Raw genomic sequence first — 141,963 nt, forward strand, 5'->3', positions numbered from 1 at the left:
TTCAATAAGTGGTGCTGGGAAAACTGTGTGAATTCTTAGAATCACATCTTGATCCTTTTTTCATGGACAAAATATTTTATCTAAGGACATTGATAGTTTTTTATTACTTGAAGTTTTCTTCTCCAGGCATATTGTTTCTTCCAAGATGCTGTCTGCTCTTGGTTCTATCTTTCTGTTATATGAAATGCCTTCCTTACATATGGATCTTTGGGTGGCTGTTCAAGTTTAACAACAGGACTCTAATATGTTATCTGGGAATTTCTGTAGGTGTGGGCAGGACTTGGTGGGTGAGGCTTTTTTTGTGAGGTGCTCTGGCCAGCCTGTTTCATTAGGAGGAAGTACCTTAAGTCTTTTATCTTAGGCTAGTCAGATTCCCAAGAAATTTCTTCAATTGTCTGCCTTCCCCCAGGAGGGACAAAGTCAGCTGCCAGTGTCTGGCAGCACAGGAGGAAAGAAGGCTGGTGGACACTCTACAGCCAATACAGAAACTTCCACCAACCCTCCTTTCAGTAGAGTAGTCTCACTCTCTACTGTGCCTGGTGTCCTAGGCTTCTGCAGGGTGATGGAGTGGCAGCTGGCTGGCTACACAGGGGAGCTGAGTGGGTCTAGAGGTCTGATGCTTTGTCTTTCAACTGAACCTACAGTTTTAGCCCCATTTCACTCCCCCTTCCAGAGGTTCCTGGTGCCAATTCTTCAGCCTTTGGTGGTGGGGGGGGGTCTTCAATGATGAAAACTGGGTTCTTAGATTTTCCTACTGCTGACCTAGGATCCAGCCTTCTTGGGTCTGCTAACTCAATCACAGTCTATCTGCTTTCCAGCATCCAAAATTTTGTTACTGTTGATGCCTCTTCCTTTTCACCCTCATGGGCTTATGCCATTAAGAAAATCTCTTTCCTGTCATTTTAGTGGAGACTTAGGAGCAAATGGACCTAAATATGTGTTCAATATACCATGTAGAGTTATGGTATATTGTTCAAATTTCTTAAAATTCTGAAAGTTTTTAAAGAAATTCTCATACCAGTAACGAAGATTTTCTTAAGTTTTAGATCATAAAGCATCTTTAACATGCATTTTCTTTGAAACTGATGACAACTATGTAATGATAAAGATTATTGTTTTATAGATGAGAAAAACCAAGAAAAACGAAGAGGTACACATCCTTTATTTACAGCAAACAGAAAATGTATGTGCCAAATCTAGAAGTTTTTGTTTTATAAGAATTTATTAGAAATGTTAAAAATCAAGAAACCTTGCATAAAAAAATCCAATTTTCAGCAGCTTGAAAAATTGGAAAATGGGGCAACACTGGGCCCACACTCCCCATGGGGACAACCATTCGGAGCTGAATCTGGGCTGCCTCTTTCAGGTGGGGCTGAGCCCTCCAATTCACCCCACCTCCACCCAGCTACTTCACTCATGTGTTACCAGGAGACATTTGAATTTGAGACTAGAAAGAAAGAAACCAAGAAAGAAAGGCAAAATGGAACTTAATATATATTCAAAAATAAATCTATAATGCAAGCCACTTCTCTGGGTCTACCCAGTGTACACCTTGTCTAGGTTAAAGGGGTACCGCAGAGATTAGAAAAGTGAGTAACAGGCACAAATGCAGAGAATATGCATATTTTATCTCCTTTCCCCCACACAAGCTGCATATACTTGTGTAAACATTTGTTGATTTGTAAAACATGTCTAGTACTGCAGACAAATGTGCTGGGACGAAAGGAAATGAAGTCACTAAAACAGCAACGACACTAATTTACCTGGCTTGGTTCATCAAGGTTGCATTTGATGATAAATTCCCACAGGGCCTCAGGTGAGGAGGAGGGGATAAGGATATCCAGGTGCACAGGGGTTAGGGATTTTTTCCTACTTACATCCATAAAGCCTGCTTTTTTTCTTTTTAAACCTGCAGCAAAACTGAAAGAGACATTACACTCCAGTTTAACTTTAAATTTTATTCCCAGGATCCTCTAAATAAAAGCAGCTCTCAAATCCTAGCTCCAGCTTAGCCTCTAACCAGCAGGGTACTTGGAAAGAGTCTACCTTTCAGAACCTTGGATTCTCCATCTGTGATTGAAGATGCAAATTACATCTCCGACTCTGCTAATCTCCTGGACCTTCCCCTGTTTCTTGCACCTGAAAAGAGTTTCTGATGTCTCCCCAGCTGGGCTGGAATGTCCTGGGGTTTTTTTATTTTTTGCTTTTTTTTTTTTTTTGGCATGTCTAGCATTTGTGGAAAAAGATGCCCTAACCAGCTTTAGAAGGCACAGAACTAGCTTTTGAAAGTGGAATAAGTTCTGCTGGCTCAGAAGGATCTCAGTATTTTGCAGATCATTTTGCTCTCAATGGTCCTTAAAGAAGCATTTGCCTAGCTATCCCAGCCTCCTGCAGGAGAAGGGGACTGCCCTGACATTAAGGCCATGTGAGTGGGTGGAATTACAGGGGTGACCGTTCAAGCCAATCCAGACAAGGAATCATTAACCGGTTGGAGGAACCAGAGCCACAAAGAGTGAGTGCTGTGACTAGGGCTGGATCTCCATTGTTCATGAATTTACTGAGTGCCTACTCTGTGCTAAGGCACTGTTTTTAAGCACTGGAGACCAAAATAAAAACTGAGATGACTCTTGCCCTCAGGGTTTAATATAGTGGCTCTTAAGTCAGGATTAGAGCAGGGGTTGGCAAACTATAGCCCAGGCAGGCTGTTTTGTCAATAAAGTTTTATTGGAACGCCAGCCATGCTCATTCGTTTAGGTATCGGTCACCAATGTTTCTGCACTACAACAGCAGAACTAAGTAGTTGCAACAGAGACCATATGGCCCGCAAAGCCTGAAATATTTACTATCTGGCCCTTTACAAAAAAGTTGTCGATCCCTGTGTTAGAGGAAAGCACTGACATATAACTAAGAAATGAGACAGGTAGTCAGGGAACATAAATGATTTGCATAATAAAATCTCAAAGAGCAAGGAGGCTGGTTGAACTAACAAAAGCATGAATTTTATGAGGCTTGACACCTTTGAAGAGATAAGTCAAAATAAAGTTGCTCCTAACTTACATTCAACAAATGCAAATTAACTACATGCACTGGTTTAAAACACGCAAACAACTTAAGACAAGCCAACTACTTGATCTGTGCAAACAGAAAAAGGGTGATCAGTTCCAACTTCTAAAGGAAACTGGTTGTGATGAGTCCAAATACAAAAACAGGGATACTGTCATTTATAGGCGCTCTAAAGGATTTTTCAAGGGTAATTTTGACTCTGCTTGATTTTTCCTTTAGGGCACACACTGAACTTTGGAACCTAATGCATGCACAAGGTCATGACTTCACAGTACTTAACACTAACATGCTAAAGGACCTGTCTCAATGAACAGGTAAGAATGGTTTGTATGGAAATTCCCTGGAGGTCCAGTGGTTAGGACCCTGAGCTTCCACTGCAGGAGGAACCGGATTCAATCCCTGGCTGGGGAACTAAGTTCCCACAAGCCGAGTGGTGCGGCCAAAAAAAAAAAAAAAAAGAATGGTTTGTATGTTACACTCTGTTTTTTTTATGTTTTCATTTTTAAACAAAGGAAGAGAGGCTGCTTTAGCACTTGGGGTTGATCAAAGCAGTCTGTTTTCTTTGCTATTTGAAACACCAACTGAAATCAAACTGGTGTTAAATCTGAATTCCTTCTAAAGAGAATGCTCATTAAATACAGATAGCCATAGCCTGGCCCTGGGGAAACCACTGGAATTAATGAGTGTTTACAGTTCTTGCCCTTTCATTCTCCAACAGCTTAGACAAATCTCAAGGGACTGCTGCTGAAAGCATCCTGCTGCAAATAACAAGAAAATCACCAAGCTTCAAGCAGAAAATGCCAAGGACAGGGGTTGGGGAGCAGATTCTTCATAAGAACACCAGGTGCTAAGAAAATACGGAGGAATACGGTACCAAGGGTACTTCAGTATATTGTGGATGCTGCCATTGAGATGCAGGGTACATGTCCGCTTGGAGGACAGGCTCCAGCTTTCCAAGCCACTGTCCTTACATGTAAAAGCTCTGAGGTGCGCCCAAAAAGGTGCACAGTAGCTGATGGAGGAGTTAGAGGTAGTAAAAGTGTGCATATAGAAATCAAACCTGTTTTGTAAAGCCCACTGTAGACAGCATGCTTCAGAATGGAATTTGGCTGTATTCCAGAAAATAAGCTGCATTTCAGGAAGGACATTAAACTGAAAGATTAGAAAACATGGGAATTCCCTGGCGGGCCTGTGGTTAGGACACGGCACTTTCACTGCTGAGGGCCCGGGTTCAATTCCTGGTTGGGGAACTAAGATCCCCCCAAAAAAGAAAAGAGTGTGCGGGTCCTCCCCCATGACAGAAGGGGGCCTGGGTGATGTACAGTCTCACATCCACCAAAAAATGCCAGCACACTTCCAAACGCTCTGAGAAAGAAGGCTTTGCACAAAGTCATGACACTACACACCCCATGGAAAGTTAATGTGCAGCTCTACTGTACCCCATCGCATCCTGACTCAGGAAACACAGGCTCTGTGGGCCTGAGATTTCAGCCCAGCCTGAAAAGGCTGATGAGCAAAGCCTTAGTATTTTCCATCCAGGGGAGAAAAGATACATTTTCTTACATCTCATGACAAAAACCAACAATAACAACAACAAAACACAGAAGAAGAACCTCAAAGAGATATGTTGGTTCATTAGGCTGCTTTTTCAATCCCCCTCCCCCAAAATGCTGCCCTAGGGGACAGCTGCAGTGTCTCCACTGGTAGCAAAGACATTTTCAAGAGTCAACAATAAAATACAAAAGTAGATTTACAACACACTAAAAATATTTGCCTCCTCCGGCCCCAAAACAACCCTAAATAAGCAAAGAAGTCTTTTTCTTTCCCCCACTCCTAGCCCTTTAGCTTGGGACTGGCTGGCAGTGATTTTTCCAGCAAGTTATTCTTCCATCTGTGCCCAGGCCTCCTCGGCTTTCTCGTAGTACTGGTTGGCCAGCCGGCCCTTCATGGCTTCCATTGCTGCCTCGGCTGCCTTGGTGTACAAGTCGCCTGAAAGAAAGTAAAGTGGGACACAAAGAGGTGAAGCACCTGTTATTTTTGCCACCCAGTGTCCCCGACCCCCTCTCTAGAAGATCACCCTGAGGTTACCCTTTCTTGCCTCTCCTTCCACATAACCTGGGTGGGGCTCTGGGTGGGCATGTGATTCAAGCCTGGACAATCAAAGCACTTCCCCATTCCCCACCAGGCCACAGGGACTGGTCCACATTTAGGCACAGCCAATCAGAGTAAGCCATCTCAATAAGCACAGTGATTGGTTTAGGGATGGGTAGGTGATTCCAACTGAGCCAATGAGAATCAGGCTGAGGGCTTTTACAGGGCAAATTGGGAATATATGAAAGTAGAAAAGATAAAGTATAAGAAATAAAAATTATGAACAACCTCATGTCAGTTCTGGACAGGTTTTGCCACCAAACGAATTTGTGCAAAACATATAAAAACACTTGGTTTTCAGAGCTTTTTGGATTTAGAAGTTTCAAATAAAGGATTGTAGAGTTGCAGTATTATTTGCTTGATTTTGTTACACCACCTTAAAAAAAAACTTTTAAACTTAGCCTCATCCTATACCTGTGAAATCAGGAGTTCAGTATGTCTATCATGTTATTTAAAAAAATACATATAGGGACTTCCCTGGTGGTGCAGTGGTTAAGAATCCACCTGCCAATGCAGGGAACACGGGTTCGATCCCTGGTCCGGGGAGATCCCACATGCCGCGGAGCAACTAAGCCCATGCACAACTACTGAGCCTGCACGCCACAACTACTGAAGTCCACGCACCCTAGAGCTCGCGCACCACAACTACTGAGCCCGCGTGCTGCAACTACTGAAGCCTGTGTCAATAGAGCCTGTGCTCTGCAACAAGAGAAGCCACTGCAATGAGAAGCCCACACGCTGCAAGGAAGAGTAGCCCCCGCTCATCGCAACTAGAGAAAGCCCGCACGCAGCAACGAAGACCCAATGCAGCCCCAAAATAAAAAAATAAATACACATATATATTTCATATATATATAAAAGTGTGAATCAACTGATGAATGTATAAACAAAATGTAGTATCTATACAATAGAATATTATGCAGCAATAAAAAGGAATAAAGGACTGATACATGCTACAACATGAATGAACCTTGAAAGAAGCCAAGACACAAAAGGTCACCTATTATACGATCCCATTTATATGAAACGACCAGAATAAGTAAATCTATAAAGATGAAAAGTAGGTTAGTGGTTGCCAGGGATGGAGGGAGGGGGAAATAGGGAGTCGCTGCTAACAGGTACCAGGTTTTATTCTGGTGTGATGGAAATGTTCTGGAATTAGGTAGTGCTGATGATGGCATAATACTGTGAATATACTAAAAACCACTGAACTTTACACTTTAAAATGTTGAATTTTATGTTATGAAAATGTCAGCTCAATTTGTGAATTACAAACAAACCTCCCAAACTCCTAATATTTGACTATTAAAATAAAAATGTTCGTCTGCATACCAACTGCATAAAGCCCCCTTCTAAGCCAGCATCATGTGGGTATCCAGCCTGGCAAAAATACAGGGCCAGTACAAATCTTTCTCCCAACCAGAACTGAAAGAAGAGACTCAGTCTTGCATGTTGTTGTAATTCCCAGCGAGACAGGAATTATGTCTCTCACTGTCTAGCACTGTCCCACCCCAGGGGCAGGTCTACCAGGCCCTACCTGATCTCTGCGGGTTCTTCTCCAGCCCACAGCCGCCTGTGAACAGCATCTCTGCCTCCCTGGCCAGAAGCAGATACCGGGGCTCATCTTGCATCCCATCATACTCCCCACCTTCATCACAGTCAGTTGTCTCCAGGGCAGTGTTGTACCAGAGTAGAGCCTCTGGCCAGCTTTGGGACCTTGCCAAGAGATACAGAGGAAAAGAGGGAAGTTACCATAGCAACAGGGCAGGAAGGAGGAGGCCCATCAGCAGGAAGGGTAAGTCAGGAATCCCAATGGGGCCACCACCTATGATTCAGGACGCATAGTACCCAATGCCACCACATCTAAAGGGTGTCATTCACATTGTAGATTTACATACTTATTACAATAGCGGTCAAGCATTTTCCCTAAAAAAATTGGTATAGTACAACAATTTTCCAACAGATGGAAGTAGAGCATCTTGAGGAAGGGGAACACTTTCCTCATTTGCACAAAATCACCCTATGGGAATTCCCTGGTGGTGCAGTGATTAGGACTCAGCGCTTTCACTGCTGTGGCCCGGGTTCAGTCTCTGGTCATGGAACTAAGGTCCTGAAAGCCGCATGGTGAGGCAAAAAAAAAAAAAAAAAAAATCACCGTATGGGTGATTTTTGCATTAGCAGTGGCTGGTATCCCAGCCAATTTGCCCTATGACTCACACAGGAGAGAAGGTGGGTGGGGGACTCTTTGTCGAGGCCTCCAGAGCCTTCTCACAGCAGTCATTCAGCCCCATCTTTTGCTCTGCCTCTTCTGGCCAGCTCTGGCTCTACTCCAGCAAATGCAGAGTTTACCCGGAATAGCTGACTTCCCCCTTCTGGCTCTGCCCTCTACCCTCAACTCTTTCTCCTACTGCAGCACATGAATGGCCAAACCACCAAGGGCGTATGCTGAATTCAAGTTCCAGCTGAATCTGAACAATACAAAATAAAGAGCAAACAGGGCAGTGGACTCTTTTCCTTGGGGTGTACTAATGTATATTACCAAACATGTGAGTAACTATTTAGAGTACATCAGGAACGAGCAAAGAGAGACACAGATAAGAAGGTCTATGGGCCTCATGAAATGTTCCAGGAGCAACAGCTATATATTTATGGACCTGGCTCTACCCTCCAGTCTTAGCTCCTGTCAACCTCCTCCCATGCCAGGCTCGCTGGGTCACGTTCTCCTCCCCGAACGTGCCAGCTCCTGTCTGCTCCTTGGCTTTTGTACCTGTTGCTCCCTCTGCTTAGAACGTCCTTCCTTCAACTCTTCCCATACCTGGCTCCTCATCTCTCCAACCTGAGCTCAACTTCTTCAGAAATGCTGTCCCCAAACACCCTATTTCTTATAATCACCTCAATCTGTAATTCTCCTGTTTACTTATTTACTTGCTTATTATGGTTTCCCTGACTAGAACATAAGCCCCAAAAAGGTCAGGACCTTATCTGTTCTATTCACTGCTGCATTCCCAGGGCCTGGCAAACAGCACAGCCTCTCTAAATGTCTGTTGAAGTGGCTGGCTAGGATGGTGTCAGGAGATAACTTCCCTTTTTTATAAAATAAAATGGAGTCCAGGTTATTTGAAAATTACTGGTGACACACCCAAAAAACCAGGGTTTTAACAGTGGATTGGAAGCCACTAAACTAGATGATCTCACTTCTTTCAGCTTTGACCCTCCCCAGTCTTGAAGGGCAAGGCAGAATCCCCCCAACACATTAAATGTAGAAGAAGGGAAAGGGCCTACTCTCTCCCCACCCACCCCTACCCAACTCTGCACCCAGCGGTTAGCATGTCTACCCTGCCTTGGAATTTCCAATGACTTTTCCTTGTCCTATGAGATGGTAACTTCTAAGGGGGTCAAAACCCCTTAAAATGCAAATAGCTGACCCTCAATTAATGCTCCCTGAATGGAAGAGGCTGGAGCTGGTTGGAATGAGGAAGAAGAGTAAGAAAAAGACTATAGCAGAAGCTATAGAAGAAAATCTTGATAGATTTAACTACAAAATATTAAAAACCAGCATGTCCCCAGACCCAATAAACAATGGTCATTGTGTGGCACATGTGCCATCCCCTGCCCCCCCAAATCTATGATAGCCATCTCTGTTTTTTTCTGGCCACACCTTGTGGCATGTGGAACTTCCCACACCAAGGATCGAACCCATGCTCCCTGCAGTGGAAGCGCGGAGTCTTAACCAAAGGACCACCAGGGAAGCCTTTTTTTTTTTTAATTTAACACTACCTTTTTTTTTTTTGGTAGCCATCTCAGAAAATTTTTTTAAAGCCAACTCATATACCAGAGTTAACAGTCTTAATATATTAAAATTTTTTACACGGAATTCCCTGGTGGTCCAGTGGTTAGGACTCCACACTTCCACAGCAGGGGGGCATGGGTTCAATCCCTGGTTGGGGAACTAAGATCCTGCATGCCACACGGTGGGGAAGGGGGGGGAATATATATATATATATATATATATATATATATATATTTCTTACAAATCAAAAACAAAAAACCTATTGTCTCAAATTAAAAAGAGAAAGTAGACAGAGGACATAAGGAGAAAACACATACAGCAAAGATTTTTTTTAAGGGCCTCAGATACAGATATTCAATGCCCAGCTCCAGCTCCCCACACCCATGCAGTGGTGCTTCCCCACTGCACTCAATGGGCACCACAGATGTTGGCATTTGATCGGACACAATTGTGTCGTGTCTGTTTTGTTTACCTCCCCTCCATGCCAGTGTAATTCTGAGTCCCCTAAGAAGCAGGCTAATGTACAGTCTACTGGAGGAGAGGTGAAAAGACCTAAGTTTTGGCTCCACTACTTACTGGCTACTTGACTATGGACAAGCCCCTTCACTTCTCAGAACTACAGTTTACTCATCCATAAAATAAGCCCCCAAATGCCTGCCCTGTCTGTGTCAAAGAGATGTGTTGGTTCATTCATTCAAACAACTACTGAGCCAGGCCCTGCACTAAGCACTGGGACTGAAGAGATGCAGGAGACCCAATTCTAGTTCTCAGTGAAATAAAATCACAGATATGAAAGTGCATCCAAATATAGGGGAGCATTACTGTTACAACACAGTAGGTAGCTGACAAATGTTTGCATGACATGTAATTCAGGCAGGATGTCATGTATCCAGATGTTTTAGACCCTGAGAGCTTGATGTGACAGACCCACAGCCCTGACTTTCCTTCTATACCCAGTGAGAGGGACATGAACACTTGACCCACAGAGGAGGGAACTGCCAAACTGCCCCAATCCTGGAGGTTTAGACAATGAATGTGCCCACCCTGCTCCCTGCGCCTGAGGACAACAGGGGGAAGCCGAGATCCACTGGGAGCCACAGAGGGTGAGCAATGTGTCCCACTAAGAGTTCAATTCCCCCAACCGTCCTCTGCTCCTGGATTTCTGGGACCTCCCACTGGCCAAGCCAAAGAGCCAAGATGAAGCTGCCATTCTCTCCTCTTCCCACCGCAGAACCCAGTCCTGGCATCTCTGCCAGAGGGATAACTGAAAAGCTGTTGATACCTGCAGGGTTGTAGCCATCAGGAGTCTTAAAACCACTCTGGGAAACTCACACCAGGCTTGAACTCCCCTGGAGCTTGCTTCCTTCCCTCCCCTCCCTCTCAGAAGTGAAAAATAGTAAGAATAAAAACAAAAGTAGGAAGAGTCAATTAAAATCACCCCTAATTCTAACATCTAAGGACAACCGCTCTGGACCTGATGCTACGTATCCTTTCACACTCTTTCTCAGGCACAGTGAGGATTACAGGCAGCATCTCATTTAACCCTCATACAGTGACACACAACCGCCCTAGGATGCAGGTTCTATAATAGCTTCCATTTTACACAGTGAAGAAACTGAGGCCAGGGAGGTAAAACTACTTGCCCACGGCCACTGGGCTGGTACTCAGGGGAGACATATCTGGAACCCAGGTCTGTCCTAACACCGGAGGGGAAGCTCCCACCTGCAGCCCAGGTTCCCACCAGTGTCACCTGAGCCATGGCCACAGTACCTGTCTGGGCTGAGGTTCTGGCCAGTGTCAAAGGCTCGTGCCACCAGGATCATGGACTGTCTGTCGCCAGCTTCAGCTGCCTTCAGTAAGTAATCAAATCCTTTGGTTTTATTCTCTTCTGTCTCCTGTTAACACAAACCAAAGACGGGGAGAGAAAAGGAAATGAGGCTTACACGGGAGGGGCTGCCAGAATCTCACTCATCAATCTTTTCCCTGTTTCTTGAATTGTTTTGAGAGCTCCAGGCCGGGGCTGCAGTAGAATTGCACATCGTGAGAAAGAGAACAGGGCTTCCCCTGCTGCGAAGAGCTCCTGGGGGTTCCCATCAGGCAGGGAGAAATGGAAGCTTAGCTCACTCCCGCTCGCTCTCCTCTATCTGCTCTGATTCCTCCAGAGACCACATCATCTCTCGCCTCCAGCAGGGGCTCCCTGCTTCCAATTCTTTTTACATTTTTTAGCACCTTTATTGACATATAATTCACAAAACATACAACTCACTCATTGAAAGTGTACAACTCAATAGTTCTTAGTATAATCACAGATTGTGCAACCAGCACCATAATCAATTTCAGGATATTTTCATCAAGCTGAGAAGGATTCAAAACACCATACCCTCTAACCATTACCTCCCAATTGTTCCATCCCACCCAGCCCTAGGCAACCACTAATCTACATTCTGTTTCTAGAGATTTCCCTATTCTGGATATTTTATATAAATGTAATCATATAACATGTGGTCTATGGACTTCCCTGGCGGTCCAGGGGTTAAGAATCTGCGCTTCCCCTGCAAGGGGCGCGGGTCCGATCCCTGGTCAGGGAACTAGGATCTCGCATGCCGCTTGGCTCAGCCAAAAAACAAAACAAAACAAAAAACATGTGGTTTAGTGTGACTGGCTTTTTTCACTTGGCGTAAATTTTTTTTTAAATAAATTTATTTATTTTATTTATTTATTTTTGGCTGCATTGGGTCTTCGTTGCTGCGCGTGGTCTTCCTCTAATTGCAGCAGGCAGGGGCTACTCTTTGTTGCGGTGCGTGGGCTTCTCATTGCAGGGCTTCTCTTGTTGCAGAGCACACGCTGTAGGCACACGGGCTTCAGTAGTTGTGGCCCGCGGGCTCTAGAGCACAGGCTCAGTAGTTGTGGCGCATGGGCTTAGTTGCTCCATGGCATGTGGGATCTTCCCGGACCAGGGCTCGAACCCGTGTCCCCTGCACTGGCAGGCAGACTCTTAACCCCTGCACCACCAAGGAAGCCCGTATCCAGTCCCTCCTGATCTCATTCCCTATCACAATTTCCCCCCAGCACTTAAGAACAATGCTTGGCACAGGCAGTGCTCAATAAAGGTCAGTTATTTTTACTTCTGTTGGAAATATTTTCATTTGTTAATTATTATCTGTATTACAACCTTATCTGCCTGAAAAGTTTGCTGTTGTGAATAAGAACCTAGGACGGTGCCCAGAGTGTAGGAGATACTGAAAAAGCATGTGCTGGATAAATGAATGTCTTAGCAAGACAACAGGAAAAGGCCCTAAGAATGGGGGCTTTGGGGAAAGCGGGAGATGGGCCAGCAGCCTTTCAGGGCATGTGGCCATGGTTTTCTTTGCTGCCAGATTCTGTCCTGGAGAGAAAGGCCTTTGGGACACCTGCAGATGAGAAAACTGAAATAGCTTCTACATCCCTTTACAAAGGTGCTCAGGTGCAGTTGGTGTAAACAGCCTGAGATCACAGGGAGAGTTACCAGGGAGTCTCAGCGAGAGTGGTCTCCCCAGTCCTGGCCCCTAACCACTCATCCTGGACCCTGGCATTCCTTTATTCAGGCCTCAAACCCTTCTGAGTGTCCTCTCTGTGCCAGATGCTGGGAGAACAGGCCAAACGCAGTGGGTACGCTGGAGCCGGCTCTGCAGGCTTGTGAGAACCGATGTGAAAGCAAGCCAGTCATAAAACACAGCCATTATTAAAAATTAAATTATGTACACTTACAATTAAATGAAAGGTAACAAATACCCAAAGGTCATCACTTCCTAATGATTTTACTATATTTTACTGTTGTCTGTCCTCTTGAGGTTATTTATATCTATTGCAGGGCTTCTCAACCTTGGCACTACTGGCATTTTAGATGACATAATTCTGTGTTACAGGGACTGTCCTGTGCATTGTAGATGTTTGGAAGCATCCCTGCCCTCTACCCACTAGATGCCAGTTGCACTCCCAGAGTTGTGACAACCAAAGATGTCTCCAGACACTGCCAAGTGTCCCCTGGAGAAGGAGGAGGCAAAATGACTGGTCGAGAATCACCAGCCTGTGGAATCTTCATGGTGGACATGCTATATAATGGTGTGCTGTTGTGCGTTTCCTCCAACTCCGTGCTCAGTGATGTCATCTTAGTGCTTGCACATTGGCCATGGTAGAAGCAGTTATACCACGAGATGGCCAAAAATATTAATAATGCAGATTAATTTGAAAGTGTCTGTAGCCATTACATTGTGACTAGCACAAGAAACTGGAGAAATTCTTCAGTATTTAAAACTATCGTCTGATTCAGCAAAGAAGTTGCTCGTATCAGCAGCAAATAAATGAAGTTCCAACTCTGACAAAGGACTTGCTTATTTCACTTTCATCTTACTCACTAAAGTAAGTGAAAGTATCAACCAGTATCTAATGTCAGAACTTCACGCCTCCATCAACTGCAACCAAAGGTGGGCTACAGACATGAGTTCCACAAAAATTAGCAAAAGAATTCTGTGAGGATCAATTGACTATATAGAATTCACAATAGAGTATTTTTATGATTTGTAAACTGTATGCTCCACATTCCTTATATCTGTAAATGTATAATAAACTTACAAGTAGATGTATAATAAATGTACATACATATATGTGCAAACATTCCCTCCCCACCTGCAAGAGCCAGTTGTTAAGCATTTATCAGCACACCACTGGCTAAATGAGATATATTCAGTCCACTCCTCAGATACATTCATGCTCCACTCCTCAGGGAGCATGGAGACGAGAGAAAGAGGAACAAATCATCCGCCTGTCAAAATCCCCTCCCCCAACCAAGCCTGCCCTTCACCATCTAAAACAGGAAATAAAAATGGCTGTAAGTTACCCCTGACCGCATGCCAAAGGATGTATTTGACTGAACCATATGAAACTGCCAATATTCTACCTTCATGACCTACAAAAATGGTTCAACTTAGTATGTCCAAGTCTGGTCACTGCAGCAATTTTTGAGATATCATAAGAATGGAACCAACCCAAGTGTCCATCAACAGGGCACAGGTTAAATAAAGTACCTGTACAATGGAATGTTACTCAGCTATCAAAAAGAATGCGGAAGCTGTCTCTACAGCACTGAGGGAAAAAGTCTGCAGGACACTGCAGAAATAGGGTCTTTCCAAACAGACAGATGTAACTAGTTAAGATGAGGGCAGACTGGAGTAGGGTGGGCCCTAAACTCCATAGGATGGGTGTCTTCATAAAAAAAGAGACACAGAGGCACAGAGACACAAACACAGAGAAAAGGCCATGTGAAGATGGAAACAGAGATTGGAGTGAAGTACCTACAGACCAAGGAACACCCAAGATTGCCTCCAGTCACTAGAAGCTAGAAAATCATGGCCTGTCAACACACTGATTTTGGACTTCTGGCCTCTAGAACCGTGAGAGAATGAATTTCTGTTGTTTTAAGCCCCCCAGTTTGTGGTTATTAGTTATGGCAGCCCTAGGAAATGAATACCCTCTTGGAATTACATGTGAGAAACTAATAACGATGGTTACCTGTTATCAGGAGAATGAGAAGATGGAGGAAAAGGTGGGAGGGAGAGTTTTCACTGTAAACCTTTTCACATTAAAAAAACTTTTCGTCACATGAATGTATTAACTATTTTAAAAGTTAAATAAATCAAGGACTTTTGGGTGTCTTCCCACACCCTCTTCCAGTCTGAGACCCCCAACCTGCTGGGCCATGGCGAGGCCCACAGAGTAGGGCTGGTGCCCTGTGCCCACACCAGGCCCAGCCTTGTCCGGCTGCAAGCCTGGCCCACGTGACAGAGAGCTGGAGACATTTACGCTGGGAGCATGTGCACACCAAGGGCCTCTCAACTTCTCTAAGGAAAGGATCACACTCCCTAGGCCACGTCAGGTCCTGTCCACTGTGCCCATAGACCAGGGGAGTGATGAGGGAGCAGACACCCTCACAGATTCCCATCACACCCATCCTGCCCGGGCCCCTCTCCAGCCTCATCTCCTGCACCTTCTCACGCTCCACACTCCAGCTGCACTGATGGCCTCCTGTCCTCTCACCCCAACCCTGTCTCCCCAGGGCCTGGGCCCGCGCTGTCCCCTCTGCCCACGCTCCCCCTCCCACACTCTGCCTGACTGACTCCACTGGGCCTGCAGGTCTACCTTAGGGATCACTTTATTCATTCGTTCCACAGACGAATGCTGATTATCTAGTGTGTGCCAGGCTTGTTCTAGCCACTAGGGACAGAGCTGGAACTGCCAATCAAGAAACCCCAGCTACGCCCCTTCCTCATTTATTTGCAGTAGCATCTTCTGCTTCTCCCACCGCACCACATCGCAACTGCCTGGGAATGTGACTGTCACCTTCCACTCAGTCCCCAAGGCCAGAGACCAATTCTGTCAGCGCCAACTAACTTGGAAGTGCCTGGTCCCAAACTGATGCTTGGGAAATTTCTGAGGCATAAACCCAGGGAGGGAAGGGTGATGGGTTGACTGAGCCCCCGCTCCCCTCACCTTCAGGGAGACGTCCGCCAGGATGTGGTGGGGCAGCTGCGAGTACATGAGTCCCAGGCCCACGATGGCCTCCAGCTCGCCCAGGTCGGCCGCGTGCTCCAGGTGGAAGATCGCAGACTCCCGGTCCCACTCCTCGTCCTTCTCGCAGAAGCGCCCGCCCTCATGGTAGCGCACCATGGCCAGATGGACCTGCCACACAGACGGCAGGTGGGCCTGGCTGCCTGGAGGCCGCAGCCCCAGCCAAGGGCCTCCCAGCCAGCCTGGGGGAGGAAGCGATTCTTGGGGGAGGCACCAGATTAATGCAGAGAGGGCATCACCATACCTTCCCCAAAATGGACTTCCCGATTCTCTTCTCAAGGTCCAGAGCGTTGAGCCTCTGCACTTCCAGGGCTACGGCTGAAGGCCTCGGCAGGTGGAGACGGGAGGAGTTGAGGAGATTCCACTTCTCCACACAGACCTGAAGGGAGGACCGGGCATTTACAGGCCAGAGAAGCGAGGGGCTGGGGATAGACGCACCCTCCCAGCTGCGAAAGTCGGCCTGGCAAGTTAAGGGGCGTGGACCTGTACGGTGTCAAGTTTTCTTGGACAAACCCGGCTCCATTTCCAGTCACTTGAATTATGCCAGCTTGTGGGCACTGAGGGAATGTTGTAGCAACAGGACACAAAGGCTAGCACACTGCACTGCAGCAGTTCAAAGAAGTGCCTCCTCACTTATCCATCTGACTTAGGTCGGGGAGTTTCGACCCTCAGCTGCTCCTCTGCCAGCTCCCCACACAAGGCACCAGAAGAGCCTGACTTCAGACCTGGCAGCAAATCCACTGTGCTTTCCCTGTGCATCCACAGGGACCTTCAGGAGATGGGCTTAGAAAAACACATCAGGTCTCCCAGCTAAAAACACCCCTGTCCAAAGTTCTCGCAGGACAGAGCCAGGCTGCTGTGTGTGTGTGTCTGTGTGTACGCACACTAAACATCCTACAATGCACCGGGCATCCTCCACAAAAAAGAATGACCCAGCCCAGAATGTCAGTGGTGCTGGGATCGAACGACCCTGCCTCCGCACCACGCTGTGGCCTTGACCTGATTGAGAAATACCTTGTGGTAAGGAAATACTGCGTGATAAATAATCTGTGTTCTGGAAGCAGCAAGAGTCAAGCCTGCCCCGGGGATCAGGGAAGGCTCCTGGAGAAGGTGCCACTGGGGTCCAGCCTGGGAGAGCAGACAGGCTTGAGGAGGTATCACCACAGGGGAGGAAGGACCTTGCAGGCAGGAGAGAGACTCGCCTTAGCAAAGGCTGGAGGGTAAGAGGTTCAAAATGTGGTTCAGAGTCAGCTAGAGAAGAGTGTTTCAGAGGCTGGTCTTTCCCACACCGGCCTGATGATAATCACCTGAGATACTTCTTCCAACTATTAGCCGGGTAACCTGGGGAGAGTCGCTTAAGACCCCCTTTTTCTCATACATCAAAAGAGGATGAATAACATTAGCCTGTCTCAGTGGGTGGCTGCAAGAATTAAATTTTTGGGGGCTGCACCACGCAGCTTGTGCGAACTTCCCCAACCAGGGATTGAACCCGGGCCACGGCAATGAAAGCCCGCAATTCTAACCGCTAGGCCACCAGGGAACTCCCTAGACATAAATTAACGTATACTGGAAGGCGTTGTGAGCTGTGGCCTCCAGGACAGGCCATCCTGATCTTCTCTAATTCTCCCCGCTGATCCCGCAGCGTCACACCCAGGAGCTCAAAAAGTATTTGCCGAGGGGACTGGCTCCTTTGCAAAATCGTCCTTTAGGAGACATGCGAAGCACCTGGGCAGGCAGAAGTGACATGACGTGAGGGGGAAGAAACAGAAACAGAGTCTGAAAAAGGCAAGCACGCAGCCACGACGAGGATTCCTGGGGGCACATTACCCGTCCGGAGCTGCCCAGGCTGTCTTCGTCCGACTCGTACCTCCGGTTACTGTTTGAGTGGCCCTGATGGAGACATAGATTAGAGTGATCCAAAGAGCAGCCTGCCTCCCAAGAACCTCCTTCGGGGGAACCGGTCCAGCCCCCCCAGGGGATCCTCCTCAGGGAACTGGCTCGGCCCCCCAGGAAGCTGGCACCTTCGTCTGCCAAGCAGAGAGGATGCTGGATAACAGGCAGGACTGATGTGCTGGGGCAGCCGCAGCCTCCCTCTCGCTCTCACCATGTGCGTGGACGGAACCGACTCAAAGGCACAGGATCCCAGCAGACAGGCACCAAGAAAACTGGGCCACGTGCTTCGCTTAGCCACAGCTCCCATCGCCTGTCTATATATATTCGCAGTAACTAAGCCGAGACCAGAGGCTCCTGGCAAGACCGCCCGCAGTGCTCGTGCTCCATTCTGGCACCTGGCAAAACCTCTAACTGGCTGATACTGCCTAAGACCACCCGCACCAGGATGCTGCTGAAAAGATACCGTAGGGCATCTTTCATCCTCTGGAGCCTTCCCGAGGGACTGCTGGAATCCTGTGCCTTTGAGCTGGGCCCTCCCACCTACCAGCACCATTCTGGCCCACTGCCCAGCATCCTCTCTACTTAGCAACCAGAGGTCCAGCTTCACTGTAAGATGTGTCCGCCATGTTCAACCTTGTGTCCAATCCCCCATGCTTGTCCCCTTACTAAAACTTACTAGTCCACATTACCCTGTTTTATCTTCTGCCCTGCATTTATCTTTATCTGAAATGATTTATTTATTAATTTACTTTATGCTCTTACCACCCATTCACATTCCCCCCTCTGCCCCAGCTCTCTATTCTCCTGGACAACTAGGCAACAGGGGACTCTGTTCTCATTTCCTTGGGGTTTCTTACATGTTCTCGGGGCTCTGGGTCGTCCAGCTCACCCCGCTTCTCACTGGGGTATCCGCTGTCTCCACTGTTCTCAGAGTCCTGCGGAGAGAAGATGGCCCTAGGGTCTCAGTGGTCTTCTCATGAATTCATACTTCTGTTTTATTATTTTTCTTTTTTTTTTAAAGGGATTTTCAATTTTATTCATTTTTTTAAAAATTAATTTATTTATTTTTGGCGTGTTGGGTCTTCGTTTCTGTGCGAGGGCTTTCTCTAGTTGTGGCAAGCGGAGGCCACTCTTCATCGCGGTGCGCGGGCCTCTCACCATTGCGGCCTCTCTTGTTGCGGAGCACAGGCTCCAGACACGCAGGCTCAGCAGTTGTGGCTCACGGGCCTAGCTGCCCTGCGGCATGTGGGATCTTCCCAGACCAGGGCTCGAACCCGTGTCCCCTGCATTAGCAGGCAGATTCTCAACCACTGTGCCACCAGGGAAGCCCTTATTATTTTTCTTTAAATAAACCATTTTATTTTACTTAAGTCAATATATTTTTAAAAGAAGCTTGGTATCACTACCATAAATGTAAAACCTGGATCAGTCTCCTAGACAGATGGGCGCCATGGAACATACACAGTGGAATCCTTGGTCTCTGGTCTGGCCAGGATCCACTCCACCCGAAGGAGCTGCGTTATTCTAAAAAGGACCCTGCCCTGGTTTCTAGAAGCACCACAGGCTTCCTACCGCCCTCCCCCAGGTCTTTGTTCTGTGTGAGCCAAATAGCTGTTCTTTTTTTTTTTTTTTTTTTTAAATTGAGGTATAATTTACAGACAACCAAACTGAAGTGTTCAGTGTGCTGAGTGAAAGGCTTTTTTTGAAACTGGATCACAGGCTATACCTAAAAGCTCCAGGCAGCCCCCTCCTCGCACCCACTCTGCATGACCTTGGGCCCCGCGTCCCACCCTTGGGAACCACTCCCAAGCCGGGCAACAGAGAGCCTCACTCAAACCCCAGCTCTGAACTCCCCAGGTCAGACCCTGGTCAAGGCAGCTAACCTCTCCAAACCTCAGCGTCCTCATCTGAGAAATGGTGGAGAATAAAAGCAAAGGGGGGTGGTGCAGTGGTTAAGAATCCGCCTGCCAATGCAGGGGACACGGGTTTGAGCCCTGGTCTGGGAAGATCCCACATGCTGCGGAGCAACTAAGCCCGTGCGCTACAACTACTGAGCCTGTGCTCTAGAGCCCATGGGCCACAACTACTGAGCCCATGTGCCACAACTACTGAAACCCGCGTGCCTAGAGCCCATGCTCCGCAACAAGAGAAGCCACCACAATGAGAAGCCCGCACACCGCAACGAAGAGTAGCCCCTGCTCGCTACAACTAGAGAAAGCCTGCGCACAGCAAAGAAGACCCAATGCAGCCAAAATAAATAAGTAAATAAACAAATACATTTATATTAAAAAAAAGAAAAAAGCAAAGGGCAGCAGTATAGAGGGTGGGTTCGAGGCCAGATGGCCTGGGTTTGAACGCTGGCTCCATCATTGAGTGACCATGAGCAAGTGGCTTACCTTTCTGTGCCTCAGTTTCCCCGTCTCTAAATCAGGGATAATGAGGGCACTGTCTAAGCAGCTGCTAATGCTGGGGATAAGCAGGTGACTGAGGGGACAGGTGAGAGGGAGACTTTTCACCTTGTAATCTTTTCCTTTTCAACCTACTCTGAAATTCTAAAACTCACCCTAGCTCTAGAGTAAAACATAAAACCTATTCTAAAAGGAATAAAAACATTCTAAAAGGAATAAAAACTATCATCTACTTATCTCATAAGTTGTTGTGAGGATTAAATGAGAATTGTCTACCAAGCTCTTAAAACAGTGTCTGCCCATAGTGATGATTCCATATGTGTCAGCTATTCCTATTTTTTGTTCCCACTCAAGAACTCTGAAAAGCCATCAGGAGCGATGTTGAACCTTTGGAGCTGAGAGTGCAGCTTAAGATGCTGTGGCCTGTGCAAGTGTGACGTTTCTGTGAAGTCTGTTTAAAACATTCTCATGAATTTTTAATTTGACACCATAATATATGTTTGTCTGAATGCAAATATGTCATCTACAGCTTCTTACTGCTAGTCACGCAGAGGCTGCAGGAAACCTGTTCTGCTTATCCAAGCTGTAAGCATCACAGCTACCTGTGCTGTAAGTTACACATCGGAGACCCAACGTAGCCCCCTGTCCCCCAAGATAGCTTGGCCACACAACGTGCGGCCAAACCAAACCCAGGGCCAAGCCCAGCATGTACCAGAAGGTTGCATTATTGCTGATTTGGATTCTCTCTGCTTTAACCACCTCCAGGAACTGGAATAGACCCAGCTCTTCCCAGACAAAATGCTGCCCTGGGCAGGAGGCTGGGATTGCCCCCATGCACCTGTATCCTCCTGCTAGTGCCCGGAGCAGACCTGGGTTACCCAACTCTGAACCTGAGGTCTCATCCTCAGTTCCCGGGGGAGGGGGTCCACTCCTCCCCGCCCTGCTCCTCCACCCTCTCTACTCACCCGGTGGTTGTCCAGAGGGTCGTGGTCTCGGGGTGCCACGTTATCGAGGTCGCTGAACACAGGCCAATCTGAGCAGGGAGAAAAAGGAGTAAGGCACCAGCTCCATCGCTGGAACAGGTCACAAGACCCATCTACAGCCTACAGCTGCCACCAAGCCTTTTTTATTTTAAATTTATAAAGTACAAAAATGGGTGAAGAATGTATGTTGTCAGCACCGGGGGGGCCACAATTCTTCCTCGAGAAGTTACCCAGAGTCTCTACTCGCCAGCTGTGGGGTCCTGAGCAAGCAGCTTACCAGGTGTGCCTCCTTGGGGTTGTCATAATTAATGCAAATACAATTGTGTCATGTATTGATAAGCACCATGTGCTTGACCTATGGTCAAACCTCAGTGAGGTGCAGTTGTGAAGGAAGGAAAGCCATTTGTATATTTGGGGCCCAGTGAGTAGCTACAAATGGGAGAAGCCTTAGATGGCTTAAAAACCAACCATCCCCGTCTTTATCTCCTGTCCTAAGCTGCCACTAGCCAAATCTGGCTTGTCTCCTATTCTCATATGGTTTTTTTTTATTTTTATGGTTTTTAAGAATGCTTTTTACTTTTTTAAATGGTTGAAAAAAGTCAAAAGGAGAATAATATTTTGTGATATGTGAAAATTATATGAAATTTAAAATTCAGTGTCCATAGAGTTTTACTGGAACACAGCCACACCTATTTAAGTATTGTCAATGGCTGCGTTTATGCTGTGCAGAGACCACATGGCCTACAAAGTCTAAAATATTTATTACTCTCTGGCCTTTTAAGAAAAGGTTTGTCAACTCTTGCTTCAGACTATTCCCCAGGCCTTTCAGTGGTGATTTACAGGCTTCTTTATTTTATTTTTTTTTAATTTTATTTATTTATTTATTTATTTATGGCTGTGTTGGGTCTTCGTTTCTGTGTGAGGGCTTTCTCTAGTTGCGGCAAGTGGGGGCCACTCTTCATCGCGGTGCGCGGGCCTCTCACTATCGTGGCCTCTCCCGTTGCGGAGCACAGGCTCCAGATGCGCAGGCTCAGCAATTGTGGCTCACGGGCTTAATCGCTCCGCGGCATATGGGATCTTCCCAGACCAGGGCTCGAACCCGTGTCCCCTGCATTGGCAGGCAGATTCTCAACCACTGCGCCACCAGGGAAGCCCTACAGGCTTCTTTAATATCTGACATTAAAATCCTCCTCTCCTGCTTCCCTGGGGCCTCCTCCAGCTGAATAAATGGCCCCATCATCCTGCCAGTTCTTCAGATCAAAACCTTGGAGTCAGCCTTGCCTCCCCTCTTTCCTGCAGACCCCACATCCATATCATGAGCAAACTCTGTCACTTCAACTTCGGAAATAATGATGCCCATTTTTCTCCTTTGACCTGTTCATATGATGTTAATTGGTTTCTGAACACTGAACAACTTTCAGATTCCTGCAAAAACCCTATTTGGCTGTGACAGACTATTCTTTTAAGGTACTAGTCTTTTTTTTTCCCCCCGATCAGGGATTGAACCCACGCCCCCTACAGTGCAAGTGAGGAGTCCTAACCACTGGATCGCCAGGGAATCCCCTAAGATACTAGTTTTTATTTGTTAATACTCTATTTAGAATTTTTGCCTTGTATATTTATAACTGAGGTTGGGATATAGTTTTCTTTTTTGGTGTTTTGTCAAATTTTGGTATAAAAGTTTTTGCTAATTTCATAAAACACTCTGAAAAATGTTACCTTGTTTTCTACAACAAAGGCTGTTTTTACAGCATTTGGATGACTGCATCTTGAAAGTTTCTTAAAAAGAACTCACCCGTAAAACCATCTGGGCCATCAACCTTTTTGGTTGGCATGTCTGATTTTCTAACATAAGTGAAAGCCAGTTTAGCCCTGTTTTACCTGTGCTCGTCCCCTCCAATCACAATGCCCAGGGGCCAAACCATCACTCACGAAGGTGGTCCAGTTTCTGGCTGTGTGGCGTGGCAGAAGATGGCGAGGAAGGGAGAGAGTCAAAGGTTATGTCACTCATGTTCTCATCTCCAGAGTTCTCTGAGAGGCGAAGGAGCAGGGGGGGCCGGCTCCCTGAGAGGGTCCTCACCCGGGGGCTCCCGCACTTTTCCTCTGTCCCCCTCAAGGTGGTCTGGGCCGATTGCTGGAGAATTAACAGGGACATGCACGTCACACAGGCACCCTCTGGGAAAGAGGGGCTCTTCCTGTTGCCTGTTGTTCCCTCAAAACCTGAGGCCCTTCCAGCCACAGCACCCACCTGTGCCTATTAAGGGACTGGCAGAAAACCTAAAACGAATCAGTGGGGGATTAACCCAAAGGCCTCTAAGAAGGGGCATCCGGAACAGGAGCTCAGAGGGCCAGCAGTCCCAGAAGCGCTGCCCACGCTTTACAGCCCTGAGCTGGGGTATACATTCCAGAATCCCAAGCTGGTCTTTGCCAATATTGTCTTATATCTGGTCCATGCAGTGGGGGTGGGGATGGGGGCACATTCTGGACACGGCGAGGTACTCAGTGAGCCAGGTCCAAGTCTGGTCCAGCCATTTGTCAACACATCACACAAACCACATTCCACACACCCCACTCGCTATCTGTACACACCTGGTCCCCTCACTCTGGGCAAAAATGTGCCCAAATCAAGCAGACCCCAGTTCCTCTATTAGTGGGGATACTCAGGAGGGCTGTGTGCATTGGCTCAAGAGGGACGAGGGACACAGACAGGACTATGAGTCTTCCGGCCCCAATACTCTTCAATTAAGCATTGCAGGGCCTGAGCCACCAGCACACAGGAAACACAGTTTGCGGGTCCTGGCAGCAGAAGGGCCCTGCCAGTCCGAGCAGGTTCACACTGGGTACCCACCAGTAGCTTGGTGTTCTGAGTCACCGCATCCCTCTCTCTTGGGGAGAGGTCGAAAGGAGCGAGGCCCATGCTCTTGCAAATCCGGTTGCAGGCATGAGAGTTGAAGAAGAGAGCCATCCCACGGACACCTGCGGACACAACACAGCAGGGGGTCTGGAGCATTGCTCTGCTTTGGGACGGGGACAGGACGGTACTGAGCACCCTAAATGTGGCAGGGGCAGGTGTAAAACATGCTAAACTGGCAGGAGCCAGAGGCCCCAGGATCCCGTCTCCACAATCTTGGGGCGCCCCATATATCACCTCGGCCTGCTTTCTTGGGTGAACAAACAGCCCGGAGATTTTGTGGGGAGTGTGGTCTCCATGGACACGCTGGCTTTCCCTGCCTACCTAGGTTGCCATCTCCAAAGTCAGTGCCCCTCTCGGTGTGGATCTGTGGGTCGGTGTAGAGGTCACCCACACCCTGGACGTCCACCACAATCAGCTGGTGGCCGGAACGCTCAAAAGTGAAGTGGCTGAAGGCCTGTGGGGTGACATGAAAGAAAAGGTGACCGCAAGAGACCAGGCTGTGGGCTGCACAAACGCTGGCAGGCACTGCTCTGAGAGGTTTCAACACCCCACCTCTGCCCATGCTGGGAGCCTTTATCTGCAGGGAGGAGTTGTACAGAGGCAAAGACAAAGGAAGGAGCCCTGCTTAATTCGGAGGGACCCGAGGTCTGCTGAGACGGGGCACGGGCCTCTGCAGGGTCCTCACCTGCGGTGTCAGGCGCATGTTGTCATCGCGGACGAAGCCTGAGTTGGAGTTGTACTTGATGTACTTGCCCTCGATGTAGTGCTCTAGGTGGAAGAGAGGCCGGCCCAGCCTTTCCTTCAGCTCTATGACGCACATCTGCATGATGTCCACCTGGTGGGAAGGTGGGGCGGGGGGGTCAGAGGGAGGGCCCAGGTGGAACCCTCCTCTGATAAGAGGCTGGAGCACAAAGGCTGAAACTGCTAATTGTCCCCAGAATCCATTCCCCTTTTCCTTTGAGAATGAAAACCCCTGCTACGGCCTGAATGTATCCCCCCAAATTTCATAGGTTGAAATCTCAACCCTCAAAGGTGATGGTATTAGGAGGTGGGGCCTTTGGGAGGTGATAAGGTCATGAGAGAGAAGCCCTCATGAATGGGATTAGTGCCCTTATAAAAGAGACCCCATAGAGCTCCCTCACTCTGTCCACCATGTGAGGACACAGCAAGAAGATGCCAGCTATGAACCAGGAAGAGGGCCCTCACCAGAATGTGACCATGCTGGAACCTTGACCTTGGACTTAACAAATTTCTGTGGTTTTTGAGTTACCCATTCTGTGGTATTTTGTTATAGCAGCCCAAATGGACTAAGACAACCCCCCATCCTTGAGCTTTAACAGGATGCACAGCCATTCGGTAGGGATGGATGGCATCGCTTGGCTTCCCCTGGATGCTAAGTGTGGCCATGTGACTAAGCCTGGCCAATAGGAAGCAAGCAGCAGTGATGATGCAACTCCAGCCTGCCCTCTCCTTCCCTGGCCTTCCTGAGGCTGTAAGGTGGACATCTGCCAGTGAGCCAGATCTGACCATGTAGTCCAGGGCAACTCCCGGCAGGTGGCAGAGCAACAAGACAGAAGGAACCAGGCCTCTGGATGACTTAAGGAGGTGAAGCCCCAGCCCACCCTGAGACCTCACCAAAGCGGGATTGTTAGGTGAGACAAAAGGAAACCATTTCGAGTTAGCACACAACTGTGGGTCTGTCTGTTAAGCAACTCAACCTGTGCCTTATGCTAATACAGTGAATTTGCGCAAGTTATTTCACCAATCTGTGCCTGAGTTTCCTCACCTGAGGAATGGGTAAGAGGATGAAATCTGTTGGCACAGGAAAGAGCCGGTCAACGTTTGCTGATGTCATTATTATCAGCAGACACAATTCTAGAGTGATACATACCAAACCGTAAGAGTGGTTCTTTCCCTGCAAAGGGGAATTACAGGGAACTCAGACATTCCTTGCTAAATTTTGCACCAAGTATATGTTTAACTTTGTACTCAGAAGAAAACATGTAAGTACTGTGTATGTTTGTAAAGTAGAGCAGGGAAAACCTGAAACTCTAACTTGTGATCTGTTACACAAGATCATACCCACGGCACCCTGTTCCCTTGACGCCACCCACAACAGGAGCCAGGTCTGCGTTTCCCAAGGAAATGACCACCCAGGAAACTGCTTGGCTGAGTCACCAGACAGGCAGACAACAACTGCAGAGGCCAAAGGGGCCCAGAGCTGAGAGCTGAGAACCTCCCCAAATGTGGCCTCAGTTCTGAGAACCAGCCAGGGGGGAAGGAGTGGCTGGTTCCCAGAGGGCTCCTGTCCCCAAAGTTGGCTCCATTCCTACCAGGAAGTCTGCTACAGGGCCACCTGCTTGAGCAGAAGGCCACTGGGTGAGGGTCAGTGGCAAGGACACATCCGCAAGGGGACAGCCAGGTCCTCCGCAAACAACCACATTCCTCTCCCTTCATCAATTCAACCGCGTTAGTATTCACCGAGCACCTAGGCACTCGGACAGAGTTGAACAAGACAGATAAAATCCCTGCCCTCGGGGGAGAGAAGCAACTGAAATATTAACTACATGAATAAGACCCTTTCAGACGGTGCCAACTGCTCTGAAAAAAAAGAAACCAAAACAAACAAAGTGACAGGACAGAGGGTGCAGCGGTGGGTTACTTCATTTAGGACGGTCTAGTACAGCCTAGCTGAGGAGGTGACATGAGCTGAGACCTGAACCGTGAGCAGGATTGAGGAGATGCAGTGATGCAGCCTGGCAGGAACAGTCAGTGCAAAGGTCCTGAGGCAGAAACAGACTTAGGGAGGAAGGAAAAAGTGGCCAGGCCTGAGTGTACTGAATTACTAAGGAGGTCACAACCCCCGAGGGTGGGAATGTGGCTTTTTGTATCCACACCAAGGACACTTAATCAGGGGCTCTGCAAACAGTAGGCACTCAATAAATTCTGCTGGCTGCCTGGAAGTGTGGCTCTCCTAGGCACTCAGAAGATGGTACCTTATAGCTAGCAGGTGCACAAACAGTAGGAGAGCCGAGGTGTGAAATTAAGCAGGGCAGAGGCCTGCGGTGCTATTTCCTCAAATGCTTGCAGGCAACAGGAAGTTCTGCTTGGCTTCAGGTCACCAGTACCCTGGGGGCTCAAGTGAAGAAGCCAAGAGCAGGGGCTTGGAAAGCCTGGATTTGAGCCCTGACTCCATCCCTGCCCATTTGGGCAAGACACTTAACCCCTTTGTGCCCTAGGTTCCCCGGGGGCAGATAAGGAAGGAATCCATTCCCCACTCCCTCTCCTGCTTTTCCTCGGGAGCCACCAATCTCAGTCCACCTAGTCTGGGTGGAAGAACCCATATTGCTGGTGGGTACAAGGCTCAGGCCTGCCTAATCTGCATATTCCCACACCCTGGCCGTCGTGATTGGCTCAGTGATAGGCACCTGACCTAATCAAGCCAATGAAACCCATGGGACTTCCCTGACAGTCCAGTGGTTAAGACTCCGTGCTTCCAACAAAGGGGACGCGGGTTTGATCCCTGGTTGGGGAACTAAGATCCCACACGCCACGCGGTACGGCCAAAAAAAAAAAAAAGAAACCCAGTTTTGAGACTTTCATTGAAACTTGTGGGAAAACATGTCATTCCATCAAGGTTGCCGAGAAACAGAAAGGGAGCCTGCAGCTAATGGGACTAACATGTCACTACAAGTTGAAAAGCCGCCTGAGAGTGATGCCAACACAGAACACTGAGGCTAGAGCTGGAGGAAGATTCCCAACAACTTCAGTTTGGTCCTGGATCCAGCTACGCCTGTAGCCAGCACTATTCTCAGTTATAGGAGGCAATAAATTCCCTTTTTGGGTTAAGCCCGTTTGAGTGGGTTTCTGTCATTTGCAAGCAAAAATCCTGACTAATAGATCCCATCTGTAAGTGGAATAAAAACATTCCAACCTCAAACAACCTCAGACCTCTGTTTTCAGAAAGAAATAACTCTTGGCATGTACAGTACTTGACCTATCAGGCCCAATACATGATGGTTGTTATTAGCTGCTGCTGAGACGGTGAAGAAGGAAGCCTGTGACAGGCACCTCCATCGCCCTCATCTCCAGATACGTCCTGGTGTCGGAGGGCAGCAGAGTGGGGTGTCACACACCTGCTTAGGGGGCTTGTGCCGATTATACTCCTCTCCCCAGAGCTTGGCTTCCATCTGCAGACGCACGTCCTCAAAGTACACGTCCCTGTCCACGGACTCGATGTAGCGCTTTGCCACGTAGTTGGAGGCCCCCTTCCACTGCTGAGTGTGCAGGAAGTTGGAGAGCTTCTTCCTGAGGGGAGAGGCACCAGGGGGCCCGTTTGGGTGCTCTGGATCCCAGCCCTAGTCCTCAGGACGGGAAGACCCTGCCTGACCCGGCTGGCTAGAGCCAGGAACAAAATGCAAGAGGTGGGAGGGGCTTCCCCACCCCACAGCATCCTTCAAAGAGCTGCGAAGGGGGCTTAAGGGACATACTTCCTGTTCTCCTCCAGCCCATCCCCACGGCCGGTCCCAACGTATGGTCCAAGGGAGACCAGATGGAGAGGAGCTTGGGCTACAAGAAGAGAAGCCACTGTCTCCATTTCTCGACTGGAAATGTCACAGTGCCCCTGCTCTCAGGAGCCTGAGGGAGTGTGGGCAGGGCCCCCCACCCCCGAGAGGCAGGCTGAGTCACTTACGTCCTGAAGCACTCCCTCATTGCTCCCCGGCCGAAGGGCTGAAAGACATCACACAGCGGGTTATCAGTCCCTACACCCCACCCAGAGGCTACCCTGAGCCAGGAGGAGATTTTCCCCTTGGATGTCACCCACCCAATCGATGCCCTGGACCTCATCTCAACCCTAAAATCCTTGGGCCCTCCTTCCTTTACTGCAGCACCAAGGCCTCACAGAACTTCCAGCCTGGAGGCTGCAGGACTGATGAGACCACCCTATTCCCCGCCCTAGCTGAGCAGAAGACCCCCCCCAGGGGGTGAAGATATTATGGGGTGACGGGGTGGGGGTAGAGACAATACTTGTCAAAGGATGTTTTTTGTAGCCCTGTCTGTAACAGAAAAAAAGCAAAACCACCCAAATGTCCATCGACAGTAAAATGGATCAATCAATCAGGTCTATTTGCTTGACAAAATATTATACAGCAATGAGAATAAACAAATTACAGTTCTAGAAAAAACATGTACAAACCTCATGGACAAAATGTTGAGCTATACATATACTGTACGGTTCCATTTATACGGAGTACAAAAATAGGCAAAACCAATCTCGGGTGATAGAATTCAGGGTAGTGCTTACCCTTGGGGGTAAAGGAGTAGTAACTGGGGCTGAGAGGGGCTTCTGGGGGTGCCGGTGATGTTCTGTGTCTTGATCTGGGTGCTAGTTATACACATGTTCACTTGGTGAAACTCATCAAGCTATACACTTTTCTGAGTGTGTGATACACTACAAAATGTTTCACAAATCGATCCTGCCCCTTACTATGCAGGAAGTTCTCTATTTTCCAGTTGATTCCTTTTTCTTGCAACCCACTGAGTTCACCTTGTTAGATGAAAAGTAATAGGTGGTGACCTGCAAGTTTTGAAAACTGATATACACATTCACGGTTCACTGATTTTCAACAAGAGTGTCAAGAAGAATCTTTTGATATATATGATTAATACATGAAATGCCCAGAATAGGTCAATATACAGAGACAGAAGATAAATTAGTGGTTGCCCATGGCTGGGGCAGATGAGGGAATTGGAGACTGACTGCTAATGGGGAGGTATGGGGTTTCTTCTAGAGACGGTGAAAATGTTCTGGGACTGATCGTGGTGATGGTTGCGTAACTCTGTGACTATACTAAAATCCACTGAACTGTACACTTTAAATGGGTATGGGGGACTTCCCTGATGGTCCAGTGGTTAAGACTCAGCGCTCCAACGCAGGGGGCCTGGGTTCGATCCCTGGTGAGGGAAATAGATCCCACATGCCGCAACTAAGACCCAGCGCAGCCAAATAAATAAATATATAAATATTAAAAAAAAAAAATGGGTATGGGGTATGGTGTGTGAATTACATCTCAATAAAGCTGTTGTAAAAAATAAAATAAATATACAGTACTATAAAGAATCCCCCAAAGTTTAAAAAAATAAAATAAAGTGGGTGTGGAGGAGAGGAAGCAAGCCCTGACGTTGGCTCAAGAGAAATCCCCAGTCAGCCCTGACTACGCTGGGCTCAAGGCTCTGCTCACCTGAGACGCCATCTTGATCACAATTTCATCCTCCAGCCACTCCCCGGTGACAGCGTTGTACCTGCAGAGACCAGAACCCACCCCAGGGCGCAGCGTCCATTACCTGATCCTGTCACTCACTAGCTAAAGGCAGAAGACTTTTCTGGGTTGCCCACTGCCCTCGGGATCAAATCTGCTCTCTACCCACAGGCCCAGCCGACCTCCTGGGTTGGGTCTGTGGACACTCCCCCTCCCTCCCAGGTCCCCACCACACTGGCCTCCTTCCCCTTCGTCAAAGGCAGCTATTCCCTCTGCACCATGTCCCCCAGCGCTTACTGTTGTGCAGTGGGCGGGCTCGCTCCCTACCTATCTGGCTCCCCCACTGGCGTGTAACTCCACAAAGACAGGCCAGTGAACAGGACCTGGTACAGGGGAGGCTTAATAAGCACATGTTGGATGAACAGTTGAATAAGTAAATATCCTCATTGTAAGTGGCCTAGATAACGAATGGCGTGTCCCAGGATGGGAGGCGGCTGCATCCTCGGTCTTGCCAGTGTGAGGCCCAGCCCAGGTCCTGGTGCAGGCAGGGCTGGGGGAGGGTCCTGCCTCTGAGTCCAACCAGGAAAGGGGCTGCTGGATACACACCCAAGGCAGAGAGGGATGGAGAGGGTTCCAGAACATTTTCATCTCTCTTTTCCCAGGGATCCTCTTCCCCAGAGCAAATCTGGCCCTAGGCCTGGCTGGGCCTTAACAGGTTCACCTGGTAGGAAGCTCCTTGGCCCCGTAAATCCCTAAAATCTAAAACCTCCCCCAGGGCTGAGGTGTGTTCTTAGCTCCAGCAGATGCCTCCCTGGCCCTCCCTCAGGGGCGACAGACTCCAGAACCTCCCAGCTCGTGGGAACAGCCTTCTCAGAGCCTGAAAAACAAGCAGAGGCCTGGCAGTTAACGCACCCCAGGCCCAGGGTGGGGAGGAAGGCTTGTCAGAGCCACACACCTACTGGCACCAGCCCTCGGCAAGTACTGTGCTCAATAAATAACAGCAATCCTTGTTATTACTACTATGTAGAGGCCAAGGTAAAGGAAGTAGTCTTCCCTCCCTTCCAAACAGACTGAAAGCTGAGAGGCGCCCAGAAGTTGGGGGAGGGCAGAGACATGCAACAATGGAAGCATCTTAACTGTCCTTCACAATCACTAACCTTACAGAGGACAGAGCCGCTCTAGGTTCACTGAGCATTCACTGTATGCTGAGCGCTTACACGGAACTCCTCCATCAACCATCACTCAGCCCTGTGAGATCCGTACAAATATTGTGCCCACTTTCCAGATGGGGAAACCAAGGTTCAGAGAGGTGAAAAAAACCTTCCTGAGAGCCAAGATTCAAACCCAGGTCGGTTTCAAACAGAACCTTGCTCTTAACCAGCCTGGGTACAACCCACGTGAACAGGACATCTGTCCCAATAAAGGGCTGGCTTGCAGCAGAGCTCTTTAAAAACCAGGAATAGAGGTGGAAGCCTCCAATTTAGAAATCTCTGGACATTCTGGCCATCAGTGCCTGACCTCCCTCTGCTGGCAGCCAGGGCAGGTGAAATCAGCTACTATGGTTAAGAAATAAACACAATTTGGCGTGGCCCCTGGTCCCTGGTCCCCAAGGAGCTAAGGGACACACAGAACCAGCCCAGCATGTGAGTCCTGCTTTTCCAAGGGCCTCCCTGGTGGCCTGGTGTCCTCAGCCTGGAGGCCAGATGTCACCGACCAGCCACCACGCTGCGTTTATAGGCAGGAAGGAACAGAAGTCCACAACCTGGCCTTCTGGGGCCCCGACGATGCTGACCTCAGCTGCCGGCACAGACCCCAGAGCCCACTAGGAGGTCAGCCTCCGAAACGGGGAAAGGTGCACGCCAGGCTCTAAGCCATCTCCTCACAAGGTGGGAGCAGGAACACATTGCAGAAAGGTGGAGAGGGCTCCAGGGTTTCTGCCTGCCTAGCAACTGCTCCCCTTTCTTCTGGTAACAGCACCCCAATTTTCCTTTGGAAAACCACCATCCTCCATTCTCAGAACATATGGACTGGGTGAAGCTGATCCCCCAGCACCTTCTGGCTTGTGGCATGTGATCTAGACCTGGCCAGTGAGAGCAAAGCTCCTGGCACAATGACTGGTTCAGTAACCGGCCTATAACCAAAGCCAGGCCAATGAGATTCAAATGTGGAACTTTTGTTTTAAAAAAAATTGAGAAAGAAAGATCCTTTCCCATTGAGTGAGATGAAATGTGGGGCTCCTAGGAGCCATCTGTGCCACTGACGTAAGACAGTCTATCTGGGGTCAGAGCCTAAAGCATCCTTGGAGCATCTGGGACTAGCCATACGTGAAGCCCATGTAGATGAGCCCACCATTCCTTTCTATGCTTAAGCCACTGCGAATTGGGTTTCTGTCACTTGCATTTGAAACAGAGTCCTGACTAATTCAAAGACACTGGTCTGAGTCAGAAAGTTATCTTATTAACTACCTGGGTGACCCTGTTCAAACCTCTCTCTCCACTGGGGAAACTGAAGGAACTCACAGGGTTGACCTGGATGAGTCAGAGCTGGAGGGGTCTACAGAGGTCACAGGACATAGGACAGGCCCCAGGGCAGATCCATGAGTCTTCTAAAATTATGAGTAAAATTAGACATATGTGTGCAACTTTCTGAGATGGCTTCATCAGATTCTCAAAGGAGTCCCGAATGCTTGACACAACTACTCCAGACTTTCTTAATGAGTAAATACATATAGAGCGCTTAAACAGTGCCTAGCAGATGGAAAATTCAGTAAATAAGGACCCTCGTCATCATCATCATCGTCCTCCTTACTATTATGTTGGTGGTAGTGTTTTGTTGTTTTTCATTTTTCTTCCTGAAACCCCCTGAAAACACTCTTGCTTCCTTCTGCCTTTTCAAATAGGAAATCTAGACCCTCCCAGCTCTGTCCTGTGAATCTTCCTGAGGCCAAGGCACTGAACAGCTGGTCTGCTCCCTTCCCCTTTGATAGCAATTGTGGGGTCATGTGCTGAGATGATGGACCCACAAGACGAAAGTAGCCTGGATCCCTGAGCTGCCCTGAAGAGTTACTCAAGTCTCACCCAACTTCATATGAGCAAGAAATGCGCCTTTGTTGCATTAAGCCCTTGGGGTATTTGTACTTGCAGTACAGCTCAGCCTAGCCTGTAGAATACACACCTTACAGGATTAAATACACACTGTAAGGGTTAAATGAGATCATGCACAATGCCTTAAGCATGTGTAAATACTCAAATATTGGCTGATATTATTATTATTATAGTCCCTTTTCCTTGATCTCCAAGGGTACTTAAGCCTCACTGATTTTAAGCAGAAGGAGGACCCAAACCCCAAGGACTCCTCGTGGACTGGGGTCATATAGCGTCTGCAGACAAGGCGCTGACCTGTGACGCGTGGCGCATTCCGTGGCAATGTCCTCCAGGTGGAACTCGGCCCAGGGGTCAGGCATGTGCTTGGCCTTCTCGATTGCATGCTTCCAAGCTTCCTGCAGAAGCAAAGGGGAGTGTTAGGTCCAGACCAGGGGCTTCTGGGACAGTGCAGGGCAGCTCCTCTCACCCTGTGATTTCCCAGTGTCTCCAACCTCTGGGGAGGCAGACAGCATCAGTCAGAGAGAATCACTCCCATCTATTATCCCTGTAGGAACATAGTTCCCAAAAGACCTCACACGGGCACAGCTCACATCGGCCCAGCTTTCCCACCGCCAGAAGTGACCTGTCTTAACTACAAAACCGAAGAAGAAACATAATATGTATAGAAAACACGTACTGCTTCACTTGTTATCAAAAAGTTGAGAATGAAAATAAGATGATATTCCCCCATCCCGCCTTGTTCAGACTGGCAAACACTTTAACAGCTGGTAATGACGAGTCTGACCAGGATGTGGGGAAACAGGTGTTCTCACGTACTGTCAGTGGGTATAAACCTCTTCTAGCGGCAATCTGGCAATGTACTAAAATGGAAAAAGTGTATTCCTTTATTTTGACCCAGCAATTCTACATCTAGGAATGTATCCTCTAGAAATACAAACATAAGTGTGCAAACATACATGTACAAGAGGTATCACTGTGATTATGCAAAACTGAATTCATCCCAAACTCTGTGGGGAGTGGTTAATACACTTTGATTCTATTCATTTAAAATGCTAAACCACCTTATGGTGGGAATTCTGGACCCTGTCAGGCCCAATGTCACCTTTTCATAAATATTATATAAATCATAAATACACCCCATTTTACTGCCCTAAATGAGATTCATAGACAATTTAACCTTCTTAAACTCAAGAGTATATCAAACTATGCAAAAGATATGTTGCCTTTACATTAACAAAGTGCTAAGTTCTCAGTTAATTATGAACAGATTCCCATGAGACGTTCCAAGGTCCTGGGGGTGCAGGACAATTCCCTGTGCAGATCTGCTCTGCCCATTGCAGGGTTCAGCATCCCTGCCCTCCACCCATTCGGTGCCTCAGTGCCTTCCATTGTTGTGCTGCCTGAAAACATGTCCCCAAACGTTCAAACCCTGTTAAGAACAGGGCTTCAAGGGTACTAACTGGGAAAGACGACCAAGGCACGTTACAGAGAGAACATGCTGATTCTCAACAGCATCATAGTACGACCCCATTTTTTTGTTTTAAGAAGCTCATTTGGGACTTCCCTGGTGGTCCAGTGGCTAAGACTCCATGCTCCCAATGCAGGAGGCCCAGGTTCGATTCCTGGTCAGGGAGCTAGATCCCACATGCCACCACTAAGAGTTCACGTGCCGCAACAAAGATCCCGAGTGCCGCAACGAAGATCCGCACAGCCAAATAAATAAATAAATAAATATTATTATATAAAAAAAAAAAGCTCATTTTACTGCTTTTATAATCCCAAGGTGGACTCCTTTCTTGTCCCCTCCAAACAAACACTCCAACTCTCACACTGGGCAGCAATACCCTCTCCATCTTTTCCTGTAGAGCTTGAACCTTTGCCCGACAGCCTCTACAGAATCAGTAAGACCAAAACTCCCTTCCAGGCCACAGGCCTGAGCCACAGGGAGGGTCTGGATGGTGGGCTGGCCACTGTCTGGGCCTGGCAGATTCCAGACCTCCCCACCCCCCAGTGGCATCCCTCAGCCTCCTGGACCAGCTCTTAGGAGCTCTTCCACGGACTTGGGTCCAAACAGGACAGCTCCCAGCACACGCCCCCGGCCTAAGCTCCATCACTGGGATCCTGCTCCGAGGAGATGAGGCACTCACACACATGCATGCACACGGCCCAGGGCTCCCGTACTGGGGCTTTCTAATCTCTGCAAAGTCTAAAAATGAAGCCCGTAATTTTTTCCTTCCTATTTGGAGCTAATTCATGCTTAATGAAAACACTTGGAAAATACAGAAGACAAAGAAAATTCAAATCTGCCACATGCCGTCCACCAGAGCAACTATCATCGATGTTTTGGACTAGTTCTTTTCCAGATCCCTTACATGCATTTTTAAATAAAATTGGAATCACACTGCAAATATAACTTACAGCCTTTCAGGAGAGTGGGTCAATGGGACTTGGTTCTTTATTTAGTGATCTTGATTTTATTCCCCTGATTCCAAATGCTTGATCTGCTTATTACAAAAAAGTACAAGTACTACAGAATTCTGAATTAGAAAGCAGCAGTCCTTTCTAACCTCTATTCCTCTGAAAACCTCAGCTGACAGTTGATTTAGATATTCTGCAGGTTTCCTGCTATGCATTTGTTAACACACACATGAATTTAAGAGCACCGGCACAGTATTCTGTTCTGCATCTTACGTTTCCCCACTTAACACAGGATCCTGGACCCAGCCTTTCCATGTCAAACGTACAGACAGGCTGGGTCGACCTCGTTTCCCTTCCATGGTTGTAGGATATACAATTGTATAAATGTACCTTAAGCTGTTTCTCAGACCTCAGTTGATGGCTATTTAGATTCTCTCTAATAATCCCTCGTATAAACAGTGCTGAAGGGACCATCCTCGTATCTAAATCTCTGTGCACTTGTGCAAGAGCTCAGTAGGACATACTTCTTGGAAGTGTAATCACTGGATCACATTTAAAGTTTAGAAATTTGCAGTTCTCCTCCAAAAAGATTCTCCTAGGTTACACTCCAAGAAGCAAAGAACAAATCACTCAGATTTTTTGACACAAACATCACAACATGAATTTACAAGTTAGCTGTAACAGCTGTGTTAACAATCCACTGGGGCTTCCCTGGTGGCACAGTGGTTGAGAATCTGCCTGCCAATGCAGGGGACACGGGTTCGAGCCCTGGTCTGGGAAGATCCCACATGCCGCGGAGCAACTGGGCCCGTGAGCCACAACTACTGAGCCTGAGCGTCTGGAGCCTCTGCTCCGCAACAAGAGAGGCCCGCGCACCGCGATGAAGAGTGGCCTCCACTCGCCGCAACTGGAGAAAGCCCTCACACAGAAACGAAGACCCAACACAGCCAAAAATAAACATAATAAATAAATAATAAATAAAAATTAAAAAAAAACAACAACAATCCACTGCATGGGTTTATCATTATTGACTTAACTGTTCACCTGTGGTTCTCCACAGTGAGACTCTGAGCTTGTCACTGCCTTTTCCCTGTTATACATAACCCTGCAGCAGACATGTTTATGACTACAGCAGTTGCTGGATTTCTGTACTTTAAAAAAGTGCCACAGTCCCCTCTTGTATTCCAGCTGCTGTGAGTGGCAGGGATGGCCTTCTGACCCCGACCTGTCAAGGAGCCTGCTGAGTTCTGAGTAGTCAGCAGGCCGCCCTTCTGAGCATGTCTGTACAAGTGCCCTGTTCTCTGCCTGAGACACACGACTTTCTCAATGTACCTCTCTCAACCGGTGACTAAGACGCGCCCTAAGCAACCAAAGATAGGGCCCCCCATTTAATGAGGATTATCGACAGAAATTACCTGCTGGCTGGATGCTATGGCAGCAACCAAAAAAAACAGTCAAGGAAAAAAGTATTTCAGAATTAGAGGGCGTGTTATTTCACAGGCTCAGAATTACCATTTTTTTACAAACTCAGAAAAAAAATCAAGCCACGCCTTACTGGCAATAGGTGGGTTTAATGCAACTGACTTTTTTTTAAAGCACAATATAAAAAGTCCTGTACTAAGATTCAGTTCCCTCAGCTCTGGTTCCGGCCCACTGCTGACCAACTGGGGGAACCTCTATTTCCTCATTTACAAAAGACAATGAAGAATATTTTGACTACTGGTGGTCAGCTTCTTTCCTGTCCCCACCCATGGGGTAGACAGGCTCCCACCAGAAATAGTGGCTGACTGAGCATGCAGTGCTCATTACAGGTGAACAACCTCAGCTAAGCTGAAATCACTGGTACTATTTTACCCATCAGGTTAGGAAAAACAGGTGGTTACGGAGGACTGGGAAGTGAGTGCTCCCAGACACTGTGAGGAGAGTGGAAGCAGGTACTGCCACCTTTGAGGGCCATCTGGTTATGCCAGATGGTTGGCCAGCAGTTATGAACCTTCTTCACTGACCTCTGACCCAGCCATGCTGATCACCTACCCAGGTGTGCCTAGGTAAGCCAGCCCAAAGACGGTCGGTGCTCATGATGCTATGTAACAGGCAAGCGTTACAAACAACCTGCCAGCCCACAGGGGGATGATTAGGTACACTTGGCATACTTGTATGCAGCCGTTAAAAAGATGATGGTACTGATATGGGCAATCTCTAAGGCCTACTGTTTGGGGGTAAAAAGCAAGGTGCTGAATAAAGCAAACAGCATGACACCATTTACTGGTGGAGGAAACCCACAAATCAGTACTATAGATTTCTTAGACTCACAGACAGATATCAGACCTGTGGTTGCCAAAGGGGATGGGGGGGTAGAGGGATGGAATGGGAGATTGGGGTTGGTAGATGCAAACTATTACATTTAGAATGGACAAACAACAAGGTCCTACTGTATAGCACAGGGAACTATATCCAGTCTCCTGGGATAAACCATAATGGAAAAGAATATAAAAAGAATGTCTATATGTGTGTAACTGAGTCACTTTCCTGTACAGCAGACATTGGCACAGCATTGTAAATCAACTCTACTTCAATAAATATATATATGAAAAAAATACCATAGATTTCTAAGGATATGTGTGTCTGTAGATATATGCATAAATGTACATTTATATATAAATGCATCTTAAAAGGTCTGAAAATTTTACAGCACAGGAAATATAGCCAATATTTATAATGACTTTATTTTTTTACATTTATTTATTTATTTATTTATTTTTGGCTGCGTTGGGTCTTCGTTGCTGTGCGTGGGCTTTCTCTAGTTGCGGTGAGCGGGGGCTACTCTTTGTTGCGGTGCACGGGCTTCTCATTGCGGTGGCTTCTCCTGTTGCAGAGCATGGGCTCTAGGTGCACGGGCTTCAGTAGTTGTGGCTCATGGGCTCTAGAGCGCAGGCTCAGTAGTTGTGGCGCCTGGGCTTAGTTGCTCCATGGCATGTGGGATCTTCCCAGACCAGGGCTCGAACCTGTGTCCCCTGCATTGCAGGCGGATTCCTAACCACTGCTCCACCAGAGAAGCCCCATGATGATTTTAAATGGAGTATAATCTATAAAAATACTGAATCACTATGTTCTACACCTGAAACTAATATAATGTTGTAAATCAGCTATACTTCAATAAAAATTAAAGATAAAAATAAATTTAAAAGGTCTGAAAAGTGATTATTCAAAACTGACACAATGGTTCTCTGGGAATAGAAGAGGATAAGAGGCTGATCAAGGTGACTTCAGCTTCATCTACATTGTCTTCATTTTTTTACTATGAGAATGTCTTCAGGCATTGCATGTGTAAGTCAACGCTATTAAAAAAGATCACTGGGTTAGATGACCTTAAGGCCCTGACAGCTCTAACATTCTCTAGTTTCAAAGAGCCTAAAACTCAGGTGAGTGGACTAATTATTCTTACATAAAACAGGGGCCTAGGGGGTTTCACAAAGAGGAAAACATAATCCTGGGATGAGAACAGAATGGCTTTGGTTCCTCAGAGCCTGAGAGTATAAAATAAAACTAAATAAATAATTAATTAATAATAATAGTAAATTTCCTGAAATATGCCAGGAGTGAGACCAGATGTGTGGCTAATGTGTTTGCAATCTCTTTGGCACATATGATGTTATCAGCTACTGCTGCCGTTTTTATATCACTATTCTTATTACTACTATCACAGCAATCAAAGCATCCAGATCTTACATGAAGAAGCATCCAGTAGCTCCTTGAAGCTTCCTTTTTTTAAAAAATTAATTTATTTTATTTATTTTTATTTTTGGCTGCGTTGGGTCTTCGTTGCTGCGCGCAGGCTTTCTCTGGTTGCGGCGAGCGGGGCCTACTCTTCGTTGAGGTGCGCGGGCTTCTCATTGCAGTGGCTTCTCTTATTGTGGAGCACGGGCTCTAGGCGCGCAGGCTTCAGTAGTTGTGGCACGCAGGCTCAGTAGCTGTGGCATGCGGGCTCTAGAGCGCAGGCTCAGTAGTTGTGGCGCACGGGCTTAGTTGCTCTGCGGCACGTGGGATCTTCCCGGGCTAGGGCTCGAACCCGTGTCCCCTGCATTGGCAGGCGGATTCTTAACCACTGCGCCACCAGGGAAGCCCGAAGCTTCCTTCTTGAAACATCAACTGTTACATTCAGTAAGCAGATGTTATAAAATATGTTTTCCCCATCATCACTTCTGTAGATTTTAAGAACTATAGCCCTAAGTCAGCCTTACTTACCCCTCCTGACCGACAGTAAAGGGCTTAAACCACAGCCAAGGACAAGTAAAAGAAGTGGGAAGAAGTGGGGATGCACAGTCACGCTCTGGGATGGAAAGAGGCCACGTCACCGTGTGGCTGCCCCACTCTGGGCCACACGCATTTAGAGGTTTCGTGCAATTTCCATGAAACCCAGCACTGAATATAATAGCAAAAACCTGGAAACTTCCTAAGGATCCCACAAAAGGAAATACTTAAAGAAACTGTGGCATATCTATACAACGGGCTGCCATGGGGCCACTAAAAAAATGATGGACTAGATCCACATTTACTGATGTGGAAAGATATGCACCATTTCTTGATTGCTGAGGAAAAACTGGTCATTAGAGAGCATATATAGCAAAATCCTGTTATTGTAAGGAAAAGTCCCTGTTTATTTAGTCGTGTCTGTATTTATACGGAAATACACACTAAGACCTTAACAGCAGTTGTATCTGCACTTTCAAAGTTGTCTTCTGCAAGGAGCATACATTACTTCTATAAGCAATAAAACAAATAATTATAAAGGAAACAAAATTAAAAATCCTCAAGAAATCTCCCTCTGTTGAAAACAGTAGCTGCAGCTCATCTTCCCTGACCAGGGGGATTCGGAGTCATGGCTAGAGAGGACGGGAAGAGAAGGATGGGAACAAAAAGCAGCAAAGCAATAACATTCCTTAGGATGACAAAGCGCCCTGTCTCCTGGAAGTCTTTCCTCAGACAGCATCCTGGCCGGCATCTCACGGTAACCTGGCCAAGGACGGACAGGCAGGTAGGATAGTTCCCAGTCCACTGACGAGGTACCCAAGGCTCAGAGAGTGAGGAGGTGATTTGCCTTCAGACCTACAGCAACCATGAAATGGAAGACCCAGGACTCAAGAATGTGGACCAGGGCTTCCCTGGTGGTGCAGTGGTTGAGAATCTGCCTGCCAATACAGGGGACACGGGTTCGAGCCCTGGTCTGGGAAGATCCCACATGCCGCGGAGCAACTGGGCCCGTGAGCCACAATTGCTGAGCCTGCGCGTCTGGAGCCTGTGCTCCGCAACAGGAGGGGCCACGATAGTGAGAGGCCCGCGCACCGCGATGAAGAGTGGCCCCCGCTCGCCACAACTAGAGAAAGCCCTCGCACAGAAACGAAGACCCAACACAGCCATAAATAAATAAATAAATAAATAAATAAAAAGGAATGAAGTACTGACACTTCAACATGGATGTTCCTTGAAAACACTACGCTAAGTGAAAGAAGCCAGACACAAAAGGCCACATACTGCATAATTCTATTTACATGAACTGTCTGGAGGAGGCAAATCCATAGAGACTGAAAATAACGTTAGTGGGTACTAGGGTCTGGGTGGGATGGGGATACTGGGGGGTGATGGCTAAGAGGTACGGGGCTTCTTTTAGGGTAATGAAAATGAGCTAAAATTGGCTGTGGTGACGTGGATGCATAATTTTATGAATACACTAAAAGCTATTGAATTGTACATTTTAAATGGCTAAATTGTACGGTATGTAAATTATATTTCAATAAAGCTGCTCAAAATTTACAAAATAAAATTAAAGAAGGGGGACCCCTGTTAATGAATATCCAGCATATTCCATAAAGGACCACATGCTTCATAAAGATGAGTCCCTCCAGCCAGGCTTGACTCTCTTCAGCCTCCTCCTGTTCTCCAGACACCAGGTCACTGATGGCTTCCTGCCCAATGCCAGAGGCAACGTCTTTTTCCTTCATCTGTCCAGCAGGCCCTTATTTTGCTGGAGGTCCAAAGCTTTTTGGACCCAGGACACCTAAGCTTCTCTTTCCCATTCTGCATTCCCAGAGCACTGGGCAAAGTACCAAAATGGTCACCACCTCTGCGTATGCACAGAGTTTCCTGTGGTCAGTGGGCAGGGGCAGAAGCCCAAAGCTGCCAGGCTGGGGTTTCCCTGGGCTCGGGTGGGCAGGGATGGCTCTTTTCCCAGTGAGTCATCAGATGCTCATCCACTTCATTCTGGGGTGACTGCTGGACTTTGACCAAGCTGTTAGAGCCACACTGGGCGGGTTGAAAGTATCAGTTTAATCACCAAAGTCTACCAAGAAGGGCGTGGGAAGCAGGCGTGCCCATGCATCACGGGAGCACCAATGCCAGTGCAACTTCTTTGAAGGGCAATGGGCAATGCTCAGCCAAGTTTTGAACCCACAAACATTTTGCTCCAGCCATTCTACCTCTGGGGATTTACCTGGCAGTCACACCCCCGAGTGGGCACCAGGACACACGCACATGTAAGAGACACACATAAGACATGCTTACGGAAGCGGTTTGTGGTAGCAAAAGACTGGAAACGACCTTCACACCCACCCATGAGGGACTGGCTAAATATATTACAGTGCTTCCAGATAATGCCATGATATTCGGCCATTAGAAAAACAAAACAAAATAAGCAAGACAACATACTGCACTCATGAAGCATCAAGCAATTAAGATCTCAGAGCCTCAGTTTTACTGTCTGTCAAAACATCAATCCTCATAGGACTGCTGTGCAGATTCAATGAGTTGATATGAGTAAAACATGTAGAGCGGGTCTGCCTGATCCACAGTGCCAGTTCTATAAGTTCTAGCTGATGTCAGTTCATATGTGCCAATATGGGAAGACAGCACAGGAGTGCAAAACAGGTTTGCGGTAAACTAACATTTCTGCGAAAAAGAAAAGGAAGAGAGTCACATACGTACATATGCTTATACTCACAAGGAACATCTGTGGAAGGACATCCCCCAGGGAAACAGGGATCAGGGGTGGGAGGGTTACTTTTCACTGTTTACCATTTGTACAGGTTGAATTCTTTCTACCGTGTAGGTATACTACTTACATATTATAAAATACATGTATTTTCAAGTTTGTTTAGATATGTGTATAGATTTATTACAGCACTGTTTGTAACAGGAAAAAAAGGAAAAAACCCAAGTGTCCCTCAAGAGGGGGAACTGGTTAGGGACTTCCCTGGTGGTCCAGCGGTTAAGACTCCACGCTCCCAAAGCAGGCAGCCCAGGTTCGATCCCCGGGCAGGGAACTAGATCCCACATGCCGCAACAAAGATCCCAGGTGCTGCAACTAAGACTCAGTACAGCCAAATAAAGAATTTTTTTTTTTTTTTAAAAAGAGGGGGACTGGTTAGAGAAACCCATGTACATCTTGTGATGGAATACAACTTAATTCACTTAAAGAACAGGTGATCTATATGTGCTAATAGGAATGATCCCCAAGATATTCTCAGACCAGGAAAACAATTCTTTTAAATAAAATTTTCCACTTTATTAAAAAATTGAAAACATATGCTTATTCTAGAAAATGTAGACATGGCACAGAAGTAGAAAAAAAATGATCCTATCCAAAGACAATCTCTGTTGGCGTGTTGATGTACTTCCTTTTAGGGTTTTGTTTTGTGTGTGTGTGTGTGTGTGTGCACGTGTGTGTATTTACAGAGCTAAAATCATACTCTAAATTCTGCTCTTTAAAATTAACTCCAGAGCAGAAGCACTTTCCCACGTTATGATAAACTGTATAAACATCCTCTGGTCGGCTGCCTGATATTCTACCCAGGGGGTGGCCCCCTGCACGATTCTGCCACCATCCCCCTGGGAACTCAGGCAAAACACCCTGGCCTTGACAGTGACAAACTCAACAGTTCACAATACACGCCTGGTACCTGCCAGGGTGGCGGTGCCACCTTGGAGGAATGCCAGGTAGCCATTTTGGTTAAACAACTCAGTTGCCATGTCGACAGTAAATGAAAAAACACGTTCAGTTTGTTGAGTGCCAGGGAGAGTGAGGTCTGGAAAACTGAGCTGCCATCTCCCTCTGAAGTCACCACTGGCAACAAGAACCCCATAGAGCCTCCCTTCGATCACCTAGGACAGTGGGCAGCCACGAGCTACATCTCGTCCTTCAACAGCCCTTCCCCTGAGTACAGGGGATGAAGTGCGATGGGACACAGCCCCTAGCCTTGAGGTCAGGGGCTGACTTGTAAACAGAATGACATTCAAGAATGACAGATGCACAGAAAGGTCTGCTACAAGCCCCAAGGAATGCCAAGGCGATAGCCAGGGCAGGGCGTCTAGGGAGGCTGAACAATCATTTTAACAGACCCAACTGAAAGAGGTTTCAGGAAGAGGCGTGAAAAGAGAAGCCTGCTGCAGGAGCGGGGAGAAGTGCGGGGCCCCTGTGGACCATGAGCTACCATCGTCAGTGAAGATTCGGAACTTTCTCTTGCAGAATCGATGAGTTTTAAAGACAGCCAATTATTTTATAAATTTATTTATTTATTTGTTTATTTTTGGCTGTGTTGGGTCTTCGTTGCAGTGCGCGGGCTTCTCATTGCGGCACCTTGTCTTGTTGCAGAGCACTGGCTCTAGGCGTGTGGGCTTCAGTAGTTGTGGCTCGTGGGCTCTAGAGCACAGGCTCAGTATTTGTGGCGCACGGGCTCAGCTGCTCTGCAGCATGTGGGATCCTCCCGGACCAAGGCTCGAACCCGTGTCCCCTGCATTGGCAGGCGGAGTCCCAACCATTGCGCCACCAGGCAAGCCCAAGGACAGCAAATTACTGATGTTTGTTTAGGGGAGGGGCGGTTACCTGGCTGTGCTGCTTTATTTTTCTTCTTCTAAAAACATCCTTTTGCACACAGAAGGAATACATATGTGTAGTTTTTAAAGTTCCAATGTTTAAAAATATATACCATGTAGATAATCAAAGTCCCCCTTAACGCCACCCTCTCCCCCAGAGAGAATCACCATTAACTGTTGGATGCAAATTCCTTCTTTTTCTTGTTAGTAATTTTTAAATTGTTTTATAACATTCTATGAGTTTTTGCTATGCAAATACTAATACATGTATATCTATGTTTTTTGATACAAGTGGGATCATATTTCAACTTGCTTTTTTACTTCACAGCACATAAAAATAAAAATAGCTAACTTTTGTTTGTCCTTATTATGGACCAGCACTATCCCAAGAGCTTTTCATGGATTTTGTTTTCTCCCCACAAAAAATATATCTTGTGTATATCTTGGCACTGTTTTGAAGTCAATTCACATAGAAACATTTTTGTTTTAATGTAAATACAGCATTCTGTTAGGACCATGGTCTATAATTAAACAGGTCCCTCTCAATGGAACTTTTGAGCTGTTTCCATTTTTTCTTTATTACAAACAATACTGCAAAGCACATCTTTGAATATATAAATCTGAACACTTGTACAAATGTTTTGTTACTTGTTCTCAACTGAGGGCAGTACCCCCTCATGCGAGCTTTGCAAATATACAGTGGGGAACATTTTGGGTTGTCATAATGAATAGGGGAGAATATGGCATTTAGTGAGCAGGGGTCAGACATGCTGAATGTCCTACAATATAAGGGACAGTCCCACCAAATAAAGAATTGTCCCCACCTGAAACTAATGTAATAGTCTATGTTAATTATAACTGAGGTATAAGTATTTTTTACTTTAATAACTACTGTCAAATGGTCCACAGTGGTTTCTGTTTTATGTAAATACCGACTATCTGTCCGTATCTGTCCTTTAGCAAGATAGCACCCAGTGAAGTGAGCTCAGCACTCATCCCTCTCCTCACTGATTCCAAATAAAGCATCTGCTGTGTGCACGGCACTGGGGATGAATGTTGAGCAGGCCACAGGGTCCTGCCCTCATGAAGCTCACGTTCCAAGCCAGACCTACAGACAAACTTCCCTTTGCTGGATCACTCCGTCCGTGTTTCCTTTAAAGGATTTACCATACTGAGTTTTGTGGTCAGAGACTGTGTCCATCCCTCCCTGTCTGAGACCCTCCAGCTCCTGGACCCACTCGATATTTGCCAAAAGGCCAAACCAGGCTCATGGCTCCTCTGAACAGGCAGCTGTGGGTGGAGCCCTTCTGAGGGGTCTGCCCCACTAGGAGGCCTCCAGGATCCTCCTTCTCTGGAAGCAGCCCCCGTTCTGTGATCCCCGGCGCCCCACCATGCCGTGCCTTGGCCAGAGGTGACTGGGCCAGAGGTGACTGGACCAGAGACAGAGGACACCTGACTCGGGCTGGGCCAAACAGATAGATTTTCTCCTCTTAACAGCTGGGATGGAAGAAGGTCAGATCTGTCTTTGCATGTGGCTCTGTCTGTAATGAGGGGACCCTGGGGATGGGGGGGGGGTCCATTTTCCCACTGTGTAGACTGAGGTGCAGAGAAGAATAAAGAATAGGCAAAGAGAGTTGAGGAATGAGACAGAGAGAGACAGTCCTGTGGCCTTCCAGCTTCCCGGATCTGTCCCCTGAGAGGCCAGACATTGTTTCTGCCCCTGGGTCTCAAGAAACACTTCTTGACTGCTAGAATAAATTTCCTTTTTTTTTTTCACTTGAGCTAGCATGAGTTGGTTTGGGTTTCACAAGCTCTGACCCCTCCAGCCCCCTCTGGCACCTGGATCCCCTCACATGTGGTACACGAGGCTGCAGGGATAAGTGTTTCCGCGAGCCTTCCTGACTTACTGGAACAGACAGGAGCGCCGAGCTGCTCCCCTGTCTTCCCACGCTGCCCTCTGCGGGGCAGAGTGTGTGTTTCAGAAGCCGCCTTAGGACAGGAAAGCAGGGCAACTCGCAACCTGACCCTTCAGGGGCCCCCCAACCTCAGAGGGGACCCACAGGCCTATTTTTGGAGCTGCCTGCCCGAGAGACCTAAGCTAGAACTCTGACTTGAAAGGAAAAATATACAACTGTCTGAGAACTAGAATTATTAATTTTCTAAAAACAGATTAATTCTGCAGTTAGAGAAGAATGACTTCAATTTCAAATCCCAAAGTGGTACTAGGCATTTTGGTCACAGTACAAACTGATACTTACTGTTTGTGAGGATTAAATTAAATAAGGATAACAGTACTGCATTAAAAAATTTTTTTCACCACCAGTTATTATACAAAAGTCCAATAACGTTCGCCTTTCTCCCTCTTCTCTATACCAGCTTTGCCATGGTATGAACACAAATTCCTAACAAAATAAGTCCCCTCTTCCTCAGTCCAGAGGAAGGATGCCCAACTCTAAGCAGTGGCTCTTTTGACCACAACCAACATGAAAAACTACATTTTACATCCTTTCTCTAGACCCGCATACACACAAATGCAGGGATGAAATAAAAATACTTCACAACCGCTATGTCGGAGAACCTGGTCATCAAGAACCAATTTGGTCACTGCGTGTGAGTGTGTAAATGTGTGTGTATGTGTCCCTAAAATATCTTTACAACTATCAGTGCTCTCTGATATTTTTTCCCCCTCCCTCCTCCCTCTCCAATATTTTCTAGTCTATTCTGTTCTGTTCTGGGTCTTAAAAAATTGGCCAAGGTTTCCACAACCCACTAGTGGGTCCAGAGCAGCTATTTGTAAAACACTGCTCTAAAGTAATGAAACTTATATTAAAACAACCAAACCTTCCCAGCTTAACAGGCATAGCCTCAGATCCAGAATTTACGTACTGGCCAGAGTTTGGAAACAACCTCAACCAGCGACCCCAACCTCCCATCCCTACGGCAGGTGAGCTGGGCAGGGAGGAGGGGGGGGAGGGGGGGAAGGGGGGAACCACTCACCTTGAAATGGAAGGAGATGGCCGGGGACCCGCTGGAGCCATAGCGCTCGCTTTTGGCTAGGTTGCTGTAGTAGTTATTAACCTTGGAATTAACATTCTGGTGTGCCCCCGGGTCCTCAGTGATGGGGCAGATGAAGTAACCGTCCTCACCATCGCTGTCTGCATCTGAATCACCAGCCCGGGAGGTCGGGCCGCCATCCACGCCTTCCAGGCGGAAGATGAGGTCTTCCTCTGCCATGTTCCCGGGACGCCCGTCTTACCCAAGGGCTGGACGGCACAGCCAGAGTTACTGGGCAAATGCAGCAGTGAGGGTCCTGCAAGGAAGCAAGAGAATGGGTGCTGGGGTCCAGGGGCTGAGAGCTTGCAGGGCACCTCATCCCGAATGCCCCTGGCACAGAAGGAGCGGGCACCCTCAGCGTGAAAACTACTGCTACCTTTAGGGGAGACACGGGCAGGCAGTGTCTAGGAACATTTTAAATGTACAAACCCCTCCACCTGGTAATTCCACTTTGAAGAACTCAGCACTTGAAACAGAAAATAAATGCTTCTTAAGCCACAAGGCTGATCTTTTTAGAACATAAATTAGATCAAATCATTTCTCTGCTTGACACCCTCCAGCAGCTTCTCTTCACATTCTTAACAAAATCCAAACGCCTTTTAAGGCTACCAGGCCTGTGTTAGTCTGGCCCCTGTCCACCTCTCCTCCGGCCTTGGCAGCTCTCCAGGCCCATGGGCTTTCTTTGTGTTCCGTGAACACTGGGGGCCCATTTTCCACCTCGGGGCCTTTGTACTTGTTGTGTTCCCTGTGCCTGGAACAACCTTCCCAATCTCCCAACAGTGGGTCGTTCTCATCATTTGGATCCCAGCTCAAAAGTCACCTCTCCAGGGCTTCCCTGGTGGCGCAGTGGTTAAGAATCTGCCTGCCAATGCAGGGGACACGGGTTCGAGCCCTGGTCTGGGAAGATCCCACATGCCACGGAGCAACTAAGCCCGTGAGCCACAACTACTGAGCCTGCGCGTCTGGAGCTTGTGCTCCGCAACGGGAGAGGCTGCGACAGTAAGAGGCCCGCGCACCGCGATGAAGAGTGGTCCCCACTTGCCACAACTAGAGAAAGCCCTCGCACAGAAACGAAGACCCAACAGAGCCAAAAATAAATAAATTCATTAATTAATTAAACAAACAAACAAAAAAAAGTCACCTCTCCAGAGAAATCTTCTCTGATTCGTTTCAAAGAACCCCTCTCAAACACACACCCAGTCACTCCCTAGCACATCACCCTGTTTTATTTTCTTCAAAGAGATGTTCCCAAGCCAAAATCATCTCATTTAACTTCTTTATCGTCTGTAGCCCTGTTGCCTTAAGAGTGCCTGGCATAGAGCAGGCACTCAACACACGTCCCCGGAATGGATGAGTGGCCTGAAGAGCGTTCTCTGTAGCACAATCAGTAACAGTAAAAAAGAGGGAAGAGCCCACAATGACCATCAATGGAGGCCTGTTATATAAACTACAGTTTTTCTACACCATGAAATACTGTGTGACTGTTACAAAGAAAAAGGAAGCTCTAGATACACAAAGACGTGCAAAGATAGTCAAGAAAGAGTTCAGCAACATTGTAGGATACAAAAGTCAATAATATTTCCATATACTAGCAATGAAAAAATCCAAAAATGAAATTAAGAAAACAATTTTATCTATAACAGCATCAAAAAGAATAAAAAACTTGGCTAGGGAATTCCATGGAGGTCCAGTGGTTAGGACTCCACGCTTCCACGGCAGGGGACACGGGTTCAATCCCTGATCGGAGAACTAAGATCCCACAAATCATGCGGCCAAAAAAAAATAAATAAAACATCTTGGCTAACAAAAGAAGTGCTTGACTTGCACAGTGAGAAACAAAACGTGTCAGAAGAAATGAAAGAAGACCGAAATAAGTGTAAAGATATCCCGTGTTCATAGATCAGAAAATTTAACATAGCTAAGGTGGCAATACTCCCAAAACTGATCTACAAATTCAACCCAATCACTATCAGAATCCCAGTGGCTTCACTGAATAAATTAACAAACTGGTCCTAAAGTTCACATGGAAATTCAAGGGACCCAGAATAGCTGAAAGAATCTTGTAAAAGTTACAAGAATCACACTTCCTGAATTCAAAACTTACTACAAAGCTAAAGTAATTAAGACAGTTGACAGTGGCATGAGGATAGACACAGAACTGAGAGTCCAAAAATGAACCCTCACATTTACAGTCAATTGATTTCTGAAAGGGGTACCAAGACAATTCAATGCGGAAAGAATACTCTTTTCAATAAATGGTGCCAGGACAAGTCAATATACACATGCAAAAGGATGAAGTTGAACACCTTCCTACATTATATACAAAGATTAACTCAAAATGGGGACTTCCCTGGAGGTCTGGTGGTTAAGAATCTGTGCTTCCACTGCAGGGGTCATGGGTTTGATCCCTGGTTGCGGAACTAAGATCCCCAAACTGTGCAGTGTGGCCAAAAAAATTAACTCAAAATGGATCAAAGGTTTAAATATAAGAGTAAAACTCTAACACTCTCAGAAGAAAATATAAGAAAATCTTTGTGACACTGAATTAGGCAAAGCCTTAGATAGGACACCAAAAACACAAGCAACAAAAGAATAGATACACTGGACATCATCAAAATTAGAAACTTTTGTGCTTCAAAGGACACCACCATGAGAGTGGAGAGATAGCTCACAGAATGGGAGAAAATTTTTGCAAATCATGTCTGATAAGGGACTATGTAAAGGACTCATACTACTTAACAATAAAAAGACAACCCAAATAAAAAACGGGCAAAGGGGGACTTCCCTGGCAGTCCAGTGGTTAAGACTCCACACTTCCACTGCAGGGTCATGGGTTTGATCCCTTGTCAGGGATCTAACACCCCACATGCCACGCAGCACAGCCAAAAAAAAAAAAAAAAAAAAAGGCAAAGGATTTGAACAGACGTTTCTCTAAAGAAGATACACATGGCCAGTAAACACATGAAAAGATACTCAACATCATCAGCCATTAGGGAAATACAAATCAAAGCCACACCCACTAGGATAGATAGAATTTTAAAAGTGGAAAATGACAAGTGTTGGTGAGGATGGGGAGAAATTGGAAATCCTCATACACTATTAATGGAAATGTAAAATGGTGCAGTCACTTTGGAAAACAGCCTGGCAGTTTCTCAAAAAGTTAAACACAAAATTACTATATGATCCAGCAACTATACTCTTAGGTATACACCCAAACATGTCCACAACAAAAACTTGTGACATATGGTTCATAGTAGTATTATACGCATTAGCCAAAAGGGGAAACAATCCAAACATCCATTAACTGATGAATGGATAAGCAAAATGTGGTCTATATATACAATGGAATGCTCTTCAGCCACAAAAAGGAATGAAGTACTGATGCTAAGTGAAAGAAGACAGTTCAAAAAAGACCATATATTGAATGATTCCATTTATATGAAAAGTCCAGAGAAGGCAAATCTATAAGAAAGTACGTGAGTGGTTGCCTAGGGATGGGGGAGGGGAGAGTTGGGGGGAAATGGGGAACGATCACTAAAGGGTTTCTTATGAATGGATGAAAATGTTCTAAAACCGATTGTGTTGGTTGCATGACTCTGTTAATACATTTAAAAAACCACTGACTATATTAAATCCACTTTAAATAAGTGGATTGGTAGGTTTGTGAATATACTTCAATAATCTCATGTTTAAAAAAAGAAAAGACATGGGACTTCCCTGGTGGCACAGTGGTTAAGAATCCACCTGACAATGCAAGGGACACGGGTTCGATCACTGGTCTGGGAAGATCCCACCTGTGGCGGAGCAGCTAAGCCCGCGAGCCACAACTACTGAGCCCGCCTGCCACAACTACTGAAGCCCGCACACCTAGAGCCCGTGCTCCGCAACAAGAGAAGCCACCACAATGAGAAGCCCGTGCGCCACAATGAAGAGTAGCCCCAGCTCGCTGCAACTAGAGAAAGCCCGAGTGCAGCAACAGAGACCCAACACAGCCAAAAATAAAATAAATAAATGTTTTTTAAAAAGATTAAAAATAATAATAAAAAAAGAAAAACCGTTACATTTAAAAAGCAAGTTGCACAAGAGCAGTTACATTATGGTGATCCTATCTGTGCTAAAAGAAAAGGTATGTCCCGGAAGGGCCCACAAGAGCGCTACCAGCACTGGGGTGGGCAGTGGCATTGGGAGCTGGGGGGTGCAGGGAAGTTTTTAACATTCTGTACACTTCTATACTGTTTTAAGTTTTACAAAGCTGGTTGCTTTCAATATAAAAAAATTAAAAAGTGAAAAAACCTAAAATTTTTTAAAATCAACTAATTCCAATTATTCTTAACAGCTGTTTCCATCGGGAGGCAGTTTTCTAGACATGAGGCTTCAGCACTTTCTTGACAGTCATCCGAGCACGAAATATATTTATGTCCTAACCCAGTATCCACCTACAAAATGTAAGTTAAAATTTCAGGAAACTGTACTTAGCCTTACTTTGTACAATGCCCTCTGCTATTTTCTATCCTACTTGTTTTTCTTTCTTTTTTACTCTTTATCTTTAATGCACCACCCACAGTGTTTACTCAACTCCGTTTGAAAATTGCTGCTCTGGGTGTCAACCTCCGAGTTTGTTTCTGACCCTCTGGGCACGACAGTCACCGCCCAGATCCAATGCCAGAGCCACCTGATCCTGCTTGTTACCAAAATCGTCCCGGGGCCCTGTGCCCACTTCTCCCCACCCTCGGCCGCTCCCAGCCCCAATGCCTACTCTGCCCTGGTCAGCCCTTGGCCGGAGTCCGTGCTGACCAAGAGACACCGTTGCCTGGAGCTGCCAGCAGCCCAGCCACGTTACTGGCCTCTGGGGCTGCGCTGCGGCCACAGCCTCAGCTACGGACCTCCAGGTGGTGTTGCCCAGCCGTTAAGAGCCCGGGCTCAGGAGCCAGGCTGCCAAAGGGTGCAAATCCTAGCCGTGCTGCTGGTGACCTTGACTCAATTAGTTCATCTCGCCAACTTCCCCATTTGTGACGGGAGCTGAGCGGGAAAGTGGCCTGACTGAGGTTCCACAGGAGTTCACGGGGGAATTGGGACCAGAACCCCAGCCCTTGGCCACGTCCCACCACAGACCTGACATTTTCCTCGGCCCTGGGAAACAACATGAGCTGCAGACGAGCAGCTGTGACCCTAGTTGGCACAGTGCCTTGTACTCGGCAGGCACTTGATATGGATTCCAGAACTGAGTGAGGGGGATCTGTTTCATGGCTTTTCAGCTGTCATACATTTGCTTTTAAAAGGCAGCTGTGGCAACGCCTGCTAACTGTCGCCCGACAGCTATTCTCTCCTTATTAATAACAGAACCACTGCTTTTTAGCTAAGCATGCGGCCACTCATAATAAGGTCTGTGTTTCCCAGATTACTTTGCAATTAGGCGTGACCATGTGACCAAGTTCTGGCCAAGGGGATATGAGCAGAAGGGTTGTATGCAACTTTAGGAAGGGTTTGTTTTTTTTTAATTTATTTTATTCAAGTGTAGTTGATTTACAATGTTGTGTTAATTTCTGCTGTACAGCAAAGTGATTCAGTTATACATATACATACATTCTTTTTCATATTCTTTTCCATTACGGCTTATCACAGGATATTGAATATAGTTCCCTGTGCTATACAGTAGGACCTTGTTGTTTATCTCGGGAATGGTTTTTAAAAAGAGGGAGTGTACTCTTCTGCTCTCTCTCCTTCCTGCTGGCTGGAATGCAGGTGTGATCGCTGGAGCTCAAGCAGCTAAATTTATTCATGAGAAGGAAGCCATGTGCCGAGGATGGCAGAGCCATGAAACAGAGAGAGCCTGGGGCAGCATAATCTTACATCATGGGGCACCATAATTATCCTGGACTCACAATCTTCAGAGTTTGCTATCTAAACTTATATAATATACTATAATTTTCTTTTTTTCCTACTACTTGCTAATTCTATCTGGTCCAGTGCCCCTTCTCTCCCATGTCATAAAAAGTCACATCGTATCTCTTATGACAAGTTGATGCCTGGGCAGGTCAGCCTGGGAAAACTGTGGTCTCAATCCAGAGTCCTAACTTGGTAGCTGCTTCCACATCTGCCCATGAAGACTGGCCACCTGGAGGATGTTGGATTCCCCTAGACAGGCAAGGAGCCCTCACTGGCCCATAACTCAGCCCCATGATGCCTGTTCCAACACCAGCCTCTTAGGAATCTCCATCTAACCTGGGCTTTGCTCGGCCCACAAAGGGCCTCTCTGTGAGCAGAGAGACTGAGACCAGGAGCAGAACCCCAGTTCCCAAGACATCAGGATTCTCTAGAAGCTTTCCTCTGCCCTCACTCAGGCATCCACATCTTCCCCTCCCAGTCCCTGACACATCCTGGGAAAATATTTCTATGGAGAGGTAGCTGAGCAGAGTTCTGAGTCAGACCCGAGTTCAAGCCCCAACTCTGCCACTTACTAGGTGTGTGACTTTACCTCTTGGCCTCGGGTTCCTCATTATAACCTGGGATGCAGAGCTGTACCCACCCCACTAACTTGACAGTGCTAGCACAGAACAAGCACGAAGACTATAATTATCATCACCATTTTAAGTACCATCAATAAAGGGGGCTGAATCCTGGGTCCCAGCCAGGCTGGTGACCTGGACACCTGGTTAGCAGCCAAGCCAAGCTTCTTCAGGGGTCCCCAGGGAACAGGCTATCTTAGGCTCTGGCCACTGAACCACTGCTCTCACTGCGTCTTGCTGTAAAGGGCTTCTCTGGCAGCCCCTGGGGCAGGAAATGATGACAGCAATGCCTAGGTCAAGGCCTGTGGGCCAAGCCACAGTGACCACCGGCCCTCCTTGGGGCTCCCCTCACCCCCAGGAGCTGCCTTCCTGATGTAGAAATGATCTGGAATCTCCCACCCACCACTCCTGGGAGCCAGCACCCCAGAGCCAACACGGGCTGTGCTGAGCCACCAGTACACACACTAGTACATGGCCAGCACGGCAGAACTCAGTGGTCCTCAGCTTCAACCACAACGGACCGGGTGACTTATGCACCACCTCGCGTCACGCACCTGTTTCTGTTTGGGGATCTGCTTCTCCCCCACTCTCCAGTCATGGGATTGGGGTTGGGGATCCACCCCCAGGTAACGGGGTGTGTCACATGACCCCACTGAGCCAATCACAGCACTGGGCACCTGGCCATAGCGATTGGCTCAGAGATGGGCATGTGACTCAAGTCAAACCACTATGGCCGGGGCTTCCCTGGTGGCGCAGTGGTTGAGAGTCTGCCTGCCAATGCAGGGCACACGGGTTCGAGCCCTGGTCTGGGAAGATCCCACATGCCGCGGAGCAACTGGGCCCGTGAGCCACAATTACTGAGCCTACGCGTCTGGAGCCTGTGCTCCGCAACAAGAGAGGCCGCGACAGTGAGAGGCCCGCGCACCGCGATGAAGAGTGGCCCCCGCTTGCCACAACTAGAGAAAGCCCTCGCACAGAAACGAAGACCCAACACAGCCATAAATAAATAAATAAATAAATAAATATTTAAAAATGACTAACACTCCCTAAACAAACACACAAACAAACAAACCACTATGGCCTAATCTCAGGTAAGCCTGGGGCTTTAGCTTGAGCAACTGGAAGAGAAGGTCAGTCCTTTCCTGCAGGATGTTAATCTGAGACAGGGGCTGAGGCCACCAGAGAACAAAGCTGACTTTTGGTGAAGAGCAGAACAAGAGATGAAGAGAAAAATGAACAGTGATGACATCATTTGAGATTCTGAGTCCAAACATGCCTGGGACTCACAGATACAGAAACCAAAGTCGTGGGGACAGGGATAAAGGGAGGGGCAAGTTAAGATATATGAGCTACTATGTATAAAATAAATAAGCAACAAGGATATATTTATAGCACAGGGAATTACAGCCATTATCTTGTAATAACTTTTAATAGCGTATAATCTGTAAAAACACTGAATCACTATGCTGTACACCTGAACCTACTATAATATTGTAAATCAGCTATACATCAATTAAAAAAAAGTTGGTGAAAATAAAAGAAACAAAAACCAAAGCTCAGTATAGTGCCCGAGACACAGTGTTCTGCGGTCCCAGGGCCCAGTTTGAATCCTGGCTCCCCAGCTAGGAGCCTGAAACAACAGACTCCATGGGGCAGGCTGGGACTTCCTTGAGTCTTTACCTGCACAGTGCCTGGCACTGAGCAGGGTTCATAAAGTGCTAATCAAATACCTTTCCAGGCTGAGTTTCATTAATTTGCTGCCGGTGGGAAGGGTAACAAAGTGCGACATCAGGAGCTACTAAGTCAAGCCTCCAGCTAAGAGTTCAGGTCAGTGACTTATTAACATATATACCCCCAGGATGTGGTGGGTGCTCATGAATAAACATTTGTTAAAACTATTTCAAGAAATAATACAGTTCATGTCAGAGAAAAAGGACTGATTTACAGATGTCCCCACCCAAGAACCAGTCCCCATTCACGACCAAGTTCTCACTTCCCTGCCCCTGCACCCTAAGGACACTTTCTGGAATGCCTCTCCCACCTGCTGCCAAGCCCCTGTTCCCTTCAAAATCCAGCTCAAATTTTTACCCCCTCCGGAAAGCCTTCTCTGGGTGGTTTCCTGTCTGTAAAACAGGGGACAGCTAACCCCCTGGAGTTGTTAGTGAGATCGGGCCCATGGTGCCTGACAGAGAATTGTCCTCAAAAGCACCAGCTGCTATTATGCTCTGACCATACCCCACTCCCCAATCCCTAAGTCACTTTCCTCCTCCCAGGCCCTCCATAAGCATTTCCGTCATACCCAGAGACCCAACAGTCTATGTCGTGGGCAGAATAATGCCTCTCCAAAGATGCCCACATCGTAATTCCCAAAGCCTGTGAATACGTTCTCTTATGTGGCAAAAGTGACTTTGCAGGTGTGATTAAGGATCTTGAAATGGGACAGTATCCTGGATTATCCAGTGAGTCCTTATAAAAAGGAGGCAGGAGGGTCAGAGTCAGAGGAAGAGATGGGATGATGGAAGCAGGGGTCATAGAGAAATTTTGAAGATGCTATGCAGCTGGCCTTGAAGACGGAGGAAGGGGCCACAAGTCAAGGAATGCAGGTGGCCCACAGAAACTGGAAACGCATGGCAACAGATTTTCCCTACAGCCTTCAGAAAGAACTTGGCCCTGCTGACACCTTGGCTTTTGAACTTCTCATCTCCAGAACTATAAGAAAAGAAATTTGTGTTGTTTTAAGCCACTAAGTCTGTGGTAATTTGTTACAGTGGCCGTAGGAAACACATATAGTCTAGAACAGTGGGGTAATTTTGCCCCTCAGGGGACACTTGGCAATGTCTGGAGACACCTTTGGTTGTCACATCTCTTGGGAGTGCAACCGGCATCTAGTGGATAGAGGCCAGGGACGCTGCCAAACATCCTACAATGCACAGCACAGCCCCCACAACAAAGAACTGTCCAGCCGAACTGTCAATAGTGCTGAGGCTGAGAAACCCTGTTCGAGAATGACTCTGGTGGATTCCAAGGAGACTTCCCCCAATCCACCCTCCCTCATCTCCTCTTTAAAAACACATCTCCACGCATACCAGAGACAGAGAAATTAGCTTACTCGCTGATGAGAACAGCAACCCACAGCTGGACCCAGAGAGACAAGTCAACATTCACTCTGCTAAAGCTCATCGTTGCAATTCACTGTCCTTCATTCATATAAAACTGTTAAGGTGCAAAGGCTACTTTACTGTTTTAAAAATCAGAAAAATACATTTTAGAATACAAAGCACAATAATATAGTTACAGCTTCAATTAACAAAATGCACAAGAGGGCTTGAATTTTAATTTTTAATCGTTTGCACCCTTCTCATGTTCCCAGGATACTCTGTCCTCCTGGTGGGTCAGATCAGAGAGAAAGTGTGTCTCACTTCTCAGGGCAACTCTGTGTTTACACAGCCTCTCGGTGGCCAGACCACGTGAGTGTCTGGAACAAAAGGGGCCGTGTCTTAGTCCTTCTAGCTACCAGCCCAGAGCACAATGCCTGGCACACACTAGGTTCCCTGTAAATGCAGGCTGCATGAATGAATGAGTAACTGAACAAAAGTGGGCAATTTCTGCGGGTATAATGAGCATTGTAGGCATGGAGGAATGGAGGGGCTATCAGGTTAGAACTACAAGGCATCTGGGGGTTACTTAGCCCAGAGACGCAGCTGAGATCCCGAGTGGGAAAGCCTGGGTCATGGGGAGGCCCTCAAAAAGCAGCCAAGACCAGGATCGGGCCCAACAAATCTTTTGGGATGAACAGATCTGTGTTCAAGTCCCGGCTCTGCCACTAGCTGAGTGACGTTGGGCAAATTACCTAACCTCTCTGAAGCTCAGCTTCCTCATCTATAAAATTCACTCATCCACCAAAGTGGGGCAGAGGGAGCAAGGTGAAGAAGAGGTCAGAGAACTGGTCTGTGGCACAAAAGCCAGCTGTCCACTGCGGATTTGTTCTCCCCTGCCCAAATCCTTTTCCATCTAAGTGGGGCCATGTGACTACATTTGAGCCAATGGGATGTGGACAGAAGTAACCTGCACTGCTTTCAGGCCTTCCCATCCCCAAAGCCCATTTCCCATGACCTGGTCAGCCTCCCCTCCACTGCAATCCCACCCTGAGACATGTAGCCCAGAACAGATTCATAGCATTTCAGCACTACTTATGAAGCTCTTGCTCCATCACTCCTCTCAGCCCCTTGGAGGACAAGCGTTGCCCCCTCCCTTGGCTCGCCCACACTGTGCCATCTGCTTGGCACGTGCTCTAGCCTGCTCTCCCTACCTGTCCCCTGGCCAACTCTGCTCATCCCTCAGGTCTCACGTTAGATAGATGTCACCTCCTCCAGGAAGCCTCCCCTGAACCCCAGGAGGTACGCACCATTGGCTCCATCCTACAGATGAGGAAACTGAGGAACAGAGAAGTTAAGTGACTTGCCCCAAATCACATGGCTAGAAGGTGGGGGAGGTGGGTCTGAAGCCAGTGCAGGTCTATCCAGGGCTTCACTCAGCCATCACTTGCTAAACCACTTTTAAAGTGTGATCCTGGGACCACTAGCGGCAGGAGCAGCCTCACCTGAAAACTTGTCACATGTGCAAATTCTGGGGCCCCACTCCAGTCCTGCTAAAGAAAACTCTGGGGGTGGGGCCAGCAAGCCATGTTTAAACAAGCCCTCCAGGTGGTACCAATGTTCACTAAAGTTCAAGAACCACTGGAGGAGAGAATGTTCTGCAGCTGAGCCTCCTGCCTTTCGGCCACTCCCTGTGGGCTCCTTGCCAGGTCTAAAAAGCATCACAGCTGAAGAACGGAACAATGACCGCCCTCTGACTTTCCAGCCCTCTGAAATGCTTCTCTGGGTGTTCCACAGCCCTGGGACTTTGGGGACCCAGAGAATGTCATCTTCTACTTCATCATCAGCCTGTTAGTGACTCACTCCTTCCTTCGTTTGAAGCCTTCTTCTTGTGCCCATCAGCCTTGCCTGCAAGAGTTTAATCCAAGCTACTTTTATCCTGTGGTGGTCACTATAACCACTTTCTTCTAGAACATTCTCAGTTCACGGGGGTTAAGTCTGCAGCTTCTTGGTCAGCAAAACTGATCTTCCCAACGCAAAAATGTTTATTTTTGAATCAGTCCAGCCAGCCACTATTACTTTGAATGCAATCCTGATCATCAACTTTTCCTGTATCAGCTTTAGGAATAGGACCAGAAAGAGTAAATCCTAGAGAATGAGTTTGAACAAATCCAAGTTTCTGCTGGTGACCCTCAGCTTTCTTCCACACTGCTCTCAGTGTCCTGGCACCTGGATGCCAATCCTGCCAAAGACTGGACAAGACTTCTTTGGGGAATCTGACCAGTGTGAGAAAAAAGGCCTAAAGATACCCTTCCCCTGTGGAACAGCCCAGTTAGATCACCCTGAGGGGAAGGCCACAGCCAACAAGCCTCTCTCATATCCAAAGACCTTCCAAAGAGCTTCCTGGAGCCCCATACTCTTCAGTGGACAGCCACAGACCACCAGAGAGGGGAAAAGGAGAGGCTCTGCTCCACAGTCATTCAGAGGCCCAGGCTCCTTCCAGCTTGTGGCTCTGTCCTTCTCCAGGCCCTCAGAGTCCTCTCAACTCTGCTGGTAAATGAGGAAAGTGGGGAGGTTTTTAGGGTCCAAGCTTGAGGGGGGCACACACTATTTCTGCTCACATTCCATCAGCCAAAACTCAGTCATGTGGCCCACCAAACTGTAAGGGAGCCTAGGAAATACATCCAGGTGATACCGCAAGAAGCAGAGGACATGCGTGATCAATAGCCATCTCTGCCACATAATTCATTAAAAATGTTTTAAAATCATATCAGTTATATATCCTTAGTAGTCAGCCAGAAAGTACTGTTCTGTCACCAAAAGCACACACACACACACAAAAAACCCACTGCAAATCATAGAACGTACACAAGTGATCATATGTAAACTGAAACCATTTCAAGGGATGGTCAGGCCCTGACTTCCTGCTTCCCCACCCCCTGCAAAAGATAAGAACTTGGGACCCCAGCTGACACCCCCTCTTTAAGAAGAACAGGAGAGGAGGGAGGATGGCAATCTCACCCATGTTACATCTAATTTCCCATCATCAAGCAGCTTTATTGTATTTGCTGAATAAATGCATTGACCAAACAATGACTGTAAGGTGCTGTGGAGGCCACAGAGAAGGAAGACGCCTGCCAAACTCTATCTCCTAAACCCTACCTCCTACCACTGGCATCCTTTCCATCACCTCCTCCAGGAAGCCTTCTCCAATAACCCTTCCCTCCCCCCCACCCCCGCGTGTGGGCATTATCAGCTCCCACCTGCTTGCTCTGTATTCCCAAACTTAGTCCATCTTGCTTATTAGTATCTGCCGTTAGACCACTCTGGACCTGTCTCCTCTGTAAAATCAGAGGGGTAGACAATTTCCTGGCTGAGCGGCCCCAAGGCAGGCAGCTTCCAGGGCCGAGGACCCAGAAGTCAGGCTCCCATAGAGCGTCCCCACAAGGCAGACTGAGCAGCGCCCCCCTGCCAGCAGCCCATCTGTCTCACGCGGGGCGCAGCTGGGCCGGTTTCCCGCAATCCCCCAGGCGTGTGCGGCGAATCTAGGCCGGGACTCACCCGGGAGGCCCCCGCCCCGCCACACGCATATTAACGCCCGGCCCCTTGGCGCACAGGTCCACGGAGCCTGCCAACACCCGAACTCCTGCAGTCAACAATGCAGCAAGGGCGCGTCTACACGGTCCTCGAGGTTCCCGGAACTTGGGCCTCTCGTTCAGGGGCCGGGGTGGGGGATGCGGGCCCTGCAGGGGAAGAAAGGCAGCGCTGCCCCCACCCTCTGCGGGCCTCCAGGCGCCGCGGGCGGAGGCCCCCAAGCTGCCTCTCCCCGACCGTCACGTGCCAAGTATTTTACCAATAGACACTGCCGATAATCTGCACGAGTCCCCCATTTTACAGAAGCAAACACGGAAACCCGAAGAGCTTAACCCCCACGCTCTCCTTCCGCCTGGGGCCCCACTTCTAAGCCCCAGACCCTCCGCGCTCCGGGCGCCGGCTGCACCGGGGAGCATAGGCTTGCAGCGCCGGATCCCGGCCCCCCAGGCCAACCGCCGCCCCACCTACCTGCCTCGGGCGGAGAGGCACGGCAGCCGCTACCCACGGCCGCGAGGATCCAGAGGAGCTGGCAGAGGCTCGAGGCCCGGTGCTCCAGGGTGCAGGGCGGGCGGGCCCCCCGAGAGTGCCGGGGAGCGGCGAGCGGGGCGCGCGGGCTGGCGCTCCGGGGAGGCAGCGGCGGCCGCCGGAACGTTCCCGGGGCGCGAGGGGCGCGCGGAGCCGCTGGAACGATCCCGGGGCGCTGGGGGCGCGTTCCAAGGGCAAGGGCGCCGGCGACCGTCGGCTGGGCTGGGGCAGCTGCAGCGCGCGGCGTTCGGGCGGCGGATCCGGACACTCGCCGAGCTGGGGCTGTGGCTGAGGCAGGAGACTGCGGGCAGGGGCGGGGCCGCGGGCGGGCGGGCGGGCGTAAGCTCGGCGCGGCGCTCACGTGGCCGCGGGCAATGACCATCACCGCTCCTGCAGCCGCCGCGTGGATCTCCTGGCCCTGCATCTGCGGCTCCCGAGCCTGCTGAATACACAGCGTCCGGATCTAACGCGTGGGGCCGGCCTGGCACCTACCAGCGAAGGGGGCGCCCTCCCAGCGGGTAATTTGAGAGGGGGCAGCTAACCCCTCCCTCGCCCACCGCACCTTCCCATTCTCCATCCCATGCCCGCCTAGTTCCTGTATTCGAGTCCTTTCCAAAATCAGTAGTGATGGGATCTCATTGTACGTCTCTATGCATAACCTTGCAATATTTTTATAAGAAATTGCTTTTTTTTTTCTGATTTCTGCTTTGTGAAAACAGGCACTTATGACTGTGGCAATTATTTGTGTAATTATTTGTCTAATACGTTGCTGTATTCCTAACTCAGCGCACAGCCTGGCACATAGTTAAGTGCTTTAATAAATACCTGTAAAATAAATGACTAAATATGGAAGGTATAAAGAAGAAAAGGAAATAAAACTAATGATAAGTACTGTGAACATGTTCATATTATATTCTTCCAGATATTTTTTCTAGTGAAATTTTAGAAATTTCACAACTCTTATTTTAGAAATAAAAGTAAGGGACTTAGCTGGCAGTCAGTGCGGTGTGGCCAAAAAAATAAAATAAAATAAAAGATATAAGTGATAACAGTAATATTTATCAAGCGATTTATCTCATTCCATCTTCACACCAACGCTAGGAGCTCTACTTCACAGATCATAACACTGAGGCTTATAGAGATACACTTGCCCAGAAGGTTTCCAAGGTGGCTCCTTCCTCTTGGCAAAGGGCATCTATCTATATTACAGGGCTCCTGCTGGTTTGGGGTCTGCTGAGTTACTCTGTGTAGTAAAAAAGGGGAGAGGAATTTGAAGGACCCCCGCAGGTGAGAGGAGCAGAGCAGCCAGGCGGGACCTGCCAGGGGCCGTGGGAAGGATGAGGACAAGAAAGGCTTCCAGTAGGGCGATGTCTAGCGGGGGCTGTTTAAATAGTTCGTGGTGGGGTTTGTGACCTAACCACTTACCTATGCCCCAAAGAGTTCTTCAGTCAAAGCCTCCTTGGATTGGAATGGTGTACGTGACCAAGTTCTCCCATGGAACTGGAGGGGGTGCTGAGTGTCCAGGTGAGCCCCAGGCAAACACAGAGAAACAGGTGTGTGCAGGCAGGCCAGAGACAGACACGGTTATCTGGGTATGCATATGAGAATATATACATTTTTCCTAACAAGAGTGGACTCACCTATTTCTCCTTTCTACTCAACACTAGGTTGTAAACATGTTTCTGTGGTCAAGGGCCACCTGTCATTTGTAATGCCTTCTTTGATGAGCCTTTTTGGGGTTGTGGTAAAAGCTGATATTTACAGGGCATTTATTTTGTGTCAGGTACTGTGGTAACTGCTTTACAGACATTGTCTCTTTTAATTCTCATCACAACCCTCTTACTGTCCTCACTTCATACACAGGAAGACTGAGGCCGGTTAAGTGACTCTCCCAAATTTACATAGTAAGTTGCAGAATTTGACCCAGGTCTAGGTATATACTGACCCCATAAATGTCCTGTCTGTAAGCCTTGCCACTTCAGTTTTTGTGGCCCCTAAAAATTCAGATCCCGTTGGGAGAGTGAAGTCCTTCAGCTTACCAGCTGCAATGGCCCCTGCAGGGAGAAGGTTCAAGTTTATGAGGCTTGGGGAGTGGGTGACATTCAGGCAGCATCTCATAAGGTGGTGAGGGGAATGAAAAAAAAGAAATGGTCCTGAAACCCATCATTGAGTGTTTTAACTTTTTGGCCTCTGTACTACAAGTTTCAGAAAATATCAATACAAGATCTAGAAGATATAATCATTTTGGTTTGAAGTATTGGCTCCTTTAGTCACCTTGAGAAAACTCCTCTGGCTTTTGGCAAAAAACAAAATTGCACCTGAAATTTTGACCGTGGGAAAGTTGGGCAAGGACAAAGAGTGAGCTAGTCTGTCCAAGCCCAAAGCCAGACCAAAAAAAAAAAAAAGACTGTTCTACTTATAGCTCTGTGACCCTGCGCAAGTTATTTAGCTTCTCTTTTCCTCTTTAATCTCTTCTGTGCATAAGCATCTTGACTTGTTTTCAAGGAACCAGTCCACCCTATTCTCAGTTCATGAAAACTGCCCTCCCCACTCTCCTGGCTCTAAGATTGGACATATGATTAGACCTGGCCAATCAGCATATTCCATCCCTTTTGTCCCATTCATTGGTCCTGGGATGAGTATGTAACCCAAGCCAAGCCAATGAGATACTAATCTGGGTCTTTTATAGAAACCATTTAAAAAGAGAATCTCTTGGAAGCAACCTAAATGTCTATCAGCAGATGAATGGATAAAGAAGACGTGGTATACATATATACATATATGTGTGTGTGTGTACATATATATATATATAATGGAATATTACTCAGCCATAAAAAAGAATGAAATAACACCATTTGCAGCAACATGGATGGACCTAGAGATTATAGTACTAAGTGAAGTAAGTCAGACAGAGAAAGACAAACATCATATGATATCACTTATATGTGGAATCTAAAAAAAAAATGATAGAAATGAACTTATTTACAAAACAGAAATATACTCACAGACATAGAAAACAAACTTAAGGTTACCAAAGGGGAAAGGCGGGAAGGGAAAAATTAGGAATTTCGGATTAAAAGATACACACTACTATATATAAAATAGATAAACAACAAGGACCTACTGTATAGCACACAGAACTATATTCAGCATCTTGTAATAACCTGTAATGGAAAAGAATCAGAAAAATAATATATATGTATATGTGTAACTGAATCACTTTGTGTGCACTTTCTGTAACAGTTGTGTTAGTTTCAGGTGTGCAGCAAAGATATATATATATATATATATATTCTTTCTCACATTCTTTTCCATTATAATATTTACAAAATATAGAGAGCTCTTATAACTCAAATAATAAAAAGATAACTCAATTTCAAAATGGGCTAAAGATTTGAACAGACAGTTCTCCAAAGAAGATATATAAATGGCCAATAAGCACATGAAAAAGGTACTCAGCATTATTAGTCATTAGAAAAATGCAAATCAAAACTACATCCACTAGGATGGCTATGATCAAAAGTCAGATAATAACAAGTATTGGCAAGGGTGTGGAGAAATTGGAACACTCATACACTGCCAGCAGGAATGGAAAATGGAAAACAGTTTGGTGGTTTCTCAAAAAATTAAACATGGGGTTACCATACAACCTAGCAATCCCACTCCCAGGTATATATCCAAGAGAAATGAACACATGTCTGCACAAAAACATATGCACAAATGTTCATAGCAGCATTATTCATAATAGGCAAAAGGTGATAAAAACCCGAATATCCATCAACTGATAAATGGATAATTAAAATGTGTTATACCCATACAATGGAATATTACTCAGCAATAAAAAGGAATGAAGCACTGATAAATGCTAAAACATGGATAAACCCTAAAAACAGTATGCTAAGTGAAAGGAGCCAGACCGAAAGGCAACAGATTATATGATTTCATTTATATGAAATGTCCAGAATAGGGAAATCCTTAGAGACAGAAAGTAGATTAGTGGTGGCCCACAGCTAGGAAGGGAGTCTGGGGGGAATGGAGAGTGACTACTAAAGGTACAGTATTCCTTTTTGGGGGGATGAAGATATTCTAAAATTGATTGTGAGGAGGGCTGCACAATTCTGTGAATATACTAAAAAACAATGAACTATACACTTTAAAGGGGTGTCTTGTATGGTACGTGAATTAAATCACGATAAAGCTGTTACCCTCAGAAAAGGGCTCCTGGCATCCTCACGGTACTTCAGGGTGTGGCAGCAGAAGAGAGGTCACCAGCAATGGTGCTCTAGCCCAATCTAGGTATGTGGCTTCTCCCAACTTCCAGGGATGGGTGTAATCCTGCCACGGGCTCAGGGAGGGTTGGAGAACTGCTCTAGACACACATGCCATGGGAATGAAATGCTTCCCAAGCGCTAGCTGCTTGGATTCCCTGTCCACAGGAGGCCGTGTCCGTGGGAGTTTAAGGCAGTTTTAGGTTCACAGCAGAATTGAGTGGAAGGTTTGGAGATTTCCCATATCCTTCCTGCCTCCACACAAGAATAGCCTCCCCCATGATCAACATCTCCCACCAGAGTAGTGCATGTGTTACAATTAATAATGAACCTACACTGACACATCATAATCACCTAGAGTCCACAGTTTATATTAAAGTTCACTCTTGGTGGTGTACATTCTGTGGGTTTGGCCTAATTTATAATAATATGCATCAATTGTTACAGTAACACACACAGCAGTTCCACTACCCTAAAAATCCTGTGTTTCACCTGTTCATCCCCTGCATCCCCCTCGATCCCTGGGAACCACAGTGGGATGTTTTTAAGCAGAAGCTTTAAAAAAAGTTCTTGAAAGTCTTCCTTGGCTCCTTGGCTCAGGAGGTCCAGGGCCTACTGGGCACAAAGCCATCACAGGGCCATTCAATGACCCACCTGTAGCTACAGAAAGACTCACAGAAGCAATGAAATGACCACTCTTCTGTCTTTTGGATAGTGTCTTTCTTCCTTTCTCTTGCACAAGGCAAACCCCAGGATTAGGGTGGGGCGTGTGTGGGCCTCTAGTTGCCCCTACATCTGCATAGGGAAAGATCTGGAAGGATACAGCTAAACTGTTACTCATTATAATGAGTTGTGGGATTCAGCTGTGAAGGAGGAAGGTGGTGAGGAAGAGAACTTCCCTTTAACTTTATACAGAAGATTTGACATTTGAAAAAAAAATTTACAAAGAGCATGCATTACATTATATTTCAAATCTAAAAAGACAAAAAAGCACCTTCCTTTACCAAAGTGTTGACAGAGCTTAACTGGGAGGAGAAATTAAAGGTGATTTTATTCTCTTATTTGTGCTTTTCTTTCTTAGCTTGGAGTTTCAACAAGGAACATGTATTTATTATTTTAGCAAAAGTTATTTTTAACTGTTACTTAAAAAAAAAAAGAAAAGAAAAGAACAAAAAGTAAACAGAGCCCAGTTGCCCTGGTTTCTGTAGCCTCCCCACCCTTGCCTGCCTGGGCCTAGGTTTTGCGTAGGAACTGCCCTCCCAGCCTCAACCTTAAGGCATAAATCACCAGGAGAGCCGAGTCAGCGCTACTGTGGAAGTCTGCAGGGAGACAGGCCTGCTCGCTGGAGCAGATGAGCTCATGGCCTTGCTTCCACCGGGTTTTGGTCCTGGTGAAGCACCTCTGTCATGCAAGTTCTGAGCAGCTCTGCTTCTCCCAAAAGACCTGATTTTTGCCTGATCTGGACTAGTAGGTGTTGGATAAATGTTTACTTGAATTAAATTATTAGAGACAGAGAGAGTTGGGAGGGGAAGGGTCACATTACAAAGTCCAAGCTCATACTGCTCGTCGCACGACAGGCCAATAAATTGAGAGACGAGGTACTGGGGCAAGGAATAGCAACTTTATTTGGAAAGCCAGCAGACTGAGAAGGTGGTGGACTGGTGTCCCAAAGAACCATGTTCCCCAAGTTAGAATTCAGGCTTTTATATTAAAAGGGGAGGGGGTGTGGTTAGTTGTTGTAAACTTCTTGGTGCTGGAATCCTTTGTTCTCGCAGCTGTCCATGTAGGTCAGGTCACGATGTTCCTGTAAACCTCCAACAAGACAAATGTTCTTTTCTGTTCTGCAACTTTTTCTCTCTATACGAATGGAAAAGTGTTAAGGTTAAAGGTCAGAGCCTTGAGAAGGGGGTATCCTGTATGTTTCAGACTACAGGCAACAATCTTTCACAAAAGGTGCAGAGCCAGCATGACTAAGCACAGGCAACAGAGCACAAAGGTTAGAGCTAAAGGAATAGATTCAATATGGAGTCAGGTTTGTTCTTCTCTGTTACAGTTGCTGCTAGCAAATGGTGCAACTACTGGAGAATGCTTTGAGTCATTTGTTGGGGGGATGACTCAAAGAGATCTCTGCTTCCTTCTTGTGGCCGCAGGGGGTGATCTTTCAGAAGAGCTGAATACAATTAATTCTCGGTGGCAGGAAATGGAAGTTTGTTATGTATTTATTGATATGTATTTGCTCTGAATTTACTGCATTTTGTTTCTATTTTATTTTTTTTTTACAAGGAAAACCACCATTTTGGTTCCCAAGTTTTATTCAAGAACTCACACAAGGGGCTTCCCTGGTGGCGCAGTGGTTGAGAATCTGCCTGCCAATGCAGGGGACACGGGTTCGAGCCCTGGTCTGGGAAGATCCCACATGCCGCGGAGCGGCTGGGCCCGTGAGCCACAACTGCTGAGCCTGCGCGTCTGCAGCCTGTGCTCCGCAACAGGAGAGCCTGCGATAGTAAGAGGCCCGCGCACCGCGATGAAGAGTGGTCCCCACTTGCCACAACTAGAGAAAGCCCTCGCACAGAAACGAAGACCCAACACAGCCATAAATAAATAAATAAATAAATAAATAAAAATTAAAAAAAAAAAAAAAAAAAAAAGAACTCACACAAAATATTCCAGATAACTGAGTTTTAATCATCTTCCTCCTCTTCTTCATCTTGATTAATCTGGAAGTAACGCAATTCGTAACTCTCTTTGCTGTTAGCAACTATGCGTAACCAATCAAGTAGATTATTCTTCAAATATTTTTTGGTGAGGTATTTCGAATACCTTTTGGAAAAAGGCACCTCAGAGGTTACAGTAGTCTTGCTTTTGCTTCTTTCGGTTGTTACAACCCCTGCACCAGGATTCCCAGCTTTTCCGTTCACTTTCTCTCCTGAAGAAACTGCTCAAAATTGGCAGCATCTATGATTCCATCTTCTATAGGGTGCGTACAGTCAAGGGTAAACTTCGGGACCTGCTTTTATTTTGCTCCCCTTAGCCACAAACTTTTTCACGGGCGCCATGGAGGCAGCGAAGGCAGAAAGGGCTACTGCATTTTAAAACACACTGAAATACTCTACGTAGAAGAACACTGGGTTTTGGGAGGCTAGGGAATGCTGGCTCTGCCTGGGGGTAGCTAACACAAGTTACTCTGCCAATCTAAGCCTCAGTTTCCCCCTCTGTAAAAAGTAGATAAGAGTGATGATTGAGGGAGCCTACACAAGGCAAGGATCTGTAAAAACGTTCAATGATTTTCCTTCCTGGACCCATGATTTTTACATCGCGGTGGCAGGGGCCGGCCATGGGGCCACCCGAAGCTGCAGAGGTTCCCTTAAGTAGGGCTAGAGAGTCCAAACAGGATGGGGACTCTGCCGGCTCCGCGCAAACCCGGGTTCCCGGCGGGACCCGCAGCCCAGCCAGGAGCAAGCGGCAGCGCGACACTGCCCCCACGTGGCCGTAGGCAGTATGCCACGCTCGCGAAAAATCAAATGCAAACATACATGACGATTGAATATTAATATTAACAATTGGGAACTTTGTTTTCCTTCTCAATGCTGCGTCCCGACTGAACTTACTACTGCCGATTACAAGAGCACTTTGACTCCAAAGCCCAGGAGGGAGCCAGGGGTTAATATGCTGTTAACTGGCGCGGTAAGCGTCAGGCTGATATCGGGCATGCGTAAACAGATGAGGGCGGGGCTTAGAGAACGTGAGGCGCCGCGTCACTAGACTAATATAGTAAGAATGGAAGAGCTTGCGAGCGGGCGGTAGCGTGGCCGAGTGGTCTAAGGCGCTGGATTTAGGCTCCAGTCATTTCGATGGCGTGGGTTCGAATCCCACCGCTGCCACACCTCCAAGATTCTCACTTTTCCATTCTTTTAACTTATATATCCTCTCCCAATTACTCTTCACTTTTTCTGCCTTCTGACGTTTTTTTTTCCCCACAGTAGAAAATCCCCAGAGGGATCCTTCATTTCATTCACTTTCTCCTTATACAGGAATTTCAACCTGTAAAAGTGATTTCTTCCAGTTCAGCCTTTTTTTTTTTTAATGGAATGGGGAAGGGAGGGGAAAAGAAGGAAACTGCAGGACAAGCCACCTCACTCCCTAGCCTAGTACACAAACCCACCAATCCCGCTACCTTAAAAAACGAAAACAAAAACGTCTCCCTATTTCCATGGGAAAGCATCCTGAGACACCTTGAAAAGCTCTCAACAGTCTGTCTGCGCCTTTAATTTAATGCTTCAAGGCCTGAGGCCACCGGGAGTGGGCCCCTTTACCTCCCAAGGACAAAGATTAGGTGGAGGTGATTTTAATCAAGACGTCAGTTAGGAAGGGTCCCTTTCTGGCCCGCTCTGTGTCAGCGGAGAGCCCAGGCTGACTCCATAAATCCCTGTTGGTAGAAACTGTGTCAGGTGACTTTATGGAGGGTCTGGGGTATCAGGAGCCCTGCCCTGCCCAGGTGTATCAGCCTTGAGGTCCCAGCTTCATTGATCCACTTCCTACTTGGTTTTGGTGCTTGTTTATTTACTCATTCAACAACCATTTATGAAGGGCCTACTATGTGCCAGAAATCAAGATCAACCTGAGGCTACAGAGCAAAACAGCAGACATGTCTTGGCCCTCATAGAGTTCACAGCCACTGTAATTTCTTTAATTATACCTGTGAGGAGTGTCATGCGGAAGCTGACCCAGGGACAACGGAAAAAGTGACGTTTAGCTTGGACTTGAAATTGAGAGGTTAGCTAGTGAAGGTGGGAGAGGGGAGTTCCAGGAATAGGGAACAGCATGTGGAAAATCCTAGAGGCAAAGGAGAGCCTGGTGAGTCTGAGATGCTGGGAAGGTAATTCAGGGCAGCTAGAGAGAGAGCAGCTGGACAAATGGCTAGAGATGAGACTGAAGTGTTAGGCAAGGAGGGCCATGAATGCCAAGTTAAGGCTTTGAACTTGGCCCTGAGGGCATGGGAAGCCATCGAAAGCAGGAGGGTGGCATGTTCCAATTTTGGATGTTCCCTCTGGCAGTAGGAATAGGAGGTTCCATTCAAAGCCTACTGTAGTTGTCTAGGAGAAAGGAGAGTGGCTTGTACCATGGTGTGACAGTGTGTTGGACAGGGAGACATTTTGGAGGTGGATCTGACAGAACTCAGTGACGAAGACATGAAAAAGAATAACACATCGAAAGTGATGACCAGGTTTTGGGCTTGAGCCACTGGATGGCTGGCGGTGCCTCTCGTCTCCCTAGGAGGGAACACAGGATGAAGAGGACGTTTGTGGAAAAGATGATTTCAGTTTGATCCACACTGAGTTTGAGATTTAGGACATGGGGTTGAGTAGATTGGACATAGAAGTCTGGAGGCCAAGAGAACACTCTGAGCAATTGATACAGATTTGGGAGGCACTGGAGACTGAGGTCATGGGAATGGATGAACTTGCCCAGGAAGAGCATGCAGAGGAAGTAGAGGGACCAAGATGGAGTCCTGAGGACCATCATCCTAAAGGGAATGCAGTGGAAAAGAAGCCAGTGAAGGAGATAAAGAAGGACTGGTCAGAGACACAAGTGGAAGACAGGTGTGTTGTCATATAGATTGTTGTCAAGAAGATTATGGCAAGAAGGAGGGAGTAGCCAACTATGTTGAAGAGACTTGGCAAAATAAAGACTGAAAAATATTCTTTGGTTTTATGATTTATGGACAAGGTCATTGATGACCTTGATTAAAGCCATTTTGGTGTGAGTTGAAGAGAAGAAATGGAAACATAAGTGTGGACATCTCATCACGAAATTTGGTGAGTGATGGTAGCAGTAGTGGGAGGGGGAATGGGGAGTCAAGAGAAATATTTTTAAGATGAGAGACCGGATAGTGTTTTAGACGCCTGGCACTGGGTCTACAAAGGGGAATAGCTTCATCACTCATAATGGAAAGTTTATGAATTCGCCTTACTGGTCCATTCTGACTGGCTATTTCACCTTGAGCTGCCCACAGTAATGACTCTGTTTTCTGCATTTATAATGCTTCTGCTTAGTGTCTCCAAGAAAGCTAGGATCTCTTCCTACTTGCTGTCTCAAAATTAGAACACTCCCTAACACTATACACAAAAATAAACTCAAAACGGATTAAAGACCTAAATGTAAGGCCGCATACTATAAAACCCTTAGAGGAAAACATAGGCAGAACACTCTCTGACATAAATTGCAGCAAGATCTTTTTTAATCCACCTCCTAGAGTAATGAAAATAAAAATAAAAATAAACAAATGAGAACTAATTAAACTTAAAAAAAAAGCCCTTGCACAGCAAAAGAAACCATAAACAAGACGAAAAGACAACCTACAGAATGGGAGAAAATAGTTGCAAATGAAACAACTAACAAGGGATTAATCTCCAAAATATAAAAACAGCTCACGCAGCTCAATATCAAAAAAACAAACAACCCAATCAAAAAATGGGCAGAAGATCTAAATAGACATTTCTCCAAAGAAGACATACAGATGGCCAAAAAGCACATGAAAAGATGCTTAACATCACTAATTATTAGAGAAATGCAAATCACAACTACAATGAGCTATCACCTCACACCAGTCAGAATGGCCATCATCAAAAATCTACAAACAATGAATGCTGAAGAGGGTGTGGAGAAAACGGAACCCTCCTGCACTGTTGGTGGGAATGTAAATTGTTACAGCCACTATGGAGAACAGTATGGAGGTTCCTTAAAAAGCTAAAAATAGAGCTACCATATGATCCAGCAATCCCACTCCTGGGCATATATCCAGAGAAAACCATACTTTGAAAAGATACATGCACCCCAATGTTCATTGCAGCACAATTTACAATAGCCAGGACATGGAAGCAACCTAAATGTCCACAGACAGAGGAATGGATAAAGAAGATATGGAACATATATGCAATGGAATATTACTCAGTCATAAAAAAGAACAAAATAATGCCATTTGCAGCAACATGGATAGACCTAGAGATTGTCATACTGAGTGAAGTAAGTGAGACAAAGACAAATATCATATGCTATCACTAATATGTGGAATCTAAAAAATGTACAAATGAACTTATTTACAAAACAGAAACAGAGTCACGGATGTAGAAAACAAACTTATGGTTACCAGGAGGGAAAGGGCGGGGATAAATTGGGAGATTGGGATTGACATATACACACTACTATATATAAAATAGATAACTAATAAGGGCCTATGTATAGCACAGGCAACTCTACTCAATACTCTGTAATGACCTATATAGGAAAAGAATCTAAAAAAGCATGGATATATGTATATGTATAACTGATGCACTTTGTTGTACACCTGAAACTAACACAACACTGTAAATCAACTATTTCCAATAAAAATTTAAAATAAAATATCTATGAGAAGGTATACAAGAAAAAAAAAAAAAAGAGGGTGGGTTATCTGGGCAGCCTCTAAAACCCTCATGGGCACTTGGTTCCTCTGTTGGGTGAAAGTGCCACCTCCTTTCCCACTGGGTAAAGACACTTGAGAGGAAGGAAGCTTTCTGGCATAGTGACCCATGCTGCCCCCATGCCCAGGGTTTAGACAGTCTACTTTCAGGGGAAGAGATGACTTAGAGAAATCCAGAGAACAAAGAAATTGATTTTGCTTTTGGGTTTCACAAGCTGAGGTTCGGCAGTAGACAAAAGATCTAGAAGATTATGTGAACAGTGAAAACCTGTTTTCCCTGCCCTAAGAACAGATTTCTCAGCATTGGTAGAGAAAGTCAGAGGAGAAGGTGAGTTTACATGCAAGCATGTTACTGAGAAGAAAGAAAGCCCCAAATGGCCTGAGGTTTGTGGATCTGAGACTGAGAAAGATCCCAGAGCTCAACCCAAGCACTGACGTGGCTAAGGTGCAGAAAAGCAGAAATAACCATGTGTCATGTTTAGGCCAGTGGGCCTTGGGCAGGTCCTCCAAATTACCCCGCCTGTAGAGAAGTGACCAGTGACTGGATTAGGCAATCCCAGTTTCTTCATTTATAAAATAAGAATAATAAGCCCTATGTAAGGGTGGGCCTGAGAATTAAGTAAGAGCACACAGATGAAAGCTCTTTCAAACTGTCAAGCATTAAACATAAAGGATAAAGCATAAACAAAGCATAAAGATTATTGAGCTTTTAAAAATTATATACACACATGCAAATTCAACATAGCAAACAGGAGCACACATTTTTGAACTGCTTCACGAACTTTCTTAATTGTTCAGCAGAGGACATACTGCTGATGCCCACGCCGGGCGATGGACATGTTGGCCCTAACTAACACATTTGCTCCTCCCCGTCACAGATTTCTTTAGGCTTGTGACGGTTTTCTTCTCTGCTAGGATCCATAGTTTTATCAGCCAATTCCACGTGTGCATATTATGATATATACACAGACGTATTTACCCACTAATATTTTGGTATTCACAATTGATACCAAGATGATAGGAAGGTGCTGTTTCTGTGGAGAGCAGCGCTGGATTAAGCAATTTTGTGGTTTAAACATTAAAGATTACGGTGATCACTACTGGCCTCCTCATTAACAAATTGAAGCAACAGTAAAACAAAAAATATGACCAGCTAATTTCTAATAATTCCCATTATTACTATATTGGTACTTTTTAGAGAGATCCAATTCTTTAAAAAGGGTTTTTTTTTGAGATTTAATTGACATGTAACATTACATTAGTTTCAGCTGTACAACATAATTATTTGCTATATGTATATACTGTGAAACGATCACAATGTCTAGTTAACTTCCATCACCACACAGAGTTACAATTATTTTTCTTGTGATGAAAACTTAAGATCTACTCTCAGCAACTTTCATTTATACAATACTGTATTAACTATAGTTACCAGGCTGTACATTTCATCCCCATAATTTAGTTACTTTATAACTAACTGGAAGTTTGTATCTTTTGACCACCCTAAAAAAAATTTTTTTTTTCCTTTTTTGATGTCCCTTCTGGTATTGAAGTCTGTGCTTACTGAGTCATCCCCAGACTCATGCACCGGAAACCCAAAAAGGCCAGGCTGGGCTGGGCAGAAGCCTGGGTCTCAGGTGTCCTTCCAACCCTGGCTATCAACACACAGGGAGACCTGCATGAGTGAGCGAACCCAAAACATAAGCGTAGCAGCGGATCAAATTCAGTGCTCCTAGAAGGGTTCTAATCCAAGATCCCGAGACGATCTCAGGACAAGCACAGAGAAGCTCGGGCAGCGAGGAGGGTCCGTGTCCCTAGAGAGGTAGCAGCAGCCAGCGAAAACTTGCAAACGTCAGCCCAGCCTGCACAAGCGGCTGCAGCTAGGCCCCTAGGAGGTGTGACTGGAGGGAGGGGAGCCAGACGGGAGGGGATGGGGCTAAGGCTGAATCACAAACGGGAGAGGAGAGGGACCGACCAAGAGAGATGAGCAAGTCTAGTTACCAACGGAGAAACCAAGGCGAGGGCTCAGGCGTTCGGCTAGAGCCAGAAACGGGGCGGACCAGAGCAGGGGAGAACGCGGCGGCGGGCCAGGCCTGGGCAGGGGCGGGGAGAAGGCCTGGAAGGCGGAGCAGGCTGTGAAGATAGGACCTTCTCGCAGGCATCCCGGCCAGGTCAGAGGGAGACCAAGGCCGGAGGGAGGGGCAGGGGCGTGGCCAGAGCTCAAGAGGCGGGGCAGGGGCACTTCGAAGCCCAGAGGGCGGGACAGGGGCGGGGTTAGAACGCCGGAATATCCAAGCGGAAGACCTGCTGGGCAGATCCAAGCCCAGAGGGTGGGGCAGGGACAAGCCCAGGACTCAAGGGAGCGCCCAAGTCCGGAGGGCGGAGCAGGGTCTGGTCCAAGTCCTGAAGGCGAAGCAGGGGCAGGGACAGGCCGGCGACGATGGTCAGACGACGAAGGGCCGCGGGCCTAGGAAGTGCAGGGCCAGCACGAGCAGGCCAAGGAGCAGCAGCAGCCCGAGCAGCAGCCGCAGGAGCGTCCGCGCTGTGGAGCCGCGGGTTCCCCGGCCCGTCGACTGCACGTATCGCTCCACGGCGTCCGCGAAGCTGAACTTGTCGGGCACGTAGCCAAGCTGAGCGCGGGCCTTAGCGATCTGGAAGGTGTGCGTCACGGCCACGCTGCGCACCTGCGGGGAGAGGCGGGGCAGCCAAGGGACGGGACTAGTGGGCGTGGGGAGCAACCTCTACCATGTTTCACTCGGATGAGAGAGGGTAGGGATTTCCCTTCCGTCGCACAGAGATTTAAAAGGACCTCTGTGCTGCATCTTGCGTCTGCGACGCCCTCATCGGGGAAGACTTCCTGTCTCTCTTCCACCTCCATTTTCCTCGAGGGTGCCGCCTCCAGGATACACTTTCTGCATCTCCCCACCCTACTGAACTCCTCAGTCCCCCAAAAGTAAAGGCCCCACCTCTGCACTCCCCTTCCCCGGCCCTAGCACGATGCCGGGGCTCAGGAGGCCCTTGATACATTCTGCCTGTGGCCTGAGTGCAGCTATCCGGAAAACTGTCTCCAGGAAACATCCTTGACTTTTCAGCCCACAGCCCCAGATGGAGTATGGGCAGGCAGGCTCCAGGGTGCAGGCTTCACGCCCTGGCTGATTAACTGAGCTTCCCTAAGAGAGGAATTCAATTATGCATAAGTGATTACTCTCTCCAGGGTTTGAAGCTGCGTTTCCTGATGCCAGATGGCCTGGGTCCCACAGGCTTCAAAGGTAGTGCTGACAACAACAATTACTGAATAAGTACTCTGTGCCTGTCATGGGCTAAATTCTTTCTAGGCCATATCTCATTTAATCTTCTTTTTTTTTTTTTTTTTTTTTTAATTTTTTAAATGCTATTCTTGTCTGCTTACATTCTTTTTATGTATGTATGTATGTATGTATGTATGGCTTTGGTTTCTGTGCGAGGGCTTTCTTTAGTTGTGGCAAGCGGGGGCCACTCTTCATCGCGGTGCGCGGGCCTCTTACTATCGCGGCCTCTCTTGTTGCGGAGCACAGGCTCCAGACGCGCAGGCTCAGTAATTGTGGCTCACGGGCCGAGTTGCTCCGCGGCATGTGGGATCTTCCCAGACCAGGGCTCGAACCCGCGTGCCCTGCATTGGCAGGCAGATTCTCAACCACTGCGCCACCAGGGAAGCCCCTCATTTAATCTTCTGAAGTGGTAATACCACCATCTCCTCTTTTGAAAATTGAAGATCAGAGAGGTTAAGTGACTTGCCCAGGGTCACACAGAGGAGCCAAACTCTAGCCCATGCCCTTCCCTGCTATGCTAGGATTGAGAAGATACCCTCCCACCTGACTCATTTCTTCACCTTTTGTTCCTCAGCTGGACACTGGGAAGGAGTCCACTAGCTGCTTGATTCTGCCGTGGCCCTGAAACAGCCCTTGGGGTCAAGCCCCTGGTCTTGGATGCTTGAGTGAGGAGAGAGGGAGAGGGGCCAGTTCTTGTCCTTTTTTGCCTCAGCTAGTAAGTTCAGGGCTTTGGCTGGTACAGCTGTGAACTAGATAGGCAGGGTCCTGGGACACAGCATTCTCAGATCTCAGGCTTAGATGTCACCTCCTTTGGGAAGCCTCCCTAACTTCCTCAGAATTGGCTTAGGTGCCCCTTCTGTGTACTCTGAAGTTCCTCATTATTTCCCCCAGTATAGCCCTTGCTGGGCTGTCTTCCCCTTTGGGCTGTGAGCTCACCGTTAAATGAGATCATAATCTTTTTGCCCTTCCTAACTTAGCAAAGCATCAGAGACAATCAAATGAGAGAGTGGACTGGAAGGATTTTGCAAATAACACCAAACACCACGTGTTGCTTTACTCTTTACAATCTGCATTAAAACATCCTCTCTTTTAAACTGTATGTGCGAATAGAAAGCAAGGACTGTCTTGCCTCCACTCCTCAGCACAGTGCCTGGCATACATTAGGTGCTCAATACATGTCAAATGAATGAAAAAAGGCTATGAAGTCAAACTAGAGGGCTAGTTGGTGTGTCATAGACTGACCAGAAGAGGGCGCCCGAGCTACAGTGCCCAGAAACTTCCCAGCTAACTAGGGATCCTTTGCCCCCCCCTGAGTTGAACAAGGAGACCCACAAGTGAGTGGAGAGAGAGGGGAGCCAGCTCCCTACCCGACCACAACTCAGCAGCACTTTGGCAGCTATTTTACGTGACTATGATTCCTGACATTTCACAAGCTAGTGGTTAAGCTTGAAATCATTTAGGTCTCCTCTGGGTTCAAATCTCGATACTGCTACATAAGGGAATGGTCATGAGCATGTTATTTCACCCCTCCCCCTCTCCCCGCTGAGTGTTTCATTTCCTTCTCTGTACATGGAGGTGATAACAGAATCCACAGTGTATAGTAGTTGTGAAGATTAAATGAGATAAACACAGTGCCTGGCATTTCACACTCAAGAGATGGTCCCTATTTTCATTATTCTCTTTCCTCTGCTAGTCCAGACGGTTCAAAGGAGAGACCGTAGGGAACCGCTTCTTTCTGTGGCCCGTTGTCGATTCTCTGAGGTGGAGAGCACTGAGCTTGGAATGTGAAGCCAATTCCAGAATGGTGGGACCCTGGACAAATCACTTATTTCTCTAGTGCTCAGTTTCTCACCATTAAATGAGATCATAATCTTTTCGCCCCTCCTAACTTAACAGAGCATCAGGGACAATCAAATGAGAGAGTGGACTAGAAGAATTTTGCAAATAACACCAAACACCACGTGTTGCTTTACTGTTTACAACGTGCATTAAAACACCCTCTCTTTTAAACTGTATATGCAGATAGAAAACTGCATCATCATTATTTGAGAACGGTGTTCTTAACACAGTAGGTACTTAATATATACTTATTATTCAGTGAGCAGGAACTGTGAGCCTCGAATCAACAGGGTGTGTGTGTGTGTGTGTGTGTGTGTGTGTGTGTGTGTGTGTGTATTGATGGTTATTGGGAGTAGTGACATTCCAAAAAGTGAATTTCATGGAACCTGCCTTTGGGAGCCTCCAGTCTGGCTGGGAAGACAAACTGCTTATGAATGAAATGACAGTGATAAAAGATGGGCTTTGAGCTGTTGCCCTTCAGACCAAGAGAGCACAGCCTCAGCAAAAGCTCAGAGGTTGGGATGTTATACAGGATCTGGCCCTAGATTTGAGCCCACATGGGAGGTTCTGAGACCTCAGACAAGCATCCAGTTACGGTGTCAAAAGGTGAGGGTTTGTGGCAGTGGAGAAGGGGCAGGAAGGCAAGTGAGGGGCACCAGGGCACAGGGGCTCCCCTCACAGCAGCCCACTTACCTCACTCCGGGTGAGCAGTGGCGGGAGGCTGCAGATGGGCTTCAGGGCCAGGTGCAAATACTCCATCACTGTGGCTGTGTGGGGAGAGAGGGACCAGTGACCAGGGGCCCTGCTCTAGGCAAGCTCCAGGGAGGTTCTCAGGGACAAGTCAGTTGGGGGCATTATTTGCTTTGCTAGGGGGAATCTTCACTTTGCCAACTTTTCCTGTCCTTGGATTCCTTTAAATCAGCAGTTCTCCGCACACCCTGGGGTGCCTTGTTTGGCTGTGAAATATGTCACAAGTAAGTTATTATTAATATTCAAAGACTGACATTTTAAAATAAATCTGAGCAGATTCAAAGTGATCTCCACAATCTTGTCTGTCTCACTCACTTCTGTCCCGATATGCTCTCTTGAGTCAGGGAGAAAGAAGTTGGAACGGTGGTTCAACTCAACCTGGGCTGCACTTCGGACCACTTTTTAAAATGTTCCTTCTTCCCCCACCCCCTTGCTTCCGGCGGATGCTGAGGTAATGGGTCTGGGGGTGTGGCTGAGGCATTTCTACATTTTAAATGATTCCCAGGTGATTCTACTGTGCAGCCAAAGTTAAGAAGCACTGAGTTTACAGTCAGCTCACTGGGAATTGGGAATTTATAGACAGTCCTCCAAAACTGCCAGAACCTGCAGTTGAACTTTTCTCAGCTGGGGTTCAAGGAGTGTCAATCTTGGTGGTAATGCTGTGCAGGGGAAGTCATCCTGTGTGGGCGCCCTGGGGGACAAAAATTTGCAAACCCCTGCTTTAAATGGCAGGCATCACCAATGCCTTATTTTTTATTTTTATTTTTTGGCTGCGCTGTGCAGCACGTGGGATCTTAGTTCCCAGACCAGGGATCGAACCCACATCCTCTGCATTGGAAGTGTGGAGTCTTAACCACCGGACCACCAGGGAAGTCCCTCAATGCATTTAAAGTGCAAGAGATCCAGCTGAGGTTTTCCAGGAACACAGTTATCTGTGACTTGAGGGCCACCTGCCCCCTCGGGCTGATCGCTCCAAGCCTGAAGCCCGTGCAGCATTCCAGCTGGAAGGAGGCCAGCGTAGGGAAGCTGGGGCATGAGAGTAGAGACTGACCTTCAGGGTGAGGAGGAGAATCTAGGGTCAAACAGAACCCTCACGTGTCCAAAAGCAGCCTTAACTCCAGGGCGACCTTGGGGGATGGGGCAGCCCCAGGGCTCTCCTTCCTCCGCCTGGCATAGCGCATTCCAGCACAGACAGCAGGACTGGGCGTGGGCTGCGGAGCCAGCCGATACCCGTGTGAATTCTGCCTCTCCCACCTTCTCACTGGGGCACGTGGGCAGGTTGCTAACCTCTCAGAGCCTCAGTTGCCTCATCTTTACAGTGGGCCTAACCACACCCACCTTGCAAGTGCGATAGGGTTTAAACAGGGCCAGGACTAGGGTGAGGGGAGTGAGGTGCCTCGAGTGCAAAATTTAAGGAGGCACTTGCTCTCAGGGCTGGGCAAGTGCAGATGGGGCTTGGAGCATTTGACTCCTGAGAGTGAGGGTTTCCTTAAATTTTGTGCTCTCAGTGCCCCACTCGCCTCAGCCAGGTCCTGGCTCTGGGTTTAAATGAGGTAATGCATGTACATCTGGCACATGGAGGGTTTTCACATACACACTCCTTTCCTCACCTGACAGGTAAACCCAGGAAGTAGGAACCTGGATCCAGGGCTTGCTGTACCCCAGCTTCTCAAACTGCAAGGAAACATGGCTTGAGGTGAGAACAGATCCTTGGGGGGCTGGTAAAGGCCACATGTTGCCTTTACCCCAAGGCCAGCAGAGCACCTCCTGGCCCCTCCTCAGCTGCCCACCAAAGGGGGCAGACCCCACAGCCAGCCCCAAGTTTACACCAGTCTTTAAATGAAGCCCACACTGTGACCTGGAAAACTAAGTAGGAACTGACTGCATGGGGTGCAGTCCCATCATTTAGTTATTTTTTACATCTGCGTACACCCAAAGACACTCTAAGGCACTTATATAGAATCTGATTATTCTCTAGAATCTACTTTTCTGCTATTACATTAAAAAAAAAAAAGCATACGTATGGAGGGTGGTGGGAGAAGCATGAAGAGATGGGCTGGAAAAGGATGAACTGAGGTCTTCACTTGTATGAGAACTCTCCAGGTCAAAAAGACAGATAATAACAAGTGTTGACAGGATGTGGAGAAACTGGAACCCTCTTACACTGCTGGTGGGAATGTAAAATAGTGCAGCCGTTTTGGAAAACAGTCTGGCAGTAACTCAGAAGGTTAAACATAGAGTTACTGTATGATCCAGCAATTCCACTCCTAGGTATATACCCAACAGAAATGAGAAAGTATGTCCACACAACTATTTACACACGAATGTTCATACAGCATTACTGATAACAGCCCCAAAACGGAAAACCCAAATTTCTATCAATTGATGAATGGATTAACAAAATGGGGCACAGCCATTGAATGAATTATCTTTTTGGCAATAAAAAAGAATGAAGTACTGATATGACACATCCGCAACATGGATGAACCTTGAAAACATGCTAAATGAAAGAAACTTAACACAAAGCCCACATACTGTATGATTCCATTCATAGGAGATGTCCAGAACAGGCAAATCTACAGAAGCAGGAAGTAGCTTAGTGGTTGCCTATGGCTAGGGGTGGGGTAGGGTGAGAGGTAAACAGAAGTGACAGCTAAAAGGTATGGTTTGGGGAGGTTCTCTTCTGGGAAGGTGATGAAATGTTCTAAAATGTGTTTTGCTGATGGTCGCACAACTCATACTAAAAACCATCGACTTGTATGCTTTCAATAGGTGAACTGTACGGTCTATAAATTATATCTCAATAAAGCTGTTAAAAGTTGACACGCAAAGGGCCTGAATGCCCCCAGGATGTATCCTCCAGCGCGGGGTTTCTGGTCTACCCCTTCCAGGAGTCTGAAGGCTGCTGGGAGAGGAGGCCAGGACTCTCAGAGGGGCTGCAGCGTAGGGGCCCGAGGGCCAACACCTCCCTTTGTGCTTTGCCTACCTTCTACTTACCTCTTTCAGGGCCTCACCACATAGTACGGGGACCACAAGCAAAATCCCACAGGGCAGGACATCGACATAAACCAGGAAGCGGGCTGGGAGGGACTATGGAAAACTGGGGGAGCTCACAGCCCCCCAAAGGGGCAGCCGCCACCCAGCTCCAGCCAGTTCCAATGTTGCCCAGTGGACACTGTTGCCAGAGCTGGTCTTTAATGTGAAATCCTCTGATTTTTTTGGAAAAGGTGACAGGGGAAGAAGACGTGGGGATCCCTGAATTCTCACTTGGGATGGGGGCAGTGTCCGGGCACCTACCAGTGGGGCCATCCACTCGAAGAGGTTGACGCTCTCCCCGTCATTGATGTAGTACGCCTGCCCACTCTGAGGGGGACACGCGGGGAAGGGGACGGTCAGGCACATGCCCGCCGCCTGACCTCACCCTCTCCGATGGCTCCCAGCAGCTGCCCCAACTCCCCACTTCTCCTGAGCAGCCCTGGAGACGGACCTGAACAAGTCCCTTTGAGTTCTGAGGCTGCCAACTGACTAGCTGTATGACCTCAGTGGAGTCACTGAACCTCTCTGTACCTCAGTTTCTTCATCTGAGAAATGGGAGCATAATAATGGCATCTCCCCCTTGGGCTGTTGTAAAGGTGCAGGTGACAATATATGTAAAACGCTTAGCATTCGGTGACTGTAATTCTGGGATCAACAACACCTACCTCACAGGGTCATTTCAAGGAGCTAACGATGCTCTGAAAGGCCACTTTTCCCCCCACCCCATGAGGCAGCTTGAATCGGGCAGCTATGTCGTGTGTGAGCCAGGAATCCCCAAGGGATGGGGGACCCGCCTGCAGCCCGAGGGGTAAGGTCGGGGGAGCACTGCAGGAGACTCACGGCCACGTAGCCCTTGGCGGCGGTTAGGGCCTCGGCTGCTAGCACGTGTGCCTGCACCAGATTGCACACGTGGACCCAGTTCATCCTCGTCCTGCGGTCCCCAAATCGGAACATGAACAGTCTCTTCTTGATGTGGCCCTGGTGGTGAGGGGAGAGGGCGAGAAACACAGACCAAGCCTGGAGTGGCTTTAAAATCCATCTACACGCAGAAGGCTCCCAGGCCAGACTCCTCTGTCCCAGCACCACATGCCTTCCGGAAGTCTCCACCCGGCTGCCGGATAGACAAGGCAGACTTGTCCTGTCCTGTGAGCGCCTGATCCCCATTTGGCTGTCCCCTCCCTCACTCTCCACACCCAACCCGTCTGCAAACCCAGTCGTCTCAGCTATTACAATCTGTCCAGAATTCGGCCACTCCTCACAGTATTGACTTCCGCCCTCATCTCTCACCTGGACACTGAAACAGCCTCCTAACTGGTCCCCTGCTTCCACCCCCGGCCGCTGTGGCCTGTTCTCCATGCAGCTGGGGGATCCTTTTGAATCCTAAGTCAGATCGTGTCTCTTCTGCTCAGAAACTTCCGGGCGCCCATCCCACCAGGTCAGGTGGCAGAGGAGGCCCTTCTGCTCTGGCCCCAGCTACTCTCTGACGTGTCTCCCACCGACCCTTTTGCTCACTCTGCACGAGCTACTCGGTCTCCTCCCTGGAACGTGCCAGCAGGTCCCCACCTCAGGGCTTCGGACTAGCCGTTCCCTCTGTCTGGAAGGCTCTTCCTCCAGATAGCTGTGTGATGCACCTGGTCACCTCCTTCAAGTTGCTCAATATCCCTGCTTGAAGAGGCTCCCCGACTGCCGGCACCCCCGGCTTCCCCCAACCTCGCTCCACTTTTCCTCTTTCTCCATAGTCCCTGGCACCTTCAAACGTTCCTTGTATTGTATCATGTTTATTCTCTCTCTCTCCTCCTGTGAGAATATAAACCCCACAGGGGCGGGAATCATCTGTTTTGTTCACTGACCTGTGCCCAAACCTGGAACAGTTTTTCATTTCCAGCTTTGTGCCCAAGCTGTCTCCTCTATATGGACCACTTTCTCTCTACCACCCCATTTCCTTGGTTAGCTCCTTCTGTATCCAAACAGCACAGCCATCACTTCCTCCAGGAAGCCCTCCTGGACCTCCCCTGCCAGGCCCTCTCTGCTGTGCTCCCATCTTCTCCCTCTCACATCTACACAGCCCTTACCACCCTGAATCTGTGACTATGGAGTCTGTCTCCCTGACGAGGCTCTGAGAAATCTGAGGACAGGATCTAGAGCCCCTTGTAGCTATATCCCTGGCAACCAGCCTTCTCTGGAGACAGGTTTTCTGCGTGAAAAGCCTGGTGCTGGCGGCATGAGATGAGCCATCTGGCCCTCAGGGAGCTCACGTCTGAGCAGGGCAATAGTTTCCTCTGCCTCTTCGGGGTCATAGCTCCATGTCTCCTCTACCGGTACCCAGGCCTGGCTGGCGCACCCTGAGAGCTCTGTTCCTGGTGGGCCTAATGGGGGCAGGACTTCTCCCAGAACTGAGGGTCCCCCGCTCGGGACACTGCCCCAAGACTGACGCGGTGACCGTGGGTCCCCATTCGCACACATATCAGCCAGGCTCCTCCTGTGCTTCCGGCCTGGGGCTGGGACAACATACCGCCACACGGGGCAGGTGCCTTTGCTCTTCCGGGCCATAGATCCCTGGGGGCCGGAGCACACATGTCCGCAGAGCGCCTCCTCCTACAACACAGGGGAGGGCAGTCAGGGGCCTGGGGAGGCGCGGATGAGCAGGGAGAGGGACAGAAAGGCTGTCCACATCTCCTGGTTCTTACCTGGAAAGGTTAGTGGGGAAGGCAGGGTCTTGGGGTTTCCTCATTCAATTAATTATTCTCTCAGTTGATCAGTCAGTCATTCAACAAACACTGTTCAGAATCATCCCCCACCCCCAGCCCCCTCAGCACTGGGCCCTGGGATGGATGCTGTGAAGAATCCAAGGATGACCAAGAAATGGTCCCTGCCCTCACAGTGCTCTCAGGCCCGTAACAGAGGCAAGACCTACATGCAGGTATCTGCATGGCCCGTGAGAGTTTAACCAGCACTTGACAGACATGATCTCCTTCGACTCCGAAAGTCCTACTGTGTCCATTTTACAGATGCGCACAGGCCCACATGTCCTCATGCCAATAGCTATAGTTCTTTCCTTTTTCTGGTCATCAGTTAGATAAGGACCATGATGGCTCTCAGAGAGGTCCTATTATGTGGCTGGTGCTCTGGTAAGCCTGGAATTTTTCCCTCAAAGCAACCCTATGAGGTGGGAGCTGTTACTATTCCTGTTTTATGGATAAAAGAACCAAGGCTCAGAGAAGGGATGTGATTTGCCTAAGGGCACACAGCTCAGCCTCGCGGAGCTGAGATGGGGACCAAAGTCCAGGCACTTTCTACTAATATGTCTGGTGATACAGTACTAACAAATAGGCCCTCAGCTCTCTCAGCCTGGGTCTCCTCACCTGGAAAATGGGTGCTTTGTAACTGGTGGTAGCAGTCATACTTTCCAGACAACCAATGGAGAAATGAAAAGACTAGAGCCAACAGCATGAGAGCTGGGGGTCTGTTCCCCTAACTCTCACTGCTCTGTGCCAGCAGAGTCCCCAGACCAAGACACAGCTTGGTCCAGGGCTTCCCAAATTCTCTCTTGAGGGGCCCCCACTGGTGGAAGTGGGAGCATGTCTCCCTAGGGGAAGTCTGGGGGTACAGCCTGAAGGGCTGCTCCAAACATATTCAAGTCTTAAGAAAGCCTACAAATTTTTCAATTTATTCTCATAATTCATTTGTGTTTAAGATTAAAATTTTTAAAAATTACTATTTGTAGGGCTTCCCTGGTGGTGCAGTGGTTGAGAATCTGCTTGCCAATGCAGGGGACACGGGTTCGAGCCCTGGTCTGGGAAGATCCCACATGCCGCGGAGCAACTAAGCCCGTGAGCCACAATTGCTGAGCCTGCGCGTCTGGAGCCTGTGCTCCGCAACAAGAGAGGCTGCGACAGTGAGAGGCCCGCGCTCCGCGATGAAGAGTGGCCCCCGCTTGCCACAACTAGAGAAAGCCCTTGCACAGAAACGAAGACCCAACACAGCCATAAATAAATAAATAAATTTTAAAAAAATTACTATTTGTAAATTATTATTGATTATTGATCCCCAACCCCAACTCCTTAACTGAGATGGAGCCTCCTGGAAGATGTTCCACTCCTCCAAGGCTCAGGTTTCCCAAGTGGCTGTGCCTGCAGTGTGGGGAGCCTAGTGTATGCCATCCTCTGGGACCGGAAGCCCACCTTCCTTTGGGGGTCCCTTCCGCTTTGCACCAGGTCTAGCGGGGGACTGTCAGTCTAGATGCACCTCTCTGCCCTGAGATGGCAGCCATGGGGGACCCAGGCTGGGCCAATGCCATGTTCTCACCCAGGAATGTGACTCTGTGCATCCCTGACACAGGATCGAAAATCATAGGAGTGGGTTCACCCTGAGAGACTGATCACCAGCTCCTGCCTCCCAGGTCCCTGGAACTGCCCCGACCCTGTCCATTCTAAGCCCTGGTGGTCATTTTTCTGGAATATATTTTCCAGAAGCTATCCCACATCCTTCCAGTATAAATTCCATTTTCTCCATAAATTAGCCAGGGTCAGTGTCTCCGGGTCATAGCCAAACACCCTGACTGCTCCCGCTCCAAAACCCTCACTTTACACTGAGGCCCAGTGTCTTGGGTTGAACAGTGGCCCCCCCAAAATATATGTCGGTGTCCTGGAACCCGTGGATGCGACTTCATTTGGAAAAGGGGTCTTTGAGAATGTAATTAAGGACCTAAAAATGAGATGATCCTGGATTATCCGGGCGAGCCCTAAATCCAAGGTCAGGTATCCTTATAAGAGACTCACAGAGAAGAGACAGATGGAGAAGAGGAGAGGCCATGTGAAGACACAGGAGGAGACTGGAGCGACGCAGCCACGCACCAAAGAAGGACCCCCAAGCTTCTGGGGCCACCAGAAGCCGGAAGAGTCAAGGAAAGATTCTCCCCTCGCACTTTTGGAGGGAACGCAGCCCAAATGACACTTTGATTTCACACATCTGACTGTGAACTGTGGGAACTGCGAGAGAAGAAATTTCTGTTGTTTTAAGCCACCAGGTTTGTGGTAATTTGTGCCCGCGGCCCCAGGACACTAATACACCCAGAGACAGGAGGACACAGCACATTCACGTGGAGCTGGGGTCTGCACGCCTCAGGACTCTGCTACAGGGACCACGGTGCTCCATGCCAGGTTAGAGGCAGAGTCTCAGGGACCAGCTTGGGTAGTAGGGACTGGAAATCACCCAGGGTGACCGTGGCTGGACTCCTGCAAGGCAGGTATCAGGTGAGCTTTTCTGTAAACAGCCTGCAGCTAATTTTAAACTCTGGGTCACCTGGGCATGGTGGGGGGAGGTTGGTTGGGCTACAGCTGACACTGGCCAGTGGGGCGCTGGGAGGCCACGTCACAGAGGGACTGCGCCCAGGGTATCCATGACTCTCCTGACCATGGAAAGCTGGGGATGCTTGTATAAATAATTCTCAGCCAGAGGATTAGGTGTCTGGCTTGTAGGCTGCTGGTCCAGCCAGGGGAGGCCCTGGTAGAGAAGAGAATTCAACTGCAGAGGGTCAAACTCCTGGGAAACACAGATGGATGTTCCCACTGGGATAAGGGGTTGAGGTTTGACAGGCCCAGGGTGAGAGGGTGGGGCAGGGAGGATTTTAGGGAAAAGAGTTCATGCTCAGAGACTTACTCAGCCATAGCTACAGTGGAGCACAATGGTTAAGCCCCAGGCTCTGGTTTTAGACTCCCCTAGGGGGAGAGGGGGTTTTCAAATTCCACCTCTGCCACCTAAGAGCTATGTGACCTTGAGCTAAGTCAGTTAACCTCTTAGCCTCAGTTTTCTCTCCTGTAAAATTGGGGATTATAATTTGAAACAACCTTCGCTCTCCAAATCCACTTGGCTCCTGAGTTTAGACAGTGAGGGAAACCAGGTTTTCTGTTTCTTTTTAGTTTCTGAATTTCAGAAAGCAAATAATGATAATTTAGATAGCAGGAATTTATCTGAATCTATTGATATTTGACTCCTGAGTTTGGAAAGCAAGGGGTAGCTAAGGTTCTTACCTCATATGGATGCTATGAAGAGTTACTGAGACTTTTGCAGGTAAAATCAGCATATAAAATAGGGCTTGGCATGTAGTAAGCACTCAGTAAACACAAAATGTCCATGTTGGTGTTTTTTCTTTTTTTTTTTTAACAGTGCCCATCATTATTTTATTCTCTCTCAAGCTCTTTGAGGTAAATTCCACTATCCATTTTTTCATAGGTGAGGAATCTGAGGCCAGGAGAGGGTAAGTGCATTGCCCAAGATCACATAGCTGAGAGGCGGTGGAGCTTGGATTTGAACTCAGTTCCGTCTGATGCCAGTACGTGGGTGCTTAGCCACTGTGCCATGCTGCCACCTGTCCTTACTCTACTATTATTTCTCTATCACAATACAGTAAGAAGAGGCAATCCAGTAAGGCAGCCGAGGCCAATTTTTCTGGGAGTTACTGAAGGGCCCCTCACTTGCACAGCCCTTCCAAAGTGCTATACTTCAGGCATATTCATGTTTGTACTCTTATAAAGAGGGTCCCCAAAACTGGATCCCCTCCTATGTGGCAGAAAAGAGAGCTAGACGTGGACCAGCTCAAGTGTCTCCCCACCAGGCCATGAGCAATGTGAGGGCAGAGACTGGGCCTGACGTTTTCCAGGCTGTATCCCTGGTGCAGTGTGGGTGCTCCGAATTTGTTGGACGATGAATGTCCAAGGCCCTGGGGAAGCGTTCTTTGGAAGGAAGCTGGGAACATACCAGCTAAAAGCTAGAATCGCACATGTGCTTCAGGGAGGGAGCAGTGGGCATGCACGTTGTCTGTGAGCAGGGCCCCCCAGTACTCACCTGGGAGAGGCGTCCCGTTGGCCATGAGGATCAACTGGTCGGCAATGGCTTTGGTTCGGGAGTAGTGGTCCATGTGCTATCAGAGGACAGGAGCACAGAGCCACCAAACGGGGGTCAGAGACACTGCTGGCCACACCTGCCCAGCCCACCCAGCCCTCCCAGCCCCAGGGCTGTACCTCTGCTTCAGACCACATGGGGGTTCACTTCTGGGAACCCCGACTGGGAAATGGCCAGGCCCTGAGCCCCACTGCCCCTCCTCTCCCCCTGGGTGGGAGCCACAGGAACAAAAGAGAGAGTTCAGAGCAGTAAAAACGACCAGGGGCTCCTTGATTCAGGGAGGTTCCCACAAGCCACAGTGCCTGCTCTGGGATGTGAACGCTGGACGTGAGTTGATGGATTGTTCACATGGAGTCCTTTAGTGCTCACGGGGCATTTTCACATACATCATCTCACTTCCTGGTCTCCACGTCCCCATAGGGTGGTGCTATCACACCCAGATGAAGAAGGAGAGCCTCCAAGTGAAGTGGTTTGCTCAGGGTTCCACAGTAGAAAGCGGCTTTGCTGGTTCAAGGCCAGGGCTATGTGATTTCAAAGCTCCTACTGGCACGACCAGCCAAAACAGGAGAAGGCTTTTGTGCCACGCCGTTTTGGGGACCCTTTCTTCCTGCGTCTTACCCTGAGTTGTGAAATTGACCCCAGCTCCGCCCATCCCTACCCTTTGGACTGTGGGTTCCAAGTCCATTGGCCCCGCCCACCTCTCCTGGAAGCCAGGTACCTTCTCCAGTGGGAAATATGGCACAGAGTCCTCATCGCCCTGTTCTATGGGCTTCCCGCCGAATGCGACATTGACGGTGCTGGTGTAGACAAGCCTGGGAACCCGCCGGTGGACACAAACTACAGCGACAGGTCACACGGCAACACACACACACACACACACACACACACACACACACACACACACACAGTTGATGTGAGCAGGGAGTTGGCTGAGGAGGTACCCATGGGGACCTCCTTGGGTGAATCCTCCACCCAGCCTCCTCCTGCACACATCCTGGCTCGGGAGGGAAGAGCCTCCTTCCCTTAACTTGGGGAGGGGTCAAGTCCCCGCTCCCTGGGCCCCTGGGGGCTGGGCTGGCTCATTCTTCCTTCTCAGTGTGGCTGCGGCCCCTTAGCTACCTTGCCAGGGACAGGTCAGAAGAAAGCCTCACTCAGTGGGGACATAGGGAAAACACACTCTAGAATCAGAGAGAAAAACGGGATGCAGGACAAGGCAGGACATGCCCAGAGAGCCCAGATGTGAGCTTTCTAATTTGGTGCTTCAGCAACTTTTCTTGCTCCCAACCCCTAACCCCTCTGTGCAAACTCCACTCCCCGTGTCCCCAGACACACTGAGGCCACGCTGAGCCCCATGCCGGGGCCTGGGCAGGCCTGCAGAACAGGAAGGATGTGCTCCCCACAGGCCCTCTACTGGGGAGGGCGGGGGTGGGGGGAGGCTTCCACCTCTGTCCCCCTGCCCTGTCCCCCAGAGCCGGGCCTGCGCAGGGGTGGGGAGAGAAGCACAAACACACAGCAGGTCACACTCTGCTCTGAGCGCCTACCATCAATCACTAGTTTGGTGCCTCCAACATTTATAGACTCAATCTGCTCTTTTTGCAGCTAAAAGACAAGATGGAGGTGGGAGAGTCGGGGTGCTGTCTCATGCCTTGTAGCTGAGGCCGTGAGGCTGGGCTTGGGTGGCAGGGCGGGGGGCTGCAGCTCAGAGGCAGGGATCCCGAGGGTCCCATGGGCAGTGCGAGGGCCCTGGGCTCTAGTGCCCCTTTCTGCCACCATATGCCTGGGCCACAGGGGAGGTTCTATCCCCCCTCTGGCCATCAGCTCCCTCATCTATGAAGTGAGGGAAGACCCCTTTGGGTGGTCAGCAGGATTTAATAAGCCCCATGAGAGGACATGGTACAGGGCATGACACAGAAAAGAGCCTCAGATGTGTTAGATTGTTTCCTGGCTCTAGAAGTCTGAGCTTCCTTATCCGTAAGACGGACAAGTAATACTGTCCCTACCCAAGTGAGAGGGCTGGGCTTTGAAAAATAAAAACAACTGGGCTACAGTGAGAGCTGCTTGTGCGCCAGGGATGGGGCGAAGCCTTTACATCTCATTTAATCCCTACAACCACACGGGATGTGGGTTCCATATTGATTTTCAAACTGTATTTATTCTTGTTGCGGTTGTTTTCAATAGGTAATACAATCGCAAGGTTAAAAATAACTCAAACAGTAAAACAAGAATGCAATGAAGGGGAAATTTCCCTCCCACTCCTGATTCCAAGTCTCCCTTTTCCCTCCCCAGACTGTTACCAGTCTCTGTATTTCTAGAGATAATCGACACATCAATATCAGCGCACACAATGTGTGGGTACATAGCTTTTTTTTTTTTTTTAAAAAAACAGTGTCAAACACTGTTTTCGTACCTTGGAAATTGTTCTGTTATCAGTACATATTGAGTTACCTCATTCTTTTGAATGGCTGCCTACAATTTCATCGTTTAGCTATATCACAATTTATTTAAATAATCTCCAACGGATGGGCATTTCAGTTGTTTCCTGTTTTGTTATTAAAAACAATGCTACAAATACATAAGTAAGTGTAGTTTCTGAGTCAAAGGGTATTGCATGCTTTGATAGATACTGTTATACTGCTCTCTGGGGAGGTCGTGACATAAGTACTAGTAGTGTCCTCACTCTACAGGTGAAGAAACAGAGGCTCAGAGAGGTTAACTTTCCAAGCCACACAGCTAGAAAATGGCAGAACTGGCATTTGGTCCCATGGGTGTAGCCCAAATCCTCCCTGGAGTAGGTGACCAGCATGATGAACACCGGGCACGAAGGGGGCGGGCAGAGCCGGGACCTAAGCCTTGCGCGTGAGGCACTCACCTGCTCGGCACCAGACATTCCGCAGGAGGCCATGTGGAAGACGCAGTCCACCCCTTCGAAGGCGCGGTGCAGGGCTTCTGCATCGCGGACATCAGCCTGAAACAGAGAAGGAATACACGGAGGTAGGAGGTCTGGGTCCAAGGCAATCAGAGGTAACAGCTCTGCCAGGTCCCGGAGCCGGCCCCCTGACCCGACCCGGGCCCAGCACCTGCAGGGCCCAGACAGGCTGTGGGGCAGGATTTACTAGGTGATCCCACTGGGCATCTTCATCATCATCGGCCCCATTTATGGAGCTAAGTCACAGAGGCTGTGCTCAGTGTTTTACATGCACTGTCTTCTCAACTCCCCACGAGACCCTTGCAAAGCAGATATGGTTAGTGTCCCCTTTCTGTGGATGAAGACGTGAGGCTCAGAGGTGCGGGACCCTGTGGCCAAGGCTGCCCAGCTGGGAGCTGGAGTTGGAGCTTAAACAGTTTGACTCTGAAGCCTGTGCTCTTCAACACCAGGCACTGGTTACACATCAGACACCATCCCCTGACCTCCACCACCAGCCTGCCCCCCGCCATCACTGCACCTGGATGAACTCGGTCCCCGGGCACAGCACCCACTGGGGTCTGCGGAGGTCGAGCAGGATGACAGAAGTGCCGCTCTTGGCCAGGCTGGAACCCAGGCTAAAGCCCAGGTAGCCTCCTCCTCCAGTCACCAGAACCTTCTGCTTAGAGGCCTGCACAGGTGTGGCCTGAGTCTTCTGCTGCAGTGCTGGCGTTGGGGCTGTCACGGGCTCACTGGCTTTCTGCCCAGCCCCGGATTCCCGTCTGGGCCCAGGCCCTACCCCTGACCCAGATAAAGGTGCAGCTCCTGAAGCAGGTACTGACCCAGCTCCTGGCCCAGGCCCCAGAGCTGGTCCAGGCGCTGAAGCAGCGCCAGGCCCTGGTCCAGGCCCCAACACTGCGCCAGGCCCTTGTCTGGGTCCCAGAACAGCACTAGGCTCCTTCCCAGGCCCTGACACTGCTCCAGTCCCTGGCCCAGCTCCTGAAGCAGCACCAGGCCTTGATCCAGGTTCAAGAACCACACCAGGCCCCAGCCCAGGCCCCAGAACAGTACCAGGCCCAGGTCCAGGTCCTGACACAGCACCAGGCCCCAGCCCAGGTCTGGACACAGCAGCAGGCCCTGGTCCAGGTTCTAGAACCACACCAGGCCCCGGCCCAGGTCTGGACACAGCACCAGGCCCCGGCCCAGGCCCTGACTCAGACCCCAGGCTTGAGACCCCACCCCAGGCCTGGCAGACAGGGCAGCTCTGCTCGCCCTGCCCTGCAGCTTTGCAGGCCTCTGGGGAGGAGCCTGCCAGGTTGGGCTTCATCTTCTACTGAGCCATGTGGACCCGGGATCTGTCCACCTGTAGGAAAAAATAGAAGAACGTATGTTCTAGAGTTGTCTCAACTCATATAGATTATCAGATCCCTGCAGGTTTAGGGGACCTCCTGGTGGGAATTAGAGACCCTCTGAGTTCCCAAACCTGTCTCTTTCAGAATCTTGAGAACTTCCAAGGTGGCTGCTGCCTTCCTCAGAGAGAGTCAGAGACAAAGCAGCCAGGCCTTGGGTTTCACAGCTCAGGAAACCAAGGCCCAATGTCACACTGCGTGGCTGAGATTTACACCAAGAATTCCTGGCTTCTCTACCAGTTCCTTAAAATCCCGGTTCCCATGTAGTACCAGAGGGAGACAGATCAAATCGTGCCAAAGGGAACCCCACCTGACTGGGGGGGTGACTGCTTTCTGATGGGGAAATGGGGAGGGCTTCCTGGAGGAGGAGAGAAGGGAGGAATCCACATGGGATCCAAAGGGCCTTGGAAACTTGCACAAGTGCTGCACCGCCTCTGCCCTGGCAACTGCTGCCTCTGCTTCTCCCAGGTCCCCCAGCAGTGCAGTTGGCTGGCACCACAAGGCCTACCAAGCCCCCTGTGGGCTTCAGGATCAGGTCTGTGGGTCTCGGGGGCCAGCACTGAGGATCTCGTCCTCCTCACTCTAGACTTAAAGCGAGCCAGGCTGTCAGTCACTGTTACCATCGTCTCACCCCCAGCCCCCCACCTCCTGCTCCACCTGAGGATAAGGCTGGCCCAGAGGCCGGATCACCATTATCATCATTAATAACAGCAGCAACTGTGTACTGTCAGCCTGCCGTGCGCCAGGCCCCGTGGATACAGAGAGAGGTAAACTCTGCCCTGCCTGGCACACAGTGGCTGTAAAAAAAGAACAGGTGCAACTGGGTGACTGAATGACTGAGTAATGAGCCCCACAGGTGTTGCGGGTGGTGGTCACGGGGCAGGGACCGGGGCAGGGACCGGGACAGCTATACAGCATCTTCTAGTCTCCTCTGTCACTGCCCTGCTCTCCGAAGTTCTGAGTGAGGGATATAGTCATGCCCCATACAAGCACTGACCCTCATGGGTGTAACAGGGAGGGGAGACACCCCACATGTTAGTCGTCACAGGGGATGAGTCTAATTCCTCCACTGGGAGGGGGGAATACAGCCACAGAGTGGAGCCCTCCTCTACCCAGGCCCAGGGGACTCTGTCCTGGGCAAGGGTTTGCGGCACCAGAACCGTCCTTCTATCCTATGAGGCTGCTTCCAGCGACAAAGGCTGGGACCCTGCCTCAGGTCCCATTTGCTGCGTGTGCCCTTGGGCAAGGTCCTTATCACCTCACTGCACCTCAGCATCCACGTCTGTCAAATGAACGCCCGTAACTCTCACAGACGGCAGAGTCCTCACAGACCACTGGCGTGCACGCTCCAAGAAGGCTTGGCTCACTATAGTGTCCGTGGCACCCAGTCCCGTGCCTGGCACAAAGCAGGCCGTCAGTAAACAGCCGCTGAGTGAATGAAACCACTCAGGACTGTTCTGCATGAGGGAGCCAAGGGTCAAGCACCCGGCTGACCCCTGGCACTGCCTCATTTAATCTTCCTGGCGGTCCTCTGCAGCGGGGGCTACTATTCCCATCATCCGGGGAGGGAAACTGAGGCTCAGAGAACATTTGCGAACTCTGATGGAGTCTCAGCGAATGGCTGGCCCTGGATCCAGGTCGCTGGGGACCCAAAGCGGGGTTGGGTGAAAGAAATCGGTGGAAGATGGTCAGGGACCCCTCCGGGCGCGGGGGCGCCCGCCTCGATGGGGTGGCAGGAGCGGACCCCAAGCTGAGAGCGGCCGCCTGGCAGCTCGGGGGCGGGTCCTCCCTGCTGCCGCATGCGCCCGCTGCCCCGCGTCCCCAGCCTTGCGCCCTGGCTGCGCTCACCCGGCCCGGCTCCCGCGGCGCTGCGTGATCCCGGCTGCAACCCCGCGTCAGTCAGTCTCCGCGCAGAGCCCGGCGCTACGGGGCTGCCCCCTCCTCGGGGCGGGGCCGGCCTGGCCTCCGGGGACCGCCCCGCGCCCGCCCCGCGCCCGCCCCGCGCCGGTTTCCTGCGTACCGGCTGCACCCACTACCCCCTCCGCCGCAACCGTCGTCTCTAAGGCGGGGACACGCACGCTCTCCCAGAGGGGAAAGTGAGGGCGGTCGAAGCGTGAAATGGGCCACGATGCTAGTGGGGAAAGGGCGCGAAGGTCCTGCGTGCTTGTCCGGGTCCTGCCCGCATAGACGGCCTAGAACCCCAAGAAACGGTGTTTCTTTCTCCACCCACCTACCCATCCATGTCCTCTCCCACGTGGTCCCGTCTGTTCAGCCTGCCTCTTGCCTTCTTTCCTCCTGCCCTCCTTCCCTCCCTCCTTCCTCTCTTTCATCTATTCATTATCCCACCTATTCTTCCATCCATCTCTGTCTATTCATCCATCCTTCCACCAATTTTAAACTATTTTTTTGTCCATTCATCCATTCATCTATTCACCCGTTATTCTGTCTTTCCACCTATCTATCCATCAAGCCTTCCATCCATCCAGTTCATTTCACATCTTTCTTTCCTGCCTTCCACCCATCCATCTACCCTTCCTTTCTTACATCCTTCCACCCACCCATCTACCCTTCCTTTCTTACATCCTTCCACCCACCTCTGGGTTAGCCATTCTCCAATGCCATCGTTCCACATTTAATAGGTGATTCTTCAGTGCTGTCCTTTCCCTTGCACTGGGGACCCAGATGGATCGCACCATCCCTGGAAAATTCATTTGCAAGTGCCAGTGGCAGAGGGCAGGCATCTGCCCAACGGTGGACACAGCTGCAGAGCACCAAGGGCTGCTTACTTTGGTTTGAAGAGGGCTACTGGAAAGGCTTCCCCTAAATGAACCTCCTCTGTGGACACAGGTGGGTGTGGGGAAGAGAAAAACCTCAGGCAGCACATGCGATGTGCCAGGTGGTAAGGTATCTTGCTTAATCCTCACAACTCTGTTTTAGCCCAATTTTAGAGACAGTGAAGCAGGTGCAGAGAGATACAAAGGGGCTCAGAGTGTAGTGGGAAAAGGCCATGGGGTCAGCCCTGGCTTTAAACCTTGGCCCTGCTACTTTCTTGTTGTGTGTGTTTGGGCAGCTACAAGGCTTGGTTTCCTCATCCATTAACAGGAGCTGGTGTGTACTTTACAGTTGTGATGTTGCAAGCCTTGTGGCTCACAAGGTACCATATGCAGAATGCTGAGTATTGTGCCTGCCCAGTTGGTGCTCAACCAACGGTAGCTGTTTTCATCATTATATGAGAGGAGGTTGGGATTCAAACCCAGTACCTGTGATTCGCTGCTTTGCAAACCATGTCTCTGGTCTGTCCTTCCATTCACAAAGACCAGCCTCTTCCTCTCCCACCAGCAGGACTGGAGAACTCTTGTTCCCCAGGCCCAAGTGTCATCTGGCTGGTGTCATCTCATTAGGAGAAGCATAGTTTACAACACAAGTGTTATAGCTGAATTGTGCCCCCCTCAAGTTCATATGTTGAAGTCCTAAGCCCCAGTACCTTAGCATGCGACCTTAGCTGGGAATAGAGTCGTTGCAGATGTAATTAAAGATAAGGTCATACTAGAGTACGGTCCTAATCCAGTATGACTGGCATCCTTATAAAAAGGGGAAATTTGGACACAGACATCTGCACAAGGAGAGCATCATGGGAAGATTGGAGTTATGCTGCCAGAAGCAAGGAACTGCTAGAAGCCAGGAGAGAGGCCTGGAACAGACCTTTCCCCATGCCTTCAGAGGGAGCGTGGGCCTGTCTGTACCTAGATCTCGGACTTCCAGCCTCCAGAGCTGGAGACAATACACTTGTGTTATTTTGGCCACTCAGTCTGTGGTACTTTGTTATGACAGCCTGAGGGACGTACTACAGCGACCACAGGCCTGGATAGAGATGATGCAGAGGGCAGCTGTCCAAGACAGTGACCAGACTGAGACCCACTGTGGAAGGGGCTGTGATCACTGCTGTCTCCCTGGGCCAGTACAGAGCCTGGCCAAAGCCATGGCTTGTCAAGTCTCAGTAAACTGTGTTTTTAAACAATCTGATGAATTTTTACTTATGTATATATCAGTGTAACCACCGCCAGATCAAGGTATAGCCCCGTGGTGGCCCCAACACACAAGGTAATCACTATTCTGACTTCTGTCACCAACAATAGTTTTGCCTATTCTTGAACTTCATATAAATGGAATTACACTGTATGTACTCTTTTGTGTCTGGTTTCTTCTGCCCAATATTGCTCATAAAATTGATGCAGCTTGTTGAATATAGCTGTAGTTCATTCTTTTAAATTGATGTGTAGTATTCCACTGCACAGATGTATCACAATTTATTTGTCCATTCTACCATTGATGGGCATGTAAGTAGTTTCCATTTTCTGACTCTTACGAATAAAGTTGCTGTAAACATTCTTGTGTATGTCTTTTGTCGAACGTGGGCACTCATTTCTCTTGGAGTGGAAGTGCTGGCAGAGAGAAGGCACACGTTCCACTCCGGTGAAAATTGCCAGACAGTTTTCCAGCGCGGTTGCACCAAGTTACACCGCTCCACCCTCCACGCCAGCAACACGTGAGGGTTCCGACTGCTCCCTGTCTTCATCTTGCCGGTCTTTATTTTTAGCCACTCTGGTGGGTGTGTAGCGGTTCTCACTGTAGTTTTAATTAGCATTTCACTGATGGGTAAGGCAGTTGAGCACCTATTTTCATATACCTCTTGTTCATTTATACCTGTCTGAGCCTTTTGTCCATTTTTAAAAAATTGGATGTTTATCATTTTCTTATTTATCATCTTTCTTTTTTTTTTTTTTAATTACACTTACACTATACTAGGTGTGATTTATTTATTTATGGCTGTGTTGGATCTTCGTTTCTGTGCGAGGGCTTTCTCTAGTTGTGGCAAGCGGGGGCCACTCTTCATCGCGGTGCGCGGGCCTCTCACTATCGCGGCCTCTCTTGTTGCGGAGCACAGGCTCCAGACGCGCAGGCTCAGTAATTGTGGCTCACGGGCCCATTTGCTCCGCGGCATGTGGGATCTTCCCAGATCAGGGCTCGAACCTGTGTCTCCTGCATTGGCAGGTAGATTCTCAACCACTGCGCCATCAGGGAAGCCCTATCATCTTTCTTACTCGGAGTTCTTCATATATCTAGATACGAGTCTTTTAATAAAGTTTTATCACACCAAAAATTTACACAGAGAGAGAGACACAGACACACACACCAATGATCACATCCATTTAAAAGTAACTTTGATCCTATTAATTAAATTAAAGCAATTTTTCCTGTCTTAGAAATGACCCCAGCTGACATAACACATGACACAGTCATTTCATATGAACACAGTGGGGCTGGCCCAGCAGGTCCAGCCCGATTTTCACATGCTTGAGCTGAGCATTTGCTCTGGACTGGGCTCCAGAGCAGACTTCAGTTCAGTTCAGACGAGCAGGGGCGGTGCGTGGCGGTGAGACTCACTTGTTTCTTCTTCCTCCAAGATGGGCTGACAGTGAGTCTGCATCGCACCCGTGGATCAGGGTGGTGGGGAAACACAGAGCAAGAGGACCGGGGCAGAAACAATCCCATCTGGCTGGTCTCCAGAGCTGGGCTCTCACAACTAAGCTTCATGCTCACTGTTTACTATGTGTCTGCCACGTGGCAGATTCTTGGGACCCAGAGATGGTTAGGACACCAGCCTCATCCTGAGGGAGCTCACGGTCAAGGAGAAGAGACAAGGGAGCAAGGAAGCATGATGTGGAGTGCTAAGTGTAGTTAAGTGTCACCTCTATAAAGAGGGATGTGTGGTCAGGATGCTATGGAGGGAAGACTGGCATCTCCCAGCTCTTGATGGGTCCCAGGGGCATCTCCACAGTGGAGCTGATGCCACTTGCACTGTGCCTTCATGGACGAGAAGGAGTCGCCAGGCAGAGGGTGGCAGAAGGATGTTCCAAGCAGGGGGCTCAGTGCAGGACTTCCAGCAAGTGACAGTCTTGTGACTGAAGTGTAGGGTGTGTTGGGGACAAGGCGGGAACATTAGGGTGGACCCAGGGATAGAGAGCTTTCCTCTCTCAGCTTCCAGGGAGTCCTGGTGCCTGGAATCATGCTGATCTGTGGGTTACAGCTTTCTAGGGCACCTTTCCCTCTGGGCCAACACTTGCTGAGTGGTTCTTCGTAGGATGGCCTTTCTATTTAGAGGAATCATTGTTTCTGATCCCTCCCCAGAGTCACTGCTGTCCACAAAATAGAGCATGCTGCCTGGCCCTTGACGGGTACTCAAAAGTTGATGAGTTCATCCCCTCCCCTTACCTGAGAACACTTTTCTAAAACGGAGCGACCTTCGGTTCTGTGTTGTTTTTCTTCTGGAGTTGGGACCTAGTGAACAGGAGATGAAGAAAGATGGACCCTCGATGCCCAAATTTCTGGGCCTGGCAGGGAGAAGCAGGGCAGGAGCTCTTGGAGCAAGGGTGTCATGACTGAGTGGGCACTGACGTGATGGGGCCCCAGGGTCTGGGTGGGCTGGAGCCACGAGGCAGGTGGGAGGGGCTGCTTGAAGGGCATACCTGAAGGACTGGGCCTGCCAGAGGAAGCTTCTGGCCTTGGTGATCTCCTGGGCCAATCTCCTTAAATCATCTCCTTCAAATAGCGGCAGCATGGGGTCCTTGAAAAGGGGAAATGAGTATGAAGTTAGATCCACTAAATGACTGGGTGGGACTTGAAAATCCAAAATCTCAGGAGAAAAGTTTTAGAGTGAACTCAAAGCAGCCTTCCTCCCAGTGCAGGAAATCTTGTGGGCCTCAGCTTGCATGTTTCCCGGGACAGGGAGCTCACCACCTGTCAAGGCAGTCATTCTGCAAAGAGGACACTTTGCAGTGAGATGTCTGAGAGTCAGTGTAGGGAGGGGATGGTGGAAACTAAGAGGGTCTCTGGACTTCACTGAAGTCAGCACAGCTCTGCCCAGTAGAACAGAAGTAGTATATATACCTTATCTCACTGTTAATCAGTAAAACCTATACAGCCCCTTCTCTATTTCTTCTAGTAAAACAGCTCCACAGACATGCCTTTTTCTTATGTCAACTAATGAAATTCTAGAGCCTAGCCTTAAAAGTACAAGTTCTCACAATTAGCAAGAGAATCTAAGAAAGAGATGAAACTGTTCCTTCTCCCTGGGAGCAGTAGTGGCAAAGGTCCCACTCTGTACCCAGAAACTATTCAAAGAATCTGATTTGATAAGGTATGAAACAGAGAACCTTCCCAATATCGTTGTTTGTTTTCCTGTGTAATAAGGATATGGGTGAATATTCATTACTTTTACTTATTCTGATCTCTGTATTATTTGTAATATTTGCCCCTAAAACAGTTACTCAAAGAAATCATGCAAAGCATTGACTTCAAAAATTATGCAATGTTCTGTAAACTTTAATTCCCCCCCACCAAAAAAAAAAAAAATCTGGTATTCTGGTTGGTTGTCTTACTGGATGATTTGTTGGCCTGGAAATGTTGTAATTCACAGCAGCACATTCCTAGAAGGTATGAATATGTACATAATTTTTCTATCAGATTGTAAGATCTTATCCTCCATGCATTATAAAACCTATGACTTTACTGTATTTATTTTTTAACAGATCATTTGAATATCTGTGCTTCAATGAATTTAAGGCGGGAAGACAGAAATATGCAGGAATTAAAGAACAGAACTTAGGAGCATGGGTGTCTGGGCTCTGACTTTACCATTTACTCCGACTTTAGGTGTATTCCGAAACCTGACTGACCCTGTTCATTCATCTGTTAAATGGGTATAATAATGGCTGGAAGGCTTAAAAGAGGTAATTTACATAACGCAACAAACCTGTAGCATGTAGGAAGTGCTCAGTGAATGTGAACTGTTCTACTATTAAATAATGCCCCTAACCCTGCTTCTTTCCCAGCCTCTAGGGGAGGCAGCCTAAAAGGAGAGCAGCAGGGAAACACAACCTTTTTGAGTCAATACTTTGTTTTACAAGAGAAGCAGAGATCTTATCAATCAGGAGGAAAAAGCCACGCCTGTTGACATTTTATTGAGCTGTTTCAACAGAACTCACCCAGTAGTTCCACAACCTACCCTTTGGTCGATGAAGCCCCTGGTCAGCAGGCCCTGTATTTTGAAGAGGGAGTCCTCACTGACAGGGCAGTGATAGCGGCCCCCAGTAAGAGAGGCCAGATCTCTCAAGAAGTTAACCGCTGTCCTGCGGGGAGGAACAGAGGGCTGGGGCCAGGCCCACGGAGGTCTCTCTGAGCCCCCAGCCCCTGGGGAAGTCACATGAGTGGGGTAAGGGGTCTTGGACATTGAGGTCTGTGCTACTGAGACTGTGTCAGCATCATCAAGCCCACTCTCCCAGCTGGTATTTGGGTGGCAGTGGCTACTGCTGTGTGAAGTGGATTCACCGTATGAGGGTCACCCTCAAAGCACGGGGCCCCATTCTATCCAGTGCCTACTATGTGTCTGGCCTGGCAGGGACACAGTGTGACCTTTATGGAGCTCACGGTTTAGACAGAGAGATTAAATATGAATGTTCTGAAGGAGCTGAATCTCTCCTGTCTAACACATGTTCTTCTATACAAATAACCATAGCTACTTTAAACTTTTCGCCCCTAAATTTTCACAAATGTGCCCCCAAGAAAGACGAAATGGGAGAACACAGCATGTGACTGTGGGAATTGGTGCAAATCCATTTCCACGCTGGAGAAAGTCAGGATGCTGATGGGTGGGCAGGGGCACAGAGGGGCTCTCTCCGGTGCAATGCCTGCCCAGGGCCTCCTAACTGCTCACACACAGGACTTGGGCCCAGGAGAGCTCAGCGTCTAACGTGAGTCCCTGGATTAGGTGAGGATCAGCCTTGCCCCTCAGACACGTGGCCGTGGGGAAAGGATACAACTCGGCCGCCTCCTCACCGCCCACCTGTCTGAGCAGTTCAGGGAAATGGTGTGCACTTTCACGTCTCTCTTCTCCTTGAGTCTTTGGACTTCACTGAGGATAAGGCTGCAGCTTGTGTCTGGCTTCCCGTCGGTCAGGAGGTACAGTCCTTCCACATCAGGAAAACTGAAAGCTTTCTGAAAGAGCATGTAGGTTGTCTGGCTCAGAAGAGGGGCCAACCAGGACTCAGAAACCACTGGCCTGCTGTCCCCAAGTCTGGTTGGATCTCACCGACTTGTCATTAAGACTGAGAGCCTCCTCTTTCAGCCTATGACAGACCAGGAAGCTGCTGAGGTTTAGGAGAAAGAGCTCAGACCACTTCCTAGCTGGTTAACCCCAAGCAAGTCACTTAACCTCTCTGGGCCTCTGTCTTCATCTATAAAGTGAGAACAGCGAGAATCTCATTCTCACTGGGTTGCTGGGAAGATGAAATGATTTAACAGTAAATTCTAAAGTGCTCTTTGTAAACTGCAAAGCATGGTGCAATGTCAGGATAGGGGTGATGGTATTTCTGCTTTGCCACTGGGTCAGGCTTGGTGGTGGAACTTGCCAGCAATGCTTGCAAGACTGAGGTGCTCCCCTGAGCATGCAGGTTGGTCACCCACTGCATAGCCTCGTGACAGGCTGCGTCTGTGGTCCCCACCAGAGTGTCCTGCCACGGCTGTAGGCCCTCTGCAAAGCTGAGCAGGTTAAAACTGTGGAGAGCGGAGAAGAGGTGGGGGGCGGAGAGGAGGTGAAAGAGATTGGTTAGAACGCACCAGTCTATATTGACCTCAGGGGAAGTAACCTCCATGAGGACTCACACCTATCCCTGAAGACCCTACAGCAAGCCCTGTGCCCCCTGTGGACCACCTGAGAATGAGAACATACACAGTGAAAATTCTGGATGCAGACAGAAATAGATTTAAATCCCACTTCAGCCACTTACTGGTTATGCAATCTTGGGCAAATGATTTAACCTCTCTAAGCCCTTGTTTCCTTTGCTGAAGAATGGGGATAATAATAGGATCGTTGTGCAAACTGAATGACATCACGCATGTAAAGCGCTTGGCACAAGGAAAGTGCTCTATAAGTGTCTGCTCTTTTTAATATTAAGGCAAGAAGGAGTCCCAGCCTAGGACCAGTCTCCCGCTATCCCCTCAGGGTCAACCCTTCTGGGTAGAGAGAAGAAACCACCCCAAACCCCCTCTCTTAAAACATCAAGTTCAGCTGAAATCCACAATTCAAGGCCACCTGGTGGGTCCTCTGATCTGCTTGCAATTGTCCCTGCGCCTGAGATGGATTTGTAAAAACCACTTTGCTTCAGAAGGCAGTGTTCTTCCCTGCTCTTCAGAAGAGCACTTCGGAAGCCTCCAGGCCCTTTGGAACTGTGAGGAGGGAGTGACCTTGGCCAGGGCAGCCGCAGGAACTATCCCTTGGATCTCCTGACCCCCGCGCCCCAGCACCCCTGCCTCTTACCTGTCACAGTGCTTCCACAGCTGTTCCCAGATCAGCAGAGCGAGCTCTGTCTTCACCTGCTGCAGGCAGGGGCCCATGGATCCCGACGTGTCCAGCAGGATGCACACTTTGCTCTCCAAAATGGCACCAAAGAGTCGGCGGCTCCCTGCTCCGAGGCGGGTGGAGGCAGAGGCAGGGGAGGAGTGAGGGTGGTTTTCCTCACTGCAGCTATCAAATCCAAGGTCTTGCCACACCCACTGCCTGAGGGATCATGGATCAGATGTGAACCTACTGGGAGACGGCCTCTGTGGTGTTGCTAGGGGGGTCATTGTCCAAGGGCAGAGCCGGTGTGAGGACTGGGCTTCGGGAGGTCAAGGTTTCAGCCGTGGCTTTGCCTGGGATGACTCGCCCAAGTGATTATAACTTCCCTGGGCTTGAGTCTCCTCACCCCTAAAATTAAGTGATTGGGTTAAGCGGTGTCACAGTATTGTTTGGGGCTGGAAATGATGTTACAGAGCATGGAGTCTGTAGATTGGTTGACAGAAGTCAAGTGAGCATGCACTGTGTGCCTGGCACTGAGCAAAGTGCAGTGGAGATGAGAGAGTGTCCCTGCCCTCACGGAGCTGCCAGTCAGGCAAGGAAGACGAATGTTATACCAACAGCTACCACTCTGCTGAGGGTTATGACAAAAAGTTAAGGAGTACATACCTGGGAGAATCTGAATTTGATGGATGTGGGGTGGGGAGCAGACAAGCTATGGCTGAAGGATGAGAGGGGGTGTGCGTGGAGAGAACAGACTGTGAAAGGCTCTGAGTGGGAGAGAGGAGCATGTCATGCTTGAGGGACAGAGAGAAAGCTGGAGAGGTTGTTAAAGGATTTGGGATTTATCCCAAGGGGAAACAGAGAGGGCCAGCAACTTGCCCAGGGTCACACAGCCTGGCAGAGAAGCCGAGATTCACATCCAGGTCCTCTGATCCATGCTTTAAGGCAACTGCTAACCCCAGCCCTTCTGGTGCCCCAAGGCTAAACAGAGGTAACACGGGGGAAGCCAAAGAGCAGAAGATGGCATATCCAGCATTCCCGAATCACACCTCAGACCTCACTGGAGGCAGGAGTAGAAAAAGTGGAAAACTGCTGCAAAAAGGGTCCACTGGTCTCCAGGAAAAGGTGGCCTGAGCTGGCTGGACCCACTACCCAGAATCTTCCAGGACTCACCTGGGCTGTTCTCTGGCAGTGCTCATGGCAACATGAGGACATGAGGGGAGCCATCCTGAGGCGTGTGGGACGTTCCGTGGGGACCGCCAGCCAGCTGGCCGAGGGGCCTCCCACCACAGAAGGCCAGCTGATCCATCTTGGGAACCAGACAGCGGAAACACCCCGCAAGCCACCGAGCCCCGCCGTTATCGCCTCCCTAACTCTGCTTTCTTTGTCCGTCTCCATCATCACTACCCTTCCCAGCTATCCTAATCTTTCCCCTGGATTCCTACTAGGTTCCCCTGATTGCACTCCATCCCCTCAACAGTTTGTACTCCACGCAGCAACCAGAGGGATTGTTGCCGATGCTAACTTCATCACTTTCCCCTGATTTAAAACCTTTTAGCGGCTTCCCGTTGCTCTTAGGATAAAGTCTGGGCCATGGCCTCATCTCCCTGGAATGGTGGCACCCTTTAATCTCAGCACCCCTGCTTCCTTCAGTCTTTGTACTCAGCCTCCTCCCCCGCTTAGCACCTCAGTCATGCCCTGAGAGTCTTCCCTCTCTTTCCTCAGGTGACGCCCTGCCATTCTTCAGATCTCAGCTCAAATGTCACCTCCTCGGGGAAGCCCTCCGTGATCTCTCTGTGCAGGCCCCCTGCCCCTCTCTCACTGCACCATGCCTGTCTCCTCCCTACACTTGTCACCATTGCTCTTTGGGTAACAACTGTCTCCCCTAGACCATATGTTCCATGAGCTCAGGGAACCTGTGAAGTGTTTCCCCTACCACCTCCCCAGCACGGAGCGGGAGAACATCACTTATTCGTTGAATAATGAATGAGTGGCTCAGTGCAGCATCCCCTGGGTACGTTCGGAGGCGTTAGATGGTGTTGGGTGTGTAGCTGTATGTGAGGTGGGGGAGCGACTCGTACTACACAAGGAGCGGCTGCACGGCTGGCCTTCACACTCTCCCTGGCGGGAAGTGTGCGTTGGGAATGGGGAACGCACATGACCTCGTCGCCCCGCCTCAGCCTCTGACCTGACAGCTGCACCCGAGCTTGCCACCCGCTCCAGAGGCTTTGGAAAGCAGCAGTCAGCCCAAGGACTGTTTATACCAGGTTCTACTGCAGAGGACTGGACCTAATGAATTTGTGCAGGAGCCTGAGCGGCCCACCCTGGGATCCTTCCTCTATCGTCCCAGGAACCCTCCAGGCCCCAAAGCCTGAACTGAGCCTCCGGTTCAGTTCTAGCTGTCTGCCCGGCCTTTTGGACTTGATGCTTCAGACCATCTCCTAATCCCCAGCCCAGCCTCCTCTGGGATGTGAGCCTGGCTCTCCTCAGCCAGCCCTGCCATTCGCCTCTCCCAGAGGGGCCTTGGTGCTCTCTGTAAAGAACAGGGCCGTCTTCTCTGTCCGGAGCCCCTCCCATCTCTACCTCCACGGACTGGTTCTACGGGGCCCAATCGACACTAAATTGAGGCTCCTGAGGGGCAGCAGCCCTTCAGTCACACCCAGGAGGCGAGGTGTGGGAGGCGAGGTGTGGGAGGCGACCTGGCAGAGCGGCCTGAACAGGCCTGGTTCTCCCTGGCGCTCTGGCTCGTGCTCTACCTCCCTGTCATCCGGCACCTTGCCTGACCTCTGAACCCAGAAGTCACGTTGCCCCTGGCTGACAGTCTGTGAGTGCCTAGCCTGGGAAGGACGGACCCTGGGGTCCCTGGGGTTGCCCTCCCGCTGCCCATCACGCTCCTCCGCCCTCCAGGATAGCAGGCAGGCTCACCAGACAGCAGCCACTGCAGCCTTTGGACATAGCACCGCATCACCTTCTCCAGGTGTGTGATGTACGCTTCGATTTCCCTGGGTGTACACTGAATGTGTCTCACCATCCCCTGGATTAAGGCAAGCAAAGGAAAATTCCACCCACCCCCCACCCCGTCAGCTATTTCTTCACCTCCCCATTACCCCCTAAAATAGTTTAGTCTACTGTGGTTCACAATTTTCAAAACATTGTTAAATATACATTTTTGTCTGTTTGTTTAAAAGCTTTTTTCTTTTATTAAACTACCAAATGCATAGTTCTCGGAAGGTTTGTGGGAATTGGGATGATGATTTTTGTGGCGGATGTGGTCACTGTAATAAGAAAAAACATAGTATCTCTAAATTTTAAATAGAAAACCCTTAATGGTAGGATGGGAGGTCGATAAATTTCAAACTAAAAGATGACCTCTGATGGAGGAGGGGGGCAGCATGATTAAACTCCCATAAAATTTTTCTGGTGGATAATTTTGAATTTGGTGGTTATTTTTAGCTTTATAGCTGACAATGTCATATCAAAGGGCAAGGAGAGAAAATGGGGTCTCTTTTTTAAAAGCACGATTAGATTTTCATTTTCTACTAAATTTACCTGTTCCAGTGTCAAAGCAATAAAAAAAATTACCTCAAAACTAGAAAATAGAGAACCCCCTCACCTCCTGTCATAAGCGCTGTTCCCGGCCATCCTGATGGGACCATCATCAGTATCAGGGTACAGAGTTCTTATTAGTGAGTATTCCAGCCACTGCCCTACATTCTCGGCAGCTGTTTCTAATTCTCACACCAATGAGCCCCTCTAACCCTAGAGCATGGTCTCAGGCACTCTGAGGGGCTGACTTTTCTTCCAACAGGATTCTGCATCTCCTATTCCTTGAGGGCAGTCCCCCTTTGGGGGGTGGGGTTCTTAGAAGCAGGAATTGAAGCCAGGGGCACACATTCATGTGGAGTTTTCCCCAACACACCCAGCCATTTGTGACTGAGAAGAGACAGGAGCTGGGAGAAAAAAAACCAACACCAATCTTGACTTACATTGATCTCTATGCTGGGGAAGATACTGCAGTATTTGGCTGATGCCGACGTCTGTATTGACTTTTGATGAGCGCAGTTGGGACCGAGGTATCTGGAGATCTCCATCTTCAGTTTTTTTAGTCCATAATTTGCTACCCACTTTGGAATAAAGGAAAGAACTATTATCTTGGGTAATTCAGGCTTAATGGAATGATTGACTCATCTTTTAAAACCTCATGTTTGAAATCTGTCTTGTATTTGGAATGTGGGGTTCCCAGGTCCTCACTGAGCCTCCATCACATTCAGATTCCTGCCCCTGTGCAGGGGAGAGATGCACAAGAAATACGGGGAACAGGGAACAAAATTTATTGAGCACTTACTTCTCCCTAGTCTGGTGGATACTGTTGCCTCCCCAATTTCCATTTCAACCCTCTCCCATGAAATTTGAATGGAAACCCTGATTGTTCTAAAGTTTAGACTCTAAACCAATGAGGATAGTCTCAGGCTCCTTGTCACAATGAGAGATACAAGAATGGCTTGGTTTAAAGCAATCAGAGCATGGCATCCAGGGTCAGAACCAAGCTCAGACTTTTATTGACCAGTTGTGGGAAGAAAAGATGTTCTATCTTCTGGATCTGTACAAGAAGGGGGATTTCTGCTGCTTGCATCCAAAAGGATCTGACGCCACTAAATACTTTACACAAAATGTATTTCAATTAATCAGCAATCCTATTAGGTACAATTGTTTTCATTTTATAAAGGAAGACATTGAGACTGAGTGACTTGTCCAAGGTCACCCAGCTAGGAAGTGGCAGACCCAGGTTCCCACGTAGTTCTATTGAATCCTTATCCTGACACTTTAAACAGTCATTCTAAGCAGGTTTGGCCTCAATTCCAAGTATACCCACACCCTCTTAGAAATAATGGTTGGTGGAAGGAATTATTGCGTGGGGGCATGTGCTGGTGCAGACAGCATAATACCTCTCGGCTGGAGCAGACTGTATCCTTTCTGGGCAACTCAATAGAAGAGCTAGTCCTTCTTAGGCCTCTTCCTTGAGGGTACTTCCTGTACACAAAGCCTGGGAGAAACAGAGCAGGGTTACTTTGTGCAATTCTCTTACCCTAGCCTCCCTTTCCCATGTCAATTTCTCTGTCAATCAAGTCAGCTGTAACATTCCTTAGGTGCAATTTGCTGAGAGGTAGGAGGGAGGCTGTTGTGCTGATCTGGGGAAGCATGCTGGGATCTCCCTTCTCTACATGTCAATGAGTTGCTACCGGGACCTGTGCCATTTCACAGCAATCAATCTGGTTGGCCCGGGAGACTCATCTCCACTCCCTTCCCATCAGTCTGAGGACCCTGCCCCTCGTGCACAGAGCAGGAGAGCCGCGCCCAGGGACCTGGGGAGATGCCGACATCAATTCTTCCCATTCTCCTGCCTGTGTCAAGACTTTGCAAGCTCATTTCCCTGGGCTGGGAGATGTGAGTGGTTTGAGGATAGGCCTGCTTGGGGTGCACTGCTGCCCATGTCCCGGGACTGCGGGACATTTCTCCTTTCCTTGGGGCCTGATCACCTTCCAGGTCCCACGGGGAAAGGGGGCTGTCCAGACATCTGTGCAGCCTCCGACTTACCCACGTTATTCCCTGTCTCTGTATAGAACAGCGAGATAGAGGTCTCTGCGTCCCTTGATTTGGTCTTCCTCCTCCGATCTGCAGTCCCTTCTTTCACTGGCTGGGCTGTAGCTAGAGGACATTTAGCCTGTCGGCTGGAGCAATCTTGAGGGTTTATGTGGTGAAGTTGTGCAGCTTGGCTTAGAGACTAGTCAACTTCAGCTATGCTCTGCCCTTGAAATGGGGCTCCCAGGTGGATTTGAGGTCCTTTGGGACTACCCGGGTCCTCTGGCCTCCCCTGGATCAGTAAAGCCAGAGCTGCTGATATTTACCAGGCTTGGTGCGAAGTGCTTCCCGTAGCCTGTCTTGTTTTATCCTCATAGTACCCCAGTTTACAGATGAGGTAAGTGGGACTCAGAGTCAGTAAGAAGCAGAGTAAAGATTCCATCCAGGTCTTGCTGACTCCAGAACTCTGCTCTGAGCCGCTCTGCTATGTGTCTGACATTAGAAGACACATGATCTTAGGTTCTATGAGCTGAGTATTTTCATAAAAATACTGGTGCCCTGTCATGACCGGCTGACACTGGACATTCTCCTTAGCCCCTCTGAGCCTGAATTTCTTCATCAGTAAACTGGAGGAACTAATAGATTCCCTGCCATACAGGACGGATTGTTATAAGCTTTAAGTGGGCCGATCTTAGCAGAAGGGCTGGCACACGACTGCTGACCACTTTAGTTACTGTCGTCACGAATCCATGCCTCAGCCGTGCTTGCCCACCCTCCACCCCCGTGGCCGTGCCTTACCTGGGGGGACGCCCGCTTTGCCACTGAGTGGACTCCACAGCAGAGCTTTCAAGGGGGGACTCTTCTCTCTGGCAGGGTCATCTTTAATGCTCTAGAAAACAGCAGTCTTTTCCATCAGAGGTCTGTTCTCGGTGGGGGGCAGTACCCCAGTCCTCCCAGCCTCAATCTGTCAAGTAGGAACCTTTGCGTGGAGAGGCCTCAGGAAGTAGACTTCTCACACGCTTGCCCCATCTCCTGCTGCACGTTCAGAGAGGACTCTGGGGTTTGAGGTGAAAAAGGGTGTGTGTGTGTGTGTGTGTGTGTGTGTGTGTGTGTGTGTGAGTGAGAGTGTGTGTGAGTGTGCGACTCAGTGTGCTTGCGTGTGTGTGCGAGTGTGTGAGACTGTGTGTGTGCATGTGCATGTGTATGTGACAGTGTGCGTGTGTGTGTGTGGTGTGTTTGCGTGAGTGTGTGAGAGCGTGCGTGTGTGTACGCGTGTGTGCGTGCATGTGTGCATGTGAGTGTATATGTGTGCATGTTATGTGTGTGCATGAGTGTGTGAGTGTGTATGCGTGTGTGGAGAGTGTGTGTGAGTGTGCGTGCATGTGTGCACGTGCGTGTATGTGTGTGAGTGTGTGTGCATGGGTGTGCGTTATGTGTGTGCATGAGTGTGTGAGTGTGAGAGTGTGTGTGCATGTGTGTGGAGAGTGTGTGCGCATGTGTGTGCGTGTGTGTGTGAGAGTGTGAGTGTGTGTGTTATGCGAGAGGGCCTGCTAGGATAACTGTGGGGATTTGCCTGAACTTTTTTCACCAGTTACCTGCCCCTTTTCCTACTGGACTGGGATTTCTGGGCCTCCAGCATGACAAGCAACCACTCTGGTAACTTCTGTGCCCTATTGGGCACCTCGGTTTTAAGGAAGGGGTTCCTTCATTACCGGGCACAACCAGAACATGGTGATGGTTAAACAAAGTCACCCAGGGCCTGGACCAGCGGAGGAGACCTCTGGGTGGCGGCTGTGAAAAACGCCCAGAGCTGCCATCCCAGAGAGCCACCCGCCAGCAACCCAGCTTCCCATACCTGCATGTCAGGAGGCCTGCTAGAGGCCCTGGTGCAGCCCAAGCCCCCTCGTAACTGAACCAGCTTGGGAACCACTGAAGGCCCAAGAGGCGGACTCCGAGACCGTGGGGTTTCACCTCAGAATTTGGGAAGACGGGAAGGCGTGATGTCTCTGGGCCGGCTCCCAAAACCTGGTGGAGTTCTGTGCACGAGGGCAGTGCCCGTGTGGACAGAATCTCTCGGAAGTGCTGACCCCGGGAAGGGAGCTAGCTGCACACTGTTTGGGTGGATTTCTTCATCCTGAAAATGTGCTGTGTTCACAAGGGCCTGTCAGTCGGTGAAATGCTGAAGTGCTCGCAGATCTCACTGCCCTTCTGCTCACAAGTGCTGTGGAGTCTGGGGTCTCCCCCCACACCTCTAGAGGCCCCTTCTGATTGCCGAGGTGAGTATTTTATGCGGGACAGATTTGACAGGCTGTGAACGGGGATCAGCCCCCGGGCAGGCCCAGGTCCACCCTCAGGCTCCAATCAGGCCCCCGAAAGCCTCAGGCAGCAGCAGAAAGAACCCATTAGACGCCCCAAGCCCCTAATTCCTTTGCCCCAAGAGACCCTCCCAGACAAGCCCTCTCGCCTTACAACCAGCACGTGTAATGGAGGGTGCCAAGTCCATGGAGCCCTTGGTACCGCAAACCTGGGACAGTCAGGCAGAGCCAAAGGTGGGGTGGAGGGGTGGTCGGAGCTGAGAAGCAGGCCCCCGGGGGTCCCCTCCCCCTGCAGGCCAGGACACTGACCACTGAGGACCCTGCTCCCACCTCCGCTGGCCCTGGGGTCTGGGGCCCTGGCCCAGGCCGCTTCAAGATCTAGGAAAGACCAGGAGACAAGGCAGAAACAAAACCCCGTGTGTTATTAGGGAGGGGAGTCAAACCATTCTGGCCACAGAGGGTGCTGTGGGCTTGGAGGGACCGAACTTCCCAGGCTGACTTCTCAGCTTGAGCATCTTCGGCTTTTCTCTCCGGAGGGCTGCACTTTCCTGTTCTTTTCCAGACTGGTTCTTCAGAGAGGACACGAGTAAGGCACACTGCAGGGGGATTGGGAGCGTCAGCGGCACCCGAGCCAGCGTGTCTCCATGCAGGGCACGCGGGCACGCGCGCACGCGCACACACACACACACACACACAGCAGGAGGCGCTGGGGCCCCTGGGGCCCCTGTACTCCTCTTTCTGTCCCTAGAGTGCTGCCTGGGGCCAAGAGCACTGTGGATCAGGCCTATTAATAATAAGTACCATGGGACTTCCCTGGTGGCGCAGTGGTTGGGAGTCTGCCTGCCAATTCAGGGGACACGGGTTCGAGGCCTGGTCCGGGAAGATCCCACATGCCACGGAGCAACTGGGCCACAGCTGCTGCCACAGCAGCTGAGCCCGCGGGCCACAACTGCTGAGCCCGCGGGCCACAACTACTGAGGCCTGCGTGCCTGGAGCCCGGGCTCTGCAACAAGAGAAACCACTGCAATGAGAAGCCTGCGCACTGCAATGAAGAGTAGACGCCGCTCGCTGCAACTAGAGAAAGCCTGCGTGCAGCAGCGAAGACCCAACGCAGCCAAAAATAATAATAATAATAATAATAATAATAATAAGTACCATGTATGAAGGGCCTGGGATGCATCAGGCACCGGGCTACTTACTGCCTGGGGGTCTCAAACCTCCTTGCCAACAAGACATGCAACTACAGTGGCAGGGCAAGTGCTATCTTATCCCCATTTTACAGGTGAGGAAACCAAAGCTTATGAATTTAAAGGACTTGTCCAAGGCCATACTATGAGTAAGTAGAGGATCTTCCATTCAATCCCAGGCAGGTCTTGTTCCAAAGCCAGTGTTCTCTCCATATGTGGACCCAGCATCCACATATGGTGGTCAGCTCACCATGTGCCCAGGGCCGACCCTAGATGCTGGCAGAATAGTGGTGTGATACTTGTTTCCTTTGCCTATATACTTCTCAACTGCCTGAAAGATTCTTCAATAATTATTCTCAATCAAGGCACTAGAAGACACCACTCAAATGTAACTAACATCATAAGAAGGGTAGATTAAACCATTAGTGCCCATTAACACCTTGTGAATGAGTTTATCAGCTGAGGGAACAGGACTAATGTGCACCTGAGAAGCAGTTTAATAAAGCACCAAAGAGCGGCCCTTTCCGGGAGGACAGCTCAGGCACGGCTAGGGGAGCCATGGGTTTGCCAGTCTATGGCCCTGCCCTCCCAAGAGCTCACCACGTAGCTGGGGAGACGGGCAGTCCTGACAATGGTTGTATTTGAAATGTGAGTCACGTCCACCTACGTGTTCTCTGTCCATCCCCATGGCTTGAACTGCCCCACACCTCTATGTCCAGCCCTCATCTTTATCCACCTGCCTGAAGGATGCCCCCACGCGTTATCTCACAGGCCCCGCAAACTCACCTTTGTTCTAGGCCCACCCTCCCTGAATCCCCACCTGTTTTCTCTCTCTGGGTCAATGGCACCACTGTCTACCAGGTCCCGCAGCAAGGAACTTGGGAGTCATCCTGGGATTTCTTCTTCTTCCTCACCCCATTCATTCAATCAGCCACGAGTTTGGTCAATTCTTCCTTAAAGACATGTTCTCATATTTGTTCCCTTATTTCCATTCTCATTGTTCCCGATGCGATCTGGTCCCGCTCTCATCTCACCTTGAACTGCTCAACACGCTCTCTGAGGAGGTAACACTTTAGTGAAACTTGAATCATAAGGAGCAACCCATGGATGACCTGGGAGGGGAACAGTTGGTGAAGGAAGAGGCAGGTACAAAGGCCTTGAGTTTAGGAATGAGATTGATGTGTTCAAGAATGTACAGGCCAAGATGCAGGGCACACGGACCTGAAACCAGTGACTTACAGGAAACTCTCACATTTCATTGGAAGCCTTTGGTGTCTGTGGATCAGCACAAAGGTGGAAAGCTGATGTGGGATGAGTTGTGTCCCCCAAAAAGACATGTTGAAGTTCCCCGGTAACCATAAACATGAGCTTACTTGGAAGCAGGGCCTTTGTAATTAAGATGTAAGTTAATGAGGTTGTACTGGGAGGGTGGGCCCTTAATCCAATACAATTGGTGTCCTTATAAGAGGAGAAGAGACACAGACACACACACAGAGGGAGGAGAGCCATGTGGAGATGGAAGCAGAGATTGGGGTTGTGCTGCCACAAGCCAAGGAAAGGCAAGGATTGCTGGTGCCAAGGACTCCCTCCCTTGACCAAACTTTAGTCATGTTCCTCTGAGCCCCCTTCTTGGCTGGGCTTTGACTTTGGCCTGCTGAACCCAGTTTTAGCAAAGAATCCTGTTGAGCCTGTTTAGCAAGAATCCCCCTGCCCTCGATATCTAGTCAACTTCATCTTAGTAATTTTCCATCCACTGACCCTCTCACTCTGCTTATTGGCTATAAATGCCCAGCTATCTTTGCTGTATAATCAGAGTCGAGTTCAATCTCTCTCCCCGATTGCAGGTGTCTTGAATAATGTCCTCCTTGCCATTTTTAACAAGCATCCAGTGCAATTTCATTTCTTTAACAGCAACCATCACCAGAAGCTAGGAAGAGGTAAAGAGGGATTCTACCCAGAGCCTTCGGTGGGGACATGGCCCTTTTGATACTTTGATTTCAGACTCTAGCCTCTGGGACTGTGAGGGAAGAAATGTCTGTTGTTTTAAGCCACCCAGTTTGTGGTACTTTATATGGCAGCCCCAGGACCCTAATACAGAAGCCAGCGCAGTCATTTGCCCCACACCTAAGGCATACCTTTTGGGAGTAGTTGAGAGCCTTTTCCATCTCAGACGTGATGGCACTGATATCATCGCTTTCGTAAATACCTGGAAACAAAGCACATCATGATCGATCGTGGGGAAGGGATGGAGATTCTGGCAAGTGTCTACATCTGTAAACACGTGGGCCATGTGGAGGTGACCTCAGCCCAAGGGGCAGGGTGGGGTCTTAATGGGCTTAGCTGACTAGCCCCCGCCCACACTTTCTGGTGGTAAAGGGGATGGACGGGTACAGTGAGGATACCAAGAGCAGGGCCAGCCTTGGGACCCAGCACCCCGGCACCCAGCCAAGAGCTCTCACCCACAGGAAGCGTAGGTCAGGGGAAAGGTCCTGCTCCTCCAGTGAATAAAAAGATCCACCTTGGGGTTAATTAAAGTAGCTAATGTCTGTAGTGAATAATGTCTGTAGTAATATCTCAAATATGACTCATCTGAGAGGGACTAGAGTGTAATGACTAACAAGACAGACTCTGGGTTCAAATCCTGGTTCTACTACTTACTACGTCTATGCTTTGGGTTCTGTGTCTCAGCTTCCCTATCTGTAAAATGGGGATAATAGTAATAACACACTTCATAGGGTTATTGTGAGGAATGAATCACGACATATGTAAAACACTTAAAACCGTGTCTGGCATATAATAGTTATTCTATAAATGTTTGCTATTATTAATAATAATCAACAATAATAACTTAAATGTATATGCCTAGCACTTTTCATGAGTTCCACCCCTGGCTATGCCACTAATTTTGTAACCACAGGCACCTCATGTTCTTGGGAGTCATTTCTTCATCTATAAATCAGAGAGGCCAGAATGCACTAGCATGTCCCAAGCTTCTGTCCCTCCTGAATCACGTCACAATTTTGCCTTGTCTGCATATCACCTAAACCATAATTTACTTAACATATATTTTTAATCAATTCACTTTCATTTACTTAAAAGTACACACATATATAAAATTGAGATGTAATTGACATATAACATTATATTACTTTCAGGTGTACAACATAATGATTTGATATTTGTATATATTGTGAAATGATCACCATAAAAGTCTAGTTAACATCCTTTAAAAGCATATTTTAAAGAGAAAATTTATGTCACTGCTGACAATGAATGCTAGCATTTTTTAAATGAAATATTACAACAATCATATAACCATTTAGGGGAGGGAAAAAAATTTTCCTCTACCCTCCTAGATTCTCCAGCTGGGGCCTTGGAAATCAAACTGACAAAAGACAGATTAACAAGAGAAAAATAGAGTTTATTAATGCATGCGGTGTGCATACATGGGGGAGAAACTCAGCGATGAGTTACTCAGAGGGAGTGGTTGGAACTTGGGGCTTCTGTAGCACCTTACCGAAGAACAATAGAAATGACAAGACAAAGGAAATGGGGTTTGGCTTTGAGGGCCGGCAGACTATGGGAAGGTAAATATTTGGGGGGAACTAATGGAAGACAAGGGTTTTTTAGGTGAGGGTTGTTACGTAGATTCCTCTTGGTGCTGTGAAGAGCCCAGAGCTGCCAACCAGAGCTTAAGAGTCTAAGAGTCATCCTTCATCTCCTGGCACAGAAGCAGGACAGAGAAATTTATGTCCTGCTTTTAGGCAAAGGGGGGAAGGGGAAGCAGAGAGGTTTTTTGGCATCTGCTGTTTCTTAATTGTCTTCAGCTCAAAATAATCCTTATGCCAAAGTGGCATATATTGAGGTGGCATATTCTGACCTCCTACAACTATGACAAAAAATTGTTGCTTTGTATTCCATGTACAACGATCTTGCCAGCCACCTGCTGTGAACATATCACCTTTTGGGAAATGCTAAACTAAGGGACCTTTAGGGCCCCTTCCAGCCCCAACATTCTAAAATATTTTTAAGTAGTTTTACTTTTTTTCTTTTTCACTTTAAAACAATTATGGGAAGATATACATAACATAAAATGTACCATTGTAACCATTTTTAAGTGTACAGTTCAGCAGCATTAAGTACATTTACACTGCCGTGCAGCCATCGCCACCATCCATCTCCAGAACAGTAATTTTACATTTGCAAATGTGATTTTCACAGGCCGCTTTCCTGGAATATGGCTATAGCATAGGGAGCTATGTTGGCACTGAGACAACTGTCTGGGAAGAAAGATGTGGAGAGTCCAGCCAACTCTTACACACCTGTGTCTCCAAACCAGTGGAAGCGGCCCCCAGCAGCCCGGGCGACCTCCCGGTAGGCAGCGGCCGTGTCGGTGCGGCTGGCATAGCAGGCAGGGGGCGTGGTGTCCATCTGTGACTCGCCCACATAGAAGAGACACACGTTCAGCTGGAAGTCACAGCCCACACGGGCCTCGGCCATGTAGGCGCTGAGCATAGCCTGTGGGGAGACAGGGAGGAGGGGCCCACAGCTGAGGGCTCTCCAAGCCGCTGATATTGGGTCAGTTCAGCCTAATTGCTTTCCTGAGGACCTACTGTGTACCTGGTCTAGTATGTGGCACTGAGGATGGAAAGGTGAAAGAGGCTGGGTCACCATTTCTCTCACTATCTTAATAGGGCCTGGCCGGGGAGCGGGGTCTGAGATCCTAGACCAGCATCCTTGACATCCCGTGGAAGCTTGTTAGAGATGCAGACTCTCAGGCCCCTTTGGAACCAGGTCTAACAACATCTGCATTTGAACAACATCTCCAGGTGATTCTTTGGCATGATAAAGTCCAGACTGGAAAATCATGCTGGAGAAACCAGTTGCTAGGCATCCACCTAGCAGAAGATGTGGGGTCGCGAAGGATAAGGGATGCCCAGGACGTGGACTACCCACCACGTCCTGGTCAGGGATGCCCCCGGTGAAGAGGTAGATGCCCTGTGATTGCTGTTTGTCTTTGTCCTTGAAGTCCACTTCCACGGCCTTCCGCAGGGCGCTGAGGACATTCCTGCTGCCTTGACACTGCAGGCTCAGGACCCACCTGGGGGGCAGGGAGGGCCAGGCTGAGGGGGAGGGCGGGGAATGGAAGGCGGTTGTTTCCTGATTCATGCCTGAGTCCGTCGGAGGGCAAAGATTCTAGAGAGAGCTACTTTCTAGGGGAGGGGGGCCAGAAAATAATAGCACAGGGGAGGCTGACGTCAGACCCAGCAGGTCACCTACCGCCAGGCGCTTTGTAAGTTGCTATGGCTCGCGGCAACCATCTCGGGCCTCCAGCTTTCAATGGTGCTTCCAAACCTTGGAAAAAAGGAAAGAGGGCTTGTTCTTAGGGGGGAAATACGTGCCCCAGCTCTTTGGGCTCCCCAGGATTTTAAGGGGGCAAGATTTGGATTACACCGCCAAAATGTTAGGATGCCACTGTCCTGGGCCAGCCACAAGATCTCCTTGCTGGTCATGACACGTCTCAGCACATTCACGGTGGGAGCAGTGCTGTGCCCTCAGTGGAGACACAGCCAACACCAGTTTGGCCAGACTTCCCTCCTGAAGAAGGGTCACTCCCTTCTCTGTGTGGACTTCCTTACCCTCAGGGAAGGAGTCGTTTCTCCCTTTTTAGCTCTGATTCATCCTCACAACACATTTTTCACTCTCCATCTGCACTATAGCTTTTCTTTTGTATATGTATCAGCTCATTTTCCCTATGAGACAGAACTTAAATCTTTGAGAAGAGGATTTATCCCCTTTATCAAGGAAAAGATGTCCCCTCTCTGGCTCAAGAGCAATTCCTCCACCTGGGCTCTTGACTTCACCACCACCAATCTCTTCTGAGACCTTGCCCACAGTGACCTCTCTCCCACACACATGCCCAGCGTCTACTTCCGTCTTCCCCATCGCCTCTCTTAAATATAACTTCTTCGTCTACCAGCTACTTCTCTCTCTTTCCTCTTCCCCCTCACAGACATGCTCCCTAGAAAAATGGTGTTACCACCTCCTCCTCATCTTCTACTTCTCAACCCACTGCAGTCAAGCTTCTTCCCCGGTTCTCTGATAAATATTAACAAGGACTTCCTTTCCCCCTCCCGTGGAAATATCTCTATTATAGTTGGATAAAAATTCTAACAATATACAAAGAGTGAAAATTCCTCCAATTTTATCCACCCCCCCAATTTCTGTTAACTCTTTGTTCTATATTTTTTTGGATTAAAAAAAAAATAAATGTGTAGGACTTCCCTGGTGGTCCAGCGGTTAAGACTCCGTGCTCCCAATGCAGGGGGCCCGGGTTCAATCCCTCGTCAGGGAACTAGATCCTGCGTGCCACAACTAAAAGATCCCACGGGCTGCAACTAAGAGCCAGCGCAGCCAAATAAATAAATACATATATATTTTTAAATGTGTAGGTAAATACATATTCACAGAAGTGGAATTACATAACCTATACTACTTGTTTCCTTTCATTTGGACTTACTGAGGACTTTTTCTGAATGCGTTCACATAAATCTCCCACATTCTTTTGAATAGTTGCATAGAATATGCATAGTTGCATATTCTAGTCTATTCAATAGAATAGAATTCTATTGTCAGGATTATTTTACCAATTTCCTCTTGCTTTTTTCCAGGTTTACCAATCATTAGAACTCTGCACTGAAAGGCTTAATCGAAGGAACAAAGAACATACACTTAAAAGATTTAGTGCTTGCTTCAGCAGCACATATACTAAAATTGGAACGATACCAAGAAGATTAGCATGGTCCCTGCGCAAGGTTGACACGCAATAAATTAGGAGTTTGAGATTAACAGATACACACTACTATATATAAAATAGATAATCAACAAGGACCTACTATCTAGCATGGGGAACTATACTCAATATATTGTAATAACCTATAAGGGAAAAGAATCTGAAAAAGAATATATATATATATGAAACTGAATCACTTTGCTCTACACCTGAAACTAACACAACATTGTAAATCAACTATACTGGAATAAAAAAATTTAATACAAGGGCTATACCAAATTACACTTCCACCAATACTTTCCAAGAGTGCCCTTTTCACCAAATTATCATCAGCACTGGGTATTATCAATCTTTTAAATACTTGCCAAAATGAATTGCAAAACACATTATATCTCATTGTTTTCCTATCAGGGAGCGCTATTGCCAGATTCAGTGGATTCCTGCATTCTTCCCCTTCCTTTTTTGCTTCTGCAGGCTCTGTTTTTTTTCCCTTGGGAAAGGGTAAACACCTTTCTCTCCTGGTTTTCCTCCTGCCTTTCTGGCTGCTCCTCTCATTTCTTTGGCGGTTCCCTTTCTCTGCCCACACTCCAAATGGTAGTTCTTCCCAAGTTCTGTCCTTGGTTGTCATCTCTCCCCCTTCACGACTCCACCAGGTGCAATTCATGCCTTCTCATGTCTTCAACCAAAATGCTGATGGCTCGCAAACCCGTATTTCTTGGCTAGAGCTCCTAACAGGAGAATCCCCAGACTCTGAGGATCTCAAACTCTATATGTTTACCTTCCAAGCTCTGCTCCACCTGGTACATCCTCTCCTCACCATTCCCTCATCCCCTACAGCCAAACAGTGACTACATTCTGTAGATTCTAACTCCCCCGCACCCCTCACAGGCCTCGCTGTCTTTCATTCCCACTGCCTTGGCTCAAGCCCCCTCTACCCCTGCAGTGGTCTAACGGGTCTCCCCTCCAGTATCGCATCCCTTCAGTCCATCCTTCCCCTTGTAGCTCGAGCGTTTCAAGATTATTACTCTTGCTTAAAATCCTTCAATACCTATACGTCCTATAGTATAAAAACTCCTCTATAAAGCCTCCATCACCTGGTGTTTTATTTTGTTTTTTGCTCATGCACAGTCTCTCCCTCTCACCCCTTATTCACACGGGACTATTCACACTGACAGCTCCCCAGGGTTCTGTAGCGCATCACACCTCTGTGCCTCTGCTCGTGCTTCTCCCTGTACCTGGAATGCCCTTTCTCCCCATTCCCCCCATCACTCCCATGTGCTAGGCAAACATGTACTCATTTGTCAAGACTCAGCTAAAGGGTCACTTCCTCTGTGAAGATTTCCTGACCTCACTCTACCCAGGTGGAATAGACTGACCCTGGCTTTGAGCCCTCACAGTCCCATATCCTCCCTTTTACTTATTTCTTCAGAAAACATTTAATAGCACTTATATTTTGACACGCCTGTCTCCTACTACTAGGCCATGAATTCCTTGAGGATAGGTATTGTGTGTTTTAACTTCTGTATCCCTAATGCGTGGCATAGTGACGGTGCATGGCAGGCTTTCAATAAAAGTTCGTTGAGTGAATGAATGGATGGATGAATGAATGAAAATATTGTCCAAAATGCTTCTCTAAGCATTTTTTCTGTAGAATTTATTAGGGAAAGATTAGACTCTGGTACAGTTTAATATATAATATTAACTGCTGACTTATTAGGTTTAGAACACTCCCTATTTCATGTGAAATTGCATAAAAAATATATATATAGGGCTTCCCTGGTGGCGCAGTGGTTAAGAATCTGCCTGCCAATGCAGGGGCATGGGAAGATCCCACATGCCAAGGAGCAACTAAGCCCGTGTGCCACAACTACTGAGCCTGCGCTCTAGAGCCCGCCAGCCACAACTGCTGAAGCCCACGCACCTAGAGCCCGTGCTCTGCAACAAGAGAAGTCACAACAATGAGAAGCCCGCGCACCACAACGAAGAGTAGTCCCCGCTCGCCACAACTAGAGAAAGCCCACACACCACAACTAAAGAAAGCCCGCACGCAGCAATGAAGACCCAATGCAGCCAAAAATAAAATAAATTAATTTAAAATATATATATATAACTATACATATATTTAAATTATATATAATTATAGATTAAAAATATAAGTAACTATGTAGATAGAACTATAACTTAAATATATATAGTATTCTATATCGTGATATATAATTTAAATGTATATGTAGTTAAATACTTGTTATATATGGAATACTTACATTTTAAATTTAAGTTTATTTATATTTAAAATTTATATATAAAATATATAATTTAAATATATAGTTATATAGTTTTAATTTATATTATATATACTTATATATAATTTAAATATACAGTTTTATATTAATTAAATCATATAGTTTTATATATAACTGTATAATTTAATTCTATATAGCTATATATAATATACAACATATAACTATATGCAAAAATTATATTGATATATCTATGTATAATTAAAATTTATAATTGGAATTCTGAGTGTTTGAAATACTGTGGCTTGCTAGAACTGAGCTAGGAACCAAGCCTGGGGGCCCTTCTTTTTCTCTTTTGTGTTTATCAGCTTGGTAGCCAAATGGGGCAATGGGCTGAGTTACTTTATCCTGGCTGATCAAGCAATGTGTTTTGGGGCCGCTTATCACCTTCGCCCCAGTGGGACTGTCCTGCAACCATTTAATTATTCAATGCCCCAAACAAGATCCTTCAAATCAGATAAACTGATGGCCCTCCTAGGATGCTGGGTGCCCATACATCTGTTGTCCTGCCAGAAGCCTCAGCCCAGCGATGGCATCCGAGTGCACACGCCCTCCCCACCACGGGAAGCGGGAAGCAGGAAGCGGGAGCGTACGTGATGATGTTGAAGCAGTCCTTGTTGGACAGCTGCTCCTCCAGCAGAAGTCTCAGGGAGTGCTGGATATGAATAATGTACATGGAATTGGTCACAGAGATATCGAGCAGTATAACCACCCTAAAAAGAAACACAAGCTTTAAGAGGAGAACCAAACCTCTCAGATAATGTTTATTTTGTTCCATTTTACTATTTAACGTTTTTTCCAGGGGAGTTCTGCATGCCAAGTTCATAGCTGGCCAAATCTCCATGGTCTGAAGTCAAGACAGGTGGGTTTACAACAGTAGAACCTTCTCTCCAGGAGGGTCTATCATGGTATAAAGCCTCGTGGTGGAGATGGTTTAAGGACAGGGCTGCATATAATGATTTCGTACATTTCCTTGTTTTAAATTACTAGCATTCAATATTATTATAGGTTGGGGTCTATGAAGGGAAAACAGAAACAAGCTAAGCAAGTTAGATGGGGAATTAGGCATAACTGGGGCCTCTGGGGAAATGTATCTTACTATTTTCTCTCTCTGTTTTAAGATCTCTAGTGCTATTCAGCCTTCTCCTTTTATTACTTCAAATCTTATAGTCCCATCTCCTCCCCCCGATTCTCATTTTGAGGCAGCTATGGATAGCAAAAGAAAATCCACTAGATAGAGAGTCAGAAGACCTTGGTTCAAGTCCCACTTCCTGTGTGGCCTTAGGCAAGTCACAATACCTCTCTGGTCCTTGGCATATTTAACTATAAACTATTTATAATGAGACTCTTCATAGGGTTGCTTTGAGAATTAAATGATATAATAGATGAATAGTATTACAAAGCATAATACTTGGTAAGTGGTAAGGCATCAAGTAAGGTGTGGAAGTGATAATGATATTTTGGATACCTATTGGTTCTCCCTACTCAGCATCCATTACCTCTTCTCACAGCAGCATCTTGATTTTTGGGGGGCGAGGAGGGGGAATACCTCTGTCTCTAACAGTCCATTTGAGTTGGGTAGAGCTGACGCCAGCCCAAGCTTTAAGAGTGGACATTTGACCCCTGGCAATCAGAACATCAAACCCTCTTGGCCCTAGTGAATAGCTCAGGGATGGACCCTTGCCCAAAGCCCTGGGAGTGCCAAACTGGAAGGAAGGAAGTTGGGAGCTTTGGGTGGCTATCTTGCTACCTGGAGGGGCAAGCCAGCCTGAAAACAAAGCGAACAGAGAGGAAAACAGAGCTGAGGGGTGGAGAGAGATTCCTGACATGCATGAACCTCTGGATCAAGCCATGCCTGAAGACAGGCTATTAAATCTAGTCTAGAATTTTCAGTTACCTTAACCAGACTTCCCTGATTTAAGTCAATTTGCACTTAGTTTCTGTTGCTTTTTAACAGAAAGATTCCTGAGTGACATTGTTGATATTGAGTGATGCTATTGTTGATGTTGGGGATGATGGTGGTGACTTTTCCCTCCAGGGGTTCTGCTGAGTGATTACTGATCCTTAATCTAAATGATGCTACCAACAGGGAATTCATGAGTTGGTTGAGCGCTGTGTCACACATGACACCCACGAAGGACAAGAACACTACTGGGGGAAGGTACCTTTTTTCACAGACGGTGCCCCAGATTCTTCTGCTGGCCAAGGAGAGCCACTCGATCCGTCTCTCATACATCCGTGTAGCTCTGCTGAGCTGTTTCTGCAAACTCATGCGCCACACACAGTGAGTGACTGCGCAGAGCATGGCTGATTAAGGGGTCTGGGGGAAGGGAGTGTACCCCACTTGGTTTCTGGGAATGGTGGGTCAAGGCCATGGGTATCCAGGCAGTACAAACATTCCGCTAAAGCATGGACGAGTCTGCCACAAGATCAGGAAGGGAAGAGTCAAAGTATTTCATTGCCTCAAATGGGGAGGAGGTAAATATTGACCCAAAGGATCAGAGGCTTTTGATCCAGGTCCCTGCCTGGCATCCAGGTCCCTGCCTGGGGAGGAGGTGGAGAAAACTCCAGAGGGGCCTGTGGGTGAAGCACAGCCTCTGTTTATAAGAGGGAGTTCAGTCAGTGGCGTGGTGCCTCCACATTCCACCCATCTCCCTCCCCGCACCCCATATTCTGACTGATGGGACCCACCACTGACCTGGTACTCATACAGGAAGGGCAGGTCCACGTGAATATTCTTCATTGTCCCATCATGCCATTCAAATTGTACCATTGCCTTCTGCACTCAGGTGTGGCCAGGAGGGGAGCAGGTGAACAGAAGCACAGGTGGGGAAGGATTTTAAGTTTAAATTGGCCACTGGGCTCTCCAAGTGAGATGCAAGAGAGGGAAATGGGCTCTTAGCACATCTGGGGTTGGATTATGTCCCTTTTCCCCACACACCAGGCCATTGCCTTGTCTGGAGCTGGCAGCAGAGGGCCTTCAGGATACAGTCCCCTGAATGAACTGTGCCTTACAGCAAGCCAGCTCCCTTCTCAGGAGGCTCTTCTGAACATCAGAGTCTTTACTACAAGATATGGTCGGAGGTTTGGTAATAGCAGAGTTGCAGACCTTAAAACATACTAGCCATGAGTTCTTAGGTTTGGGAACCCAGATGGGCCTTCATGGACACTTTGAAAATCAAATTTGTTCATTTTGTTCTTTCATCCTCCACCAAGTTGTCATACCTCTAACCATCACTCTTTCCATCCAGTCATCCATCCATGGGCTGCCAGAACTCTACATCCCCACACTCTCTCTTTCCTTTCATTCTTCTGCCTTTCCACTGATCTTTCTTTTCCTTCCTTTTCTTTTTTTTTTTTTTTTTGACCGCACGGTGCGGCATGTGGGATCCTAGTTCTCCGACCAGGGATCGAACCCATGCCCCCTGCAGTGGGAGCGCAGAGTCTCAACCACTGGACCACCAGGGAAGTCCCTCCACTGATCTTTCTATTCACCCATTACCATTATACCGTCCTTCCATTCTTCCATCCTTCCTTTAATCTTTACTTTCATTCTTTCGTCTTTTTTTAAAAATATTTATTTAATTAATTAATATATTTATTTGGCTGTGCCCGGGTCTTAGTTGCAGCACATGGGACCTTCATTTCCACGTGTGGGATCTTGGTTGCGGCATGTGGGATTTAGTTCCCTGACCAGGGATCGAACCTGGGCCCCCTGCATTGGGAGTGCAGAGTCTTAACCACTGGACTACCAGGGAAGTCCCCATCCTTTCATCTTTTTTATTTTATCCTGTCATCCATCCTTCCATTTTCCCTCCCATCCTTCCATCTGTTCACTTTTCCATCCATCCATCGATCTAACCATCCATCCATTCTTTTACCTATTCATTCATCATTTCCATCCATCCGCTCATTCATCCTTTTCATTCTTCTTTCCATCCTTCCTTCCACCCACTCAGCCACCATTCACTGAGTGCTTACTTGTACTAGATATCGGGGATAGAGGGTTGGAGAAGAGCTTTTTCTTTTAAAGGGCTCATACTTTGGTGGGGATTAGACATGTAACAAATACACACATTAGCACATTACAGGAGCGATAGTAGAAGTCTGTACAAGGTACAGCGAGGACACAAAGAGAGTGTGTTCTGAATGGGGAGGAGGAAAACCTCCGTGGAGGAGGTGACCGTGGTGCCCAATATACTCCCTCTTACCCCAGTCTCCCAAGTTTCATTTTCGTATCTTTGAAAAACAGCAGTTAGAGTAGATTTGATGAGAGTTCTAGAGTCCTGGGTGGACTCCACCCCACTCCAGGCCCTCAGGCCCTTGCTCCTTGGGCTCTGTCTTATGACTTCTATTTCCTGAACATTTCAGAAAGGAAATACCACACAGGAGCTCCCCTGCAAAGGACTGGACAGAACTCTGAATCTGAGTTACCTCATAGATAGTTGATGATACTGTCTTCCGGAGAATAGGCACAAATTCCTCCACGGGAGAGAATGCATTGGGTGCCAGAACCTGATAAAGGCTGAGCTTCTTGGCTGTAAAAATAAATGGTGGGGTTTGAGGCACTACTCATGAAGCCCCAAAGGGTTCATTCCTTTCAGTTAGTCACCTGAGTCCTGGGTTCTTCCCTCTTTGGGTATTTACCTTTCAGGCTATTGGTCTTTAGCCATTCTGCAGAAGTCTTGTCCAAGTTTGGGAACTCAATTGTGAGGGGATCCTCATGCTTTGGGGGTTTAGGCAAGAGACTCGTGAGTGGCCTCTTTGCAATCTCTGTGGAAATCTAATTGAAATGAAAAATCATCCTTACATAATCATATTTTACAGCTGGAAAGTCCACAGTCTCCCCCACCCATCCAAGGGAGCATCTTAAAACATTACCTGGTAAACTAAAGGCAGTTCTGTCTTCCCCTCCCACTATCCCCATCTGCTTCTCAGGAGATTTCTGGAATTTCCAGGAGAAGAGAGAGGTGTACCCAGAAACTCACTTCCTCTTTCATTTGTCCGTCCTCCTCACCCCTTCCCACCCTTACCATTAAGATAAGCACCTCGGACTCCAAGATGACAGGTGGCCCTGCCGAGGGCTCAAAACATGAGGCTCCAGGGAACTGAAAAGTAACTCCTGTACCAAATCATTTAGGGAGCCCTGATCTAGCCCAGCCTCCCTCGCCCACATTTACAACCAAAAACCTGAGGTTCTGAGAGGTTAAATCACATAGCTCGTGTATGAGGAAAACACAGAACAGCAATTCCCAAACTTCAGACATTCGAGCACCTCCTTCATGAACTTTGCTATGAGTACCACTGTACTGTTATTTACTTAATATTTTAAAAATCAAACATATAACATTAAATCTTTTTAATTATTAATTTTAATAATATTAATTGAAATTAATGTTAATTTCAATTTTAATTTTTGACTTCCTTTTTTGTACTTAAATAATTTTAGAAAGATCTATTTCTGCCATAATGAGCTAGTTTTAAATGCATAACATTGAAAAGAATATTAATCTATGTATCACCTTATAATCATCTTGCAAACTACAAGTAGTACATGCGTTTCATTTGGGGAAACATCTGGCAAGGTTTTGGCATCAAACAGACCTGGGTTCAACTGAGACTAATCAGCTTCCCTCTGTGATCTCAGGCAAATTATTTAAACTCTTAACTTCAGTTTTCTCATCTGTAAAATGGGGGTAATAACATACCTACCGCAGACTGTTGTTGTAAAGATAAAATAAGGCATTTAAAGAATTAAGCATTGTGCCCATCTTATAGTGAGCACTCAGCAAATGAAAACTATTATAATACTAATAATTATTGTTATTGTTTTAGATAATCAGTAGAAGAGCTGAAACTAAAATTTAAAATCCCAGTCTAGGTGCTGTGTTTCTTTCACTACATCCAGCCAGGTCAAAACGTCTGGTACCCCAAATCCTTAGATTCATTCTGTGAAGCTATAAACAAACGCATTCCCAATTCTCTTCGGTACGCAGCTTTAACGGTGATTGTGTCCATAAGCTTTCTGAGTTACTCTGCTGATGTTAAATTAAGCGTCCCCAAGCAGGGCCTTTGCCCTGAGTGAGATACTGGTGGAAAGACCGTCTTCAAGACAGCCTACAGTGTGGTTGAGGTTTTCATCGTTCTCCAAACTGGGGGGAAGGGAGGGGCAGTGGTACGGGGAAGGGGTGGCAGGAGCCTGCTGGCCTTTCTCTGAAATAAATCTTTCAGTTAGAAAATCCACCAGGATCCTTCCAGCGGAGGCCTGGGCAGCTCACAGCTGTTGGGACAGCGGGGGGCGGGGCCTCGCTTTGTTCCATTTTCGGGACTTGCGTGACAGGTGAGACAGGAGACCACGGTGAGGCCAGCTGCGCGCCTCCGCGGAAGGTCTGAGCTTGGGGCTCTCACCGCCTACCTCGTGCATCAAGCCGGTCGGCTCCTCCCAGGGGGCGCTCTGGTGCAGGGCTTGGACGTGGCCCCGGAGGCTCTGGGCCTTCTGGATTTCTGCCAGGAGCTCATCCACCTCCCGGCTGCTGTAGATCTGGAGGTGGCGAGGGCAATCAGTCAGGCAGAAGTCACCTGGCTACCGGCAGTGGCCAAGGCGGGAAAGGACAGGCAGCCACGTGAATCCCTAAGGCGGAGCGGCAGGCTCTTTAAAGCGGATGTTATAAACCGGGGTCCATGTGCAGGACAGAGCCTGCGAAAGTCAGTGTTCCATTTGTACAGTATTGGCTTGCAGTGTTTTTAAACAATTGAAGGGCTGCCTAGCCTTAAAAATGTGAAGAAACACTTTACACCTTCTAGGATGACAATAATAATAATAATGATGATGATGATGGGGGGAGGGGAGCGGGAGAGAGGGGGGAGGGGGAGGAGGAGGAATTGGAACTGTGGGATGAGGGTGGAACTGTAAAATGGTGCAGCTGCTGTGGAGAACTGTTTGGTGGCTCCTCAAGAAATTAAACAGAATTACTACCTGACCCAGCATTTCTACTCCTAGCTTTATACCTACAGTAATTGAAAACAGGGACTCAGATACTTGTACACCAATAATCACACCAGTTCACAACAGCTCAAATGTCCATTGACTGATGAATGGATAAACAAAGTATAGTATATCCAGAAAATGGAATATTATTCAACCCAAAAGGAACAAAGTTCTGATGCAGGCTACAACATAGATGAACCTTGAAAACATGATGCTAAGTGAAAGAAGATGGACATGAAAGGTGTATGATTCCATTTATATGAAATATCCACAACAGGTAAATCCCTAGAGACAGAAAGCAGATTGGTGGTTACCTGGGGCTGCAGGGGAGGGGGAACAGGGAATCACTGCTTTAATAGGTACAGAGTTTCCTTTTGGGGGGATGGAAATGTTTTGGAGCTAAATAAAGGTGGTGATTGCACAACATTGTGAATGTACTAACTGCCCTTGATTATTCACTTTATGTTATGAGAATTTCACCGCAATTTTTTAAAAATGTAAAGAAATCACACACATACAAAAATCCAGGTTTCTGGCTCTTGTTGAAAAATCAGAAGACCTGGCAACACTGGTGGTCACACTCCTACAGAACACCCGGCTGGGGCTGCGCGGAGGTGCCTCTTTAGCTGCGGCAAGTGCTGTTTCGTTCACCACACTCCTTACCGCTCACTGTTGTGTCCCCATCAGAATCAGTTGTCATTTTTTGTCACCTTTGCACTGTTGTTTTGCCCATAATAACAAAGAGAATGAAATTTGTTTTAACCATACCTCTACCAAGAGTGGAAAAACAACAGATAAGCCAAGAGGTTCACAGGTTTTAACAGAAAATATTTCTTAAACCAGCCAGTTTCATTCACTCACTGTACTTTCCTAGCCCCTGGAGTCTGTGACTCCTCTAGAGTCTGGGCAATGAGGTAACAAGAAGGGGTTCTGCCCAAGGAAAATGTTGCCTGACCTTAGCTCCCTCGTGGGAAATGTCCGACTTTTCGACCCTTGAACATACTTGTGAGATGCAAATATTCATGTGCTCACGGCGATTAGGTTAGCAGGCAAGGCACAGCCTATTAGCTGAGCAGACGGCTGGATTCTCAATCTGCCAAGTGGATCTACCCACACATTTGTTAACTGTCACCTCCATTGTAGACACGGAGTACGCGATGTTATTATTAACCGGGACAAGGATACTAATGGATGGATTGGTATCGAATTACTTGCTCATTCAGAATTGATTGCTGTGCGTCTCCTGCAGTAGGTGGGGTCCATCTAGGAGAGAGAACTGAAGCAACTGCTTCAGACTCAGAGCGCTGGTGGGAGCAGAGGTGGGCCGGGGCCCATGTTGATGGCAACTGGATAGGGATTCAGGGTTCTACCGGTGCGTAATCAACTCATCATACACACCGACGAAAGGATCTCTTGTGACTTCATGTTGTTTCTGTTCTTCCCACATATTCATTTTAACCTGATTTTACCTTTGTAAACCCACTGAGTTGGGGAGGGGGGAAAGCAAGCACACACACAGCATGGTCTCTCTGGCCCAGATTCCCCAGGCACAACCTTGGAGGCAGGCAGGGATGGGAGGAGGGGGCAGTGTGTTGGCCCAAGGGCTTACCTCTGTCTCTGGGCTGTAGCAGTGGTAGTAGCCCCCAAGAGCTTCTGCAAGGTTCTTCAGAACAGCCTGCGGGGATGGTGACAGGGTGAGCCGTCACTAGGGCCATGCCGGTACCTTAACAAACTTTCTCATCGTCTGAGCCTCCCAACTGAGCTTACCAACAGGAGAACTAGGTACAAGGAGAGTTGTGTTCTGGTCCGCAGCTTGGGGGCCTCAAAGGCTGGCCCAGCTCTCTATAGCCAATCCAAGGGAAGCCTTGGAGAATCTCGATACTTACAGGGGGCACCTGATCACTGCATTTGTAGGTGACGATGTGGGTGATGAGGTCCCTTCCCATGGTGGACTGTTGGATGTACTCAGACAGGATTTCAGAAGGCTGATCTGGGCTGTGCAGAAGATGGAAGAAGAGAAGGGGACACCTCAGCCTGAGGATGTTCCCCAGCAAAATGGTAATTCCCAAGGAACATCTACCAAATCTCATCAACCACCTGTGTCCCGGGTCACCTGTGTAAGATGCAGGGCTGAGCGGGCCACAGGCCTGGCCACCCTGGCTGCCCCGCCCCAGCATCTGTGGACAAATGGCCTGGAAACACAGTCCTTCTCTCAAGCGTACGTGAAGAGTCTTGATGGTCTTTTCTCTAACAGTGGTTTGGTTCTCCAACCCCTTCATGTTATCAGCTTAGGAAAGGAGACCTACCAGCTTCCCATTATGGTCACCAGAGAATTCAGCCCCTTCAGAGCAAAGATTTTCTTCAGAGCTTGCAGCAGATTGCTGCCTCTGTCAGGCTGCAGTTTCTTTACCCAGAGCTTGAGTTCCTGGAGGCTGGGGGAGAGGATAACAACCTAATAACTCTTACTAGGGGCCAGGCCCAGGACAGGTACGAGCTGGTATAAATCTAACAATCATTCTTTGAGGTGGATAACTTTATTCCCATTTTATAGATGAGGAAACTGAGTCTCAGAGTTAGGACTTGCCCAAGGTGATACTGTAAGCAGCTGGCAACGCTGAGATTTCAAACCAGGTGTGACTCTAGGGCCTGAGCTTCTAGCGACTCTGCTACATGGGGGTCTGGGGCTAAGCTCCTTTCCCCTCCAACTCTCCTGGGAGGCAGACCTCAGCCTGAAGCACAGAGTTAATCCCTTAACCCTAAGAGGGCTTGAAGAGAAGGCACTGAGGCTGTGTGGCTACACTCCACGTGGGTTGGGATGCACACCACTCGCGACGGGGAAAATGACATAACACAGAGCTTTCTTGGTTAAATGCCTCATGCGGCACTAGTGAGACAGCCCTTCTCTTTCCATTTCTCTTTCAGTCTGACCTCCCCCTGCAAAAAAGACCCCTCAGCTCATTGCCAGTAAGTCTGTCTTTCATTATTATAACTGTTTGAATCTCCCTTTTAAACAAAGAGAACAAATCCCAGGCCTGGCGCCCTCTCTAGCCAATAGGTTTCAAGCTGGAATTTAATAACATTGTTTTGTCTGCTTTCATTCTATTTATTTTTATAGCAACTTTCTAATTATGGTAAGTGATACGGGCTTCTCAGTTATGGTATTGATAGTTGCCTTCAAAGTAAATATAGCGTTGATATTTTAAAAAATCGATAATAGTACAAGTGGCACAGAGTAAATAATAGTTCAGGTGGCAGGGATATGACAAAAATCACAAGGGAGGACCAGGAATAATTGCAGTTGAGGAACTCTTGGCTAGATGGTCTCAAGGTGACTTCCAGGTCTGACATTCCAGAGCTCGGGGGTTGAACAAGAGTGGAAATCACAGTAAAAAACACTCTTACCCACTGAGTACCTGTCCCATGCCAAGTACTCATTTTTCACTCATCTTCACAACAACTCTGTGAGAAACAGTTGTCCTTGCCTCATTCTTCTAATAAGGGAGTTAAAGGACCTGTCAAGATCCCCCAGTAGCTGTCAGAGCCAGGATTCAAAGCCTGCGCTGCCTGAACCGGCACTTCTCTACCCGGAAGGGCTCCTCTTTACAGCTAGTGCTGGGCAAGGGGACCTCCGTCCCAGAAACCCAAGCATGTGGTTTTCCCTGGGATCTGCTCTGGGCTTTGGAATCCAATCCTGACTGCCATTTTGGAAAAGTTCCCTAACCTGAGTCCCAGTCTCCTCATCTGCAAAACGGGGATAGTAATCCTATCCCATGTGTTGGCTATAAATATTAAGTAAGAGAGTACATGTGAAGTGCCAAGCATGGCACCTAACACATGGTGGATGATCAAGGCTACTCCCTTCATGGAAAAGAGATATCTATTTACTGGCATAAGTAAGTAGAAATTCTTACCTTCCCCCTCTCCCCACCTGCAAAAAACCCTCCTAACCAGAAACTCCCAAAGGACTAGCTCAATAAATTACAGTATATCTACACAGTGGAATACTATGCAGCTATTAAAAAGGATGAGGTTGATCTCTGTGTATTGAGAGAAAATGACAGTCAAGATTAGGTGCAAAGCCAAGATGCAAAACAGTGTAATGTGCTCCTGATTATGTTTAAATAAGAGAGGATAAACACACAGATGCATGTATGTGCAAAGACTGTGGAAGTTGATAGAAGAAACTGTTATTGGGAGATGAGGGGGAACTAGGTAAGAGGGAGACTCATCTGCTATTATTTATCCTTTTATTCTGTTCCAATTTTTGAAAATGAGCATGTATTATTTTCATAATAATAAAACTACCTTGCTAGTTTTCTGGGTAAAAATGGTGTCTCATCTTTTCATTTTGTGGTGCTCGTGGGGTGACTTTTCCAAAAGTTATTGGCTCCCTGTGTTTCTGCTTTTGTGAATTGTCTCACTTATCTGTTGAGGGTCTTGCACTTTAATCATGCAATAAAGACACTAACACTTAGAGAGGAAGATGACCAGGTAGACATCCGGGCTAAGGCTGGGCAGTCACTCACCTGGAGGTGCCGACTTCCACCGGGCTGGGCCACAAGCTGCCGGTGGTGGTACCGAAGGACAGGACATACAGCTTCTCCTTGTGGCTCAGCTGCTCATCAATGAGGCTCTGGTGGGCAAAAGGACATCGCTGGCTGCCAGAGCCACGGACCACGTGGAACCTGGCTCCACCTCTCACGCCGTGGCTGGGCCCTCGGGCTGGGGTGTGAGCCGCGCTGAAACAGGGTGGCTTAAGGCTCAGCTTAGTAGCCCCACGTTGACATTTGCTTGCTGCCCATCCCAGCCTGCTCCTGGCTGTGCGTGGCGGGTATGGGGCCCGGGCGGTCAGCCCACAGCTTGGCGGGCCAGTCCGGGAGCCGGGCTCTCACTCACACTGAGCGCAGACCACGTGCTCTTCTGCCGCAGCTGCTGTGCACTTGGGTCATGGGTGCAGTGGGATGGGGACCCACCTCAGCATGTGCTGTGGTTGGACCCTGAGCACTTCACTGTGGCACCCAGGGAGGAGAACGGAGGTTGGGGGCAGCGGTTTCTGTCCCGGGCGTGTGAGTTGGCGATAGAGCGATGGGTGCGGGGCCAACCCATTGCATGCTCTCAGGCTCAACCTGGTGAGTATCCAACAATAAGATAACTCATCCCTCTTCTTCCCGGCCAGCTACAAACTTCACCTGTTACTGCCAATACGAGCCTTGCCCTGGCTAAGACTGGACCAGCCCAGCTGGGAGATCTTTGGAAACCGGGCCCTGGGACCTGTCAGGAAGGGGGGCCTGCATTGACACCTGTTCCCTGACACCTGCTGAGACCAGGAACAAGGGACAAGTCTGGAAACTGGCCCATGTTGATCCCTCTAAAGAGTCCTGGGACCAGCTGTTGCTGCTAAGGTCTCATTCAAAGCTCTAGAGGTTCCTCTAGGAAAACAGACCCTCCATATCACTTCACAGAGACTACAGAGGCTTTTTTCGATGCCAGACTCTGTACTGAGCACTTAATTTGCATGAACTCCTTTTGTCCTCTGGTGACCCTGTGAGGTGGCAACCGTCATCATCCCTGTTTTACAGATGAGGTAACATGGTCACACAGCCGAGAAGCGGTGGAGGTGCCTGGGGTTTGACCCTAGAGTTCTTAGCTTCTGAGTTACGGCCAAAGGAAGCAGGATAGCTCCTTGTCTGGAAAAGGCTGGAAGCCCGTGCTGTGCTGAAGTCAGTCCAACTGATTACCACCTGCGTGCCCTCCTTCCGGGCTCTTGAGACAAAATCAGGTGAGTAGGGACTGCTGTGGTGTGAATACTAGAAGCTCACACTGCAGCTGAGAAAGACTCTGAGGCTGGGTTTTGCAGAACTCAACATATATTTTTTTTAACTGTAGGTGCTAATTAAGTGTGAACTGTTCTTTGCAAAACACTCCACTTTGCACTTGCTATAAACAAAACCCATTAGCAAGCTCACAAGGGGAGGGTGGGGTGGAGGTGCCAGTTCCAGGTCCTTCTCTGTGCCAGAGAGACTTACCATGAGGTCATTTTGGAACTCTTCCTTCTGAGGGCCACTGCTGACAGCTGACACATCAATGAGGATGCCAACTCTGGCCCCCTTGATGAGGCCAAATGCCTAAAACCAAAGAGGGCGTGCGGAAACAACCAGCACAGCTCTGTGCTTCTACCAACATTTTACTGGGCAGCTCTGTGTAGCAGACGTTCAAGCGCTCCCCGACCTCAACAAGAAGCTGCAGAAGGAAGACCCATTTTATAGAAGAATGCTGCAACTACTGAAGCCCTTGCGCCTAGAGCCTGTGCTCTGCAACAAGAGAAGCCACCGCAGTGAGAAGCCCGCACGCCGCAACGAAGAGTAGCCCCTGCTCGCCTCAACTAGAGAAAGCCCACGCGCAGCAACAAAGACCCAACGCAGCCAAAAATAAAATAAATAAATTTAAAACAAACAAACATGCATTCCCTTAAACCTAGCCATTGAAATTCTAGAAACTCATCCCATAGAAATAACTGGAAAAGTAAATAAGAGGGAATTGGAGCCCAGTGATGCCAGATAGTCCCAGTTTTTCAAGAGAAGACTGAAAGCAGACATAAAAGTGAAATATCAGGATTTTAAAATCTTGCCAACTAATTCAAAAAATAAAACTATGGAGGCCAAGAAAAACATGGTTGTAGGGCCAGACCTGCCTGCGTGCCACTGGTTAATAACCCCTGCTTTTATCCTCTGCAGATATGGAAACGGACACCCAGAGAAGTGAGGCCTTGCTGACAGCAGAGTCGGGAACTGGGCCCAGTGATGGACTATGCATCACTCCAGGTGCCCCAGCACCCAGAAGACTCATGAGCTGGTTTACAGGTGATTGCTTCCCTGGAATCCAGTCGGGGCTTGTTTCCTAGCTCCTAGGTAACTCCATCAGAAAGGGGTAAGGGGAAGAAGGACCCAACCAGCAATCCCTGCCCCCTTTGTCAAAAGTGCCAGGACAGGTGTGATGTGGGTAGGCAGGTGAGAGCAACATTCTCTGAATGGATGTTTGTGGAGTAGGTGAGGATTTCACCCCTCTCAGTTCTCTCTGCCTGTGTTACCACGTGCAACCAGAGGGGGCATGCCACAGCTGGAGATGTGCATTTGCTGACCTGTCTAAGCAACTGAAGATGGTTCTGGATCTGAGATGTAGACTACACCCTGGAATCGGCCTGGATAGTAGAGGTGGGGCTTGGGGGTGGGGAGCATGGATTTCAGCATCTTGCCTGTTCCAGGGTTTAAGAAAAGAGTTGAGGATTGCCTAAGGTGAAAGCAAATGGTGGGCCAGAAAAGCATCAGTGGAAGAATATAGGCTAAAACAAATAAGAAAGCAAAATAAAGGTTAATTTGCCCATGATCACTCTTCTACTCTTTGGGTCTGAGGAAAACATTTAATCAAACTTTCAAAAGTTATGTCCAGATGATCAGCCTTAATCATAAATCTCATTAGGGGTCTGAGGTTAAACGGTCCAGGGGATTTCTGCTGTTCTCACCCAGGATCTGTTTCCTTTTCTGGTAACAGCATTCTGGCTTTCCATGTGCAGCCATCTGTCTCCCTTTTCTCAGTCCATGAGGTTTGGGGGGGACTCACCCAGTCTCCCCCAACTTCCCTCACCCCCTGTCTTTCCCCAGGAGTGAGCACTTGTTCCAGGCCCAATCAGTTAGTGCATCTCATCCTCTTGGCTATGATGACTGGTCTAAATTGGTACAGAGAGTGTCAATCCCAGGACTTGGGAGGGTGTACTGGGAAAGCAAGGTGAGATCCTTTTTGACATGTCACTTTAGCTGGTGACATGTAAGCTTAGAGCTGCTGGTGACCATCTTCCCAAGACTGGGGAGAGCCTTCCCGAGAGTAAAACCAACCCAGGGGAAAGCAGAGCTCAGAGACAAAGAATGACATCATTTGAACCCCCGGATACAGCTGTGTTTGAGTTTTTCATTTCTGTAGGTCTAGAAATTCCCTTTTTAGCTTTGGCTAATGTAAATTGGAGGTCTAGCACTTGCATCTGAAAGGGTTCTAACAAGTACAGGTGGAATGAGTGAAAGGGGGCGAAGAATGAAATCTATTACCTTCTTGCTGTTTTCTGTGAGCCACTGCATTCTCTGTTGATAGAGTTCAATAGCTCTGTCAAAACACCAGGAAGACTTTTCATCCAAGGTCAGCTTCATCACTGAGCAAAACAGCCACTTACATACATGGAAGGAAAGTGCAGATGGGACTTTCTTTCTTTTAATGTGTCTAAGGTATTGGGAGAATATAAGGCAAAATCTAGCAAAGGGAAAACTGAAGGTCTTTGTTTTCTGGGATAAAGGATGGAGGGGATTGTAAAAGGGATCAAGTGTGTGTGGGGTCCTTTTGCTGATGCAATCAATGTTCATTATAAACGGCTGTGGTCTGGTGGAACTAGGTGGGCTTCGAGGGAGGGCCAGTCTATGGAGGATGGGGGGGGCGTTCTCATGAGGAAGGTGGAAGAACATTCTTGCTCTTCTCAAATCTGTCTTCTCAGGTGAGACTTCCTAGTCACCTGGACATGATCATAAATGCACAAGTGAGGCAACTCAGCAGCAGTTTCTCAGTGGATTGATGAACAAAAAACTTAGTTTTTGAATAGTAAGTGGCCAGGGGAATTTCTTGAGTTTCCCTTATTGCAAACTATTCCAGTGGCTGTTTGGAGACCAGCCTGTAACAGGCACTCAAGTTAAGGACTCAGCCACGTGAATTTAACTGAATTGCCCTCACTGAGGCAGGTGGGATTTGGGGGCCCAGAGAAGGGCAGGGAAGGCCTTTGGATATAAACTCATGGGCATGGGGCAGTGGGCAGAGTCATAAGGCATGCATGAGTGTGGGTGCAGGTAAGGGCATGGGCAGGTAATGAGACGATGAGACGAGCTTGTCTTTGAGACCCAGCTCTGCTGTTTACTAGCTGTGTGACCTTGGACAAGTGTGGTAAACTCTACAGCTTCATCAGCTCCAGCATGAAGATAAGAAGACCTTATCCAAGTCAATTTGCCAAAAGTTAGTTTACTGAAAACCAATTCTCTTAAAATCAATTTGCCAAATGACCAATTAACTGAAGAGACCTGAAACATTCCTTAAATTGCTGGATTCACAATTAAAACCAATCAACCAAAATATTGCAGAAATCTTTAAAATCTGTTTAACCTTCCAACCCAATAAAATTTGCTATAAAAGTTACAGTTACAATGATTTGATAAATTTGGCAAATAGGTTATTTAGTAATTAACTTTTGGTTAACAGTCTTGAGAGTAACACTATATTTTGAGTTGTTGTGAGGATTAAATAAGATAATGTGTGCAGGCAGCCCTTAGCAGAACTCCTGACACATTAAGAAATGTTGGCTATTAATTATTATTCTAACCTTTTAAGAAACCTCAGGCAAGCAGTAATCATGGCCCATAAATTGCTACACCGGGGATGGATGGTGCTGTCAAAATCTGGTTTGGGGGAATTCCCTGGTGGTCCAGTAGTCAGGACCCCTGGCTTTCACTGCCAAGGGCCCAGGTTCGATCCCTGGTCGGGGAACTTGGATCCCACAAGCCTCTTGGTGTGGCCAAATAAATAAATAAATAAACCAAAGAGAAGCTTTAAAAAAAAAAATCTGGTTTGGAAGTGGGGAGCCTGAATATTTTTGACATACTTCTGTAAAAGTATGAACCCAATCAATCTGTCATCGAAAGTGGTCCCTCTTAACCATTACCCATCAGACGAGGCTGTGAAGTTTTATGTTTTCATCCAAAGGGACCATGGATTTTAAAAGGCTGAGAAAAACTGATATGGTCCAACCTCGTTATTTGCAAAAACAGGAAATTGGGGCTAGAAGCGGGAAGAAGCCTGCCCAAGGTCCCACAGAGACTGTCGTTTGAACAAAGTCATTTTCAGGCTGCTCAAGCCAGGTACTTCTTGAGCTCTTGGGTTGTTGGGAAGACACTGAAAAACATACTTACTCAGAAAGCTTGGATTCGAATTGGTGGATGGTCTGGGTGGAGATGTGCATTTTCCTGGTGACATTGCTACCCTCCTTCCTGAAGAAGAAAAGTCTTATGAAAGGGTCTCTTGGGCTCAGGGGGATGGACATGTCTTGCAGGCTTGGGGGGAGAGGGGAATGGCTTCAGACTCACAGCATGGCTGTGCCCTGGCTTATCAGGTCAGCCAAGGTGAGTTTCATTGACTTTAAATTGTGCGTTAAAAGCCAATCTTCTGAATCCTCCCAGGCTGAAGGCAGCTGGGTCTCATCGCCCTGCAGCCTCTGCAAGACAGAAGCCAGAGTCAGCCAGAAACCAGTGGAAAGAGAGGGTGAAGCTGAGGGTGGTTTAGGTTCCCTGCACGTGGGCCCCTAAGGGGTGCCAGCCTGACCGGTCCCACCCGAGAACAGTCTGTTCAAGAACTCGCCTTGCTGAGGCAACAGGCAAACGCGGAGGCCTGTGCTCGAGGCCAGTTGCCCGGAAATACCCGTTCCCGTCCCTCACCTCATCCCCAGTACGTGTCTAGAGGAGTCCAGCGCCACTCGCCACATCCTGCCTTGGGAGAGACTGAATACACAAACCCGCGGTGGCTAGACCCTGTACGGCAGCAGAACTCCGGCCCACAAGTGTAGCAAGCAGTCCAGGGAGTCAGACCACAACCTCTGCAGCAACTGGACCGGGAAGTCAGGACACTGGCAGTGACTGCCAGCTTGCCTACTTTTCATCCCCTTTTCAGCTCAGGACCAACCAGAGAAAGCCAAACATGCCCCCAAATCAGTCACAGGAGACGCCGGCTTCTAGTTAGCCTGCCTCTGGCTTCCTTCAGGGGACACCTGAAGCTTTCCCTTTTTTTCACCATAAAGCTTTCCTTCTCCCCTGCCAACCTTTGAGTCTCTGTCAAACACAAGTGGTGGTGGCGTCTTTGTTTATTTCTGTATTTGCATTCCCTGCATCTTTTCAGGTATATGAGTTCTGCCTCCCTCTCAGTCTGAGGGATCCTCCACAAACATTTGTTGACTGATGGAAGAGGGAATGGGTTTCCCTGTCCATTCCAGAGGCCAGAAACAGGAGCAGTGGGTAAAAGTTTTCGAGGAAGAATTTCCGAGCCATCACAGGAGTCTGGCCAGGAAATGAACAAGCCCCCTTGCTTGTGCTGAGTGACACCAGTGTCACTTACATAGTACTAAGCTCAGGACGTGGGTGGTGGCCTTGGTGATGGAGCTGAAGTCGTTCACAGCAAGCATTCAGCATTGGTGATACATTCTGAGAGCCAGAAGGTGGAGAGAGCTGACCTAAGACTCTGAGCCCACTTTGCCTTGTTCTGAGCCCTGCTTTGAACTAGGCACTGTCCCTGGTCCTAGGGCTACTGTGTGAACAAGATAGAAATGTTCTCGCTTTCTCAGAGCTCACATTCTAGTGTGGATAGATGGTCAGTAAAGAAAAGCAAAATCAATGATGTCCATAATTTCAGCAAGGAACAACTGTATTAAGAAAGCGGGGCAGGGCAGTGTGATAGAAAATGACTAGGGTGGAGATGGGGAGGTCACTTTAGCTGAGGTGGGGGGGTCAGAGGAGGCCCCTCTGAGCTGTGATCTGAAGGTTCAGAAGGAGCCAGCCCTGTGTGTTTCTGGGCACGCACAGTCCAGGCAGAGGTGGGCTTGGGGGCAGGGGCAGAGTGCTGGAAGAACGGAAGGGTGGCCACGGTGGTTGGAGTGTAGTGAATGCAGGGTAAGCGTGACGTGAGAAGAGGCTGGAAAGGCGTGCAAGGCCTGGAGCAGACAGGGATGCTGCAAGAGCTTCCGGCACGGCTGCCATTGTCTGTGTGAATCCGTGGGCCTTACATGTCGCCAGGGTTGGCTGTGACTCAGGGTGTGGGACACGGCCTTACAAGGGGAGAGGCCAGCTCAGTCCCACAGTGAGAGAAACCGCCCTGCAGCGTCCAGTGACTGTGGAAAGGGCCTGCGCGCTGCTTAGCCCACCGTGGCCCCCGACTACACCCAAAGATGGCTTTGCCTGTCTCCTGTGCACCTGCTTGAACCCTGGGTGGGTACTGCTTGGGCTTGTCTTTGTCAGGCTGTCCCTGTAGACAGTAAGGTGATAGACAAGGGGTTGAAATTATCTGCTGTGGCTGACCGAGCTGCATTAGACAGGATTAGATCGGACAGAGGATTCGGAAGGAGGAAAGGGCAGAGGAAGAGAGGGAGGGGAGAAGGGAGTGCAGTTCTGGGCCCCCCACTTACAAGCTTTGTGATGCTGGGCAAGCCCCGTGTCTCTTTCTCCACCTGTAAGATGGACGTGTGACGCTAAGATCTAGAACATGGCCTCGAGTGCTGCTGCATAAACGGTTCTTAACAGTGATTCTTGTTTCCCCTCAGGTTGGGTCATAAATAGAAGGTAACAAACAAACAAAGGCAATGAAAATAAACTGCTGCTATCATATTCCAGCTAGATAGTATTGGATGCCGTAAGTTCTGTGCCTGAGACCTTCTCACCCTCTGTTTCAAAAGGAAATTAGCAAGTGTTAAAGAAGTGTGAAAACACAAATAATTAGAGCAAACTCTTAAGAGTGCTTATTATGTGACAAGCACTTTCCGTATATTAACTTATTTACGTCTACAAAATAGGTTCCATCGTTATTAACCTCATTTTACTGACAAGGGTGCTGAAGTATTGAGAATTAAGCAATTTGTCTGGTCACACAGCCAGTTAGTGGTGGAGCTGGGATTCAAACCCAAGCAGTATAGCTTGAGCCATGCTCATAATCACGATACTATATTGCCTTTACATCACCACAAAACTGTGACTATCTTTGTGAAGGATCGAGAGAGAACTGACTGAAAAGACAACTTCCTCAGTATGTGATTCTCTGCTAATTAATGTCCTGCCCCAGGACAGCACCGCCTATAATCTTAGCCCCAGCTGCACTTAGGAAAATGCTGCTCTGCAGCATATAAACACTAGGTGTCACTCTTCTCATCTTTAGAGACAACCACATCCCTTTGGTAACACTGAACCTGGTAGACTTCTAATTCACCTCTCTTCCATTTTACTTGCATTTGAAATGATCCATCACGTTTTAGGACATGGATTTTGTATTATTAATATTTGAAGAGCCACCATTAAACACATGATAGATTTTGACTGTAGGACATACTGATTACATACTGAAGGATGTGCTTTACATACAGAAGAATAAGATCTTTGTGCTGGGGCAATCCTTTCCCTCTTTCCCACTGCTATTCATTTGTGAAGTAAAGGAGGCCCCAATTGTGGCTGATAAATAAGAGTGGTCCTTGT

General features: G+C 48.2%; 3 protein-coding genes, 4 non-coding genes and 1 pseudogene across 7 annotated transcripts in view; 3 read left to right on the plus strand and 5 right to left on the minus strand.

The window, feature by feature from the left end:
* Positions 1–1,144: 1,144 nt before the first annotated feature.
* Positions 1,145–61,520, minus strand: EEF2K (eukaryotic elongation factor 2 kinase). The gene is made up of 18 exons (XM_007189957.3): positions 61,170–61,520; positions 47,450–47,762; positions 33,464–33,564; positions 30,048–30,108; positions 28,499–28,536; positions 27,942–28,113; positions 24,491–24,640; positions 24,127–24,259; positions 23,740–23,867; positions 22,824–23,025; positions 20,874–20,941; positions 18,358–18,435; positions 17,435–17,497; positions 15,852–15,986; positions 15,530–15,718; positions 10,775–10,899; positions 6,752–6,930; positions 1,145–5,052 (listed from the first exon to the last, which is right to left on the minus strand). The coding sequence occupies exons 2-18, from the start codon at positions 47,684–47,686 to the stop codon at positions 4,943–4,945; spliced, it is 2,169 nt and encodes a 722-aa protein (XP_007190019.1). The 5' UTR covers positions 47,687–47,762; positions 61,170–61,520; the 3' UTR covers positions 1,145–4,942.
* TRNAW-CCA (transfer RNA tryptophan (anticodon CCA)) lies at positions 34,731–34,803 on the plus strand. Its single transcript has one exon. It is a non-coding gene; the product is annotated as a tRNA-Trp (tRNA).
* Positions 61,521–68,175: 6,655 nt separating the features above from the next.
* On the minus strand, positions 68,176–68,550 carry LOC102997644 (60S ribosomal protein L22-like; annotated as a pseudogene).
* Positions 68,551–69,293: 743 nt separating this feature from the next.
* TRNAL-UAG (transfer RNA leucine (anticodon UAG)) lies at positions 69,294–69,375 on the plus strand. Its single transcript has one exon. It is a non-coding gene; the product is annotated as a tRNA-Leu (tRNA).
* A 6,022-nt stretch (positions 69,376–75,397) lies between these two features.
* SDR42E2 (short chain dehydrogenase/reductase family 42E, member 2) lies at positions 75,398–93,015 on the minus strand. Its single transcript, XM_007190108.2, has 12 exons — positions 92,961–93,015; positions 92,230–92,414; positions 91,656–91,751; positions 90,328–90,385; positions 89,505–89,623; positions 88,730–88,805; positions 84,399–84,481; positions 82,727–82,864; positions 82,148–82,213; positions 80,461–80,524; positions 78,794–78,867; positions 75,398–75,637 (listed from the first exon to the last, which is right to left on the minus strand). Exons 1-12 carry the CDS (start codon positions 93,013–93,015, stop codon positions 75,398–75,400), a joined length of 1,254 nt encoding a protein of 417 aa, XP_007190170.1.
* Positions 93,016–98,514: 5,499 nt separating this feature from the next.
* Positions 98,515–141,963, minus strand: part of VWA3A (von Willebrand factor A domain containing 3A) — a gene marked incomplete at its 5' end in the record, with an annotated part of 44,809 nt that continues 1,360 nt past the window's right edge. The window contains 31 exons of the mRNA XM_057529467.1: positions 98,515–98,579; positions 99,371–99,436; positions 99,625–99,722; positions 101,163–101,286; positions 102,000–102,151; positions 102,565–102,709; positions 103,473–103,617; positions 106,419–106,527; positions 107,480–107,617; positions 108,440–108,537; positions 109,089–109,199; positions 109,872–109,962; positions 111,832–111,984; positions 114,711–114,781; positions 116,898–117,093; positions 117,532–117,676; positions 117,856–117,930; positions 122,262–122,381; positions 123,834–123,928; positions 124,367–124,447; positions 126,103–126,206; positions 126,316–126,451; positions 128,084–128,209; positions 130,266–130,331; positions 130,543–130,651; positions 130,963–131,088; positions 133,183–133,289; positions 134,683–134,781; positions 136,753–136,807; positions 138,649–138,726; positions 138,823–138,950. Of these exons, the coding sequence (XP_057385450.1) occupies positions 99,385–99,436; positions 99,625–99,722; positions 101,163–101,286; positions 102,000–102,151; positions 102,565–102,709; positions 103,473–103,617; positions 106,419–106,527; positions 107,480–107,617; positions 108,440–108,537; positions 109,089–109,199; positions 109,872–109,962; positions 111,832–111,984; positions 114,711–114,781; positions 116,898–117,093; positions 117,532–117,676; positions 117,856–117,930; positions 122,262–122,381; positions 123,834–123,928; positions 124,367–124,447; positions 126,103–126,206; positions 126,316–126,451; positions 128,084–128,209; positions 130,266–130,331; positions 130,543–130,651; positions 130,963–131,088; positions 133,183–133,289; positions 134,683–134,781; positions 136,753–136,807; positions 138,649–138,726; positions 138,823–138,950 (3,333 nt within the window). The remainder of the gene's footprint in view (positions 98,580–99,370; positions 99,437–99,624; positions 99,723–101,162; positions 101,287–101,999; positions 102,152–102,564; positions 102,710–103,472; positions 103,618–106,418; positions 106,528–107,479; positions 107,618–108,439; positions 108,538–109,088; positions 109,200–109,871; positions 109,963–111,831; positions 111,985–114,710; positions 114,782–116,897; positions 117,094–117,531; positions 117,677–117,855; positions 117,931–122,261; positions 122,382–123,833; positions 123,929–124,366; positions 124,448–126,102; positions 126,207–126,315; positions 126,452–128,083; positions 128,210–130,265; positions 130,332–130,542; positions 130,652–130,962; positions 131,089–133,182; positions 133,290–134,682; positions 134,782–136,752; positions 136,808–138,648; positions 138,727–138,822; positions 138,951–141,963) is intronic.
* On the plus strand, positions 119,320–119,425 carry LOC114238832 (U6 spliceosomal RNA). The gene has a single exon (XR_003624102.1). It is a non-coding gene; the product is annotated as a U6 spliceosomal RNA (small nuclear RNA).
* Positions 125,354–125,426, minus strand: TRNAG-CCC (transfer RNA glycine (anticodon CCC)). The gene has a single exon. It is a non-coding gene; the product is annotated as a tRNA-Gly (tRNA).

Source organism: Balaenoptera acutorostrata, chromosome 15 (genome assembly GCF_949987535.1).
Source record: "Balaenoptera acutorostrata chromosome 15, mBalAcu1.1, whole genome shotgun sequence".
NCBI lineage: Eukaryota > Metazoa > Chordata > Mammalia > Artiodactyla > Balaenopteridae > Balaenoptera > Balaenoptera acutorostrata.

What these genes read in the sequence shown, in the direction of transcription:
- EEF2K (XM_007189957.3), bottom strand. Translation starts at nt 47,686, where the DNA reads ATGGCAGAGGAAGACCTCATCTTCCGCCTGGAAGGCGTGGATGGCGGC. An exon ending in GAATGCGCCACGCGTCACAG is followed by an intron (nt 30,109 to 33,463) that starts GTCAGCGCCTTG and finishes TGGTCTCTGCAG; the next exon opens with GTACAACGCTGTCACCGGGG. An exon ending in TGATCAAGATGGCGTCTCAG is followed by an intron (nt 28,537 to 30,047) that starts GTGAGCAGAGCC and finishes GATGTCTTTCAG; the next exon opens with CCCTTCGGCCGGGGAGCAAT.
- SDR42E2 (XM_007190108.2), bottom strand. Translation starts at nt 93,015, where the DNA reads ATGAAGCCCAACCTGGCAGGCTCCTCCCCAGAGGCCTGCAAAGCTGCA. An exon ending in CATATTTCCCACTGGAGAAG is followed by an intron (nt 88,806 to 89,504) that starts GTACCTGGCTTC and finishes GTCCTCTGATAG; the next exon opens with CACATGGACCACTACTCCCG. An exon ending in CACTGCTCACCCGGAGTGAG is followed by an intron (nt 75,638 to 78,793) that starts GTAAGTGGGCTG and finishes CTCTCCCCGCAG; the next exon opens with GTGCGCAGCGTGGCCGTGAC.